Here is a 116,383-nt window from a genome sequence, read left to right on the forward strand (position 1 = left end):
TATCACCAAACTACAACCCACTACATAGTTCCGTACATTTTTTTGAATGATGGAACATGTCCAGAATTTATTCAACCAGCTTACCGGAATAGTAGGGAAGGATCCCTTTAGAAAATAATAGTCATCTCATCTGATAAGAGGTCTTACTCACCCTATTATCAAGAAATCCTTCCCAGGCGGAGTGGGAGTGGAAGCGCTTGCAGGACCGCACGTGCCGTCAAGACAAAAGAGCGTGCATGAGACCGGCCGCGCGTTGGTCGATCGTCTCGATATGAACGTCTCTGATGATACTTGACAACCCGTCTTTCCGGGCAATGCCCCTTCAAAACAACAAGAAGCCATATACCGTTTCATTCCGGACCTCTTGCCATCCCCCTTCCTGTATCAATGCTTTCGTACTACTCTAAAGCTGTAGATTGATAGATGGCAATGCTAATAGGATGTTCAGTTGTAGAAATAGGAAAACTTCATGATTTCAAATCAACTAGAGACAGGCCTCCAACGTATTGGGAACAAGATGAAATCTACAGCTATGAATGTAACCCAACTCGATATAACTTCCCCTATCTACCTCTTGAAAACTACATCCTGAACAACTTTTCTCGGATGAAATACCCAATAATGATTTAAAATTAGACAGAGCTGACACAAATAAAATAGTTCCATTGGCTTTATTGTATTACATTTCTGCCTAATCATTTTCTCCAATATAATTGAAGGAAGCAGAAACAGGTCTTGGTATTCCTGTCTCTGACTTGCATATCGACCGAAGTCAGTCAATCGAAAGGGCTCTCCATGTCGAAGTCGACAACGTGATGAGCAACCGTTTCGACACACACATATTTTACACAGTCAACATGCCCATAATGTGCTTCACCAAATAGTGTGAGATGTGATCATTAACCCATTCTTTTTTATTTTCTCTTCCTCTTCTGCAGGTTGTTCGGAACGAAGTGCAATGCTTGCTTCCAGTCGATCCCTTCGAGTGAACTTGTGATGAGGGCGCTCTCCAACGTGTACCATCTCCGCTGTTTCACATGTGTCACGTGCGACCAACAGCTCAAAAAGGGCGACGAGTTCGTACTCAAGGAGAATCGCCTCTATTGCAAAGAGGACTACACGAAAGAGCACACGGTTGATACGCAAAAAGGTACAAATTATTACCGTAAAAGAAATTTTTAATTTATATCAGTATCAGAGTTTCGTTTTGGTATACTCAAGAAAGCAGCAGCAAAGTGCCCGTAGATGGATTTAATAAGAACCATTAACATGGGAGCAGTTAGATTGTCAGTTCCTGGGGGAGGGGCAGGAATTGTATGTTTGCCCATTTCTTTTCTCTCATCACTTCTTGCTGTTCGTTCATATAGCTACCTACAATATTTCTCTTTCCCATTTATGTCTATCTCATCTGAGTATCGAGGATACTTAGTTCTTACCTCTTCTCACTACCTTGTAAACACATTTTGAGATTACATAACTACCGGCAATGTTCTTAATGTAAATGATAATTATTTCTTGTTCATTCAACAATGAATACCATTGTAATTACATATTTTACAATTCTCCGCAGTGTCTTCAAAGTCAAGTTCGCAAGATGGCCGAAAGGGACCCAAGCGACCAAGAACAATCCTCACGACGTCACAAAGACGGGCTTTCAAAGCATCTTTCGAGGTGTCCTCTAAACCTTGCAGAAAGGTAGGTTATTCAATAATGAGAAAAAAGATGGACGCGCGGGAGAGTTTCACGACACTGTCGTGAGTACAAGTCCGCCGACATCCTATTGAAATGCATGTATTAAGATAAACACGCATACAATGAGATGTTGGCGAACTTGTTCTGACACCGGTTTCGTGGAACAATGTCCACCGAATATCTACTAGCCAGAACACATTGTCCAGCTGTGATATTCTGATAGCCAATTTTAACTTAAACCTGGGATAAAGTATTGTAGTAGCGTTAGTTTAACTTATCATTAACCCATGGTTGTTGGTATTGTAGGCCTAACTGAACATAGAGTAGAAGGGAAGGGAACAAATATGAAATGTTATCAATGAGAGTAATGTTGGATTTGAAAGCATTATCAAAACATGTTAAAAAACGATTAATATTATTAAGGTTAACATGCAAATCGATATGAAACAACATTTTCGAAAATTTAATTGAGATTAAAATGTCTTTACTTATTTGTGTGGTTCGGATGATTTGAATGAGACGGTGTGCACATCAATGTAGTCCACATAAATTAACACAATCCTTTGACTTGACTTGGTCCATTTTAGGTCCGGGAAACCCTTGCAAAGGAGACTGGTCTAAGTGTAAGGGTAGTCCAGGTCTGGTTCCAGAACCAACGAGCTAAGGTAAGGAAGGAACATGTAAGTGAACAGCTCTTTAACCATTTGCTTATTAAGCCAGGGCGTGCTTCCTCAAACTCTGCTAAGATGTAGTTTAAGGCTTTCATTAAACATCCCTATGTGATAGAAAGGATATCGGACCAGTAATGTTGTCAAAATAATTTTATTTGTCATCCACATCTTTGCTTTCTACGTTCGATGGGTGGTTTATCAAACTTAAATAAGATATAGCTTAAGGTCTTGATGACACGCCCCATGTTATAGAAAGGTCGCCTTGCTTATCTGTAATGTTGTAATACAATTCAACATCACTTTGCTTTCCATAGAAATTTGCTATAACTCCCAGTCTTTTAAAGAATGCGAAAAAAAATCTATGATCATAACATCATGTTGACGAATATCAGTCCAAGATAAATGTTATAAGAGTTATAGATGTTAATATTAGTATTGTTATCAAACAATTTACTGTGGAGGAATTGAGTTATTGCATTTCACCTTGATCATGTTGATTGATAGTAACCAGTTGGCCCAAACAATGCTTATTGATGAAAGAACATTCAGTGTTCTTCCGTTACATCTTCACGTCAAAGTTATGGAATGAAAGAACATGAAACATATTAAATGTGCCATATAATCATTCTGAAATTTCATTGACATTGTACATCAATGAATTCTTTTGCCATGTTTACAACATTACGGTTTGTAATTTCAAGTTGAATGAACAACAATGTAGATAATTAACCCATATCATGTTCCTATTTCTATCTCATCAGATGAAGAAGCTAGCAAGGAAGAGCATGACAGAGCAGGAGGCAGCAGCACAAAGAAGATCAGGTAAATACTAGAAGACGTCATTGTATGGGGGCGTGGATTTGGGGCACCCTCCCCCCCCCCCTAAAAAAAGGAAAGAAATTGTTCGAGCTTGGCCTACATAATATAAGCTTGCTAAAAGGCTGGTGGGCTGCCAAAATAAAATTGCGAGCTAGACTGAAATTTGAATCAAGTTTGTTTTGTTAATATTAAAGCAACACATGTGAATACTTCATAATGATTAAAAATAGATAAGATGAGACAAAATGTATGACGTCATAACCATGTTGACTCTCTTTCTCTCTCTTTCTCTCTTTCTCTCTTTCTTTTCCTCTAGCTAATTTTCTTGCTCAGTTTTCTTAATTTCTCTATGTCTCTTTAACCAGTGGTTAATTTCTCTATATCCTCTTTCTATTTTTATCTTTCTTTCCCTCTCTCTTTCCCTCTCTCTCTCTCTCTCTCTCTCTCTCCCTTTCTCCATCTCTCTTTCTCTCTTTTCAAGTAAGTAAATGAATGATAAATCCAGCTAGATAAGCATAGAATAATAAACCACATTGATCTTGTTAATGATCTTTTGCAACATCACTAATCCCAATCCTTCCTTCCCATATGTCTCCAGGAAACGACGACCAAGATGAAAGCAAAGACGACGACAGCGATTTCTCTTTCAGTGACGTCACAGATCTGGATAACTACGCGTCGGGCGGACCCAACTCCATTCCACCCTCCTCCCACCAAGGCATGATGGAATCACCCTACGGCCAGGACTCACCTCTTGGGAATCAACCACCGGGAATTGTAAATAACAAACAAACAAAACTTTCTAAATTTATAAAGCGATTTCATTGATATGAATAGTAACTGAATATTAGATTTGTAACAAAGGTTTTATGGCCTCCCGCAAATATAAAAAAGTCATAAGGAAAATATAAATTAAATACAAATACATCCAGAGAAAATTCTATAACTTTCTATAAGGAATTTTGAGGATGATTCAATGAAATTAATGATAAATCTTAGATGTAAATTGCTTATGAAACATTATTCAGCTCGTACGAACGACATGAAATCAAATTCATTCCATACACAAATTGAAAAACAACAACCTCATAACATGATTATGAATGCATGCATGCCTATGTTGTAGCCTTTTTTTAAATAAAAGAAATTGTAACGCAGACTTTAATAAAATCAACTTAAAGTAACTTAATTAGCCCTGCATGCTAAATAAATTGACATATAACATATAACTCCGAACATTATATCTATAGTCGATACGATAAGGTATTGAAAGTCAATTTCTTGAAAGTCTGTGCAGTCATGATGTATTTGATCACTAAACTATAGCACACTAAAACAATCCTCATCCCCTTTCTTCGTTACAGGGCATGATGAACCAGCCCATGTACAGCCCTGAGCAGTACATGGCCGACGGTCCTCCACCCGGGATGGATGTAGGAGGGGTGATGGACCACCATGACGTCATGATCCCTAACGGTCAAGTCACCACGCTCCTCACCAAGGGGGAAATGGAGATGAATGGGGTGGTACATGTCCCCCATGTAGGGGGTATCATCAGTAACCCTATCGACAAGCTATACTCAATGCAGGATTCCTATTTTAACGCGGTGGAATAATCAGACCTCCGCAAAAGACTTAGAGCAGAGGAAAATAGCAACAGACAATATGGAATAAAGTAACTGTTTTTTATTCCTGGACTACTATTTTGTAAAGTGTATTATGTTCATTGACACTGAACATCGATTTCAACTAAAGCACACCGATGTACGTTCAAAAATTTAAGTTGGAGCGGGAAATGAGTTAAGCAGAAGGATACCCGAAGATGCAAAAGTCGGCGTCAACATCCCGTAACCATGGAAACAAAAAGTTCAGGAGAAGGACTAAAGAGGAGCAGGTGACAGCATGTAGATCACGTGATGGATGGGGTGGATCTTAGTGAATGCACGACCTAACGATGATTGTGACGTATATGGAGTTGAATCACGATTGGAGGAGTGTTGAATTTGGTCTTGGACCTAATTCGTTCCAAGACTTCTCGGTTTAAACAAATATTACGGAATAATCCTAGAATTCATCGCATGCTCAAGATGGAAAAAAAGGCGCCAACTTTGGCTGATAACCGTGCCAGGACAATCCCAAAAGATTGAAGTCTGAATTTTCGTAGCATTCTTTCATCAGATGGCTTTGTATCAATGACAGTATGGAAAGAAGAAGAAAGAATTTGAAACCGAATTTGAAATAGCTGCGTCCGAGTCTTATGAGAAACATTGACAAAATGACTGCAGACACAGCCGGTATTATGAACGTGGTTGTATATTCATTTATTCCGAAAAACCCAATAATTTATGGAGTCATAATTTATGATAATGCCGTTTGTAAAAGAGAAAGAATGATATATTCGGAAGGAACAGCTTCATTATCTAGGTTCTATGACAGGAACGATCAATTAAAAACGTCGCGATCTCTATTCAAACGTCACATGTGAAATCATGAAAGGTTTGCAAATGTTTTGTCACCAGTACAGAATACCTTTTTTTTTGCATTTACAGATCAGATAGGCTTCTTCATCATGAACGGAAGCGTAAGTGAGTCGTAGTAATGACGATGTCAATGTTGACGACATTTTTATACAGAAACCTAATAATTGTAATAGAATCGCATGAATTCATAATGAAAATATGGAGATTGGCGAAAGCTTTACAGGAAGAGTAAGGAGAAGAGACTTTTGAAGAGACTTTTGACGTCAAATTTTCATTTGGCGCATATAGAAATGAGTTATGTCTTTATCATGTACAAATTATACCGACAGTAGATTTATTCTGCCAAGAAACGTGCAATCAATTTTTGTTATTTTTGTTTTAGAAATGCCTCATATTTTATGTCATGTTTTGAAAGTACTTGTTTCCAGGATACTGGTATGAGAATATCTCACTTTTAATTTATTCAGTTCTGTCTCTGTTTCTTATTTATATTCTTAAAAAGGTCCCGTCAAAGAAAACGACTGTTCTCTTAAATTACACGTAGTTTGTGAAATTTCAGTACTTCAAATTATCCTGCCAATTTTTAGAGATGTTTTAAAGACTACATGGACCCTTTGGAACTATTATTGATGACAAAGAGCAGTGTAACTTTAAAATGTTAAGATTATCAGTACTGCTAGTGACCACTAGGGTGTTCAATTTGCATCACTAAAATGAATGGTACAACTTGTACAACTATTTTCAGAAACTTCAGCTCCAAATATAATAATTGAAATAACTGTAAACCTTGATACGATTTAAATTCATCGCTTGAGAGAATATGATTAATCTATGAGATATATCAATTCAATATTTTATTCGGACAATTACAGTCAAATAAACGGCTTATTTAATACTCAATTAAATGCACCGACGTAACATTATTGACGATTTGAATTGTGGGAGTAATTAGTATTTCATGTCTAATTATTTATCTTTTCCAAACAAAATAATTAGATTTGAATTTTGTTTTCTAAAACTGTCAAAGAGAAATCCTGGATGTAAATTACGTGAATGTACAGATTTCTAATAGTCTTAGCAATGAAACCGCGAATGGGATTTCTTTTCTTTTGATATAAAATAAAACTTGTGCTTTCATTTGTAATTCTTTTAAAAAGAAACCATTCCACTGTATTTTCCTCTGTGTATGATGTAGATGGTGTATTAGTTAATCGTGTCATATACTTGTCAGATTTTTTTTCATATCATGTCTATTTTATAACGTGCTGTCAATTTTCACTTTGTATTTATTGACTTATTTATTACAATTTTAAGTTTCAATGCCATTTGAACACAAATATTTGTATAATGTACATATTCTAGAACTATGTCTATTATGTTCCCTTATTTATATCTAATTATGAACAGAGGGGAGTTCGTTTTCTTTCCTATACATTCAAGTCCATGTGCAAAGATTTTAGACGAGTATGAATGTTTTCTTTTCATCTTGATTATTAAATGTAAATGCATTATTCAGATTTGATTCGTTCTCTTCTCTTTATTTTTAGTATAATATCCACGAATATATCATACAATCTTTTTTTCCAATTTGTGATTCAATTCTAATCATGGCGGATACAAGATTCTTTCGTTGGGAGCAGTGAAAATCTAAAAGTTATTGGACAAATTTCTCCTCCCTACTACAATAGGTGACAACTTTTATTGTCGGGAGGGGGAGAGAGAGAGAGAGAGAGAGAGAGAAGGGGGTGGGGGTCTTGTCCGAGATATGTAATACATGTCCAAATACTCTAGTGGGATGGTAGTTCATAACTTGCCAATGACAAAGGAAAGTCGGGGTCTTTGTTTATATTATGATGAGGATATAATTAGTGAGCTTTCTTTTAACAAGTCATAGTTTAGGTACGTCAGATGATTATTTTCTGTGCCTTTTAAATCTGGAGTCATTTTATTACCCCTCCCCCTCCGACTTTCACCTATTTAATTAAACCAGTTATCTCCACGGCCACAATTGGCGATCTCCCCCTACTTGGTGCAAGCCGAAGATGGCGCGATCCGCGAATTAGTGTCCTCTTCTATAAAAGGGACACTAATTAGTACGCCCTGCGAAAAGGGTAGGCGTATGAATCATATAGCCATCTATCCACAGAGTTTGGCCAGGCCCGAATTCACAAAGGAGGTTTGTCGACAAACCTAGGTTTATGTGCGTCATATGACGCGACAAACCTCCTTTGTGAAATCGGGCCTTAGTGTCAGTTGGTTTCATTCTTTGTTTAAACGAATTCGTGGATCATGCCATCTTCGGCGTGCAGCAGATAGTTGTCGATGTTGTTGTTGTTTTTATTTCCGAAATCAGATAAATATTACACAAAGAAAAATATACAAAACGAAATATAAATACATGTCCATAGATAACAATCGGAGGAAAGCCCAATTCAGCATTGGATATAGAATATTACTGTTCTTCCTTGGTGTCCTTACACCAAAATATTTACACAAAAGTGTACATAAAGCAGAATAGTCATTATCATTATGTAATCATCATCGTCATCATCAATACTCTCCCCACAATACTTTGCCTGACAAAGATAAGGTGCTCCGACACATGCTATGATGACGATTATCCCGTGGTCCCAATTTCAAACACTCATCAAATTCTCATCTTCACTCCTAGACTAAACACTACACCCGACTCCAAACCTAACATAAAAGCCCAATCCCAACTCTAACCCTTACCCCATACCTCAATTGGACCAAATATAACTGTGTCTACAGTGTTACTCAGAATTCCTAGTGAACGAACGTAACAAACAGACAGATGTATGTATACTAATATAACCATTTTATTGATTTTTATCACATTTATATAGTTCAAAGTTTATTATCTTTCAGGAAAATTCTGTACAATTTTGAAGAAGGCTACTGTTAGTAGTATGCACCCAAGACGTATTTCAACACACGTTTGTTTGTAACTTGCTGGTCATACTTTACTATAAACAATTTAGAATTATTTTGCTTCAATCTAATCTAGAGATGTAATTAATTACCAGAACTCACCAATATATATTATATACATTATATAAAAATAAAAATTAATTTGTTTCTCTTCTTTTGCCTCAAATGAAAGACGATTTTCCAAACTCAAGATATGTTAGAAAAGACAAATCACAAACCAAACAAAATTCTTGATAATATGATGCATTTTCCCCTTATTTAAATAATACAAAACCAAAATTAGAAATTAAGAGAGAGATTGAATATCATAACATTTTAAAGGAAACCATTTGTGTAAATACACATAGCTTTAGAAAATGTAGAATATACATAACAGATCATAAGACAGCATGAACAAAAAATCATGTAAACAGTAAGACTTACAATGGTATAACACATTGAATTTGTAAGAACTCGCACACAAAACATGAATGTGCTGATGAATGACTCAATTCTCAATGACATAAAAAGCTGAAGGTGAAACAGAGATGTGTGATCCATTGTAATTTGATTTTTCTTTTGTACTGTCAACATTTCACTGGCTGAAATGGTCACTCCCTGTTCTTATCATTTAGGACTTCTTTTGAAAGCAACTTGTTCCAAAACCTTACAATATACACATATTCTTATGTACTCTTCCCCAATCGTTTCAAGATAATTTCTTTCACAACCTAACTCAACTTAAAATTTCATTTCATCTATATCGATCCATTAGTAATACATAGAAATTCTGTTTCCATTGGTTTTGTAACAAGCTACAATATTTTTACAATTACAACGCACATAGAAGATAAAACGAATCACAACAACGTTTAACAATTTGTATATTTTTCATACATGCATATGAGTATTTACTTACATTATACGCAACGCATTTTGAATACTTTACAGTAATTCCCTAATGTTTTTATTTTACATATTGGTTTCAGAATATTGAAATAATAATATTTGCCTGGTAAATCATAAGGTAAAGACCAGTTATGGTCATTTGATTGCATTTTTCTGTCATCCCTTACTTTCTTCATACTCTTCAACTATTATTACATACAATTGAAGGTACAATTATCTCCCCCCCCCCTTTTTTTTATGGGGGAGGGGTGATTTTATATGTATAAGCTGTACACAAATGGTTTATTTAGATGATTGGGTGCCTTGAAAGATAAAGACCACTTCTGGTCATTAAATTGCATTGTGAAGGAAACGTTGTGGAATCGATCAGAAATGGTTGATCATCTAGCATATAAGTATTGGTGTGTACTGCAAGGTTCTGGAATCATCAAAATGATAAGAAATATGGCCCAGTCTTCGTAAAGTTACAAGCACTGTACACAGAAAGATGTATATGGGACTATACGCACACGTGCGCGACACGTGCGTTTATCTCTCACAGACCATGTAGATAAACTAATTTACCAAATATATCAACAAAAATTATCATCATGTATTAGTCAAAACATATTCTTTCACATGATTGGTAATAAGAGCTTCCATTTCATTTCTTGAAATTGGGGCGTTTCCAATACTGGTCTTTACCTTTAACGTACTTTAATGTATATCTACATAGTTATGAACTGTAAAATAAAGAGATATCAGATTATGAGGTGTATATAGAAAAAATGAACGCAGTCGTGTATATTAGTGCTTTTTGAAGAAAACAATCAGTCGCCGACCCCTCCCATTATAAACTTTTGCAGTCCAAGTGCAATTCCAGATTATAAGCAAGGTTAACAAAAACATCTAAAACCAGACTCTGTATTCATATTTTCGAGGCAGGATAAAATTTCAGCTTTACTCCTGTGTGTACAGCTGTGTAAATGGCTTCTCAGGCGTAGGCTGCAACCTAATTTTATTTTTTTGAAATTGGGATGGGGTGGAGGAGGAATTTAAAAGATTTACATTTACACATCTTTAAGTGAATAAAAAGGCTTGCATCTTTAATTCGACAAATTCATTGAAAATAATGGGATTATTGGCAGAACAAATCATTTTATGATAACAAATGATAGCTTAAGTAATGTTTGCATGATGTATCGAAATATTTAAGCAATCTATGTTGGTCAATATTGCAGATGGAGAATTTTAGGTACAATAAGCGATAAACAAACATTCTCATGTTATACAAATTTTGCTTTTTCCATTATCTTGCAAACTAGGCAAAAAGTGTTTTAATAGAAGGAAAAGGGCAGTCATTCTAACATTCTAAGTGTTTATTTCTAAATTGAATACTTATTCCAAGCTCTATAAATCATGATGTCTTCAGGAAATTTGTAGAACCCACATGCAAACCACAGGTGGCATCCATCACACCATGAACAAACTGTTACGACGGTACTTTTAATTTGATTAAGAATGTGAAATATTTTGAATTTTTGAATACATAAAATGGCATTTTTCCAAGCATTACACTGGAATAACTTGGATAAAAATCAAACCTACCAGTTTTCTTTGCTCCATTCAGTCTTCTCAGACTCTGCAACATGGAATGTGTAGATATGTCGGGATCTATCCGATATGTTCTGGGAACTCCTGTGAATAACTTTTTCATCAATGAGAATCAGTGATCCTAAAACAAAATGAAGAAGGTAAAGGAAATATTGACCAGGATGTAATGGCTACCTTTAGGATCAGACCATATGAGAAATATCCTCACTACATCAATGGCAGATCGAGGATGGGACTTGGGAGGACCGTACCCCCCCCCCCCCCCATTTGAGCCTTCAACCTCAAAAACAGGTAAAAACAGGTTAATTTTACTGTTATTTGGTGATGGGTCCCCTCCCCTGGGCCCCAGGGGGGGGGGTGCAATTTTTCACATTTTCGAGGGCAAACAAAAAATGAGTGCTCCTCCCCCCCCCCCCCCCCCCCCCCTTATTCACCGGCTGGCTGTTTCGCCGCTAAATATTTTCTCACGAATTGGGCCCCTTCTTTGGCCCCCTCCCCAGCCCCTGACCGGAGCATATTATGCTGTCCAACCGAAGGAGCTGTAAACCGCCACCGGAGCATATGCCGTCCAATCGACGGAACCGTGAACTGTCACCGGAGCATAATTATGCTGTCCAACCGAAGGACCTTAACCGTCACCGGAGCATATGCCGTCCAATCGACGGAACCATAAACCGTCACCGGAGCATATGCCATCCAACCAAAGGAACTGTAAGCCGTCACCGGAGCAAATGCCGTCCAACCGAAGGAACCGTAAACCATCTCCGGATCATATATCATCCAACCGAAGGAACCGTGAATTGCCACCAGAGCATAAGCCGTCCAATCGAAGGGACCGTAAACCAACCTCGAAACTTTAAAGTTGAAAAAATAAACCTGAACTTGAAACTTGAACCTAACCTGCTTTGACAGGAACCGGAATGAAATCCTCATCAGATATCTTCATGGGGTGGGGATCGCCCGTGAAGTAGGTTGCAGTGCCGTCTGGATCTTTTACCATTCTTGTTGTGATGTCACCTGTTAGGATAAGTGCAAATACAAACACGAGCCTAAAAACTTTGTCAGGTTTCGTCCATTGTAAGATCCTTACAAAGGTGCTGTTAGTTTTAATGACTTTATTTATTTTTGATTTGTTTGTGTATTGGTGGCAGACTAACTTTTAAAAACACTAACAGGTGTTTGTGAATAGCTGTACAACCTGTGCAGGACCCAGCAGGACAGAGATAGTGCATATATTATTGATCTTAGATTTCTAATATTTACATGTAGCATTCGGGACAGAACATCAAAATAATCTTTTCATACATAATAATAACAATTATTACCCGTATCAGATATCTGAGCTGGTCATTTACAAAACCGTATTGCCCTAGTTTTTACTAGCAGTGGGAACGGAGGGGTATATTCTTTGTATTTTCCTTGGTCTCCCTGCGCGTATTGACTTTGCGTGTAGAGAGACGAGTGAAAATAAACCTTGGTATTTTCCACGGTCTCGCATCCGGGCATCTTGTATTGACTGCGCCGTATTTTATCATTTTCATTGCACATCTATTATGCGTACGAGAACCTGCGCACTTTGCGCGCACTCTACTGTGACGTCACAGTGCTGGTTTGACAAAGTTTGTTCAGTTCTTGAGATTGTCATGGTGGATGTCTGTATTTGCTCTAGATGTCTGATTTGGATAACAATAAAAATATTGAATGGCTTTACTTTCGGGGGGATATCAGAAATATTGACCGCGCTAAGACCATATTGCCCTCGTCTTTCGACTCGGGGCAATATGATCTGAGCTTGGTCAATATTTCTGATATACCCCTCAAGGCCAGTCAATATTATAGTATTAATGACTGCTTTGAGAGTTATTTCTCGAATATTAAAGCAGTCATTAATACTTTTATATGCCGAAAAAAAAAAAAAAAAAACTTTTGTCGAAGATGGGATTCGAACTCTTGCGTATCAGAGGTGATGTTACTAGAGTCAGCGCCTCAATCCGCTCGGCCAGCGCGCTATGTCGCCACGTTCAGCAGTTTTCTTTAATATATACATTAAAATGAATTGAAAACGGCTTCGCGTGGTCGATGCTTCGCCGCTGCTCCATTAAACGGGCCCTTCTTTTACTTTTGCAATGCATATTGGCACGAACTTAGATCAAGATCTATCGGCAGATGTTGTTTTTTTTGTTTTTGGAAGTTTATTTTCGTCTTCATGTCAACAATGCAAGATAAAATTGTCGGTAAGATCGATCGAGATTCAATTGTATTGAAATTACCGACCAATTCTTCGCACACGTACGGTATCCTCGATCGCTCAGACCATTTTTTAACATGTAAACCTATGGGGTAACCATGGAGACTGACCTATTTTAGATTTTGAACTGTTTTTTAACCATGGTTACCGGGAATTTTCGGGAACAGTTAAAGTTTATGAATGCAATTTCGACCAATCAGATTGCTGGATTACTTAAGTGAGGTATATAATATATAATAATACCACTACTACTAACACAATATGGCCATTTTTGCCCGGGGTAGCTTCATCTGTACTAACAATGTTCAACCTAAGACCCATATAACATCATCACCCACATGGGGAATAAATATGAGCGAATATTCAGCAAGTTGCATTATTATGTCCATTTTACTGAATTGCTTACGTGAATGAGAACCTGGAATGAAATGCAGACAACTGTTATCAATCTCTGCATCTTCTAGAGCTATCCAGTAACCAATCAATTTGAGGGGAGTGTTGTACATAAAGATGGCATCCTGATGGGCACCCACTGGTAGAAAAGAATAAGAGAAGGAGGCATACAGGTGTACCACGATGACGATACCACGATAGTTCTAATGGCAGTAAACATGATGATGAGGATGATAATACAATAACAGTTATCAACTAATGAATCAGTTTGAGGGGCCAGGTTTAGAGAAAGATGCCATCCTAGTGGGTAGTTACTGGCAGTAAAGAATATTAAAAAAACGAGAGTCCAGACAAATAACCATAATGATGATGATGATCATAATGACAATACCGATGATGATGATGATGATAAGATATCTGTACTGACCATTCTTCAGTTTTAATCTTATATATATTGCGGGGATAATGATATGATTTTCCTTTTTAAGAAAGTTTTACCTTCTCCTCCAAAGTGTGGGGGTTTGAAGATGTACATGCTCTGCGCAATAACAGGCTTCTTGAAGTCTAAGTTTCTTGCAATATCCTGTACAGATGAGATACGTTTGAATTTAAAAATGAGAAATAGTTATCAGGTAATGCTATAGTTAATCATTAGTTATCTGACGTGATGGAAAATATGCATTTTACAAACTAAAAATGTTACATACTGCTGTGTTTTAACACTTCAGATATTGATATACTTATGTTTGTAAATACAGGACCTAGATTAAAAAAAAAAACATATCTTCAACTGATTGGTAGACTTGAACTCTACATAGAATAATACGAGTTAACACCCTTCTGCCTCTCAGCGGATGATATTATCATTAGGCCTACCTGTACTTTCTTGGAGCAGGAAACCTTCTTGAAAGGAGGTGAGAGTTCATGAAGGGCATGACCTACTTTGTTGAGGCTACTGTGTTTGTCAACCAAAAGATTTCCTGTAAAATGTACAGTTGAAAAAGAAGAAGCAGGAAAATGGATGATTCAATATAATGTTGTAAATAATGAAAATGAATATTCAGTACCTGACAAAATGTCAAGATGTTTACATCTGTTTCTGTGGTGTTTATTGTCTCTTCCTTGGAACTGGCAACCAATTCTCGCTACCCCAAATAGCGATTCTGCCGAGATCCGGGGAAAATCCTGAAAACGCGCATTGCATTATGGGATAGCTTTTCAACATTACAGCTTCCTGTGCAGGCGCGCGATAGCGCAAACGTAAAACGCCGTCGCCACACAACGTGTATGCACCGAATATGTCGTCTGCTCGGTCTTGTTTTTTTTTCGCAAATATTTCAACGTTTATTTGAACATTTCATTCGTTGTTTTTTGCGTCTTTTGACATCAGTGACGATGGTTTTCTTTTGTGAGGCTGCACAGTGCTGGGCTCATGATTCCAAGCGTAAGAACCCTGAAAAATGGGGGTGGATGAAGGCCGTGACTTGGGATGGGACTCTATACCGGAAGTTGTAGTGACGACCCGAGAGAGTGAAAATTACCTCGTCTCGCGAATTTCGAGATTTTCGTACCTATTTAGGGTAGCGAGAATTTGGCATATTCAATGACTTTGTCCTTAGCAACATACTGTAGGTCTATTATCAACTGACTTCATCAGGAAATGACTAATAGTCTTTTCTGGTATCACTATACATTAAGCAAATAATTACCGTTGGTGAAGGTGATGGGACAAACTATCACTTCTGTGGCGATCTGGATGTAGCTATCTTTCCGAAGCGAAGCTGAGGAAAGATAGCGTAAACATTCTGATCGACGAGGAAGTGATAGTTTGCCATCGCCTGAAACCAAAAGGTGATTATTTGCTTCATATTCCACATCTAAAACAATTTAACTACAAATAGAAAAGGACGTGTATGCATCTACATAAAAGACACCTAGGCCCAAATTCACACCAAAAAAGTTTATGTTTAACCCAACCCCTTGAGGGTACGGTGCGCGCATGTGTGTTCTTTAATTGCGCTCATTGGAAATGCGCGCTTAATTACGCCTGTTTTAGTGTGCTTCTGGATAATCTTTCATTGAAAGTGCGTTGAACTGTGTAGATAGTAGTACTATCTACACAGTGTAACAAACTTTTTGCTTTCCCATCAATAATGAGCGAACTATCTTTCATCACGTGATTTACTTTTGACCAATCGTAGAGCAAGGTTCTTAGTATGTGGAATATAATTTATAATAACCACTCTACAATTCATCATCAAGACAGTACAGTCGATAGTCTAGAAAATCTGTGCTTGTATCACAAAGGATTTACATGCACTCAAAATCATTTATCAAGTACATTATCACCATGTATAAGATTGTGAACCATTTTTTTTTTGGTGTATGTTGGTAGATAAAAAGCACTAGAAGTCTCATTAATATCCCCGTCAGGTAAAAAAAAACTCCCAATCATCACAAAGCAAAACATTTATTTTGAACGCTTAAAAAACTGCCTGTATGAACTTTGCTCAAAACACCTAATAGGCTCACTTGAAATTACAGTATAATTCCCTTTTTCAATCTTTGTTGCACAAATGGTTCCTTTTAAAAAATGTTACAAACCATACCTTCCTTGTCCAATGCCTCTTTCTCAAAGAAAAATCTGATCTTGTCTCCGCTGGTCATATAGTATTGATTCCGAGCCTAGAATATAAAGTGTGAAACAACACTTTTGAGAGGTATGAAGAGAGTGCCCTATATCTTGAACACTTACCGTAGAAGGGACTAATCACCCTAAAACTATCTAGCTTTGTATTTTTTAGTTACTTGATAGATGATACTTGATGGAGTAATCCATTTAGCAGCTCGCTCAGGAAGCTTTACTGAGTGAAGAGGGATACCATGTACTAAAACTATCAAGTTGAAGATAGCAAAGATATAATGCAACTTTATTATCGAAATTACATTTTTAATTAAGGTACAACAATTCCAGACATCCCAACATTGGCTGTCAATTATTCAGAGTCCATCTCCAAAAATTCACACATTCAAACAAAACAATATACTGCTGTAACCCTAATGTCAAGACCTATATTGGGTTTAAGAATATTTTGGCTTTAAAAGTTAAAAAAGAGAATATCATTACCTGTCTATGTTCAGATGTGTCAAACGTACACCTTGCATGCTGTTTTGGATCCATGTTCTGGACAATGTCATGGCATTCTGACTTGAGTGACTCCACCTCTTCTCTTGTTAGAAAATTCTCCACTACAAGGAAGCCATCCTTTTCAAACTATAGTAGAAGAAAAGAAAGGCAATGAGAATTAATTTTTAAAAAAGGCTTATAAATTTGACAAGGGTAGCTTTATTATTATCATTACTGCTTCACCTCAGTGTCGACGGTCTAGTGCAAGTGCGACAAATCCTAGGGGCCCGTTTCTCGAAACCCCGTGAAATCAATACTACGGGTAAGAAGAGGAGCCATCCGAGCCAAGACATAGCCTTAGTCACAATTCCACCAAATTAGAAAAAAAAGTAATTTGAGGAAAACTGGAATTATTTAAATTAGGAATAAACAAATTTAAAAATAGTACCAAGGAATAACAGGTGCAAAATACAAATGTGATTTTTGTTTCGTTTTGTATTTAGATGGGCACGCCCCCCAGGATATTTTCATTTGATAGTTTATTAAAAAAATACACCTTCATTTTATTCTTAGTAAAAAAAATACAATGCTATGAAAGTTTTCTCCAATGTTTTAGGCTTCAACAAAATATATTTGAATGACAAAACTCTAACATTCCAAAGGTTAAAAACATGTTTTCCTATCCAGTTTACACATTTGGAGATTTATCTCGAAATTAATACGGGTCTTAAAACTAGAGAGGAGATTACCTATCCTTTGGAGGGTTTATAATACACTGTGGAAATAAACGTGTATGATCAGTTTATTTAAGTTGAACAAACCTTACATATAATTATAAACATGCCATATTTTCATAAAATTTCAAATATAAAAAAGGTTAACTCCCTGTTTAGGTGAATGAAAGATCTTTTCTGGGGGATTTCTTGTCCTTTTTTGCCAGGCCATGGGCACAGTCTACCTAATTAATGGATGACGCTGCCTACCGATGACGCTGCCTACCGGTTATGACAGAGATACGACAGGGTCAGCTCAGAAGTGTCATCTACTTGGTCTTAGTCAGGATGTTGTCCTTGATCTTGTCAAAGAGGACTTTATGAAACACATCAGGCGCGTACACAGGGGGGGGGTTAAACCCCCCTTTGGTATTTTTTTTGTGTGTAAACCCCCCCCCCCCCCTAAATTTCTCTAAACCCCCCTCCCCCTTTTTTTTTTTTTTTTATTAAAAAAAAAAAAAAAAAAAAAAAATTCCCATGGTTGACCTTAAAAAGCTGACCTTACCCCCCCCCCCCCCCTCCCAACGGAGCAAAATGTCAATTTTTCAAATTTCGGGACCAAAAAAAAAAAAAAATGTGTCCTCTTAGCCCCCCCCCCCCCCCCCCCCCCCCCCCCCCCGCTTATTCAGCGGCTGGCTGAGTCGTTACGAAATTTTCGGCCCGATTTATAAATGTTAAACCCCCCCCCCCCCCCCTTTGAAAAAAATTCTGCGTACGCGCCTGAAACACATAGTGGACAAGTAGCCACTGACGCTGATTTAGTCTAGAGTAGAGCCTAGAGGTTAGTATTATGACGGTTTTGATTTTCGAGAAACGGGGCCCCAGACTCGTCCACATCCAGTACTCAACCAAGAGAAAACTATTGGGGGCGTTGCCAATACCTAATAATGTCAATAGATAATAATAATAATATTCTGCTTTTATATAGCGCTTAATAGATGACATCATCTTCCTTCATGCGCACGAACAGGAGCAGTTTAAAATACGGCTGCAAGAATTTCAAGTTCAACACAGCGCTCATTTGGACAAAGAAAATCCCGAAAAAAGAACCCTTAAAGGTACTATGTCCCATTTGCAGGCCAAAAAAACGAAAAGGTTAAATTCCAACGGCATTTGAAGGATAATACTAATTTAGAACTTCCCTAAAAAATGGGAGCTTGAAAATGTCTTTAAGTGGGAAAATAACGAGTATTAGTTGTCGAATCGACTTAAGAGCTATAGAGCCAGTAAGTAAGAGTCTGATTTTCAGACCATTGTACCGAATGGTCGTAAGTTTTATGCTGCGCAAAGATTCAATCAGTTTAATTTTGGCCATTACAAGAAGTGGGTTACTGATGTAGACAAATGCCCATGTACCCTTTACAGCTCATTGTATGTATGTTATTACCAAAGAAGTAAAAAAAAAAAAAAAAAGCCAGTCAGTCAATCAATAGTGTCTGACAGTAAAGTCTAGCAAGTAAACAGGTTTCCTTGCATAATTTGAATATAAGAACACTGCTAACGTTTAAATATCACAGATAGGACATACATGACATATTCATAATTCCTGCAAAGTTCTACAGAATTTGATGTTGGCTGCAAAAGGGACATAGTATCTTTAAACACATCATTCAGTCAATCTGGTAAATGGAACCAATGTATATTAGCCTAGACTCTAGGCTTATTAAAAAAATGCATTGGATATGAATACACTAAATTGAGTATTTTGGGCAAAGTTTTGTGGCCACAACGTTTGCACTGGAGACCCTAAGGTCGGCTTCTGCTTCTAAAGAGAGGAGCCGACCCTACCCAAATAAGAGGCTAACGAACGAAAGAGAATTAAGTAAAACTAAAAGCGACAGACATTTTCGGTCTCATCCATCTTAATGTTCAATGAAACAAAGATGATGGAACTTAAAAGTGATGACAAAGTTTAACTTGCCTGTTTTCGCTCTTCTTTTGATGACATTCTTGATCTTGATCAACTCTCAGCTCGGTGATGCGAATCTCATAAAGGCTACTGTTGAAGTTTCTGACTATGCAAAAGTCAGGCTACTTAAGAGCGCGTTGCCGTTTTGCAATATGGATAAAGTCCTTAATGACATTCTTTTTTCATTTTGTGTTTGTACAATTGTTTACTGGTGCCAGTTTTAGTTTTTGTTTTAAGTTAAGACTAGTATTTCATAACTGACGATTTTGCAACATTTACATATAGTTCTAGGCCTTGAGTCTATATCTCTCCTGCCTTGTTTCGCCGCCCTCCCCCTTAATTATTCTATACCTCAATACTAATGTCTAGCCTTTACATCATCATCATCATCATCATCATCATCTATACGGGAATGTAGGATATCCTGTAGGTCAGTCCCGGTCAGATCACTTGGTACATTAGTAAAGGTCTATAAATTAGTCCATGTGTGGATGTCAGACTATGCTATAACAAATTAGTGTTTGTCTGACCGAAAAGACTTCAAGCTGTGTTTAAATGAGTTGATGCTGGTAGCAGTTACTAGAGACACTGGTAAAATGTTCCAAGACTGGATGACCCGATTGCTAAAAAATTTACTCCTGACATTCAATCGACATCGAGTAGTGAATAACTTCAATGAACTTACAAATAAGAACTCGTGAATTGTATTAATTTATTCATTTATAATTTCATATTGTACTGTCAATTTAGTTATTTTATTACCCTTTAGGGCTAGAATTTTGTAGTTTTGTTCATTTCGCTTTTCCTTTATTATTGGTAGACTTTTCGCCAAATTTGTATCCGACACACTTAAGTCCCATCTCTACCCCGAGTAACAAACTTCAACCACGTCACCACATCACACTGAATCAGTCATGATTATCTTCAGCATTATTACTATCATCATCAGCAGCATCATAATCATCGTCACGATCATCATAAACACCATCACAATCATCATAATCATCATCATCGTCATCATCATCATCAATACTCTCCCCACAATACTTTGCCTGACAAAGATAAGGTGCTCCGACACATGCTATGATGACGATTATCCCGTGGTCCCAATTTCAAACACTCATCAAATTCTCATCTTCACTCCTAGACTAAACACTACACCCGACTCCAAACCTAACATAAATGCCCAATCCCAACTCTAACCCTTACCCCATACCTCAGTTGGACCAAATATAACTGTGTCTACAGTGTTACTCAGAATTCCAAACAAACAGGCAAATGTATGTATACTAATATAACTATTTTTTTTATTTTTTTATATTCATATAGTTCTCTATTTAAAGTTTCTTGTCTTTCAGAAAATTCTGTACAATTTTGAAGAAGGCTACTGTAAGTAGTATGCACCCAAGACGTATTTCAACACAAGTTTGTTTGTAACTTGCTGGTCAAAACAACCCACATACTTCACTATAAACAATTTAGAATTAATTTGCTTCAATCTAATCTAGAGATGTAAATTAATTACCAGAACTCACCAAAATATATTATATACATTATATACAAAATAAAAAAATTCTCTTCTTTTGCCTCAAATGAAAGAGGATTTTCCAAACTCAAGATATGTAAGAAAACACAAATCACAAACCAAATAAAATTCTTGATAATATGATGCATTTTCCCCTTATTTAAAATATACAAAACCAAAATTAGAAATTAAGAGAGAGATTGAATAAAATAACCTTTTAAATACTCATAGCTTTAGATCTGTCGAATATACATAACAGATCATGTAAACAGTAAGCCTTACAATGGTATAACACATTGAATTCGCACACAAAAATCGCACACAAAACATGAATGTGCGGATGAATGACTCAATTCTCAATGACATAAAAAGCTGAAGGTGAAACAGAGATGTGTGATCCATTGTAATTTGCTTTTTTTAACTGTCAACATTTCATTGGCTGACATTATCACTCCCTGTTCTTATCTTTTTGGACTTCTTTTGAAAGCAACTTGTTCCAAAACCTTACAATATACACATATTCTTATGTACTCTTCCTCCAATCGTTTCAAGATAATTTCTTTCACAACCTAACTCAACTTAACATTTCATTTCATCTATATTGATCCATTGTAATACATTGTTAACGTACGTGGTGCTAACTTTATTACGATTTCGTTTTCACTGGCTGCCTGCCGTAGCAACAAACAGAGTTGACAAAAGACTTAACTCCGTTTCGTTGACGATCAGCCATGCACAGAGAAGACGAAAGACTTGGCTCATTTTTCCTGATTGAGGTGTCATATGAAAGGGCAGAAATTGAACATTCTAGAAATGTGATTTTCTCCTTGAAATTCAAATACCGCCCTAAAATGACTAGTTGGTTCCCCTCTTCAAATTGTTTTTAATCATTAATGCGTGAAATATGCATCATATGAGTTGCATCAAAATAATGAAAGAGGAGGATCTAAGTTTTACAAATATGTGTCATTTATTAATTATAATTGTGATTAAGTTGTGATAAAACATCGATAATTCTAGGTTTCGTTTTTTCTGGGACGCACTGTATGTACTCATGTAACTGCTCAATTACATCACCATTTATACGCAGAGGTTCGTAATATGATTGCCCCTCTGGAAATCAATAACATATAATTCGAAGATTTCTCCAATTGAAAATAGCAATTGCAGACTGATTCCCCGCTGTGGTTTATATCTTTATTGGGTACATAATATCAACAGGAACATCTCTATAAAAATGCGTTAGTAATCATACATACTACAATCATGAATTCATTCAAGTACAATTCCAGATTGTAAGCAAGGTTGACAAATAAATCTAAGCCCAGAATCTGTATTCATATTGTCAAGGCAGGATATAATGTCAGCTTTAGTCCTGTGTGTACAGCTGTGTAAATGGCTTCTCAGGCGTAGGCTGCAACCTAATTTTTTTGATTTTTTTTAAAATTGGGGTGGGGTGGAAGAGGAAAATATAAAAGATTTACATTTACACATCTTTAAGCGAATAAAAACTTGCATTCTTCAGTCAACAAATTCATGAAAAATAATGGAATTATTGGCAGAACAAATCATTTTATGATAAATATGATAGCTCAAGTAATATTTGCATGATGTGTGGAAATAAGCAATCTATGTAGGTCAATATTGCTGATGGAGAATTTTTGGTACAATAAGTCATAAACCAACATTCTCGTGTTATGCAAAGTTTGCTTTTTTTTCATTATCTTGCAAAAGAGGCAAAAATTGTTTTAACAGAAGGAAAAAGGCAAGCATTCTAAGATTCTAAGTGTTTATTTCTGAATCGAAGGTATTGAATACTTATTCCAAGCCCAATGATGTCTTGAGGAAATTTGTAAATTTTCGGCATCCATCACACCATGAACAAACTTTTATGAGGGTACTTTAAATTTGATTCAGAATGTGAAATAGGCCTATTTTGAATATTTGAATACATGGAATGGCATTTGCCCAAGCATGATACTTGTATAACTTGGATAGAATCAAACCTACCAGTTCTCTTTGCTCCATTCAGTCTTCTCAGACTCTGCAACATGGAATGTGTAGATATGTCGGGATCTATCCGATGTGTTCTGGGAACTCCTGTGAATAACTTTTTCATCAATGAGAATCAGTGACCCTAAAACAAAATGAAGACGTTAAAGGAAATAATGACCAGGACATAATGGCTATCTTTAGGATCAGACCATATGAGAAATAAAGCCTCATTACATCAATGGCAGATCGAGGATGGGAGGACCGACCCCTCCCCCCGCCTATTTGAGCCTTCGACCTTACAGCTAACTTTTACCCTAAAAGGTATTTGAAAAAAGAAAACAAAAAGACAACAAGACAACACCTAAAAGACGGATTACTTTCTGGGCTGTTGAAATTCGCAGATTGCAGTGATTGTTTTAAAATTCCCTGTTCTCTGACGGAAAAGGGAACTTATTTTCAAGGTATTCCCTGATATTCAGGATAGCTTGGAACCAAGAGCTGTCAACAAAACACATGTAGGGTCGTCCAACCGAAGGAGCCATAAACCGTCACCGGAGCATATGCCGTCCAACCGAAGGAGACGTAAACCGTCACTGGAGCATATGCCGTCCAACCGAAGGAACCGTAAACCGTCACCGGAGCAAATGTCGTAAACCAAAGGAGCCGTAAACCGTCATCGGAGCATATGCCGTCCAACCTATGAAACCGTGAACTGTCACTGGAGCATATGCTGTCCAACCGAAGGAACCTTTAACCGTCAGCGTAGCATATGCTGTCCAGCCGAAGGAACCCTGAATTGTCACCGGAGCATAAGCCGTCCTATCGAAGGGACCGTAAACCAACCTCAAAACTTTAAACTTGAAAAAATAAACTTACTTGAAACTTGAACCTTACCTGCTTTGACAGGAACCGGAATGAAATCCTCCTCAGGTACCTTCATGGGGTAAGGATCGCCTTGGAAGGAGGTTGCAGTGCCGTCTGGATCTTTAACCATTCTTGTTGTGATGTCACCTGTTCGGATAAGTGCAAATAAAAACACGAGCCTGAAACTTTGTCAGGTTCCGTCTATTATGGATGAAACTTACTAACACTATGAACATGACGGACAAAGAAAGAGGACAAAATATGCAGTTCCTCAGGTAAACAAAGGAACGGCCTTCACTACTTTTATGTAAAAATGTGTAGAGCAGGTGTCACATGCATATTCACCTGTTCTACACATTTTTACATAATAGCAGTGAAGGGATGTTCCTTTGTCTACCTGAGGAACTGTATATTTTGTCCTCTTACTTTGTCCGTCGTGTTCATAAGTGTAAGATCCTAAGTTACGGGAGATGCTGTGAATTCTTAATGATTTTTTTTGTTGTGGGTGTAGTGGTGGCAGACTCACTTTTCAAAAAGGTGACAAATAATTTACATCCTGGGCCAGGATGTAGATTACCATATAACCAACTAACAGGTGTTTGTGAACAGCTGTACGCCCTGTGAGGGACCCAATTGGACAAAATAGTGCATATAGCATTGATTTTAGATTTTCAAGTAGTATTCGGGACAGAACATCAAAATAATCTTTTCATACATAATAACAATAATACTACTACTATTACTAACAATATGGCCATATTTGCCTGGGGTAGCCTCATCTTTCCTAACAATTTTCTACCAAAGAGCCCTATAACATCATCACCCACAGGGGAATTAATATGAAAGAATATTAAGCAAGTTGCATTATATTTCAATTTTACTGAATTACTTACGTGAATGGGAACCTGGGATGAAATGCAGACAACTGTTATCAATCTCGGCATCCTCCAAAGCTATCCAGTAACCAATCAGTTTGAGGGGCGTGTTGTACATAAAGATTGCATCCTGATGGGCACTCACTGGTAGAAAAGAATACGAGAAGGAGGCAAACGGGTGTGTAAGGTAACCACGGTGACGATGATGATGATGATTATAATAACAATGAAAAAAAAATAGTACTTTAGCAGTAAAGATGATGATGAGGATAAAAATACAATAACAGTTTGCAACTAATGAATCAGTTTGAGGGGCCAGGTTTAGAGAAAGATGCCATCCTGATGGGTAGTTACTGGCAGTAAAGAGTAATTAAAAAAACATGAGGGTCCATACAAATAACCATGATGATGATGATGGTTAGATAATGACAGATATTCAATAACCAAGTCAGGTGTAGAATAATATAGCCATATAATAACTAATATAATGATAATGATGATGAGGATACAACAATTACACAATATTAAAGCTATCTAGTAATATATGAGCTTAGGAGGTGCCTTGAGGAAGATCCCATTATAACGAGCAAGAAGAGGGGGTTGATATCTGCAGCATTTACAGTGGGCAAACCTAGTGACCTTCTGTGATAAGATTTTACATTCAAGGCATCATTCTTCTCTAAATTCAACTTCAAACTAGTCTGCACTGACCATTCTTCAATTTCAATCTAATATATATTTTGGGGATAATAATATGATTTTCCTTTTTAAGAAAGTTTTACCTTCCCCTCCAATGTGTGGTGGTTTGAAGATGTACATGCTCTGCACAATAACAGGCTTCTTGAAGTCTAAGTTTCTTGCAATATCCTGTACAGATGAGATACGTTTGAATTATAAAAAAAAATGAGAAATAGGTGTCATGTAATGCTATAGTTAAAGGTAAAGACCAGTATTGGAAGCGCCCCAATTTCAAAAAATGAAATGGAAGCTCTTATTACCAATCATGTGAAAGAATATGTTTTGAATATTACATGACGATAACAATTTTGACGGGAAACCGCCTACTAATTGATATATTTGGTAAGTTAGTATATCTATATACTGTTGAGAGATACACTAAGAGGACACTTTTTTTGTTGGTAGTCCCCAAAAAATCGCAACGACTCAGCCAGCCGCTGAATAAGCGGGGGGGGGGGGGGGGGGGGGGGGGGGGGTAAGAGGACACTTTTTTTTTTTTTTTGGTCTCGAAATTTGAAAATTTGACATTTTTCTTTGTTGGGGGGGGGGCGGGGGGTAAGGTCACCTTTTTTTTATGATTTAAAAACAAAAAAAAAATCCAAAGGGGGGTTTTAGGGGGGTTAACACACATAAAAATACCAAAGGGGGGGTTCAACCCCCAAACTCCCCCCCCCCCCCCCCTGCGTACACGCCTGTATAGAATAATACGAGTTAACACCCTTCTGGCTCTCGGCAGATGATATTATCATTAGGCCTACCTGTACTTTCTTGGAACAGGATACCTTCTTGAAAGGAGGTGAGAGTTCATGAAGGGCATGACCTACTTTGTTGAGACTACAGTGTTTATCAACCAAAAGATTTCCTGTAAAATGTATAGAGTTGTAAATAGGTGATTCGATGTAATCAGGATTTACATTCACATCAAATTATCAAATTATAATATCACCTTGTAAAAAATTGTTAGCTTAACTTTCATCACGGGCAATGATAATTATAATAGACTATTTTCTTTCTATGTTGATAACCTCGAGCACCTTTACATTCCTAAAAAACACCAGTACTCTAAAAGTCTCATAAGGTAAAAGACAGTAAACTCCCAAACATTTTATTTTTAAATGCTAAAATACAACCGAATGTATTAACGTTACTTAAAATACCTAAAAAGTTAACCTGACATCCAGTAGATTTCCATTTTCAATCCATTACAAAAATGCGACAAACCATACCTTCCTTGTCCAATGCCTCTTTCTCAAAGAAAAATCTGATCTTGTCTCCGCTGGTCATAAAGTATTCATTCTGAAACTAGAAAACAAAATGCGAAATAACTTCTTCGAGAGAACGAAGCGTATACCGTATACCTTGAACCCTCAGAAGGGACTAACGACCAAAAATATATCTAGCTTTGTATGTTTGAGGTGAAAATGGGTACTATTTACCAGGTTGTAATACATGTGAAGAGATATTAGCAGTTTATTATCAAAATTAAAATCTTAATTAAGGTACAATAAATTCCAGTTTGGCGGGGGTTTGCCGCTTCATAGCTGAATGGGCGGCAGGCCTTACGTGTCCTCTTATCTTATCCCATGTTCCGAAGAATATGTGTGCCATATATCTAACCGAAATTCGAGCAGTTGCATACATGTAATTACCATAACAAGAGGTAGCCGCGGTAAAGTAATTAAGCTTTATTTACACTGTATTTGGGCATTCCTGTTTTACGACTAGTGTAACAAAATATTGCTGTAAGCCTGTAACCTAGCTACCGTTAGGTTGACAAGACCCATAAGTGGATTTTAGAGGAATATTTTGGCATTAAAAGTTATTATATTACCTGTGTATTCTCGAGTGTTTCAAACATACACCTTGCATGCTGTTTTGGATCCATGTTCTGGACAATGTAATGGCATTCTGTCTTGAGAGACTCCACCTCTTCTTTTGTCAGAAAATTCTCCACTACAAGGAAGCCATCCTTTTCAAACTATATAAAATTTAAAAATGTATATAAAAGATATAGGCAATGAGAAATAATACAAAAGTCTTATCAATTTGACAGGGGTATCGTTATCATTATCATTATCACGCCACAACGCCCCGGCATGCTCTGATGGCCTTATTTTAATAATAGCCACAGATAGATATCACTCATTTTAGATGGTGAGGTATAACAAACTTTGCCAAGGTGATGTAAAGAGCGAATTGTATTAAACGAAAATTAAATATGGGTCTATAAGCAAGGATGTCGATTTGTATCCGTGGTTGGGGGGGGGGGGGGATGATAGGTGCCAAAAAAAATTCGGCAATGGATCAAAGCAACCAAGAGGTAGAAGCGAGTGGCAGGTTGCACCCCCTCCCCAAGCGCGTAGCCAGGATTTCATTTAGGGGGAGGGGTAGTGAGCACGCGAAGCGTGCAAAGCGCGCTCTCTAGAGTGTTGGGTGCAGGGAGGGGGAATTTCCCCCCTCCCCCGCGTAGCGCGGAAGCTTTGACGTTTCATTAGATTATTAAAGAAAGAAGACGATTCGACGTACCATTCTCGACTCTCAATCATTGTTTGAATCAAGTTCCCCTTCCCCCGCGCGTAGCGCGGACGCTCTGACGTTATATTAGATTATTAAAAAAAGAATACGATTCGATGTACCATCTCGACTCTTAATCCTTAATGTTTGAAACAAGTTCCCCTTCCCCCGCGCATAGCGCTATAGCTCTGACGTTTCAATAGATTATTAATGAAAGAAGACGATTCGATGTACCATTCTCGACTCTTAATCCTTGTCTGATTTCAGTTCCCCCCTACCGCACGAAGCGCGAAAGCTTTGACGTTTCATTAAATTATTAAAGAAAGAATACGATTCGATGTACCATCTCGACTTTTAATCCTAAATGTTTGAATCAAGTTCCCCTTCCCCCGCGCTTAGCGCGGAAGCTCTGACGTTTCATTAGATTATTAAAGAAAGAATACGATTCGATGTACCATCTCAACTCTTAATCCTTAATGTTTGAATCAAGTTCCCCTCCCCCCCCCCCCGCGCGAAGCGCGGACGCTTTGACGTTTCATTAAATTATTAAAGAAAAAAGACGATTCGATGTACCATTACTCGACTCCTAATCCTTGTCTGAATTCAGTTCCCCCCCCCCCCAGCTTTGACTTTTTTATTAAATTATTAAAGAAAGAAGACGATTCGATGTACCATTCTCGACTCTTAATCCTTGTCTGAATTCAGTTTTCCCCCCCCCCCTCCCGCGCGAAGCGCGGAAGCTTTGACGTTTCATTAAATTATTAGAGAAAGAAGACGATTCGTTGTACCTTTCTCGACTCTAAATCTTTGTCTGAATTCAGTTTCCCCGCTCCCGTGCGAAGCGCGGAAGTTCTGACGTTTCATTAAATTATTAGAGAAAGAAGACGATCCGTTGTTCCGTTCTCGACTCTAAATCCTTGTCTGAATTCAGTTTCCCCGCTCTCGCGCGAAGCGCGAAAGCTTTCTCCTTGTCTCCTATCTCACCACGAATTCGTCACAGAGTTCATCTATGTTTACACTGTCCAGGATTGTCTGATGTTCATTGCAGATTGCTATTTTTGCGCTCACGCGCTTAATATTTAGCTCGCTGCTTTTTAACGCTGCGTCTTTGCATTTGGCGCACTGCATTTCTATGATGCTGTTGATTGAACAAATTGAATAAATTTCTTAATTCCTGAAAATTCCGTATGAGCGAGAATTCAATTTGTTCTTGTCTCATATACTTCGTAAATGTGTATGTATATGAAAATGAGATGGCAAAGTGTGTATATTGATGGTCATCTTGCGAATAATAACCATTAACTACTCTAATCGGGCTCTCATCATTAATTATTTTAATTTTTTTTTATGGTGAATTATTGGGGGGATTATTGTACTGGCCATCCCCCCCCCACCTGAAATATTGGGGGGGGGGGGAGATATATCCCCCCATCCCCCCCGCGATCGACACCCATGCCTATAAGCCAATGTCTTTTTTGTATTTATTATATTCATGTTCGCATTTTCTCTCTCTCTCTCTCTCTCTCTCTCTATCTCTCTTTCTCGGAGAGGAAGGAAGTGGAAAGTATAGATTAGCACTGCACAGTAAAAAAAACCTTTATTAATACTCGCACCCTGTTCACGGTCGACACCTTAATTATTGCCCGCACCATCGATTAAACTACGTGGATTAAACGGTCACGATCGACGAAAGGAAGTTGTGAAACTCAGTGGCGACCCCCGGTGACGACCATTCGAGGGGCAATATTGAAGAAAATGAAACACTGAAATGACTGAATCAATACATGAGCCACAGAAAAAGAAACAGCGCCATCTGATCATCATTGATGAAAAACTCGAAAAACAGTGTCGCCAGACGGAAATAATCTTTTCAGATTGGACAGCCTTATACTATAGAACCCTACAACAACAACAAACAACAAAGCAAATCTTCTTCACTGCTTAAAAAAAAAAGGCAGCAAATCCTTGCGTGTTGAAAGGTAGGTCATTCATATATTGCATTGACTTGCGCATGAACAAATGGCTCGAAGGATCGAGAAAACTAATATGCCAACTGGAGAAATAAACAAGCAATTCTATAGTCAATAGATATCTACCGAAGTTCGTTTGTTGGTCTAATCTATAATGTCATCTGAAATAGAATTTAGAATTCTCTCCTTGGCAAGTTAAAAACACCTACCAGGGATGGATCATGGGGCGTGGGGCGCCAAGCGCGTAGCCAGGATTTTATTTTAGGGGGCGGGAGTGGGTGCAGGGCGCGGAAGCTTTGACGTTTCATTAAATTATTAGAGAAAGAAGACGATTCGTTGTACCGTACTCGACTCTTAATCCTTGTCTAAATTCAGTTTCCTTTGACATTTTATTAAATTGTTAGAGAAAGAAGACGACTCATTGTACCGTTTTCGACTCTTAATCCTTATCTGAATTTAGTTCCCCCCCCCCCCCCCCGGGAAACTTTGACGTTTCATTATATTATTAGAGAAAGAAGACGATTCGTTGTTCCGTTCTCGACTCTTAATAGGGACTTTTAGATTTGCACGTCGACAGCTCTGACTGCAACATGTGACGTCATTTTAAGGCACTGCGCATGCGTCACGTCGCCTCAGTCGGCGATCGAGAATGCGTCAACCTTGATTTTCCTAAATCTAGTACGGTACTAGTATGCCGGTGCGCATAAAATATACAGTTCCTCAGGTAGACAAAGGAACATCCCTTCCCTGCTATTACCGGTATGTAAACATGTGTAGAACAGGTGTCACATGCATATTCACCTGTTCTACACATTTTTACATGATAGCAGTGAGGAACTGTATATTTTGTCCTCTTCCTTTGTCCCTCATTTTCCTAGTGTAACTTCCTGCATGCATGTATATCGCATCGAGTGCAATCTAAAAGATTTCTAATTGTGGTCAACATGGGCAGTTGAGTACGTTGACACGCATGATCAGTTGGCGTTCTTCGTGTTCTCGTCCACTCAATCTAAAAGTCCCTAATACCTTTCATTCCTACGTCCTCTTCCTTTCTTCTTTCTCTCTTTTTTGGCGTTTTTTTTTTTTTGGGGGGGGGGGGGTGGGGGGGGCGACCGCCCTTACCGCCCCCTGTCTACGGGCCTGTGGGGCGCACGCCCCTTCCCTTTTGACTAAAAAAAAAAGAAAAATGAAAATAGCTAAGAAATATTCACTTAAATGTTCGGTTTACGCATTCAGAAATGCCTGAGAATGTACCATAGAGCATTTTAGGTTCAAGGTTCTAAATTGTCTGGGGCCGTATGCGGGCCGCGGACCCCACGCCGGTAAAAGCTTTAGCTTACTTGTTAAGACATTTTACAAAATATCTAAAAATCTATGAAATATATCTTGATGTTTGAATAACAAAATATGAGTTTCATGCAGCCCTGCGCATCAACAGGAATCAACTGATATTTGGATTTCACTCCACCTTTAAGAGTAAAGAAAGGGTTTTACTTGCCTGTTTTCGCTGTTCTTGTGATGCCATTCTTGATCAACTCCCTGTGTATTCCACAGCCTGCACTGATTACTCTTTGTTGTTATTGTTGTTGTTTAATTTAGGCAAGTCAGTCAGTTTATGACCATTATTGCCGAATATTATAACAAAAATAGTTTTGAATTCATATTTACGCTCCTCTCTTTTTATATACCCTCTGCGCTTCAAACACCGTCCAGGGCGCATGCCCCCTCTGCTCGCGGAAATACCCGACTGACTGGGAAAACCCAAGGATTCAAAATGTTAGCGGGGTGAAGAATCTTTAAGCCTCTTTTACATGGCTGTGCCAATATACTAGTGTACAGAAAATGACATTTATATACTTTCAATATTTCAAAGAAATCTTTAACTAAGGTTTTTTGGGGGGTAATTTTTGGCTTCAATAGATGACCTACTTGATGACAATTGAAACTTGATGAAAATTAAATACAGAACTGCTCATATTTGTGCGAAATTAAAAACTTTACCGCCAGATGAAGCGCTCCATTGCCGATTTTCCTTTTGATAAAATGATTAGAAAATTGACATTCTGAGGGGGAAGAATGTTTTTATAAAAGAAAATAATGAAACGGAGCACGTTGTCTTTTGTGTAGTTACGTACAAGTTTGGGTCGAGATGCAATGCCATTGTTTACCTCGAGCACCTTTAAATCCCTAGATATGCTATTGTAACCAATTTATAAATAAATTGGGAATCCCACAGGAAATGCGATATAATTGCCATATTATGAAAAGAGTGGTGTCTAAAAAAAAATGAAAACCAGGGGACCAAATATTATACGGAAATGTGCTTTAGTCAAAAATTTACCTTCTCAGTGACGTGATATTATTTGAGATCTCTCTTTATTTATCTATGTTTTAAAGAAGAGTGTCATCATTTTCCCCTCTGTATTTATCGATCGCCCAACAAACTGAGTATCAATCATTATTGGCCCGTAAGAACTCCCCGTGTTAAATTAACATGGGAAACGTTTCAAGATGGGATCTTGGATCCCATCTTTAAACATAAGGCGTACAAAGTTTGGATCCCATCTTGAAACATAAGGCGTACAAAGTTTGGATCCCATCTTGAAACATAAGGCGCCCAAAGTTTGGATCCCATCTTGAAACATAAGGCGTCCAAAGTTTGGATCCCATCTTGAAACATAAGGCGTCCAAAGTTTGGATCCAATATTTAAACATATTAGACTACCAAAGTTATAAAAAAAATTTTTTTTAATAAAAACTCACATTTTAAGAAAATATGAGGAAAGACATGATTTCGTTGTATGATTAGTAACTCTCTTTAAGAATGTAGAGGATTACGCTGTCATGTTCGACGCCATCTTAGATCTGTATGATTCTAGGCTTGTATTCTATTCATGACAATTCAACTGATCTTATAGGAGATAATTGTCAGTAATTGCATTTTTTTCAAGTTCATTGTCAAAAAACAAAAGAGGAAGGATGAATTATTAAATAAAGTTACGAGAGTCAAGTTTTCCTGAGAGAAGTTCGTCTACGATACAAAAACGAGGCTTGGTCGTGTGACGTCATTCCATGGACCCGTCTCAACATAGCATCGGAGGGAAAGTATAGACATTATACCGGGATAAATTATTAGTAAAAATACCAGATGAACTCGTTTTGATCTTGGAGTATGATGAAGAAGAAGTTATAGTAGTAGTGATAATGGTAGAGAAAGTGAAAATGATGGTGAATTGGGCAAATTTGAAGACTGCGAAAAGGAAAGGGAATTAATGAGCTTCATGAATGAGTGAAAATCTGGTTGTGTTAAAAAATAGTTTCCCAAATTTGGTAACCCCTAATTAAGAGGTCATTACCAATATGACTTTGAAATCTATTCCATGATGAAGAGTAGCTTATTCTTTGGCCAACGATACTCCATTCAAAATATTAATATAACGGGTGAATGAGCACCTGTCCAGGGTTTTTAAAATTGCCTTGTACAAGTTAGGGCTGATGGAACGATTGTGGGTCAGGCCATATTCATATTCTTCTTTGGTCATAAATCCTTTTAAAAGTTTAACTCTGCCTCGTGCTTCAGTGCTTCGTTGCTCAAACGTATGCAATAATGTCTAGGCTTTCACAGAACTTTGTTTCAATCCATAGAACAGCCTTTAATTATTTCGCACAGCATCCGATCTTCTCAGTTGTCCCATGTTTTCTCTCTGCTCCCTTATATTGTCTGCTGCACTATTTCACATGCATAAGGAGTATAAGGTGTTTATTTCGAATAGCAATTGAAAAATCAAAGGTTGATAGACCCAAATGCAAGAAAGAACTCATTATGATAATAAGCAGCAGATAAATTGACAGTAGACTTTCATTAAAAAAAAAACACATCCTGAATATGGGATGGGAATGAAGTCAAAGTTGTAATCATCATAATGAGGAAGGACCAAAAATTTGCTTGTAGTACGCTTATTCCTTGAGTTTGATCAACACCGTTTCTTTTCAACTGCCTAATAGTCAATGTAAAATTAAGCAAATGCTTTTGGAATGAGATAATATAAACATCATGGTTTTTGACCCCTTTCATTGATCCAGCCTAAACTTGGTACAAAAGGATTTTGACAATACGTTTTGAAAAGCCTGCTGCTTAGTCAACCGTGGCAGCACGATTATGAATAGTGTATTAGTAACAGGCTACTAGTCAGGCGCGCCGGAAGCGGTTGGGGATTTTTTTTTTTTTTTTTTTTTTTTTTTTTTTTTTTTTGGGGGGGGGGGGGGGGGCAAACATGCCAGGGGGCTCACGTTCCAGGGGCAGTAGCGCAATGAGCAAAAACGTTTGGAAGGGGGGGGGGGGGAAGCAGAAAAAACATCAACAACACTCTTTTTTCAAAGTGGAGTATTAACGATCAGGGGTTTCAGGCATCTAATTAGGTTCGGATGAGCTTATTTTGATACCTCATTTGTGACATTGGCAGGTTACTTATTTTTTTCTGTCTCTTTCTTTCTTTTTCTCTGTAACATACTTTTTTAATAAGTGAGGGGGGGGGGTTGAGCCTCCGAACCTAGCCGCTCAGCAGAACCTGACATGAAGGCTTCTAAATAAGCATATTTTTCGCCCGACTGTAATTTGGGAATTTCTAATTTTCCAACAAACGCATAAAAAAGTATGACTTACAAAAAAAATTGTCATTTTAGCAACATTTGTAAATCACTGGTATAGAATTAGAAATAACCCCCCCTTCCATCAGTACGCCAGCGTTCAGGGACTCATGTCTTCTCACCCCTATAATAAAAAAACACACACACTTTCCCCTCCTCACAATATTTCCACGATATGCGCTTATCGCTATTATAAAAACCTTCATTGATAAATATAGGTGGCATGCGGAATGTTTAGGAAATTCAATTCCTGTTAACTCTCCTTTCCTTTGAATGGAATATAATTAATATTTGATTCAATTCAGGTTTTTATTATTTTTTTGTTCTTTTTGGTTAAAAATACAAACCTTTTTCTGCTTTTCTTCTTCTTTTTTGAGGAGGGGGGGGGGGGCGTTTTTTTTTTTTTTTTTTTTTTTAGGGGGGGAAGTGCCCCCCTGCCTCCCACTTCTTGCACCTATGCTACTAGTTGCTGTTTACTATGATATCTGATTCAAGGTCACAAAGTTATAACTTTTTAACTAGAATCTTCCAAAGTTGGGCACTTTTTTTTTTACAAGCACTGTACAGCTGGGAAATAGCATTGAAGTCGTTAGAAGTAGTTAATAATGGTTAGTAGTGGTGGTTATTATACGTGACTGCTAAGAAAGCATAAATGCTTGCTAGTAAGCAACCAGAGGACCGACGGCTTAAGGTCCTCTCCGATGGACCTTTATTGGGATTGTGTTGATATAGCAAGTTCTTAAATACAAAGTTCCAAACTACAAAACGTAAACCGTTGCCTTCTTTATGGTCTATACGGTTACATGTTCACTTTGGGTTGAAACTGTGCCCCAACCATAGAGATTAAGTATATATCTCTATGGCCTCAACTCACTACGCCAACAATATATTTGGGAACCTTGACAATGTTTGTTCCATTCCAGACGACTTGTATATGTATTTCAATAAAACTGGGGATTTCCACATGCTCAGGTGTTGTTGTCTACCTCACAGGTTGGGCTATCAAGTTGCATTGGGTTTTAAAGAAGAGGCTGGGTTTTGGGAAATGTGAAAAATTATTTGTGAGCTTCTTCAATCTTTCCATGTTAGTGAATTCGCAATTTCTTTTTTTCAGTTATGTTCCTTACTGTTTCAATCAATTGTCTTTTCATTACACTGGGTGATTTTTCCCATTTCAAAATTAACAAAATAATGAACATTACGTGAGGTAGTTCTAGATTTTTCACCATGTGAACGATAGCCATACATGCATTATTCGTGATTATATATATATATATATATAAATTTATTTTACTAATTAGAGGGACATTTGGAGTGAAAAATGAGTCATTAAGTAGACATTGTGATTAGGAGGACAATTTGGTGTCCTCTTAACGTTTTTTACGTTTTATTTCTCGTGGAAGGCCCAATTTTGTTATATATCTCTCTCTATATATGTAATTTTACTAAAGGCGTCATTGGAAGGACATTGGGAGTGAAAAAATGAGTCATTAAGTAGACATTAGGGTTAGGGTTAGGTTTAGGGTTAGGTTTAGGGTTAGGGTTAGGGTTAGGGTTAGGGTTAGGTTTTAGGGTTAGGGTTAGGGTTAGGGTTAGGATTTTTATGATGTCCACTTAATGTACCATGTAGGGTTATATATATATATATATATATATATATATATATATATATATATATATATATATATATATATTTAAAGAGTATATTTAACTTAGTAATGAAAAAAATATATGGTGAAAATTCGAGTACTGCGATAGAGGGGAATTTCTAAAGCACTTTATTATGACTACATCTTCTTTTTTTCTTCAAATTTAGACACACGTTCATGAGCACCAATATAAACACACATTGGGAACTTTAATTTTTTGAAATATTTCAGACGACGTGCATGTATTTCAACAAAACTGGGGATTTCCAAATGCTCATGCAGGTGTTGTATTCTATCTCACAGGCTCTTTATGTGTGATCACTAGACTATAAAGCTACATTGGTTGAGTTTCGGGAAATGTGTAAAACAGTATATTTAATTTCTCTCTCCTCTCTCTCTCTCTCTCTCTCTCTCTCTCTCTCTCTCTCTCCCCCCCCCCCCACTCCTCTCTCATGTCATGTTATCTTTCAGGCAGAAGACAGCCCAGATGAACTCGAAATAATCTTTGAGTATGATTCAAGGTCACAAAGTTTTAACGTTTTAACTTTTTTAAATAAGCACTGTATAGCTGTGAAATAGCATTGGGAATTGTGTTGATAGCAAGTTCCCAAATACAAAGTTACAAAATACAAAACGTAAACCATTGCAATCTTTATGGTCTTGGGGCACAATACGGTTACATTTTCACTTTGGTTTATAACTGTGCCCCTCAAAAATTGAAACTGGCTTGCATGGAAACCTTGTTTGTTCCATTTCAGACGACGTGTAAGTAGAGAAACTTCTGTTTATTATGCGCTTTATAAATATTGTATTATTATTATTATTATGTATTTCAAGAAAACTGGGGAATTCCACATACGTAGGCGTTGTTGTCTATCTCACAGGCTCATTATGTGCGATCGTTGGGCTATCAAGTTGCATTTGGTTTTAAAGAAAAGGTTGAGTTTTGGGAAATGTGAAAGATAATTTGTGAGCTTCTTTATTCTTTCTATGTTACTGAATTAGCAATTTTCTTTTTTGGTTATTGTAATTAGTCATTACTGTTTCAATCAATTGTCTTCTCATTACACTGGGTGAGGATTTACGTTTTCATAATTATCAACCACGATCGACCGTTTGTCCCTCCCCAATTTCCCATTTCAAATTTAATGAAATAATGAACATTACGTGAGGTGGTTCTAGATTATTCACCATGTGAATGACAGCTATACATGTATTATTTATTATTATATAATTTTTTTTTTTAAAGAGTCATGCAATGAAAAAAAAATCAATGGTGAAAATTCGGATACTGCGATAGAGGGGAATTTCTAAAGTTTCTCTTTCCTATCTTTCTCTCACTCTCTCTCTCTCTCTCTCTCTCTCCCTCTCTCTCTCTCTCTCTTCGCTCTCTCCCTCTCTCTCTCTTTAACACACTCCTCCCCTGTGTCATGTTATCTTTCAGGCATATCAGCCGAGAAAATATCCATGTTTACTCACAAACACACACATACAAAATTATACACCACTATATACATATATATTACATTGGGAACCGTAATTGTTTGTAATATTTAAGACGACATGCATGTATTTCAAGAAATTGGGGATTTCCAAATTCGGTGAGGGGGAGGGGGTGGGGGGGGGGGGGGTGGGTGGGGCTGGGCTGAGATGATGGGTTCCTCGTACAACATTTCTCTTGGCAAATCTAAATTTATTTGGCAATTTCGTAATTTTATTACCCTTTAGGGCTAGAATTTTATATTTGTTCATTTCGCTTTTCCTTTACTATTATTGCTGGCAGTCTTGTCAGCAAACTTGGAATCGACACAAGCCAAGCCCCTGTTCCAATTGCAGTCTTCAAAACTTCCACACCATCACACTACATTCATTATTATCACCAGTATCATAATCATTGCATCATTGACATCATTGACATCATTGACATCATTGACATCATCATTATCACCATCACCAGTATCATAATCATTGCATCAATGACATCATCATGATCATCATAATCACCATCACCAGTATCATAATCATTGCATCATTGACATCATCATAATCATTATCGTCACAGTCGTCATCTTCTTCATCAATTCCTCCACCATCGTCATCATCATCATCAATACTTTGCCTGAAAATAGAAGGTGCTCCATCACATACTCTGATGACGATTTTCCCTTGGTCAATTTCAAACACCAAATTCAACCCTAGAACAAACACTATCCGACTCCAAACCCAATCCCAACTCTAACTCTAACTCCATACCTAAATTTCAGCCCTAGAAAATGTCGACATAGTTGGACCACATGTATATATGTATGTATGTCTTCAGTATGTCTACAGTGATACTCAATGAATGAATGTAACAAACAGGCAAATATATAAATATCACGATTTGATTGATTTTAATAGAATTAATATTGCTCTCTTTTTTAAGTATCTTTTTACAAAGTACTGTACAATTTTGAAACACAGGTACTGCTCAACAATACAATGGTGCTAAATTTGCATTCACAAAATTACCAGTAAGTAACATGCTTTAAAGCCGTATTTCAACATAATTATGGCAATATGAAATGTAATCTGCACAGACATGAAATCGAAGTTCATCCTGAGTTCTCTTAAGATTTTTTTACATAATGCATAGTTCCTGAGGAATAAGCAAAGAAACATGAGGAAATTACCATGGTAGACCAAGGAGCATCAAGGCCATCATCCCATATATTTTACTTTACCACAATTAATGCCAGTATGACTCCAAAGAGAAAATATAATATAGTGTAGAAGTGAGGTATATTTGACTGAACATGATTTCCCTCAAGTTTTTGCTACTTTGCTGGTCAAAACAACCCACATATTTCATGATAAACAATTCAAATTAATTTGCTACAATTTACTCTAGAGATGTAAATCAATTACAAGAACAGAAATATATTGGAAAATAAAATATATTTTTTCTCTTGTTGCCTCAAATGGAAGAAGATTACCCACACTCAAGATAGGTTAAAAAACACTGAGCAAATATAGAATTGAATTCTTGATAACATAACGTATTTGATTTTTCTTGTAATCATTCTTTTTTTTAAACAAAAAAAGAAGGATATTCCAATTTGGAAATTTGGGAACACCAGAGAGATTGAATAACGAATCTATTAAAGGAAAGCATTAGAGTAGATACATATTTTTCTGCCTTTTCTAGAGCAATGTGTATTTACTCTAATGCACATTGCTCTAGAAAAGGCAGAGAAATACACATTGCTCAGATGATCGGTTAGTCATATTTTTCTGCCTTTTCTAGAGCAATGTGCACTAGAGTAAATACACATTGCTCTAGAAAAGGCAGAAAAATATGACTAACCAATCATCTGACAAAATGAGAAAAATCCTGTAAACAATATTTACAATTGCATAATACAATTAATTTGTAAGAAATTGCACACACAGCATGAGTGTGATCCTCTGTAATTTGCTCTTTTGTACTGTCACTCCCTATTCTTATCCTTTTTTACTTCTTTTGAAAGTAAATTTTTTGTTTACTACTATTGTCCTTGGTGGTATGAAAAGAATTTATCCCATTATTATTTCCATTCTACAATGGTAAAAAAGGGCAGATTAAAATAAAAATCAAAGAAAAATGTCACATTTTAAAATTATACGATGCAGCGTTGGTTTATTCAGCTGCTGATTGTCAATATCCATAAAGTATCATCATAGAATACATACGCCCTTCTGGCTCCGAGCAGGTAAATTAGTAACAGGTAGACACAGGGTGGCGGTGAGCGATAAAGTGCACATGCCACACCGACGTGTCTTAAGATACTATACCCATAAAGAGAAGGTCGAATTCTGGTCAAGGTGGAAAAAAAGTTGTGAGTTCGTTTGATGTCATTTTGGAAGAATAAAAAAAATAAAAAATAAAATGTCCCCTAATGTTCTTCAAGTGCTCTCATATTTGAAATATGACAAGATACAGCTAAAACGTATGGATCATTCATGCCCATGTATGAGTAGTCCCATACATCTATTTTTGTGTGCAGTGCACTTGTCTTTTAGAAAGACAGAGTCAATTCTGTTCCTTTTGGCGATTCCAAAACCTAGCAGTATACACCAATTCTTATGTACTGAATAATCTCTCTTTCCATATTGCTTCAAGTTTCTTTTTCAACATAACTGACCAGAATTCAACTTTATTATAGTGAAGATAACAAGATACTTCTGACTGAAAGAGGCAATTACAGTCTGATTACCTGCTATGTTTTATATCTTTATAGGGTGCATAGCATCAACAGGAGCGTCTCATAATAACTACAATCATTAATTCATTTAAGTACAATTTCAGATTATAAGTAAGGTTACCAAAAGTCTTAAACATCAAAAAGACCGGACCCTGCATTTCATATGTTAGAGGCAGGATATGACTTCAGGTTTAGTTCTGTGTGTACAGCTGTGGAAATGGCATCTCGGACGTAGGCTGCAACCTGCAAAAGAAAAGAAATAGGGGGGTGCAAGGGTAGTTGGTGTTGGTTAGGAGGAAAATTGAAAAGAATTACGTTTACACATCTTTAAGATGATAAATACTTGCTCTTTTGTCAACTAATCCTGGAATAATAATGGTGTGACTGGCAGAACCAATCATTTGATGGTAAAAAATGATAACTCAAGTAATATTTGCATGTGTCAAAATAAGCACTTTTGGTACAGTAAGCGATAAACCAACAAGGTTGGCTTTATCTATTATCTTTCAAAAGAGGCAAACATGAATAAATTCTGTGAACAAAATTTGTAAATAGCACTTTTACCCCCCGAACAGAAGGCAAATGGCTGTCATCCTGTTTTTATTTCAAAATTGAATGTATTGAATACTTATTCAAAGCTCTATAAAGCATTATATCATGAGAAAATGTGTAGAGCCCAAATGCGAACCGAAGGTTGCATCCATCGCACCATGAACCATCTTTTATGCTGTGGGACATTTTATTGCCAAATTCATTTTGTTACTTCTCGTTTAAATCAGAACGTGAAATATTTTGACTATTTGAATACATATAATGGAGTTTATCGAAGCATGATATAGCTGGGATGAAAATGAAACCTACCAGTTTTCTTCGCTCCAATCTGTCTTCTCAGACTCTGCAACATGGAATGTGTAGATATGTCGGGATCTATCCGACGTGTTCTGGGAACTCCTGTGAACAACTTTGGCATCGATGAGAATCAGTGACCCTGGAACGAAATGAAGAAGGTAAAGGAAATATTGACCTGGACATAATGGCTACCTTTAAGATGAGAAATAGCCTCACTACATCAATGGCAGATCCAGGATGAGAGGACTGTACCCCCTCCAGGCCAAATGCAATCTGGTATCTTAAGCCTAGCAGCTAATGTTTACCCTTAAAGGCATCCAAAAAATGAGAAGACCTTTTTAGGGGTGGGGGGGGGGGGGGTGGGGGAGTAAAGCACCCCCAATATTTGGACACAAGACAAATTCTAAGAGTCTGACTACTTTCTTTCTGGGCTGTTAAAATTTCCTAACATGATTGATTTTCCTTAAATTCCCGTTCTGTAATTGGAAAAAAAAAGGGAACTAATTTTCAAGGTATTCCCTGATATTCAGGATAGCTTGGAACCATGACTTGTCACCTGAATATACGATGTTCAACCAAAGGAACCGTGAACCAACCTTACCTGCTTTGACAGGAACCGGAATGAAATCCTCATCAGGTACCTGCATGGGGTAAGGATCGCCTTGGAATGAGGTCGCAGATCCATCTGGATCTCGAACCATTCTTGTTGTGATGTCACCTGTTAAGATAGTGTAAAGTGTAAGATCCTTACAAAGATGGGTCCTGTGCGTTTTTACCAATTTTATTTCATTTTATTTTATTATGTAGTAATGGCAGATTAAATAAAATAGAAGTGTAAAAATATTGTACATCCTTAGCCAAGATATAAATTAGGGGGGGGGGGGGGGGGGGGGGGGGTAAGAGGACATAATTTTTTTTGGGGGGGTCACGTAATTTGATAAATTGACCGATCTTTCCGTTGGGGGGGGGGGGGGAGCTAAGGTCATCTATTAGGATATTAGGATAAAGAAAAAAATAAAATAAAAACTCAAAACTCAAAAGGGAGGAGGGGGGGGGGGTACCCCCCTCCCCCTGCGTACGCGCCTGATACCAATACTCTAGTCTAAGATGGCTTAATTGCTTACGTGAATGAGAACCTGGAATGAAGTACAGGCAACCATTATCAATCTCGGCATCCTCTAAGGCTATCCAGTAACCAGTCAGTTTGAGGGGGTCGGTATGGAGAAAGATGCCATCCTGATGGGCAGTCACTGGTAGAAAAAAATAATAACAGAATTAGGGTACATAAGGCCTAACAAAAAAAAAATGTTGTATTGCCCTTTGCGACCTACCCCAAATCTTGTAATCTATGATCGGCTTTTTAATTATTTTGTTTTTTAAACCATTTTTTAGAGAAAAAAAATTATTAAAGCATTCAAAACTGAGAAATATCAGCAAAAAGAAAGAGGAAAAGAAAAGTTAATTTTTTTTTGGGGGGGGGGGGCTGACTGACCCATGTTTTGGCACCTAAAGAGCAATACAACATCTTTTTTTTAGGCCTAAAGATAACCATGATGATGATGATAGTAATGACAATAATACTGATGATGACGATAAGACAATGAAAAATATCCAGTAACCAATCAGTTTGAGAGGAGTGGTGTAGAATGATATAGTCATATAATATCCCAAATGATAATAATGAGAATAAACATTACACAATGAAAGCTATCCAGTAATTTATGAGCTAAGAAGGTGCCCTGAGGAAGATGCCATTATGATGAGCAAGAAGAGGGGATTTCTATCTGCGACATTTCACATCCAAGGCATCATTCTTATCTAAATTAACTTCAACCTATAATCCTGGACTGATCATTTATTCTTTAATTTCAATCTAAACTATATTTTGGGGGTACTGGTATGATTTTCCTTTTTGAATAAGTCCTAAAGTCTTACCTTCTCCTCCAAAGTGTGGTGGTTTGAAGATGTACATGCTCTGCACAATAACAGGCTTCTTGAAGTCTAAGTTTCTTGCAATATCCTGTACAGATGAGATATATTTGGATTTAAAAGTGAGAAATAGGTGTCATTAAATGTTATAGAACGGGTAGAAGAATCCCTGCAATCTGATTGGTCAATTACCATGTAGATAATTTTACTGGATACACACAACATTTTTTTTTTTTTAAATTATTTTTTCCCCTTATAATTCTTATAATTTTTGTTAATTTGCTAATTTTTTCATCATTCTGATAATTTTTAAATATTTAATTTTTTTTAATTTCATGCGTCCAGTAAAAAATTCATGCGACTGGTAAAACAATTCATGCGTCCGATAATTTGTTATTGTTTTTGTTTAAAAAACTTAAGTCCATTCTAGAAAACAGATGATACGCAGTTTGATTTTGTGGGTCGGTGGAAGTGTGTGCACGCTGTAACTTTAGGCAGGTCTAAAACACACTCGGCAATGCCTCGTATGTATAAACCATGCCCAAATTTACCTTGTACACACAATTCCTACCGACCAAATCATACCTGCACATCATTTGTATCTATGGGTAATCATTACCTCTCTGACGTGACGAAAATACCTTGTCTTGTCCAGCAATGATTTTTTTTTATCTTAAAGAGATAAAAGCCAAAGCAAACATATCTAATGCAATTTGGAAGCACAAAGATACATAGTGCTTCAGTTCTTTTGATTGACTTGGGTTTTTATGAGTAATGACATCCCTATCAGGCTATACAGATAGTTGCTTAAAGAGATAACATACAGAGCAATACAATACACTTTACACAGTGCAAAGAGACATAAAAGTGTGAATTCTACTAAGAATTCAAACCTGAATCTGGTTCTAAGCTCAGCCTATATGCTAACAATGCTGAGTAGCTAGGGCCATCCTGGCCTCCGTCTTCCATTTATTAATTTGTCTTTATGAATGTAAATGTATATAATTTTTTATTTTAATAAAACAGAAAATAAATACAATACATAAATACAATACAATCTTAACAAGAGAGTTTGCAGAATTTTGGGTTTAGGAGAACACGGTCCAATGTGTTGTAGGCTACACAGAACCAAACATCATGTGCTGGGAACTTCAAGGACATTCAAGGGTACCCGGCAATCAACAGAAAAATAATCTGCTCTACATGATATAGGTTCCAGCCTTCTACACTATAATCAAGATATGAGCTTGAAATGTTTCTTCTATGAAGAGATATTGCAAGTTCAAATAAACACAAGAGCAACTTGTGCGTAGACTACCGGTAGTAAAAGCACCAGTGCATGCTCACAGTAGAATAGGGCAAGCACTGAACCCAAGCCAGACTTGAGTTCTGTGCGCGCTCTATTAATATTATCCTTTATTCTTCATCTTCATACTCAACCGTTAAACCAAATTTGTTAAGGTTGATTTAATACATTCTAGCTGTACACAAATTAAATTTCAGTGGACAATGTAATCACTACCTGTACTTTCTTGGAGCAGGATATTGTCTTGAAAGGAGGTGAGAGTTCATGAAGGGCATGACCTACTTTGTTGAGGCTACTGTGTTTGTCAACCAAAAGATTTCCTGTAAAATGTATAGTTGAAAAAAGAAGAAACATAACAAAAATGAGAGAGTTGTAAATGGGTGATTATATGTAATATTGTTATGACCAGAGAGTTGTAAATAATGAAAATGAACATGAACATTCACCACCTGACAAAGAAGGAAAAAAAAAATCACTCAAAATTACAAGATGTTTACATCTGTTTCTGTGGTGGTTATTGTCTCTTCCTTGGAACTGGCAACCAATTTTGTATGTGCACATAATTGGTATATTCAATGAATGTGTCCTATAAAGCAACATACTGTAGGTCTATTATCAAGTGATTTCATCAGAAAATGAAAATCTCTTGATATAACCTCCGACTAATAATCCTATCTGGTATCACTATATAATGACCACACTACAATGCATTATCAAGTACAGTCGGATAGTCTAGAAAATCTGTGCTAGCATCATAGGATTTACATGCACACAAAATCATGTATCAAGTATATTATCATCATTCATAAGATTGTGAACTCAAATTTCATCACGGGCACTGATCCTTTTAATAGACCATTTTTGAGTATGTTGATAGATAAAAAGCACTAGAAGTCTCATTAATATCGCCATCTGGTAAACAACACTTAGCTCCCAATCATCGCAAAGCATTCAACATTTATTTTGAATGCTTACAAAACTGGCTGAATGTATTAACTTTGCTTAAAAGCACATAACAAGTTTACTTGACATCACAATATAATTCCCTTTTTCAATCTTTATTGCACAAATGATTCCTTTACAGAAATGTGACAAACCATACCTTCCTTGTCCAATGCCTCTTTCTCAAAGAAGAACCTGATCTTGTCTCCGCTGGTCATAAAGTATTCATTCCGAGCCTAGAATATAAAGTGTGAAACAACACTTTTGAAAGGTATGAAGGGAGTGCCCTATATCTTGAACACTTACCGTAGAAGGGACTAATCACCCCCAAAATGTCTAGCTTTGTATTTTTTAGTTAGTTGATACTTGATGGAGTAATCCCTTTAGCAGCTCACTCAGAAAGCTATACTGAGTGAAGAGGGATACAATGTACTAAAACCACTACCAGGTTGAAGTATAGTATAGCAAAGAGACAATGCAAGTTTATTATCAAAATTACACTTTTAATTAAGGTACAAACAATTTCAGACTTCCCAACATTGGCGGTCAAGAATTCAGAGTCCTTCTCCAACAATTCACATACATGTTCAAACAAAACAAATATACTGCTGTAACCCTATTGTCAAGACCTATAAATATAAGTGGGTTTTAGAAGAATATTTTGACTTTAAAAGTTTAAATGGAGAATATTATTACCTGTGTATTTTCAGATGTGTCAAACGTACACCTTGCATGCTGTTTTGGATCCATGTTCTGGACAATGTCATGGCATTCTGTCTTGAGTGACTCCACCTCTTCTTTTGTCAGAAAATTCTCCACTACAAGGAAGCCATCCTTTTCAAACTATAGTAGAAGAAAAAAAAGGCAATGAGAATTAATTTAAAAAAAAGGCTTATAAATTTGACAAGGGTAGCTTTATTATTATCATTACTGCTTCCCCTCAGTGTCGACAGTCTAGTGCAAGTGCGACAAATCCTAGGGGCCCTTTTTTCCCAAACTTGTCAAATCAATACTACGGGTGAGAAGAGGAGCCATCCGAGCCAAGACATACATGTAGCATTAGTCACAATTCCACTGGATTAGAAAAAACGTAATTTGAGGCAAAACTGGAATTATTTAAATTAGGAATAAAATAAAAATAATAATAGTACCAAGGAATAAGAGGTGCAAAATACTTTAGATTGGCACGCCCCCCCCCCTGGAAATTTTCATTTGATAGTTTATAAAAAAATACACCCTCATATTATTCTTAGTAACAAAATATAATGCTATAATTTCTCCAATGTTTTAGACTTCAACAAAATATTTGAATGACAAGGGATTGATATTCATATTTATATTTATATTAAGAGAGAGAGCTTAGAGAGAGACTCGGGGAGAAAGGAAGTGAGAGGAACTGACTGTCGGAAAGTGCAACAATAAGAAAAGATACATGAGCGATGAACACAGAGCAGAGAGAAGGGAGATACAGGGTGAGATTAAGAGAGAAGGGGGCATGGTTGGTTACAAATTCATTCATAGAGATTACTGCTGCCAGACAACTGGCGCCCAGGGGCCCATTCCTACAAACCGTCATAAGTCTAACTTCTTGACTAAATCAGCATTAGTGAGCAACTTGTCCGCTACGTGTTTCACCAAGCCCTCTTTGCCAAGATCAACGACAACATCCTGACTAAGGAGTTATGACGCCTCTGACACCGTCGTATCTCTGTCATAACTATTTAGTCGATGGGCAGCGCCATCACATGTCATTTATTGGGTAGACTATGGCTGGCAAAAAAGGACAATAAATCCTCCAACTATGATTTTTCAACACATTCACTTAAACAGTGAGTTATCGTTTTTTGTATTTGATAATCTCATGAAAATATGCCATGTTTGTATTTAAGGATTTTCCCACTTAAATAAACTGATTATACGCCTTCATTTCCACATTGTAAAATCGTCGAAGGGATAGCTATTTTGCCACAGCAGGCATGCCATAGTTTGAAGTGTATTCTTTAGTTTTCAGACCCATATTGCTTTCGAGATAAATTCAAATGTGTAAAATGCACAGTTTAAAACATGTGGTTTAACCTTTGGAATGTTAAAGTTTTGTCATTTGATTATTCAACTGATACCTAAAACACTGGACTCAAACTTCTTTACATCGTATTTTTCTAAGAATAATATATTGGTGTATTTTTATAAACTATCAAACTAAAATATCCGAGGGGTACCCATGTCAAGAACCAAACTGATTCACCGGTCATGTAATGAAATACTCACAATTTTATGTTACAAGTACTTCTATTGTACAATCTACACAAATTTAGAAGTATATTGCATCTCTTATTTCTTGGTATCATTTTCAATCTTTTTTATTACTAGACTAGACTAATTCATTTAAATAATTGCATTTTCTCTAATATTAATTTTTTAATAATCCGGTGGTATTGCGACTAAGGCTAAGTTTTGGCTCCTCTTCTCGCCGATAGTATCGATCTCACGAGATACTAGCTAGTAAGCTCTTCGTGAAACGGTTTAGGAAGATTCTGAGACATCTCCGTAGTTGGTGGATAAAGTTATGACTGTCTTGTCGTTGGTTTCTAGAAACGAGCCCCCAGCTGCCACTGTAACATTGCCACTGTAACTGCTGCAGCTGTAGACCGAAAGCTTCAGTCTCTCTAATCGTCGGTTGTTCCACTGAGACTACGTCTGGCTCCACTAGACCTCCGATTATAGAGACTGAAGTCTGGGGACCTCTTTCTGTGAGGCACTGTACGGAACAAATGGTTCGGTTCGACCGGACCGTGATGAATGAGATATGCAACGAGATTTTCACTCTTTACATCCTCATAACTGCTGCAATTACAACACAAATTAAAAATAACATATATATAGCTTATTTGACTTACGATAGCTTGCTCATTTAGATCCTAAATTAATGATTAATCCGAGAAAGTCTCGTCGTCAACATTATCCGTCTTGGTTTTAGTTGATGAATATTCATTTTTTCTTTTCGAACGTCCAATAGCTACCGTAGCTACTTACGAGTCGGCCCGGCTTGACCAACGAACTCCCACGAAACGAGTGCTCTGATTGGCCATTGGCTATGTTTTGGTAGGTGGACCCGGAAATATATCGGCCGCCGGGTAATATTTCGAATGCATGAACGTACTGCTTCGCGGTTCGGAGATACAAATTGGATAATTCATATAAGTAAGTCCGTAAATTATCCATTTAATATTAAGTTATCAAATTTTCCAGAAACACATTTCAGCCCTTGAATCAGTGCAAAGGAAAGCTGCCCGTTTTGTGAAAGGGAACTATCAGCGTACGGCTAGCGTCAGCCAGATGCTGCAGGAGCTGAAGTGGCCTTCACTTCAAGATAGGAGGACAGTTGCACGTCTTACCATGCTGTTCAAGATCAACTCTCATGAACTCCCGATTACCATCCCAGAGAAGTTTATCCCAGTCGCCAACAACCCCAACAGACCAGTCACCCATAGTCAGAGACCAAGCCAGTACATCAACTACTCTGCCAGGACCGAAGCATACAAGAACAGCTTCTATCCTCGTACCATTCAGCAATGGAATCGACTACCAGCCACCATCATCAAAGAGTCAACATCGGCCAAGTCCTTCAATACCAAAGTTTGGAGCTACATGCAGAATGACCACTCAGCCCAGCTGTACACAGGCGGGATAGAGCGTCAATGTGGCTCTACTTCATCTATAAATTAGATGATGTCTACAACCCACTCATTTTATGAGCACCTTATTATTTTGTTTTTTGAACTTTGCATCAGTTGTGATGTTTGTTGACAGTTTGCGATGCCACGGAAATCTGGACGTATATACCAATTGGTCCTGTCCAGTACCACCTCATGTAGATGTAATTAGGACAAATGACATACCGACCTAATTTACATCTGATTTAGAAATCAGAAAATTAGATCTAAATAAAGAAAATCGGGGAGAAAATGTTTTGACAAAAAAAGCTGCCATTGTTGGCTATAGCTACCCCCACGGTACGAGATCTCTGGGTTGCCATCTGTATTGGGGAATGACAACAAATGTCAGTTTTATTAAAGAAATGACCCAAATCAGATGGTTATTGCTGTCTACTGCAGCTGCCACTGTAACATTACACTGTGGTTTTTTTGTTACTTTATTATCGGCTATTAGCACATTCCAAAATGTAAACAAATAACGGTTAAACGGAGCGAGAAATGCTATTGCTACTGCTACTTAGTGCTAGGCCTAATCCGCTCGGTTTTGATGAACGCATTAGCATTGACTTCTTCCAGTTAAGTGCCGCTTCAATCATGGTGATGAAGATAATCGCGACTCTCCGCTTTGATGGAGTGGTTTAACTCAGGCCTGAAATCCATCTTATGTTCAATGAAACAAAGATTAAGAGAGACTCTATACAAGTGATGATGGAATTTAAAAGTGATGAAAAAGTTTAACTTGCCTGTTTTCGCTCTTCTTTTGATGCCATTCTTGATCTTGATCAACTCTCAGTGGGTAGGCATACCCTCTCAGTGATGCGAATCTCATATACTGTTGAAGTTTCTGACTATATACAAAAGTCAGGCTACAAGAACGCGTTGCCGTTTTGCAATATGGATAAAGTCCTTAATGATTTTTTCCCTCATTTTGTGTTTGTACGATTATTTACCGGTGCCAGTTTTGAGATTTTGTTTTAAGTTAAGACTAGTATTTCATAACTGACGATTTTGCAACATTTACATATAGTTCTAGGCCTTGAGTCTATCTATATCTCTCCTGCCTTGTTTCGCCGCCCTCCCCTTTAATTTATTATTCTATACCTCAATACCAGGCGCGTACACAGGGTCGGGGTTTGGGGGGTTAACCCCCCTTTTGGTATTTTTCTATGTGTAAACCCCCCATAACCCCCTACCCCCCCCCCCCTTTGGATTTTTTTAAAATTAAAAAACAAAACAAAACAAAACAAATATTCCCAAGGCTGACCTAACAAAGCTGACCTTACTTACACCCCCCCCCAACGGAGCAAAATGTCAATTTTTCAAATTTCGAGACCAAAAAAAAAAAAAAAATGTCCTCTTACCCCCCCCCCCCCACCCCCACCCCCCCCCCCCTTGAAAAAATCCTGCGTACGCGCCTGCTCAATAATAATGTCTAGCCTTTACATCATCATCATCATCATCATCTATACGGGAGTAAAGGGTATCATGGAAGTCAGTCCCGGTCAGATCACTTGGTACATTAGTAAAGGTCTATGCGTGGATGTCAGACTATTCTATAAAAAAGTGTTTGTCTGACCAAAAAGACTCCAAGGGGCAGTGACGCAATGAGAAAAATCGTTTGGAAGTGTTGGGGGGGGGGGCAGAAGAAAAATCTGCATCACCATTGCACCACTCTTAGACGTAACATTATGCAGGCCCCACGGAACGTTTTTCAAACTGGAGTATTAATGATCAGGTATAGAGCGTAAATTGGCGTGGGGTCCAGATGAGCCTCAGCAGGGGGGTCAAGGGGCTGAGCCCCCGAAAACTCAGGGTTTTTAGGCATTAAATTACGGTCAGATAAGCATATTTAGATACCTTATTTGTGACACTGGCAGGTCACTAATTGGCGGAGAGTCCAGGGAGAAGAGCCCCCGGAAGCTCAGGGGTTTTAGGTATTTAATTACGGTTAGATGAGCATCCAGGGGCCCGCCTTAGGGCCTTTGGTGGGGTCCAGGGAGCAGAGCCCCCGGAAGCTCTGGGATTTTAGGTATTTAATTACGGTCAGATGAGCATAATTTGATACCTCATTTGTGACATTGGCAGGTCACTTATTTTTTCTCTCTCTCTTTCTTTCTTTTTCTCTACTTTTTCAAAAAGTTATGGGGGCTCGAGCCCCGAGCCCAGCCGTTTTGCAGACCATGACATATAAGCCTTCTAAAAATGCATATTTTTCGCCCGACTGTAAATTTGGGAATTTCTAATTTTTCAACAAATGCATAAATTGAAAGGTATGACTTACAAAACCAAAAAAAAATACCGGATAATCATGTCATTTTAGCATCATTAGTAAATCACTTGTATCGAATAAGAAATACCCCCCACTCAGTACGCCAGCGTTCAGGAACTCATGCAGGGGCGGCCGAGCGACTTCCAAAGTGGGGGGGGGGGCACCAACAAAAAAGGGCACTTTCTGGAAAAAAAGGGCACCTACAGTGGGAAATCTCAAAGCGAAAATATACAATTTTTTAGACATTGGTATATACCCCTACATTGTGATTACATTATCAGGGATGATTTCAATATTTGTTTCTCTTCATACATCATACAAGATATCGCTTAAGCATCATACTTTATACAGTTGGGTGTGATGTCTGAATATGCATTTACGAGCGAGCGAAGCGAGCGAGAAAAATTTTATAACTATTAATATTTCAATAATAAGAATATTCAAGAATAATATTTCATAACTGACGATTTTGCAACATTTACATATAGTTCTAGGCCTTGAGTCTATCTATATCTCTCCTGCCTTGTTTCGCCTTCCTCCCCTTTAATTATTCTATACCTCAATACTAATGTCTAGCCCGTGTTACAAATAAGAACTTGTGATTTGTATTCATTTATTTATTTATAATTTCATATTGTACTCTATAGTATTTTACCTTTGTTTTGTTTTGTTAGATACAAAATAGAAACAGAGTTTATAATAATGAGTACTATTTTGACAAATCTAGTTACAAGAAATCACATTCATTTTAAAGTTCTTTGATTGTCAAACTCCTTTTTAGAGGCTGAGCAGATTATTTTATTTTTCATGATGGCCATCGTTTTTATGACTTGGTTTGCAAGTCTGTATTCTTTAAAATAAATATCAGGGGCCTCGATCAACTATATGACATAATGGTGTCTTAAAACAACAACTCCGATATCACATCGGCTGTACTGTTTCTGAAACATTTTCTAGAGTAAGAATGGGAATGGCAGATGACTTTAAGAAGTTAACTATTAGGATAAAAAAAAAGAGAACATTTTAAAGGTAAAGATCAGTATGGGAAACGCCCCAATTTCAAAAAATGAAATGGAAGCTCTCATTACCAATCATGTGAAAGAATATGTTTTGACTAATACATGATGATAACAAATTTGCCGGGAAACCGCCTACTAATATTTGGTAAATTATTATATCTATTTGACTGTGAGAGATATAGGGTAGTCCCATATACATCTTTCTGTGTAAAGTGCTTGTAACTTTACAAAGAATGGGCCAAATTTCTTATCATTTTGATGATTCCAGAACCTTGCAGATGCTAGATGCTATGATCAACCTTTTCTGATCGATTCCACAACGTTTCTTTCACAATGCAATCACATGACCATAACTGGTCTTTACCTTTAAAGGTAATACAAAGTTTTGGGAGATTTTGAAAATTGGGTGGATAGTGAATCTTTACAATTTTTGATATATTTGGATGCCCATGTGGATGTATTATAAGCACTAAAAAAAAAAGCCCCTAAAGCACTTCTGTTTTCGTGAAAAATTGAATATAAAAATTTACCGGTGCTCCCGGTAAATTTTGATAAATTTCAAATAGCGCCTATGGCCGTACAATGGTAGCTGCGACCATGAAAATCTCAGAATATGTAGTTGGGATATATAATTTCCAAACGGGAATAGCTAATCGGTCGATTTTAGTCAAGAAACATTGTTTCATAGTTAAATTAATATCTTGACCTTGAGAGGGAGCTATACAACATAAAGAGTTTATTATTTATAATTTCATAACTTTAGACTCGATTTCAACCGCGACAACGATCAATGTATATTGTAGGAACGTATATGCTTCCAATATGTTAATTTGAACCAAATTCATGACCCCATACCAAAACTTTGTAATACCTTTAAGGAAAGTAGGCCTACTATATAAATGAATGAATACATGAACAAATAAATCAATGAATGAATATATAAATGCATAAATCGATCATATAATTCATTTATTCACTTTGTTATGAAGAAATAGACACACTAGTTTTAGGGAATAAAAACGAAATTTAAAAAAAAATCACTAAAGATATTTATATCGGCCACGCAGGAGCTGTAAGCAGCTTGGGTTGTTGGAAGATTTAGTTTGCAATTTCAATCTTGAAACTCCACTGATTTCCGCGGATTTTACGAAATTTGTAACATTTGATATTGTGTTTCATCATTGAAAACTGTGCTTTTTGCAAAAATGGTGACCCCACACAAGATTTCACTTCTGATTTTGATTTATGAATATTCGAATTATGGGAAATCGGCTAAACTGTCTGGAAGGAAAAAGTGGAATCCCCGGGTCTCGCGTAATTTTGCAAGGTCTGTGCTGGAATGGATTCAGGTAAGGCACTACACCCCTTTAGCTCACGGCACAGCCCGCTCAGGCTCGGGCGCGGCCTACTCCGACTGCCGCTGGCTCGCTGGCATGGTTTGACTGACTGTAACACTAGCACTTGCAGGCTGCTGCTCATGCTCAGCTCTGCCATAGCCTGTGGAGGCGGCTTTGCCATGCCTTGCAGCTGGCCCGCGACGACCTCAGTTTTAATTGCTGACTTTTGCGGGTTAATTTTGCCGGGAGCATGCTGGTTGCAGGCAGTCAAGAGAAGATCTAGAATCTAGACTTTATTTAATGAGGAGGCGAGTTGGCTCAGTCAGTAAAGGCACTAGACCTCCGGTTATAGAGACTGAACGACTGCCTATGCCAGCCTGTGTTGAACTTATTCCGCTAGATTTTAGCCGCTAGGCCCCTCCCACAAACTTGCCACGGCCGTATTGTTATGCCCCCAAAATCCCCCAAAATGTCATTTTACCTCGTTCATTTCCAATTTTAAATTAGGCCTAGGTCTAGGCTATAATACATCGGTTCCACTTACTAACTTGATTGATATAATCCGTTTAATGGTCCCTTTTAAGGAAATTATCGGTCAAAATCGACATCCATGTTGAAAATCTTGCAAGCCGTGTTAAACTCTCGCTGCCGTCAATCTCATCCCTTCTAGTCTACGCCGAAGGCAAAATGATTATGAAGGAAAAACTGTGATAACGCCATTACGAACGTGTAGATGGCGCACAGTTTTTCCTTCATAATCATTTTGCCTTCGGCGTAGACTAGAAGGGATGAGATTGACGGCAGCGAGAGTTTAACACGGCTTGCAAGATTTTCAACATGGATGTCGATTTTGACCGATAATTTCCTTAAAAGGGACCATTAAACGGATTATATCAATCAAGTTAGTAAGTGGAACCGATGTATTATAGCCTAGGCCTAATTTAAAATTGGAAATGAACGAGGTAAAATGACATTTTGGGGGATTTTGGGGGCATAACAATACGGCCGTGGCAAGTTTGTGGGAGGGGCCTAGCGGCTAAAATCTAGCGGAATAAGTTCAACACAGGCTGGCATAGGCAGTCGTTCAGTCTCTATAACCGGAGGTCTAGTGGAGCCAGACGTAGTCTCAGTGGAACAACCGACGATTATAGAGACTGAAGCTTTCGGTCTAGATCTAGGTCTACTACTAGGCTAGACTCTATCTTGCAAGACGTATTTTAACATGGATTTCGATTTTGACCCATATTTTCCTAAAAAGGGACCATTAAACTGATTATTTCAGTCAAGTTGGTAAGTGGAACCAATTTATTATAGCCTAGGCCTAATTTACAATATAACAAGCACGAGGTAAAATGACATTTGGGGGGATTTTCGGGGCATAAAAATATGGCCATAAATGGCCATGGTGTTAGCAAGGAAATGTGTATAGTCGGCTTCCGTCTCTAAAGAGAGAGCCGAGCCTACCCCAATAAGAGGCTAACGAACGAAAGAGACAGAAAATTCGGTCTACTACTACTACTACTACACTAGACCTATTCCTAGACCTAGAGTCTAGAGTCTATATTAGACCTAGACTAGAGTCTAGATCTAGATCTAAATCTACTCACCTATCCTGATTAAATGAGAAATCCTTTATATTCAAAATCAAATGAATGAAAAATTGAAATATTTATGAATAATCAAAATAAAATAGACTCTAAATAGATCTGGATCTACTCTTATTTTTTGGCTGGCAAATGTGACTTTCACCTTGATTTGAAACAAATGATAATAGATCTATGACAAGAAATATACCCCCCCCCCCAAAAAAAAAAAAAAAATCTCATTTGGAGGAGGGGGGCAACCCCAGATAGGGTCTATTCACATTTCTCGGTCACCTCAGAAGTTTGGCGCATTGTATTTGGTGCATTGTATTTGGTGCATTTCGTTTCACATATTTGCGGGGGCGCAGCTTATTATAGATCCTTGGCCATACATGATAACATGTAAGTGTGAAAGTAGTGCTGTAGCCGAACCGCCAAACCGAACGGAAGTTCGCCGAACATGGCACTTCCGAACCGAACCGAACCGAACCGAACGCAAAGGTCTGGTTCGGATGTTCGGCAGAAAAATGTAAACGTTTTTGCAAGCTAATAAACTTGTCATTTTGTACCTAATTTTCATGTCATGATTGCTCATTTTATATTTACTTTTCCCCATTTTATGCCTTTGTGATTTATGCCTATCCAGTGGTGGGCGCGACTTCACTGGCGCCATTTAAATCCCAAATCCTGACCACGCTACGTCTCGATCGCAAGCCATAAACAAGAATACATGTGCGTGATCAAAACAAGTTCAGCTCAAACCCATTCAAATTAATATTTGAATTGTAACAATATCGGACAAATTTTACAATATAAATAATGAAATAAATATTTATTACAGTATGGTATTTATTTATTCAGGAAAAATAGGGTTTTTATATTTTTCCTATTGAAAATAAAAACTTTTAAAAAACAGTTATTGACCAGCCTGAATTCTCTATTCAAGATGGCAGCTTTCATGACATTTGACAACAACCGTCTCGGAAAATCTTTAAAGAATATCATTTATTGACAAATTGAAAACATGATTCTTTTAAAATTGAAAATAAAACACGATTCAAGACGGAAATACGAATGTAAGTAGTATTTTTCTTCACAAATAATTACGTTTAGAGCAGTTTTTTAATGTGAAATTCGTGCTGGTCGGTGGCAGTGTGCAGCAGACCTCCGTGCTGGTCGGGCCCGGAAGGCCGGGCGGCCCGCCGTGGCTATAACGCTGCTTGCTATTATATTACCGAACCCCGAACTGAACCAAGTTCGGGTGAAAAAATTGCCGAACTCTGCCGAACCGAACCGAACTGAACACGAACACAGCGTCTGACTTACAGCACTGTGAAAGTACAATATTATAGTTTTAAATAAAAATGGCCAGGGGCCCATTCCTAGAAACCGCAATAAGTCTAACTTCTTGACTCTCCCATTGAAACGGGTGTTATAGAATTAACACACGTTTCAATGGGATAGTCAAGAAGTTCGACTTATGACGGTTTCTAAATACGGGCCCCCGGACTCCAGATATCAAACTCTCTGGAGTCTGGACCCAGGACTTGTGGGTAGATCTATGTATTTTTAATTCTTTTTTCTTTGCACTGTTTCCATAATTAATTATGCTTGGTGGGATATGGGCCTCCAGATTCAATCTGTTATAGACTGCCCATGATTTGACTGCTGAAGCAGTTTTGCTAAAAGTATATTATCTCAGATTCTCTGTGTCTTTATTTCTTTCTTTGAAATAGATTAAATGTTTTGTCCAGAGCCAGGAATTTAATTTAGTGTAGGAATTTTAGTTGGAGTTTGTGTCATAGAGCCACCATATTTAAATGCTGCGTTGCTAGATCATAAATTTGTATTATTTTTCATGCATTGAGACTCAATATCAATTTTGTTCTTCTAATTGTAATCCTTGTTCGCTTCTTTAGTGACCAAGGATTACAGGATCTACCTTCTCTAATATCTAGATGATGATGTTTGCTTTCTCTTCTTTTTCTCTTCTTTCTTTGTCCCTTTCTTATTGCCAGGGGTCTGACATGGAATATGATGAGTTTATTACCAAGATAAGGGACATTCATCCAGAGTTGGAAACAGCCTTCAAAGAATGGTAAGATTGCAGCACCCTTAATTAATGTATATTAATATTGTAAAACCTGTACATGAAGACCAGTCTAAGAAGAAATGTGAACTGGTCCACACATACATGTAGGTTGAGACAAATGCAAATGTAGATAAAATTTACTAAAATGATCTTGTCTTGAAATATATGAAAGTCAACTGACATTCATATAAAGATTAATTATACCATGTGGGTGCTATACCGACTTGGATAGAGGAGTATTTGGGGGGGGGGGGGGGGTAGAGACACCTATATGTTTGGTGAAAATTGGAAGTACATGTAAATACTTTATTAAATCACAGTAATGTGGCATTATTCAAATATAATTCCTTATCAAGAAGGATAATTCCTTATCAAGAAGAAAATTACATTTAGATAATCAAATTTAAGGAACATAAATTAACATAAAATTTATAATAATACAATGAAAGTCCTAGGACTTGGTGGATGAATAGCAAATTTATTCATGATATTTTATTTATTTTTACTTCATTTTCTGTGGCACTAGCTTGCGAGAGACCACAACTAGCAGCCTTTCATCGATGGATGAATTCTTCTCCTCACTCAACAAGCTTCTAGACAGCTCCAACGGGGAAGCGCCAGTCCATAGACAAAGCATCATAGGTACAGTTGTTATGCGTAGCTGCACATAATGATCCAGGCCCTGTTTTTATAAAAACTTGATATCAGTGACAAGTTCACTAATTGTTATAAACTACTGAAATAACTGATTTTGTTTGGCGGTCAGTAAATTTGTCATTATATTTTGACACTTAGTTATTACTGATAACAAGCTTTATGAAACAGGGCCCAGGTTTTCAAAGCAGCCGGAGTTCAACCTAATGGGGATTTATATAAGATGAGGAAGAAGTTGAGATTTAGCACTCAACATAAATATGTGGACTAACTCTAATCACTTACATGTACCAGTAGTTCAGACTTTGCAAGTAATGTGTATTAAACACATTCTAGATTTAGATTTGTATGTATAAAAACTATTTTCATAGTGTTGTTTGGATGAAAAGCAGATGTATAAGTGTTGTAGTCGAGTTGTTTAAGCACTTGACTTGTAATTCAAAGGTTGTGGTTCGATCCCCGACACGGCACTAATGTCCTTTGGCAAGGCAGCTAGGCTAAAGCCGGGGTAATAATAAGTGCGCCTCGGAATAGAATTTCTAGATAGACGGCGCTATAGAAATGCCTATTACTATTATTATTATTATTATTATTATATACTGTTGTAAAGTTAATTGTTTTTGTTTTAATAATTTATGATCTCTTGATACATGTTAGTGCTCTCTGTGAATTAAGGAGAATGTTATCATTATTCTTTCATCGCCAGGCATGTTCCTGCGTCGTATGGTGCTGACGTATGACAAGCTGTCCTTCAGTCAAACCATGCGGCTCTACTCCTCCCTCCAGAAATACACCACCAGCGACGCCCCCTCCCTGGAGGAGTCTACCGCCACCACCATGGGACAAGGAGGGGACGGGAGCACCGTGGACAGCTTGGAAGACGGTATCAGTGAGGTAGACATGGACGTGAGCATGGAGACGGACGGCACGCAGATGACAAGGAGAGAGCTGGAAGGGACCGGTTTCGGCAATCCCCATGAATCGTAAGTTAGAGTCATGTTTCAGGGATGCAAGTTTTCAGGCAATAGCCTGAATTCCGGGCCTGGCAAGTTATTTTCAGACCATAGTTTAGGCTTTTTTTTGTGTACAAAATGGCCCATTCTAGATGATTTTCAGGCCCTCTGATCAATTCTAACTGGCATCCCAGATGTTTGCATAGAAAGCCACATCCATACCTAATTAAGCGACATGGTTGTAGCATTAATAGGCATGTGGTCTGTAGGCCAAATCACAGAGCTCCAAATAGTTCCCTCCCTTCTTGGAGACACGTACCTTACCAACATGGTCATTTTAACATTTGTATTAAGACACCTAAGATATTAAATGCATTATTATTGTAAAATGTTATTGATTTACAACAATGTTGTCAGATGAAACAGTTTTAGTCAACAGAGAGATACGCACAAGCACCAGCAATGAGTGTTAATTCTGTGCTTTTCAAATTTCCAATATGTCGTTAATATTTTACCTTTCACTAAATAACATACCACCAAACTTCTCAAAAGGAATACCTTTAGACTGTGTTTTTGTGTAAGGGAATGAATGTCATCCAAATAACAATATATTTTGTCTTTATTGCCACAGACATATTAACCTTCCATCTGAGAAGACCTACACCCATCGGCAAGCGGAACATTTCATCACTCAACAAGCCAACTTTCTACAGAACGACGAGTCCAAGGCACTACCCCCTGATGTTCTTCAGAAACAGATCAATGAACTTGCTCTCAAAAACCCTGATCTTGCAGAAACGGTAACTAGCACTTTTTCTTATATATTCCCATGACTTCACTTTCTTGTTGGGTTACTTTAATAATCCACAGAGGATTGATTGTGAAAAACATGGATGAGTTGAAAATATCAAACGATCAAGTAGTCATCTCATACCAGGTGAAAGCATTCATTTAGTTCCCAATGACCACGTAACTTCGCTGTTGGATTTGAAACATTATGAAAGTTTTTGAAATTGTATGTTATTGCAGTGTTTAAGTTTATTCATGAAAGGAAACCATAGCTTTTTGATTACTAGCTCAGATTAGGAATGGACTATTTAGGGTCCCATTTTAGGTTTTTTAAATATTGTATCCTTGTATCCCAAATTTTAGTTTAGGATACCCCTTTTTCATTCCAATGATTTTTGACAAGTGACAAGTCTGTGAACCTTCTGTTGACAAGCCTTTTACAATTTTTTGCCAATGCTTTGTATTAGAAGTTGCTTTTTTTCGATTATCACCAAACTCTCAAAATATATTTGTGGATCCTATTTATGATTATCTTCACTGATTTACAATAACATGTGTCTATTAACTGATCTTGTCTTGTGAATGCATGCAGTATTATCTATCCTACCTCAACTGTCTCCGGATCAAAGAGTTTTGCGGTGCCGTTCACAACCTCCACTGCTACTTTGATCACATGATGCCCCAGGTCAAAGGTGACTCCAACAGCAACAACAACGATCAGGAGCAAGTGCGGCAGAACTTCCGTTATGCTGCCCTCAATCTTGCGGGGCTGCACTGCCGACTCGGTCACAAGTAAGTTAAAGATGCTGGTCCAACCCTTATCTTGATTCAGAATATACCTAAAAGACTTTGTCTTTTGAAAGTTCCTATGTGCAATGTTGATCAAAGTCAATGCCACCTGTTCGTGTAGTTCCATACATACCACACCCACACCCATACCCATATTTGTTTACAATTCTTTTCATTGTAACTATGTGATTTTAATCAAGATTTACCGGAGTTTTTGTTATTTTGATGAGTCCAGAACCTTATACAGAGATGCCAACCAGTACGATTTAATCGTATTTAGTACAATAATAAGAGTGGAATATGATAATACGATATCACCTCTTAAAATACGATTTTTCAACAACAACAACAACAAAAACAAACAAATTATTTTTTTTAAATTTTTTTTGTTAATTTTTTTTTTTTAATACCCATAAAAACCACAGAATCGCATAGAAACATGTACAAGTAAACCCCTGCAACCCCAACAGAAACTTTGCTTTACAATTTTCTTTTAAAATTTTAATGAAAGAGCAAACATTTTACTTGACCGTACGACCAGTATCACATTTTTCTGAAATTTGACTGGCCCGGGATCAACTGGCCATTCATTGGTAGTGTCGAGTTTTCGTGAAAATCTGATTTTTCTCTCCAAAATCTAATTTTTTAGGATACTCAGTCTGTTTTTTTGTGTCAAAAGGTTGGCATCTCTGCTTATAATACATGATGGTTCTGATGTACTTCACAACCAACCTTTCCAAATATTTTCTTGGCTGTATCTGTCACTGTTCCGGTGCATTATGACATACCAATATGCAACCTTATGTTTAAGTCTAATCGACTGAGCTTGGTCTGTTTCTATGTTTCAGAGAGGAGGCCATGTTGGTTCTAAAGGAGGCCATACGTGTGGCTCACCAAGCTAATGATAACGTATGTCTCCAGCATGCACTGGTAAGTAAGACAAGCAGCCCTGATAATTACTCGATTTAAATCTGTTTCCTGGTTTTTCAATTTTTTTCCAGATTTTTTTCTTCCTGATTTGTCCATATTTCCCCCTACTTCCCCCAAATATCTCAATTTTCTCACTCAAAGGGGGGGGGGGGGGGGGGGTAATGTTGTTGGATGCCATTTTTTCCCCCTGAATCTTTTTTTTTTACTCAAGGGGGGGGGGGGGGTGAGTTTTTTGTGCTCACTATCATGCCTGGACAAGTTATTGCCATTAATTCCTTACTAGATTTGTCTTTAATTTCAATCCTTAAAGGACTATGAATAAATCCACACTTTGACTCCACACCATCATGATGGTTTCCACGTATTTCTGTTTCCGGGTTTGGCTGGTTCTGTTCAAGCAGAAGCAAGGCACACACACACAACAGAAATCACCAAATTTACTTTTACATGTAAGACTGTAGTAGAATTTACAAACGTTTCATTTTTTGTTATTGTTGATATTGTTTTACATGCCTACCTGAACTGATTAATTCACATGGCTGAACTTCAGAATACCGAGCATCAGTACAATGTATTAAAGGGGGTGTAGTCGTATTATACCCCATTTTCCCCGAGTGGGCCTTGGGAAAGACACATAGTCTCGTCATGCGACAGCCCCTTAAGGGTTAGGCTCTTAGGTCAGGGTTATGGTTACTGTAGATCTTTGAAGTGTTATTCTGCATTTGTTTCTATATTAATGTTTTGACTGTGTACATCCTGGATCTAATCATTTTTTTTCCAGGGTTGGTTGTATCGACTGGAGCAGAAGCAAGGCCTGGACGTATCTGATATCCTAGATCATTCCATCGCCAAGTCAGCTGAACTCCATCTTCCTGTAAGTTTCCCCCCCAAAATGAGTTTTTAGTAAAACAAAAAATAAGGGATGGGGGAGGGGGAGGTCATGCAACGTTTGCGCAGTGAATTATTTTGTAAAGATTCGACAGGTCAGCTGAAATTCACCCCCTTGTAATTCTTAAATGAATTCAATCAAATATAGAAGCAAGAATTCATGAAGGCGTACATGAACTTTTGTCTACCGATAGGTTTAGATCTTGACTACTATAAAAACAGAAACTTGTGTGCATGAAATACAGCTTTGAAAATGGCCATCCTTAACAGTTGCGAAATTTTCATGGTGCATTCGCCCCCCCCCCTTTTTTTTCTTATTCATTTTTTCGATACCTTTGTTCTCTTTCCTTTCTTTTAGTACCTGACGTGCCTAGACATGCAAAACCATACAAAGAATCAAGCTCTACATGGTGTCGAGCCCTCAAGGTAAGTGTGTTCTCAAAGTCAGTGTTCTCCTTTGCTAAAGGGCTGATCATATCCTTGTATCACTAATAGTGATTACAGTGATGATGCAATTTATGGTTAAAATGTGTTGAATATTGGTGAAAATGAGCCTCCATCACCAATAAGGCTACTTTTATTATATTTATTTGTGGTATGGTTGATATTTTAGCAGGAATTTCGAACAATACCAGTTGGCCTTTGTGCTACAAATGCATGATTAGTTTTTGATATTGATGTACATGTACCTTGTACAAGATAAACCTTATAAATGGATATGTGCGTTCACTTCAAGCTTGAAAATAGAAAAAGATATTTAACACTTTCATGATTTTTAGTTCAAATGGGAACAGTGCCACTTCGTTCACATCCTCCCTCTCGGGCCTCTCTCAATCTCTTTTTACTGTTCTCTTTGTCTTTCCTCCTCTCTCCATGTGTCTGTACTATCTTTCTATCCACCAATAATTGACTTATTTTGGGTCTCTCACTCTCCTTATCTTTCTTTCTCAGTGTATTTTACTTCCTGGCTCGGACAGATGCAGTCAACTGCCAGCACAACCAGCCCCAACTGGTTTCAACCAGTTTAGCCCAGCAATCAGCTCTCTGGTTCATGTATGGACACAGGTAGGTCAACATCCAAATGTAACTACATTCTTATACCCAAACAATAATGATAATAATAACAATAACAACAACAACAACAGTAATAATTTAAAAAATGGGTGTTAAAGCCCTTCCCCCCGAAGTCTCTAAGTCAATTTCTACAGTCAGAATAAATGAAGAGAGGGTAGTATGAAATTCAAATATACTTTATCCTCTTTGTGTTTGTTAAAGTTAAACTGCTCTGTCTTTAAATAATGTATGGGTGACAATGATATTGTAGTTATTATTGATAGTCGGTTCTGTTTTTCATATAGGTGTATACAATAGTGTATTTGTTAGAGAGTATCCATCATCATCGCCATCGTCATCGTCTTCAACATCGCTATCATCGTCATCATTGTCATCGTCATCATCATCATCATCACCAACAACATCACCATCATCATCAACATCATTATCAACATCATCATCGTCATCATTATCATCATCATCATCAACATCAACATCAACATCAACATCAACATCATCATAATCATCATTATCATGATTATCAACATCATCATCATCATCATCATCATCATCATCATCATCATCATCATCATCATCATCAGCATCATCATCATTATCAACATCATCATCATCATCATCAACTCCATCATCAACATTATCATTGTCATCAACAACTCCTCTCTCTGTAGAATTATGCAGGAATTATGAATATGTCATTTATGTCCTATCTGTGAAATTTAAATGTTAGCAGTGTCTTAATATTCAAATTATGCAAGGAAACCCGCTTACTTTCTGTACTTCACTGTCAAACACTATTGAGTGAGTAAGTGACTTTTTTGTGTTCTCTTTGGTAATAAAATACATAAAATGAGCTGTAAAGGTAAATGGTCATTTGTGTACATCAATAACCCAGTTCTTGTAATGGCTAAAATTAAACTGATTGAATCTTTGGGCAGCACAAAACGTACGACCATTCGGTAAAAGGGTCTGAAAAACAGACTATTACTTTAGTGATTGCAATCACTAAAGTCAATTCGACAACTAATTGCTTGTTTTTTTTCCCACTAAAAGACATTTTTCAAACCCTTTCGTTTTGAGGGAAGTTCTTAATTAGTATCATCTTTCAAATGCAATTGGAATTTACCCTTTTCATTTTTTTGGTCGAAAATGGGACATTGTACCTTTAACCTAGTATCTTCCTTGCTCCTTTCAGAATCATGTCATCTCTGAGTGACCAGCTCCTGCTGAACATGTTCTCCACCCGGAGCCCCAACAACAGCGTTGCTGTGGACAGTGAGTCCTTCTGCCTAGCGGTCTGCAACCAGGCGAGGCAGCAGGCCGATAGAGGGCAGTTCTCCATAGCCACAGATATCCTCAAGTTTGCTAAGACCAGGTTTCCTCCAATGACATCTCATGCCAAGGTAAAACAATCCCCAATTTCATGGTCCATCTCGTCTCTTTTCATGCTTAATTGTTTAACCATCTTCTTAGCTCCCTGATATTGTTGCATTTATAAATTGTTGTGGATGTGAGGGACACAAATGTTATGATGAACTGTTGTTTTTGCCAGGATTATCGTAGGACACTTAAAATACATGTTAGCACTTGGATTGCCAACTCTTTTTTGCATGTTGTTAAAATCGCTTCTAGATATATTCATACATTTCAATGTTGAAGTAGAGACAATATTTAACAACTAACTACTTTTTTTTGGGGGGGGGGGGGGTGGGGGTTCAAGTTGGAAGATCATCCCTTCCCTGTCTCTACTTTTTTCTCTCTTCTGATATCCTGTTTCTGGATATGGCTTGAACTCTGTTTGTTATGCCTTTGTGATGGTTGTTATAAGTGAAATGAATTAAATTTGAAATTAAACTTTTACCAATGAATAGACCATTACGTAGTTAGCACATGGGTCAAATGACCCCAAATATCCACAGATCTTTTACTCATGGAGAAGTCCCACTTTGTGTATTTTAGAATAATTAATGCCATGTCAAAGTCATGTATGTGCTTCATGAAAAGCTTTTGTTTGCCCTCTTGTATCATAAAATGTACCGTACTGAATAATGTTTACATAACATGAGCATGTATTCATGTCGGTGGGTTTTACAATTTTATCACAAATGACCTTTATCTGCCCATGCGCAGATAGTATTTACGAAATGACTTATTGATGTCATTTGTTGATACAGATATGGCAGCATTGTGAACATGAGATTGCATTCCAGAGGGCGCTATTTCACATGGACTGGGCATCGGCACAAGAGGCTATCAATAATCTTGCTGCAATAGACGATGTAGCGTTGGATCTTAGGTTAGTATAAGTGAAGTGCTCAGGCCTGATAATTACGCAATTTAAATCGGTTTCCTGATTTTTTTTCTTCCTTCCTGATTTTACCCCAATTTTCCCTTATTTTCCCTATTTTTCCAAATTTTCTTTCTCAAAAGGGGGGCATTTCTTTTAGCCCATACTTGTTTCAAACTAACTATTTGCTGTGTGTCCTTTTAGATCAAATGTAGTACTTGTGCAGAGCCAGATCCAAGTTGAGTTTGCTTCATGTACATCTTGGGGCCTATGTTATGCAGAGGGTCACTTTTCTCACCTCCACTTGCAATTTGATTTACTCCTAAGACAAGAAAAAATAATGTGTTATTCAAGTGAAATACATGTAAACTACCCTACTCTTGAATAGTTGAATTTTTATCATTGTCATGCAACCATTATCTTATTAAAGATATTCTAGTTACGTTCCAATATTTTTTTTGTTCTCTGTTTGGCACCGTAGAAGAGCAGTCCTTCAGGTGTGTAAAGGAGAACGCACCCAGGCTCTGGAAAAGCTTCGCCTCCTCATCACAAAATGCAAGGAGAAGAAGGATGGGTTCACACCAGAAATTCATGCAAGGTGAGTTGGTTTAATGTGAACACTGCTGCAAAACCAGTAACATTTGTAGTACAGAAGTTGAGGGATTTGTAAAGGAAAGCAAGGATGGGTTCACACCAGAGATTCATGCAAGGTGAGTTGGTATAATGTGAACACTGCTGTAAAACCAGTAACATTTATAATACTGAACTTGAGGGATTTGTAAAGGAAAGCAATTCGGTTGGCAAGAAACTTTCTTGAAGTGCAAGAATTCAGTGTTTAATCGGTTGTGATTCAATTATTTCCTGCATCACTCGTGAAATTGCCTTAATTATTTGTACACACAATAGTTTTTGGTTTGACAGTACATTTTCAAATCTGCCCCCAGATGTTGGCCGCAGAAGGATGAAAATGAAACTCTTCACATATTGCAGAGGAAAGTGATGTGAATATACTCATGAAATTGCATTTCCATTTCTCAGAGGGCTTGGGGTGTGCTTATTATATTGATATATTCTCTTATTCGAATCTTGCAATAAATGCGAGGTAAAGGTGAAGTCCACTCTGGAATTAATTAAGCTAAGATACATCCTGGAACGAGAGAATGACATTTTTGGATAATCTGACAAAGGATAAGAAAACTATGAAGACAATTTCGTATTCAATTCAACACAAATTAGCAACTCCTGTTTCACCTTGAGTAGTTCTTCGTTTTTCCCCCTTCAGGAGGGTTTTTCACAAAGATCCTAAGTTGAACTTGTCTCTAAGTTGGACTTTACAATTATGGAAATGTGTTAGCATCTATGAAAATATTTTGTAAATGTTATTTTAAAAGGCATAAAATGTGTTATCTGTTATCAAGGAGATTTTATGTTCTTAATGTGGAATTTATAAAAAGTCTAAAATACTCCAATTTTCGCTGTTGCAATATATTTTATTTTAAGGCTATAAATGGCTCTCAATAATATTTAAGTCCAACTTAGAGATAACTTCAACTTGGAATCTTTGTGAAAAAACCCCCAGATCTCTGTTGGTCGTGTCCCAAATCCACATCCTATCAGAGGAAACCATCAAGAGTATCAGCAACCTCCAAGAAGCCTGGTCCATCTGCCATCATCATCATCTCACGTACCTTGCTGCCATGGCAACGGCTCATCTTGCCCAAACACAGGTATGTGTCTGCATGAGTGGAGATCTAACTTTTGATGAAAATTTAGTTATTGATATCAGAACATTGTTCACTGTTCACTGCCTTTTGTACATCAAATTTCATGTTTTTCCTTCTTTCTCGTGATTGAGGTAATGTACTCCCCTGAAAGCAAGATATAGAATGCAAAATGATATTCTACTTCACATGTTATGAAGTTGGATCAAGAACACAAATAAATACGAAGAAAACAAAAAAATTGTGAAATTTTATGTACAAAAGGCATGGAGAGTTGTTCACAGATGATGTCATCAAATTGAATACCACCCACTAGTGACTAGTCATTTCAAAATGTTCTAACTTTCTTATTCCTTGCCCGATTTTGTTCAAATTTTCACTGATTTTATTCAAATTTTTTAAACTTTACAATAAAAGTAACTTAGTATGAAGGTTTTGGTTTCCTTTAAGTACCCAGTTTTTCAACAAAATTATTTTCCTAAATTTTGGGAGCAGTTATGAAAAAATGCACCTTCTAATATCACTATTCCATAGACGCCTGTACAAAATCTGGTACAAAATTATCTTTTCTCTGAAGTTACAAAAATGGATTTACTACTTAGCTCCTTTTAGAATTAAACTCTTCATATACTCTGGCAACACTTGTTATAGATGTAGGTTTGGAGTGAGTGTTGTGGTTTGGGGTTTGGGTTAGGTTTGTATGTTAAGAGTTAGGTATGGTGTTTGGTCCACGGTTAGTTATTGCTCAAATGTCAAAATGTTTGCCATGGCATATTAGTATGTGTAATACAATCTCCATATCTCCATTGCTGTTGTGTGGGGCCAGCCATTGAAAGGGCAGTGGTTCCTGTTTCATAAAACTTGTTAACAATAACTGTTAAAAGCTAATGAAATCATGGCATTTGATTGGATGAGAGCAAATTTGTCATAGAAATTTAGCACTTGTTACTGATAACAAGTTTTATGAAACAGGGCTCTGGTGTCATGAGGAAGGGGGACTGTCCTACTCCTCGGTTGAAAAAAGGGCCATCATGTGATGTGTCGGGAGGGAGATGAGGGGGATGGGAAGAATTTGTGTCATCCTTATTTACAATTTTGTTTATGTCTATGAGTCTCTTAAAGGTAATACAAAGTTTTGCGAATTTCCGAAAATTGGCTGGATAGTGATTCTTTACAATTTCGATGTATTTGGATACTCATGTAGATGTATTATAAGCACTAGAAAAATTAGCCCCTAAAACACATCTGCCTTGAGAAAAATTGAATATCAAAATTTACCAGTGCTCCCGGTAAATTCTGATTAATTTCAAATAGCGCCTTCGGACATACAATGGTAGCTGCGACCATGAAAATCTCAAAATATGTAGTTGTGATATATAATTTCCAAACGAGAATAGCTAATCGATCGATTTTAGTCAAGAACATTGTTTTATAGCTAAATTGATATCTTGACCTTCAGAGGGAGGTATACAACATTACAAGTTTATTATTTACAATTTCATCACTTTAGACTCGTTTTTAAACCGCGGCAACGATCACTGAATATTGAAGGATCGTTTATGCTTCCACTATGTTAATATGAACCAAATTCATGACCCCATACCAAAACTTTGTAATACCTTTAAAGACACATTTGTTTGTTTGTTAGATTAGTACAATGTTGTGACAAAGCTGTTATTCTTTCTCTTCTCTTCCCTCGTGTCTGCTATTATCCCTTTTTTAATTTTTTTCTGAGCGCATAGGGACATAAATTTATTTCTGTGATATGAGCTATATAAGAATGGTTTATTATTATTATTATTATTATTAGATTTTGATGTCCATGCCTAACCATGCCCTGGTCCTGCTAAACAGCATCCTACCAACCATCTTGACCAGTGGGTCTCTCTATGACCGATGGTGTGTCCAGTTCCTACTGGCCAGATGCCAATGCCACATAGCATGTGATGGCAACCAGGAACCAACCCAGAGAAAAACTTGTAAGTAGTGGAGAGAGAAGGAAAAAAAATTGTTATCCTTTTTAGGAAATGAAATTTATCAGTCCCTTCAAATTCTGTTAATAGTGATAATAATAATAGTGGGTTCTTGTATAGTGTTCACATCAGGCACTGCCACTCTTGGCGTTCAAATATTGTTACTCCGGCTTTAGCACAGCTGCCATTATAGCGTATCTAGGTCTAGCATGTTCTGTGACTGTTATGGTCTGGCTCCTTGTGGTTGAATTGAGCTTCTTTTATAGAATCATGTAAAAGGTAGATTTGAAAGTTTCACCCCCAAAAATGTGAATGTTAACATTTAGCCTATAAGAGATAAACACATCTAGAGTCTCAACATCAAGAGTAATTTAAAGTACACGGAGATGTGCCAGCTCTTTAGCTGTAGTTTGAGTGTCTACGTTGTGGCCTCTCGGAAATTTTAAGTTTGCTGTATCATTTTATTTTCAGTATTGTTGTCGGCTGTCCAGCTTTTGAATCAGGTCTCGGAGGGCTTCAAAACTCTAGGAGTGGAGTACAAGATCAAGGACATTGCATACCTTCAGGTCAGTTCACATTCTAAGGAAATTTATTTCACATTAACTCTATATTATGATGTGCACCCTCTTTATATTTTCGTTATACCATAGTCACACCAACAAGACCAATTCCAGAACCACAATAGACCCCCCCCCCCCCCCCAGGATGGCCTCAGGGAAAAAATATTTAAACAATTTCGGGGGCTACTTTTCAAGTTTGCTTGCATGAAAATGACACTCTTTAATTTGTTTTGCATTGAACTCTATGCACATTTTTGGGGGCTCTTTTATGACTTTCGGGTGCTTTTTTTGGCATTTCGGGGGCTCATTCAGCCTGAGCCCATGTGTATTTTTTCCCCTGGATGGCCTACATCAACTCTATAAAAGAATCCATCCCCACCTCCGCACACGCTGCGATACGTTCAAGGATAATTATTTGTGGTGCCACAATCTTTCAGGACCTTATCAACCATAGTCTTTCGCATCTTTTGATATAATATTTCGACCAACAGGTACAGCCACAATGATCATTCCCCATGTATATTGTACACAATGAAGAACTGTCAATTCACAAATATGTAAATAGTGACTATTAGTCTATTAGAAATGATTCAAAAGTATTTGAGATCTAGATATGAAACTTCATGGACTTATTCTTTATGAGATACTCTATCTGTATGCCAAGTTTCTTTTTTTTGTCACTCCATGACCGCCCCCACCCCCTTGGCTAAGAGGGCACCAAAATAACCCGGCCTTTTTAGGGTTAAGTAGGCTATCAGTCTGTTTCGACTTGGATTGGAGGTGTGACTAGAGATGTAGAATTTCAACAATGAGGATGAGAATAAGAGAATAGAGGAGAGAGTAGGAGGAAGGAAGGGAGAGAGAGAGCTTTTAGGTTATGAAATATAGAGATGAATGAAAGAAAGAAAGGAGGAAAGACATTGCATGAATATTTAAGCTAACAATCTGAATGTATGGATGAATGAATAAATGGATGTATTAATGAATGAATGATTCGATAGATAGATTTGAAAGAGAGAATTATATTTTTATGTAGGAGAATGTGAAGGACTTAATTTTATTTTGTACTAAGTTAACTGCATTCCAGTGTCATCCACATTGTAGTCCATTTTCTTAAATATTTTACTGATTAATTTGTAAAAAAAAAGAAGATTTCACATATATTCCAGTTTATGGAAGTTTTATTTTTCTAAGAGCCTAGCACTTGACAAACTATTGCATTAACATTTTGGATTTATTCTATCTCGCAAATCACAGTGCTGTGTGCATAAATTCTTTGTTGCTATGTCTGACAAGCACCCTAGCAAGCTTTTGGAGTGTCTGTTGTGAACTGGTCTTTTGGAGGAGTACATAAACTATTTTATGTGATAGATGTTTCTCCCCCAGAGGCCTACCTGTATTTATAAATGTGCTGCAGCGGCGGGTATACCATTGGCAAGGTTTAGCTCTATCAATAGCAACTATTGCGGCAAAGATATCCATAGTTAATCAGAACATTAATTGTACTCAAGTTTTTTGGAATCTGGTTTATATATCACTATTTTTAATTTGGTATACCGGTAGTGGATTTTGAGTCAGATTGCTTTGAGTTATAGCGCCATCATTTGTCAAGTTACATTTAGTCGTAGTCTGCCATGTATTTTCCATTCATAGCTTTTCAAGTTTACACAATGATTATCACTAACTTACATTGATTACATGTAGATATTGTGAAGGAATTAATAAAAATACAGATATGTTGAATTCTATTGTCTTGTAGTATTTCATTGTGTTTTTGTAGTTGTAGACATTCTGATGAAAAAAATGAAGAAAAAAAATTATTTTCCATCTTCACAAGATTGCAGATTTACCTTTAAAAAAGACAGGTACACATGCAGGGCTTTTAAAGAAAAGTACCCTCCCTTCCCTTTCCTTTCCAATCACATTGTGAAACAAGTCAAGGTGACAGAAGTTCAGGGATACTAGACACAAACCACATGCATGGTTTGGAAACTAGACTAGACTTCACCTCCAAAGGGTGTGCTATTTGTTTACTGACACAATGCAAACGATTAATGAGGGTTGTTGTGTTCGTGGCATGATGATGTAATTGTGACATGCTAAAGCCTGCTTAGTTCACATGTTCAGTTCACATGGCGAAGGGGATAGCCAAACATGTTAAAATGCATGCACCATGGTCTAGTGGTGCTTTCGATCACTAGGCTCTCAGTCAAAAGGTTGAAGGTTCAAGCCTTTGTCTGATGTGCATGTCCTTAATATCAAAGGCAGTTAATCTATAGTTGTCTCTCTTCACTCAGGTTTTAAATGGATACCTGGCATGGTTTATTTCTTGCAATGCACTGTGCACTGTTAATGGCTGTGAGGAAGAAAATACTTTACAAATTTCAGGGGCTACTTTTCAAGCTTGCTTGCATGAAAATAACACTCTTTAATTTGTTTTGCAATGAACTCTATGCAAATTTTTTTGGGCTCTTTTATTTCTTTCGGGGGCTCTTTTTGGCATTTCGGGCTGCCAATGATAGGAAAGCTCTGACAGTCTGACATAATTAGAAATAGCTAGATTCTGTATCCATGTGGTTACTGAATTCATGCCAAACTTTCTATGATGAACAAATTTTTTTAGCACTCTTCGGTGTTTGATCTAGAATTATAGAATGTCTTCATTTCATTTATGTCTGTTGTATCCTAACCAACTTCCCAAAGCAAATTAAAAAGAAAAAGAAGAAAAGAAGAGGGAATTGAAGGAACGTAGAAGCGGAAATGATTTTGTTTTCATCCACAAATGAATGCGACATTTGTTGATAAATTGTTATTGAATTAAATTGTAAATTATTTTCAAAGTAAATCAAAAATACGATTGCTGCAGAAAGCCTCATAAAAGTACAATTGCATTTTGTTTAGTGCCCGAGAGATATTTCAGAGTGATCAATCATCTTTTATTATTTTTTTTAAATAATTTTTGTTATGCCTGTTATCCTTAAAGGTTGGATGATTAATAAAAACCACAAAACTGAAAAACGAAAGGGTTTTTTAATTCCATTGGTTGGCTGTGAGTAACTGTTGTGTCATACGGCATGTCCTCATCAGCTCAAGATTGCCAAATAGCCCGCTATTTCTGATTTGGGAAAAATCCAGAAGTTACAAATCGCGTCTTCATCAGCTGAGATTCGACCTCAAAACTCGAAACTCGACCTTGAGAAACTAGCTCGAGATATTTTGCTCAGCGTTGGCGCATAGTGCGAGTCTTCGGGCTGGTGAATTTGACCGGATATATAGCAGGATATTTTGCAAACTATCCCAAGATATCTTGGAAATTTGGAATGATTATCTCAACCAAATATCCCGCTAATTGCAACTTCTGGCTGATGAAGACGCAAATTAACTGGATAATTTGCGATCGGGATAGTTCAATAACAGGATATTTGGCAATTGATCTCGAGCTGATGAAGAGAGGCCTAGTAATGACATAACCTGCTGATCGAGCAGCATGTGGTAGAATGCAGCTTCTGCAGCTAGGCCTGTTTGGGTGGTGCCTGCCAAACGTATGTCAAATGATGATTGAGTGGTCATTTTGTATTTTAAGTGCACTATACATTATATCCTACATGTAGATATGTAGATGTAATGGACTAAGGGCTTGTCATTTGTTACAGAATACAGACCATGCCAATTTGGCCATTTTCACTGTAAAAAACAATTTAATGCATATACCATTTGTGAAGCGCCTTGTTACAAAATATTTCATTCTCCTGGCTATTGATTTGTGTTTCAATAGCAAGCATGCAAATTGCATATATTGTGAGTCGTAACGTATGGCTAGCTGTAATTTATGTGCTACAATGAGTGTATGCAATTCATATTCAGACTATAAGCCAGTTCACGGTTGCAGTCTGAGTATGAGCAGATAAAGGTCATTGCAGAACAAATTTTGACATACACGGAGACGAAATACTGGATACGTGCTCATGAAAGTTATGTAAAATTATGCATTCATGCACATTCAGTGCACTCCATGATACACAGGTGGAAGTATTCTTTGAAAAGGGGAAACAAAGGCTATTTATATACTGTATAGCACCTCCATGGCTGTAGTAGTGATTATTTCAAATGTACAAAGTGGGACCTCTTCATGTTTTGAAGATCTGTGTATATTCGGGGTCATTGCCGTAATGTGCTAACCGTGAACTGGTCTATTGAGAGGCAATTATTTGTAATTTGGAGGAATGAAAAAATGTGTATGAGGCACTTAAAGGCGTACGCATTGCTTTTGGTGACATTATGAAAATTGGCGCATTGAGACCAAAGTAATTCAAAGTCATGAATGCTTCTAACTTACATGTAGATCCTATTGATGGACAATTGCAAGTCATCTGTTCATAAGAGTTATTGTTTTCACTATAATAGGATGCATATATCAATCGACTGGTTTACTATTAAATATATCTAAATTTATGGATGTTTCTTTCCTGGGGACCTAGTGACAAGTTATTCCATAGTAACCTGTCATCAATGAATGACTTATGATTCTTGGAATCCAGTCTGCATACATTACTCATTGATATGTCGGGTAAGCCTGGGACAAGTTTTCAGGTTGTCAAGAACAACCTTTGTTTTAAAAGTATGCATAATATTTAAATATGTTATTAAACTGGTCCATTGATGCTAAATCAGACAAACATCTGGCAAGCTTTTCAGTCGAGAAGCATGCAAAATAGTAAAGTACATGTACTGTATTATCTGTATATAATTGAACTGGTCCTAATGATCATTATCTACTGAGAGCATTACAAGTTGTGGTATACATTGCATGCATTCGTATATGTCTATGTTATAGCCATGCAAAACCATGCAGCTTGGATATCCTGCCAAGCAACGACCTCTCATCCATTCATTGAGCTTTCTAGGAAGCATTATTGATGTATGGATGATGAGTATACAGATGTCTCTTTGTCCTTGAAAGCATTCCTGTGAGGAATGAGTTTCCCAGTCCATTCAGGCATGGCAAAGCTTCTCAATGAATGGGATATGCTCAATAACTGCATAGTGTCATCATAGGATGTGCGCCAGACCATGGACCATACAGAAGTGTTGCCAAAATAATTGTAAGAATTGACCAGTTTGGGGTCAATTAGCATCAAAAAGTATTATAAATTTATATAGATCACACTCTGTTTAGTGTATTCAAAGGAGAACTAGCCCCAATGAATAAGTGTAGCTATTCTAAAAAATGAGATGTATTCCTGCCCTTTTAATTTTATGTACAATATTCTTTCATTCATTTAAAATGCTAAAATATAGCAGTTGAAAAATCTATTTCATGTATGCGAAACCTTCACACCAGAACAGCACCAACTTATTTATGCAATTTGCGTTCTGGCAATAGGCAATTTTTGTAATGTAACCAAATCTAATGCATAAGTCTTTGTGAAGTGCCTCAATACAAATTATTTCATTCACCTGGTAAGAATAATAGTATTTCTATATAGACTGAATCCAAACTGCATACATTAAGTGTTGCTAGGTAGGCACTATGAACATGACTTACAAAGAAAGTGGACAAAATATACAGTTCCTCAGGTAGACAAAGAGCGCGTTTATCTAGGCTTGCCACTAGATATGTACATATCGTACCCCACTATCGAACCCCACTATCATACCCCACTATACGATCGTGATTTGCGGGATGTCGCGTTTATCTACTCTTCACGATTCAAAATAAAGGCCTTGTGTCTGCCCAGCTGTTTTGACCCGGGAAGCAGACAGTTTCTCGGAGGTCAAATTCACACACATGCTTGTACACAACACCTGTGTGGTCCTATTTGTATGTGACGTTCAAAACAGCTTTGCGTTTATCGACCTCTCAGAAACGTGATTCTGGCTGTATGTCACATACAAAACGCACCTTTTTGCGTCTTTTGATATGCCCATATCTAAAGACGTTTGAAAAAGGCTTTGCGTTTATCTACTTCTAAATTTGCCTGAAAGACGTTTGAGAAACCTGATTCTAGCAAAAAATTTCCTAGATAAACGCAACCAAAGAAACATCCCTTCACTGCTATTGTGTAAAAATGTGTAGAACAGGTGAATATGCATGTGACACATTTCTACATAATAGCAGTGAAGGGATGTTCCTTTGTCTACCTGAGGAACTGTATATTTTGTCCGCTTTCTTTGTCAGTCAAGTTCATAGTGAGGTCAAGCCATAATGTTTGTCCCACCTGGCAACAATTAATGTATGCAGTTCCGATTCTGTCTATTGAAATACTATTATTCTTATCAGGTGAATGAAATAATTTGTATTGAGGCACTTCACAAAGACTTATGCATTAAATGTAGTTACATTACATAAATGGCCTATTGGAGTACAAAGGATAATAGCAGGTGAATGAAATGCTTCAACACCACAAACACCTGGGAAGGAAGCATCCATAAATTTGAATATAGTTGATAAACTACTCCGCATAGTACGTCATGCAATCAAGAAAATTGCAATGCCCATGTCTTGCTGAGAAACTTTACTTTATTCTTGCTGTATGCTTTTCAGATATTTTTGGTGGGGAATCTTCTAGATTGATGGGCAAGAATGCAATGAATAAGTTGGTGCTCTTCTGGAATAAAAACAGTTTCCCATAAATGAAATAGATTTGTAGTCAACTGCTATATTTTAGTGTTTTTAAATAAATTAGTTACAATTGTTCCCTTGTTATATATTTTTCACCAAATATAATTTCAATCTTCTCAGTTATGATTTTTCCTCATTGAAAAGTAAAGGTCAATTTGTTATTGATTTTGTTTTTTTTCTTCAAACTACCGGTACTAGTAAAGCTTGGTGCATGATACATACATGTACAACTTCAACTGGTACATTACTTTTCAAGAAAATAGCTGCGCCCATGTCATGCTAAAAGGCATGAAATCATGCCGAGAATATCTTAATCTACATGTCTCTTGTACATTTTCGTAAAGAATATTGTACATAAAATTAAAAGGGCAGGAATACATCTCATATTTCGGAATAGCTACACCTGGGCCTTGGGTTGAGATTCCTTTAACATCCCATTGGATCGAATCCACCCTGTATACAATATATGCTGCTATGTCAGGCAAGCATTGTTCAACAAAAGACCAGTGACTAGCAACATAAACTTTGTAAGAGCTCTTTCTTTGAGAGCCTTGTTGTGATTTAACGCATGTATACACATTTTTGGAGGCTTCGTTTTCAATGAGCAGAATGTAGATTGTATGTACATTAACTGTTGCTACATGTACATTGACAAGCCTCTAGCAAGATTATAGGGTCATATAGTAGCAGTCATTGAAATACCAGTAGCATGCATACATTTGTGAACTGGTCCAGTTCTTTTGTTCTGAATTTTGTTTGTGTAAGATGAATAGACCAGTTCACGGTTAGCACATTACTGCAATGACCCCGAATATCCACAGATCTTAAAAACATGAAGAGGTCCCACTGTGTACATTTTGAAATAATCACTCCTACAGCGATGGAGGTGCTATATAAATAGCCTTTGTTTCCCCTTTTCAAAGAATATTTCCACCTGTGTATCATGGAGTGCACTGAATGTGCATGAATGAATAATGTTACATAACTTTCATGAGCACGTATCCAGTATTTCGTCTCTGTGTATTTCAACATTTGTTCTGCAATGACCTTTATCTGCTCATGCTCAGACTGCAACCGTGAACTGGCTTATTTAGAACATAGTGGCCTAACTGCTGTTTAGTTCACAAGATTATTATTTGCTCATGTGCTCATACACACTTTACAACTCTTTTGCTTATCGCCATGATTACACGACAATGTTTGTTAAATGACGAGAACAATGCTAAAAAAAGAGAGCCCCATGGCTGTATGTCGTGCATTCATGTTAGCAGGTTTCTGTAGATTTGTCCTTCAAATTGCAAGACTCTTGTTTTGTCTTTAATAGTAGTAGGGGGTAAATAAATCACTTGAGTGGCCATTGTACTTGTTGCACAGGACTTCCCAGAATATTGGCCTGTCCTCATCAGCTTGAGATTGCCAAATATCCCGCTATTTCAACTATCCCGATCGAAATTATCCAGTTAGTTGGCGTCTTCATTAGCCTGAAGTTGCAATTAGCGGGATATTTGGTCGGGATAATTATACCAAGATATCTTGGGATAGTTTGCAAAATATCCCGCTATTTGTCCAGTGCCTCCCCATCAGCCCGAAGACTCGCACTATACGCGAACGCTGAACAAAATATCTCGAGCTAATTGCTCAAGGTCGAGTTTCAAGTTTAGAGGTCGAATCTCGAGCTGATGAAGACGCGATTTGTAACTCGGGATTATTTCCCAAATCAGAAATAGTGGGCTATTTGGCAATCTTGAGCTGATGAGGACACGCCTTATGAAGATTAGCACACGCCTTATGAAGATTAGCACACATGTATTTGCTTGTAGTAAATATGTGGTCTGACCACTGTTGACCATTGCGTTTACTCCCCTCATCCTCCCCTTAAAAATGTCAGTATCAACTGCAATCTGCCATTAGATCTGTCAGTGTATTATCATTATGCAATCAAACCTGTCAGAGGTCACAAAAGTGCAGCTGAAAAAAAGTAGCCCCTAGCTGGCATATATTTATTCCTTGTGTACATGAGTAGTGCGTGGACACTAGGATTGTATTTCTTGTCTTTTGACACAGAATTATTAAGTAGTCATACTGTTGTAATACCTGAAAGAAACAGCAGTCATTGGTCATATCAAGTGAAAAAAATTAAATAAAAAATTAAAAATGTGTACATGACACATTTCAAAGATTTCCCCTCCAAGCCTTCCTGATATTCACACAAGAAAGAAACTTTGCTTGAATGGTTATTGAATTATTATTTCGTTTGAAATGATGCTAAAATTTCGAATTGAATTGTACAGATGTAGGACAAATGTGAAAGAGTTCAAGGCCATTTTCTGTAATATGTTACAATATATTATATTGTTTATATGTATAGGTGACATGTCACATGCATGCATAAAATGTTTATATGTGTACATACCTGTACACACAAGTATTTTATATTTTATGTTGTTAGTATAGTACAGACATAAAATATGTTTTATAAGCCATTTGGATGATCAAGATAAGGTGATGATTTAATGGCTCTACTAAAAACATTGCTTTCCAAAGTACAGTACGGGTACCTACATCTGTTATAAAATAGTAAATGGTCATATTTTTTAGATTGCAGTATAAAGGGTGTTGCATGTTGAAAATCTGAAAAACTTGCAAAAAATGTTGTTAGAAAATCGTAACTTAAAACTTTTTTTAAAGTATAGTGGCAAAATATGCATTATTAGTATTAAAAATTAGTCATTTTTCTTTTATCTTTTCAACTTTGAATTTGGCCACTGGCATTGCTTTATCATGCCCTTTGTTATGTACATAATTGAGGGCTTCAATTTTCACTCATAAAGAGAAAACTACAGAGTCTATTGATCTGAAATTTTGCACACACTTTCATAGTCACTCATCTTGCTGCTACAAATAAATTTTGAGATACGTTTGTGACGGCTTGCAAATCCTTGAAAAACTGCACAAAATTTGAGTAAAAAGCAGGTCGGGTCATTCATATTTGGTCATGCTTCATTTGCATACAATCCTGTCATTTACACCATCCCAATATTTTCCAAGTTGACAAGTTTTGCTTGCACTTTAGCTTTGTCACGTCTTATTTGTCATCGGGAGCTGTTACACTGCAAAAATTGGTTTGAAAACTGAAGATTTGTTAATTCTGTCAAAATATTTGCAATAGGTAATTGTACTTCGGAATGCACAATCAGCAATTTTCATTGTTTATAATCAAGTCCAAAAGTTATCCAAATGCCCCAAGGACTATGTAGTGTAAAAAGAACAATAGAAAAACATATGTGTTAGTCCTCGGTAATCTTTATTTATTCTTTCAATTCTTTGCATTGTCTATTTGCAGAGGCAGGTTTACTTACTTGGGTAAAGATGCCCGTGAACGATGGACTTTGCATCTTTGAAGATAAAGTCGGTGAAAGTTTGTTGCTATCATGGATCTAGTAGTTCCATGGGTGATATACATGTAAGGGCTGTGAAATTTCTAACTGCCTGAATAAATAGCATGGGAGGGACACTTGCTGATGTTCTGAACTTCTGATATTTGTTCTAGTAACAATTGCTCCAGGCTTTATTTATCAAAAATATAGGGTTAGGGTAAGGGTTGCAGTTGAGGTTTAGGTAAGATTTAGGTATAGTGTTGGTTCCAGGGTTAAAATTGGGAATTCGGTTAGTGAAATAAATTACTGTGGAGCACGTTTGGTGAAGGAAATTACTGTGGAGCACGTTTGGTGAAGGAAATTACTGCGGAGCAATTGTCACAGAACTAAAGTTGGTACAACCCATTTATTAGCATGGAGTTATGTTTGCTTTAAACTTTAAAGCTACATCAATTAAATCTGGGATATTCCACCTTGGCTGAAAGTTGTTGATGCACCGGTTTCACAACCTTTGCCAAAACCAATGTCAATGACAGTGTCAATGACGCACACGATTGCTAAAGAAAATGTTTTGCTGGTTTTAATTTCCTGTCCATTAATCATCATGGGTGGGGAACACTGGTCTATTGGTGAAGGCTCTTGACTCTTAATTGTAGAAGAGGTCCTGGGTTCAACTCTTGCTCAGTGCAAACATACATCCTTGAACAAAGTGTTTTACCTACATTTGTTCCTCTCGACCCAGGTGTACATATACAGTTAATAACTAAATTATTCACACCACTTGTACATTTGATTTTTTTTTTTCGTTACTCAAGAATGAAAGGTGGACTGGTTGAATTAGGGTCTGTTTTAATTACTATTGGATGTAAGCTTTGATATGTCACATTATCAAGAAATATAAGTTGGGACAATTTATTTTTCACATACTAACTTAATTACAAAACTTGGTATTAAGGGTAAGAATAATCTAGTTGTTAACTGTCTATTAGATGTGATCTGGCACTACTCGGGTAATAATAATGGCAGGGCACCCACCCAGGAAGAGCACTAATTAGTACTGATGAGGCTTCCCTGGGTAAATATAACCGTGTTATTATTACAGGTTACAGGTGTTACTATATTGGGTCAGTTGTGAAATGAGATGGAACTCTCTCATGCCCACATCATTAATTCAAATTTCCTTCCTTTTTCCACCAAGATATTTTCTTGTACACACCTTCTTGTTAAACTAGTAATTGAGAGTTCATTTCTTGCTTTATGGATTAAATATCGTTGGCATGTCCCTTGGTAGTTGTTTTACTTTAATGCAAGGGCCTCGGAAAGAGCAGTATCGATACCGGTACTGGTGACAATACCCTGGATAATTTGAAACCATGTTATTACTTTCAAACAAGATTAAAACATATCATGCATACAATGACCTTTTTTCTTTTGTTTTTATCATCAAAGTATTTTCTTGTTAAATAAATTAGGAAGAGTTCATTTCTTGTTTTAGGGGTTATATCAGCTTCACTTTGGTAATTGTTTTTATTTTGTTTCCCGCAACACAAGTTGATTGTGTAAGGTATATAGAAGGGCTAATGTCCGAGTGCATGTGCGTGCGTTAACTAGTCTACTCAAAACGTTTAACTGTTCACTGGGAGTGTACCGGTATTTAAATTGCTAATGTCTGAGTGCATGTGCGTGCGTTAACTAGTCTACTCAAAACGTTTAACTGTTCACTGGGAGTGTACTGGTATTTAAATTGCTATATCTCTTTGTAGAAGTAATATTTGAAGCTTCTATTTTGAATACAGTATAGCTACATGGAACCCCTTACTTCCAAGAACAAAACATGTGTAAGGTGCTTGGTTCAATGCCCTTTTGACTCTTCACGATGGTGTAGTGGGTACCCTACCACGCCTCCTTATAACTCTGGGTGCGTTCAAGCGATTATTTGAAGCTAGAATCACAAACATAAATCAAGCGATTTTTCATCAACGCTGATTCGCGCTCATTTTAAGCACAGCCACTGCTCATCACACGTACTGTGTAGTTTGTCCCAGTAAGTATAGGTCAACTTTGCCACATGCTTTCTGTCTGTGTTTACGGTCGACTGTCAGTCAAACCGGAAACAGCTAGGCCACGATAATGAGGTCATAGAATCATGATTGAGATCTCCCTTCGTTATAGCGAACTTCAGCCTCCTGCAGAATCACGATACAAAACGCATCTTTCTCAGCGCTTCATGTTTGTGTTTTTAAACAGGTTTATTTTTATGAATGACAAAAAATCGCTCGAATGCAACCATGTTTTAAACTAAACATCTTTGAAAACCGTAATTCTAGGGTGAAAAAGTGTCGACTGAACGCACCCTCATTACATTTCCATCAAGGCATGTGGCTAAACATGTGTTTCTCTTCGTGCATGTTTATTTTGTTTCCTAGTGACCTTGTCCCCTGTCAAGGTTATCTTAGATTTGAAGAGTACTCGGAACCTCTGTCCTCACATCAAGGAGTGTCAACCGTTTTCAGGTTGTTGTTGTTGTTTTGTGTTTTTTTTTGGGGGGGGAGGGGGAGGGTCGGAGGTGTAGTCTGTTGGCGCAGGCTCTTATATTACATGTAAATGCAATAGACCTGTTAAAAATGTATTTCAATTTACCGGTATGCATGTTTCTTTTGAGAACCTTTGGTTCCCTACCTTTGCCTTCTCCTGCTATGCACAATATCTATGGATGATATCCGCTTTGCATTCACTAACTGTTGCTATGTTGGACAAGCCTCGGACAAGCTTTTATTCTGTCAGGAGAACTAGATAACAAAAAATTATGAGCTTTTTTGTTTGTTTCTGTAATGTTTAAATCTTCGAAACTTGTTCTTGTTATTTATTTTTGCTTTGTTATCAGCAGATTTATCACTGATCTGTGTCATCTGTCATTAATTGATAACGGTAGGTGTTATGACCGACAAGACTCTGTGCCTTCAGACTATCCTCTGACTATCCTTGCTCTGGCATAGACCTCATAGGACCATGGCTAATAGGACATTAGTATCAAACTGACATTGGCTTCAAGTTTAATGAGTTGTGAGTCCTTCCTAACATGATTATCATCAAAGATGACCTCCCTCTATTATCAGCAGGACAGTGGTAATTGACCTTTGCCAAATCGGAAACAGAAGATGAGTAGCCCAATTAATTCATTATGAAGGGGGGGGGGGGGGGGAACTGCATAAGTTCACCCCTGGATCATTGTCTCAGCCTAGCCTAAAGATTGGGCTCTGGTATAAGTTGCTATGTCAGACATGTCAGACTAAACTAATATTCTAGAATAGACAATGGTATGTAATTTCCCCCAGCTTAGCACATGTCATAATACAATTGCATGCTTCCATACATATTTACAATACATCATCGTTGCCTTTGTCTTCCTGGTGATGCTACAGCATGTCTGACATAGCAACTTGTATGTTGATATTGTATTACGTATTGTAACAGGTGGTTGACTTCAGCAGAGATACACACTGTACATACCACTTTCTCAAGTTAGCTCATTGATGACTGACAGATGATGTCACAAGGGGAATGAGATCTGGAGGTTTTTGGGGGTGGAGCTTAGCAAGTTTGAAAAACAAATATTTCAAAAAATATTAAAAAATCTATGAAGCAAATTCAGAAGTTTACATATCAAAATATGAGATGTATGCAGGACTGCACACCAACAGAAATACACTTGTATTTCGAAGTCATGGGCCATTTGATAACTTAGGAACAGTTTCTTTCATAATGCGAATGCATGATCGAATCTTATCAAGAGTCGACTTTATTTTTCAAATTTAGAATTTAGATTCTAAAGCTGTTCTGTCGAGGCTAGCAACAATTTTTTGATCCAACATGATATCTAACTTGACCCCAAATGATGTGCAGTGGATGGAACCAGCACATGTTGTGAGGTATGACTTAGTGCTGTAGTCAAACGTTTAACCGTCCGGTAGCCGACCGCCGATGGCGGATTCTGTTATCAATTGAACGGTTTCGTTTTCCCATTTTTTTTTTTTTTTTTTTTTTTTTTTTTTAAATAATTTGTTGTTGTTTTTTGTTTAAGTTTCTATTGATGCCCCTCCACCTGGCACTATGCCTGGCAATGACTCCCAGCTCAGTTATCTGTGTGTTGACTCACCACTCCAAAACTAGAACAACACTCCAATTTGTCTGTCATCTTGGTTTGAAAGTAATCTTTGTAATAGATCTCAATATGTAGTTTATAATAATACTTCATCCAACTTTTACACACGGCGTACCACAAGGTTCTATCCTAGGTCCTCTACTGTTTTTAATCTACATTAATGATCTTACACATTCTTCTAAAAACGACTTTGTTACTATTATTTGAGACAAGTTCACAAGCAAAAATCGGTGCCTTCAAATGCACCTCGCAGTTAAATGAAAGTCCTTCCCGCTTTTTCACAGAGTCGGTCCAAAAAAAAAAAAAAAAAAAAAAAGTATTTTTAATTTTTTTTTTTTTTTTAATCGTTTAAATGAAAACCGTCCGGTTTTGACTGGCGTTTAAACGGAATTGGAGATATCCGTGATGTTACAGCACTAGTATGACTGATCCTCAAAAACATGTTGCGGACAAAGATATTTTGTTTGAACATGGATGTGGAGTTAGGCGTGATTGTTATTATGTGATCTGCCACGTGGCATAGCAGAGCGCCTATTGATTTTAACAGTCAGAATCTATCTTTTTCCCCAATTTGCTTTCCCATGATGCTATTGCATGGCTCATGGTGGTTTCCATTAACATTTATGAGGTACCTGCATGCACGCACCACGGGGGTGAAATGTTCTGAAGTATAGCCCCATGCATTGGTAACTTGCCAATAGACTGAAGGAAATTTCTGCAAATCTTTTCTACTGGGTGGAGATTCTTGGAAAAATATCAACATGGTAGGATTATTCCTTGAAATGCACTATCCCTTGATTACGGCTGACGGAGCTAAAGCTAGGGTAATAATTTCCAAAGCTCTTTGGAAGCGCATAGAGATGTTGTATAATGCGATATGCACTATACAAGAACCTAATATTATTATTATTATTAACATGTACTATCTATAAAGACCACCCACGGGAGACAAGAAAGTGGTCTTTATACTAAGGCAGGGGGTCTTTATGTACAGCTAGTTCCTTTAGTATGTGTTTCAATGAGAAACCATTTTCAAGGGAAACAAAAAAGTGGTCTCTGTAGACAGGTAGTCTTTCTATAAAGATGATCGCTTAAGCAGGTTTAAGTTTGTGTGGATAATTTGCCTTGACTGACAGCTACCTTTTTTCCATGTTACATTACCCTGACTCATTTTCCCTCTATTTACCGGTATGATATAAAGATACAAGTGCAAAAACAACAGGAAAACACCTCCAAATCTTGTCATTGGTGTGATTAATGATAGTTTGTTTAACCTCTCAATACATAATGTTTATACATTTTATCATGTGTACTATCTGTAATGTCCTTGAAGAATCAAAGGTCATTTCTAAATCGTACTTCATGTAACACATTACTGTAATGAATCCCCTTGCTAGCCTCCTTGCAGGCATATCACAACTTTGTTTTCTTTCTTCAAAGGCCTTGCTTAATTCATTAGGCAGAGTTTTCAGAATACAGAAGCTCGCTAATTCTGATCTGATAATGATAAGGATGATTATACAAATTATAATCATTCTTGTCTTGTTTACCCAGGTTAGCCTAATCTGTATTAAAGCCCCACTGTCCTACTTGTAGCTACTTGCTCCCTCTTTATAGAAAACTTCCCCAATCGGTGCCTGTTGGTCCCCCATGATCCTCTTTTTTTAATGTTAGTTGAGAGCTGAGTTAATGATAGAGCCACCTGTCAGTGACCTCGCTGTGTGGTCTAATCCCTTCAGGCCCAGTAGTATTGACGGTCTTTTATTCTGTTCTCTTGAAAGGTCCCCTGGCTTTAGCTGAGCTATATACTGATAATGCTCAAGCAATCAAGGAATTTCTTCCTACAGGGTACCCATGTACCTCACCTGGGTGGAGAGTGGCAAACGTACATGAAGATGTCTCACAGAATGATGTCTTGCAAATTAGCTCAAGCTTATTCCTAGTGGGGTTGCAATTAGTGGGCTATTTTAGCTCAAATTATTATTTAAAGCAAACTAGGGCTTGTTCACAAAATAGCCAGTTATTTGGCCACTTCAGCAGGCTTTTTCACCTGTGAAGATGCATTCATACTACAACCATGGGCCTACTGAGAATGCTCTGAAGCCAAGTAAGTCCAGCCCAGGCGCGGATCCACGGGCCCAATTCTATCGGCCCGGCTATGGCAAGCCCATTGTGTAAAACTAGATAAACTCAGTTTATCAGAAAATTTGTGTTTATCAATGATAAACTCAGTTTATCAACTGATAAACTGAGTTTTTCTGATAAACTGAGTTTATCAACTGATAAACTCAGTTTATCAACTGATAAACTCTGTTTATCTGATAAACTCTGTTTATCTGTTGATAAACTGAGTTTATCATTGATACACTGAGTTTTTCTTGATAAATTGAGTTTATCAACTGATAAACTGAGTTTATCAACTGATAAACTGAGTTTTTCTGATAAACTGTGTTTATCTGTTGATAAACTGAGTTTATCTGAGAAAAACAGAGTTTATCTAGTTTTTACACAAAGGGCTTGCCATAGCCGGGCCGGAAGAATTGAGCCCGTGGATCCGCGCCTGGTCCAGCCAAATAAGTCCTTCGAGTAAATGGGAATTGCTGGACTGTGGGTAATGTTAAGTAGACCTTGGAACTGGAACTAATTTCTCAAGAAGTGCAGATCAGTCTACCATCTCATGTTCAAGTCTGTTTGGACGAATAGTAAAGCACCTAATATTGTCTGTTCAGTGCTAGAAGGGCATTAGCTCTGTGAGTTAACACCCTTCTGGCTCAGTCCAAACAGATGAATTAATAGACATTCTACCATGTACTGTTGATATATTTCCATGTGACCAGACTGTTTACACGGCACACTATGGTAAAACCATACATGTGTAGGTGACAGTTACTTGAGTCGATGCCAACAGTTTGTGATCACGGTTTCATCACATGAATGTTTCATGTTTTCCAACGGCTCAAATTGATGTATAAAGCTATTTTAGGAACTTATGATTCACAGATAAGATTCCATCATGATTCCATCATGATTCCATCATGATTTTTCAAAAAAAAAGAAAAAAGAAGAGAATTCTCAAGATGAGGGCAAAATAGGTAACAAATCCCAAATTTACGTCACATATGCACACATTAATAAAAAAGGATGGTCTCAAAATTAAACATAGTTTGCAATTTATATATTGCAAACTGATTGTCAGCCATGTGTCTTATTTAGATTTCAATTCTTTAGCATACTGTAGAATGACGTGTAATCCTTAACCCTTTGCAGGCCATTGGCAACAAACCCGTTCAAGAATTTGCGGTTGAACATGTTGACCAATACGCTGAGTCTGGAAATGAATATCCTCATTTTGAGGTATATTTGTTTGAGATATATGGAGTACTGAAGTGCTGCGAAATTCATATTCGCTCGTCTTCCAGGTTCATGGTTCTAAACAACAGAGCTAGCTAAGCATGAGGTTCACTGTTAAATCATTCATGCAATGGGTTGGAGCAGGGCAAACTCAGTGTTTGTCGCTGCTCACCACACTATTGATTTGCACAAAATTGTTTTGGACCAGCAACCTCACCAACATATGATGAAGTATGGCATCACACTTCAGTACTCTCATTTCATACTGGTACTCAATTTAGCAATGATATAAGCATCATCCAGTTAACAATTTACACTTGAACTTCAATTTATGCAAAGCGATTACATTGGTGGCGCATGAGAGTTTGATCATCACACATGGTATCATTTTCTCATGTAGAAGATTTATATATTTTAATGTTGATGACATATACACAGTCAAACCTGCTTTAGTGACCACCTGTCTACAAAAAAACATTTTTGTTTCCCTTGAAAATGGTTTCTCATTGACACATGTACTAAAGGAACCTGTCTACAAAGACCACCCATCAACAGGTTTGACTGTATTTTCTCTCTCTCTCTCTCTCTCTCTCTCTCTCTTTCTCTTTTTCTCTCATGTCATTGGGGAAAGCATGGTGGAAATTCACAAGGACTGAAAGTCCCTTTCACTTTTGAAAGCTTCAATGGAAATGGTAGATGTTTACGTAGTATTGGTGATGATCCTCAGCCCAGCTGATTCCAGGGACGCTCTGTTCCTGAGGTCAGTTATTTGACCCATGTAGGAGTTCCATGCTTGAACTTGGCCAAACAACGTCTAGTCTCTTCATTCAGACATGTTCATATGTTTTGACATGTCAATTGCACTTACTGTACTACTTTGCTCGACAAGTTAGTCTTTCCATGCAGATAGTTTGACATCCTTTGACGTGCCAATGGCATTTAAGTATCATTCTGAAAGCAAATTAAGCATGCATATATTTAATGTAACACAGGTAATGTGCATAATTGTGTGTAACAATATATTAAACTTTCTTTTTTTTTTCCTAAAAAAGTCCAAAAACAGTCCAAAAACAAAAAACTTACAAGTTATCTTGTAGTTAGGGACCATGGGGACTAAATGAAACTTGAAGTTAACTTGAAGTTAAAAGCCATGACAGCATGATAACAATTAAAGAGCACTTGATGGCTCTTACACCTGTACATGGGCCCATCCATACATGCACATTTCTATTTTTGTACTTTTCTCTTGGTTTTTCTACATATATTTGCTCTCTTTCTTTTTGAAACTATGTAGATGTGTGTACAGTCAAACCTGCTTTAGTGACCACCTGTCTACAAAGGCCACTTTTTGTGTTTCCCTTGGGCGGTCGCTATAGACAGGTTTGACTGTATCTCTCTCTCTCTCTCTCTCTCTCTCTCTCTCTCTCTCTTCTGTTGCTATAACTCATTCTCTTACTCGATCTCTTTCCAGAGGCAAACCATTGCACTATATTGATTTGTTCTGTTTTCTTTTGTCTAATTTATATCTTTCTATTCTCTTTCATTCTTATATTTAGATTGTGTATGCTTATTGGGATATGTCTTCATCCTTGTGTTAAAACTGTTAATATGCCCTTTGAAATTAAATCTGTCATTATGTCTTTTAAAAAATAAGAGAAATAGAAGAAATAGTTACTTTTAATTGAATTGAACTTTTAATTGAATTGAACTTTTAATTGAATTGAACTCTAAACCACATCTTGTTGCTCTAATTTGTCTTATTGTATTTTGTCCTAACAAATATTATCAACTCCTGGGACCCGTTTCACAAAGCCTTTTTCAATGACAAATGACAAAAATCTGTGACAAATCTGCTGATAACCAATCAGAAGCAAGGATTTCAGTAGCTTATAATAAAAACTGTCATTTGTCACTGATGACAAGTTTTGTGAAACACCCCCTGTGCCCTACCTTGAAGCTCTGTTTGAAGTACCATCCAAACAGGAAATATTTGTTATCCCTGATCTTGATTGTCTATCTAGTAGGAACAATGGGAAGTCATATGGGGTGACGTATGAAGGCATGTTTTCAATGTCCACAATGAATGTAATCAGGTTCTCACTGCAGATTTGTTATCGTCTAAAACGTTAGGCTACATATGGATTAACTTAATGGTTGAAACCATTTCTAAGAGCGTTAAGTCTATTAGTCCACTGATGTCTTCTTCATCTTGTGTTCAAACTGCTGCAATATTGTAACAAAATTCACCATGTCGCCATGATTTGAATTTTGTGACAAGATTGAGTTTTGTTGATTCATTTGCTTCATTGATTGAAATAACAAAAATCACCTGCACGGCCCCCCCCCCCCACATTTTAGGTGTTATATTGATAATGAAATTGTGTGGGAGGGGGCATGCAAAACAAAGATTTTTGCCTCCCCTCTCTTTTTAAAACTTTGATAGGTCAGATTAGGTTTTGCTAGAGAGAGGGGCTGTGCCACCCCCCTCCCCCCCCCCCCCCCAGAAAAAAAAAAAAAAAAAATCAAGACTAGAGAATTAAGTTATCGGGAAGTTTGTGACAGTACACGTATGAACACAGCTCATCTGATAATAGCATTGACCACACCATCTTCATATCACATGATCAGTCCATTGTTTCCAGACAATGACAGAAACTTAGGAGTGGACCTAAAAACATTATCTGGTTACTGTCAAATAAACAGGTTCCATTGTTCCAAATGAAATGATATGTTTTTACCTTGTAATTAAATTTTGTATCATAACAGATGTGTAAAGAAAGAAAAATCTTGGATAAAATAGCTTGCTTGTGTACAATAATTAAATTCCCAATTTCTGATTGCAACCCTATTCTACCAACGGTCTGTCTGGCATGAATATTGGAATTTTCTTTACAATCAACAGAAAAATAACCAGTTTTGGTAAGCTTTCTCTTGACATGCTGCAAGCTTTTTCAGACGTATAAGGGGATGTGGTACAGGGGCATATTTTCTCACCAAAGGGGGGGGGGGGAGGATGCAGACGTAGAAATACAAACAAATGAAGTGCTAAAATAATTTATAAAAAATGAATAACTGAAGAACAATTACCAAGGAATTAAGATGGTAAAAGTCTGTTACTCATTAGCTGTAATACTACAACCAAGGATACATAAACTTTCATCATATGGTATATATATAGCATGGCTAGGTGTGAAATGAACAATAACTGTAGTGTATGGTATGCGTGAGAAAAGTATCTGTTCAAATATTTGCCTTTTAGGGAGGAATACATTGATTGAGTAAATAGTTTACATATGGTTAGTCCTGTCAGTGGCAAGTCACTAAGACCAACAGCCTTTTCACACACAGCTAAAATTCTATAAACATGATTAGTATAAACGTGTTTCGAACGTGTTTAAACTAATCACGAGCCTTTCACACACAGAAATTTTGTTGCGATCTTTAATAGTTTCGTGATTAACTACTGCTCGTAAAATGCGCAGTAGTGCCATTGCGCATTGAAGGTCATGTCATATCAATCAAAGCGCATGCTCCATCCAGTTTAAACACGTTTAAACACAAATTTCCTTTCACACACAAAATGTCAAGCTCTCTAGATACGAACTTCGTACCTGCAGCCTGCTTTTAGGGGCGTATGGATCGCGACTTCGTATCTATCCCAACATCGTATAAACGATGTTCACACTGGGAAATTTTGTCCATAAACATGTTTAAAACTGTTGAGTGATTCTAATCATCTCTAGATACGATGAATTTTAGCTGTGTGTGAAAAGGCTGTAAATGACACATCTTTGTACACTATAAACATTTTTGACAAATTTCTGAAAATGAAATACATGTGATTTACAGATGAATTTTTAAAATGCTTTAAATATTTAATTAATAGCTGAAGTATTGAAAACTTTATTACCAGTACACAAACTTTGGTAACTATCCAAGCTACAAATGAGCTCTATGTTTTCTGTTACGGCTGTAAAAATGAGATAGGATCTGCTTAGGAAGAGGCAGAAGAGTGTTAACTCTGTGTTGATTCATATGAGTTATTCCCTTCTGGTTCTCAGTGAATGATATTTTCCTTAGAATCACCTGATCGATTGGGCCAATATTTGGTTACCACCTGATATATTTTCTAATCTCACGTTTGTGATATTATGGTGGAATTAGTATACTGGATCAATCTGCATTGAACTTGGGAATAAAACCTACACACCGTAAACCAGAGGTTGACACTTGGGTCTGTGATGCTCTAGGGCCCCTAAAGTTTAACTCCAGACCCACCCCCCCCCCCCCATCTCCCAAGAAAAAAAGGAAATGTAAAAGAGGGGCCCATGTGTACAGACCTTCAAGTTTCAGTCCAGAAGGGTAATAACGCTGAGGTGTTTAAAGGTACTATGTCCCTTTTGCAGTCAACCTCAAATTCTGTAGAACTTTGCAGGAATTATCAATATGTCATGTATGTCCTATCTGTGAAATTTAAACATTAGCAGTGTCCTTATATTCAAATTATGCAAGGAAACCCGTTTACTTGCTAGACTTCACTGTCGGACACTATTAAGTGACTGACTGGCTTTTTTTTCTTCTTTGGTAATAACATACATGAAAAGAGTTGTAAAGGGTACATGACTGAGCATTTGTCTACATCAATAACCCACCTCTTGTGATGGTCAAGATTAAACTGATTGAATCTTTGCGCAGCTTAAAACGTATGACCATTCGGTACAAGTGTGTGAAAATCAAGACTATTACTTTTGGGCTCTATAGCCCTAAAGTCGATTTGACAACTAATAGTCGTTATTTTCCCACTTGAAGACATTTTCAAGCCCCACCTTTTTTAGGGAAGTTCTAAATTAGTATTATCTTTCAAATGCAGTTGGAATTTAACTTTTTCATTTTTTTGGCCTGCAAATGGGACATAGTACCTTTAAACTCTGTGAGGACGATACATGACTCTTTTGCTTGCATGTGTTTGGATTCTTTGTTTTTTGTAATGTTAATCTTACAATGGTAGTTTGTCATCAATTGAGTGCCAGAGCACCAAGGATTAGTGTGTGGACAATAACAATTGGTAAAGATGAAAGTGCACTCCAATTTGGTCACTTTCTTTTGTACGGTAATCTTACTATGGAACTGTGCCATCTGTTGAGAGCCAGAAGGGCATTAAACCTTTGATGCATTAGAGTCCTTATAGCTTTCAGTTGACAATTTGAAGTAGGTCAGTGGATTAACTTTTGAAAACAAAGCTGAGAGAAACAATAGTGCACTTTTTTAATGATGTTTTTAAAAAGGTATGTAAAGTGAGTCATCTCCTCACTGTGTTATTACGGGTCACAGGATCGAAGGCCTTGTCTTGTATATTACAGTCTTCCGTCTGGGTCATGATCATCTGGGGTCATGATTGAGGAAAGGCAATTGGAGTAGAACGTTCTTGTTTCACACTTGACTAACAGTGGAGCCACAGGTACGAATGAAGCTTTGTACTTTTGATGTTTGCCCTGAAGAAAGTATTTTATTGAGATTAACAGCAATTGTGAGCAAGTACTTTAAAAAAAAACCAATGACTACAAGTGTGGACAAGCCTAATATGGTCTGAAGCCATCTCTGCTTCAGATTTTCTATGTTATTTGTTGTTTAATTGTGAGATTCATAAGGATAAGGGTAGCAATTTGGTTTTAGGTTAAACGTTAAAGGTGAGGATTATGAGTTAGGATATTAGGGTCCATGGAATTATGAGTGCAGGCATTGGTCACAGCAGTTGTATGTTATGCGATCACTTTAAGAAGCCAGATTATTCTCCAACAGAAATAAAGATAGTGTTTGGCCTTGAAAACTTGAATGAACTCAGTGATAAATATGTGTTACCTGACATTCAACACAGTTATTTTTAAAAGAAAATATAATGGTGATTTATTTTGATGTCTTATTATGACAGCACTAAGTAAAGGATTCAAATTTCTAACCCAAATGTATGGGAAAGAAGGGTCCTCATAATTCAAGTCATAGACCTTATTCTATTAGAATGTCCATCACACCAGACACCCTTCCCACCGACCACATCACCATCCAATTAAGTAGTTAACCCCCTACTGGCGACTTACACTATAGGCCTGTCTTTACTATCCAGCTACTGGTATTTGAACTATCCTGATTCGCAAACTATCCTGCTAATTTGCGTCTTCATCAGACCGAAGTAGCAATTAGCAGGATATTTGGTCGAGATTGTCATCCCAAGATATCTTGGGATAGTTTGCAAAATATCCCACTATTTGGCAAAATATCCAGCTATTTGTCCTGTGCGTCTTCACCAGACCGAAGATTCGCAATATGCGCTAACGCAGAGCAAAATATCTGAAGCTAATTTCTCAAGGTCGAGTTTCAATTTGGAGGTCGAATCGTAATTTCGGGACGCGATTTGTAACTTCAGGATTATTTCCCAAATCAGAAATAGCAGGCTATTTGGCAATCTCGAGATGATGAAGATACACCTTATGGCTAGACTTTGCCCTTGTGGCAGATTGTGTTAATCCTTTTAAGAGCCTTTGAATCAACTATTATTGTTGGTGTTTTAAGTAGATTCCAGATCTACTATTAAGAGTGAGATAAAAATCAATTCTTCTTTTCCTAGAATACTACATCTATTCTTAGATGACTTCTTTGGGTGTGAGTGATAAAGGCTGCGTTTATGCTTGATTTTGAAGGTAGAATGAGCGATCTGAAACGCACATCGTAAACGCTCATCGTAATCGCAGTTCCACGGTGTAGTGTTTATGCTCACTTCTCTGGCTCCTCCAGGCAATTCTCCCTGTGTGGCCTTAATTGGCCTTGCAGCTGGATTCGCAATCTGCACTGTGAACGCTACGTAGACCCAATAGAGGTCAGTGCGTTGACCCCATTCAAACGCGTTTACAAATTGTAAACGCATCTTTTTGTGAGTTTACGATCGGCAATCGTGATCGCCGTTTTTCGGTGATTCTACAAACGTGAGCATGGACGCAACCGTGTTTTAAACTAAACGCGTAACAGATGCCTGATTCTGGCCAGAAAAAGTTAAGCATAAACACACCCAAAGATACAAAAGCACAGCACTGCAGCCATTGACAGAAATCAGTCATGTGTATGACAGCTATGGCCTATTGCTTTTTTAAATCTATATAGTTTGGAAAAACTGTTCTAAGAACATTCTATATAGGATTAGTCTTTTAATATGTTGGATTATTGAGATAAAATCCCTTTTATCAAGGACTTAAATTGATTTTGCATGGTCAATAATCTGTTGGCATGAGATCTATCATGAAGTGAAGGGTGGAACAATGCATTTGATTGCTGGATCTCTTTGGGATTATGTAACATTTGATGTCATTGATTTTAGGTTAAAATGTCATGCAAACTGGAGTTCTTATTGCCATCATTGCCATGATTAAAACTAGCAATTCACACATTCATGGTAATGTTTGAAATGTTGAGCCAACCCTTCACTTGGTTAGAAATAATCTCTCTAAAAAAAATGTTATCATTGTTTATTAAATCCATCAAAAACAATACTTCTAGTATTTAATTTTATTATTTTGATTACAATGTCACCATGCAATACTGTCAGCAAGGCTGTTGTCAACTTATCCAACAAATGATATGAGTTTGTTTCCACGTTTCATGCATTGGTAAATATTAGTAATTCCCTTTCAAACCATCTTGTAATTTCAATATTAGTATATATGATGATTACATTTTCTATTTTTATTTTGTTATTATTTCAAGAAGTAGTTTTGTAGGCTGTTATAAAAACCAAAATTCATTAGTTCTAAATCAAACCCCTGTGCTGTATGAGTGTTATGTAACTTTAATAACAGTTTCTTTTTCTATTTTTGTTCTTCTCCCCTCATTCTATTTTCCTCCCACACTCAGTTTTCCGCTCTTCCTACCCTTTTTCCTTCAATTTCTTGTCTCCTTTTCATTGACTATCTATTTGAGAATGCTCTGTCTCTCTTTCTACCCTTTTGTCTCATCACCTCTTATACCGTAATGCATGATTATTCTTGTGCTTGTAACTGTGATATATCATCTGTACAGAGCCAGTAACTCTGTGTTAAAGCATGGAACAATGGTAAAAGTATATGAGAGATGCATTGGTAAATACGCCTCTTACTGATATTGTCTATTACTTGTACGGTAATTGCATTGCCAGATATTGATATCGTGGAAGATGATATAAAATCCCACATTCTTTCATCTCTCAATCTGATTTTTATTTCCATCTGCAGGCTCACATCTACAATGAACTAGGCTACACGGCTGAGAGAAACAAGAGCGCCCTCCTCTTCAGAGACTTGGACCAGCAGTACTCCATCTTCCAAATACCTCCCTTCCAGATCCTCTGGCCAGTTATTTAAAGCCCCACTGGACTACTTGTAGCTCCCTCTATATAGAAAACATTGCCCAATCGGTGACCATTGGTCCCCCATGATCCTCTTTTTCTTATGTCAATTGAGAGCTGAGTTGATGAGATAGCCACCTGGCAATGACCTTCCTGGGTGGTCTAATCCCTCCTAGCCAAACTAGTACAGACAGCCTTTAACCTGAAAGGTATGAAAAACTGGTCAATGAGAATACATGGAAGTGTCAAGGATTAGTGGTTCAATCGCTTGTCTCTCAATCCAAGGGTGAGAGGTTTGAATCTCAGCACAGTACTGAGGTCCTTTGACGAGACTTTGATCCACATGTGCCACTCTCCACCCAGGTGTTAATGGGAACCTGTCAATTGCTGGGGTAATGATAATTGCAGGGCCCTCAGGAGGAGTAGCATTGAAGCTGACGAGGCTTCCCTCAAACCCTGGGTAAACACTATTTCTTAGCAGGGGGGTGCACAAATGAAACTTCAAACATTTCAAATGACAACTTGGGAGGAGCATGAACTGATGATCGTGAAGTCCCTTGCAGCCTCCGTGTAGCTGTGGGGTTCTTAGATGCACTTTGATGCAAACTGAGCTATCATATTTTGATTTATTTTCAACGAAATATAATGGCTATATACCGGTATCTCGTAAATAAATAATTTTGTAGAGATTATTAATCTGATTTTCAAAGCTGTATCAAAATTCAAACCTGTCACAGGTACGCCCCCATTGGACCGCTCTGTGCAATTTTTTTTGGTCAGCAAAGAGTTTTGAAATGACATTTTATGGAGTTAAATGTAACATTTACTACAGATGAAACACTCCAGGCAGGTTCAAAGCTAATTTCTCTTGATTTGTAGTTCATTTACATGAGTTACCATCATCTTGTTAGTCCTAAGTTCACAAAGGAGGCTTTAATTGTAAGAGGTCCATGGTGTAAGCCCATGGATTAACCCCCCATACAATTAGCATGGGTATATGTCTTTATGTCCAAGGGATGCAGGATGTGGGCAATCCAGTTCACAATAGAGGCTCACAGAACATAAACCCATGGTTTAATATGCTATGGTGTTGTTTAAAATCCCCTCTGTGAATTGAGCATCTGGGCCTGTTTGACAGGTTGTTCGCATTGTGTGAATAAATGCATCTAATACCCCATTCACAGTGGTTTTGAAATTTGTAGCGGCGTTGTAGCGGAGCGGCGACACCGCCATAACACCGCTACAAATGCATTCACAGTAGAAAAGTTATCCCGCTGCAGCAGCGGGATAAATATCATGTACCCATTCACGCTGCAGCGGGTGATTTTTATTACCTCCGTAACAAACACGTGTATGCATGGCTCATGACCCGCGAGTGACCCCGATATGACAGGAAATACTTCAGCGCGGGGTTTTCGAAGAGGTCAGTGATAGGTAAGTAAACAAATCACACGTGTTTGTCGCGGTGTTATAGCGGAGAGCCTTCACACTGAGTAAACACCGCGACAGCAGCGGGACTGTCCCGCTGCTGTAGCTAGGCGAACCTAGCGATAGTTTGTCGCGGCGTTATCGCGAGGCGGTGTTATCCCGCGATAGTTTATAACGGGTCCGAGCCTTCACACTGAAGACAACACCGCGACAGCAGCGGGACAGTCCTGCTGCTGTCGCGGTGTTTGAGGCCACTGTGAATGGGGTATCAGAGACATCAACCTGTTTGATGTTACAAAACTCTCATAAAATGTTGACATGATATTTTCTTTATAATTTAGTTCTCTTGAAATTTAAAATAGTTCTGTGGAATTTTGGACTTGTCTTTGATAAATTAATTATTTACAGTGAAACAGGCATTGATTTGGAAATTACATTCTTCCATTTTTTCAAAATATTTAACTTTTGTCTATATATCAATAGAATATATTAAGAAAAGAGTCAAGTGGTACAGAACTCGTCCTAATTATGGGGCTTGTGTTTGATATGTGTGTGTATGATATTTAAATCAATGCAGGCATTGATTCAGAAATATGTACATTCTTTATTAACAGTAACATAAACTCTTTTTGATTACTATAAAATATAAGAGAAGTTCAGTGGTACCAAAAGGTGAATGTGGGCTTGTTTTTGAAAGCATTGTAGGAAGTAATGTGTGCAGTTATTTATTCTTCACAGTGAATTCAGCTTCACTGTATGAGCCTGCTCAGATTATAATGATCTGGTGATTACAAATCTTACTGGCATTTCACAGACATAAAATACACACAGAAACCATTTGAGGAATTTAATCAACAATAGTTTCATAATTACTTAGAAATGCATACCAGTAGCTTATTCACAGAGCATGATATTGTTGAATAGAAGCTGCATGCTTCATATAGTCTAGCATACCAATATATAAAAGAGATTTATGAGAAGAATTTTTTTTTGTTATTAGTTGTTAGTATAGACTTCAAGCACAGACCCAATTTGTGTCACTTCAGCTGTTTCATTTCTTGTTGCATTTGAGCAAGTTTAGGCTTAAGTCAGCTGAGAAAAGTTACACCATGTACCAAGTACACCATCGGTTAAAGATGAAGTTGAGTTCTGGGGGGTGTTTCACAAAGATTCGAAGTCGAACTTAACTCTAAGTTGGACTTAAATATTATGGAGAGCCATTCGTAGCCTTATTTTGAAATATATTCAAAAGCAAAATTTCATGTATTTTAGACTTTTCATAAATTCCACATCAAGAACATGAAATCTCCCATGATAATAGAAAAATGAATGATTTTAGTCAAAATTTTATGCATTTAAAAATAACTTTTACAAAACATTTTTAAAGATGCTAATGGCTTTCCATAATTGTTAAGTCCAACTTAGAGATAAGTTCAACTTAGGATCTTTGTGAAACACCCCCCTGGTCATGCGATTGCATTGTGAAAGAAACGGTGTGGAATCGACCAGAAAAGGTTGATCATCTAGCATATAAGAATTTGTGTGTATTGCAAGGTTATGGAATCATCAAAATGATAAGAAATTTGGCCAAGTCTTGGTAAAGTTACAAACGCTGTACACAGAAAGATGTATATGGGACTACACAAACACGTGGCGTAAAAATCCTACCCTGGTTTTTTACGATGTTACATGACATATTTAGTATATAAAGTCATTTGAAGAGCCATGCTTTTCAGGGAACACTTGCATAATAAGAATGATAACGCTCACAAATTATTTTTCACCTCTTCCCAGAACTCAACCTTCTCTTTAAAAAGTGTAGTAAAGTGTAGTCTACTGTATACAAACACTCAGACCTTGCAATGTTATGGACAAAGGGTCTGTGACTAGAGACTACTACTATCACCAGATGGCAGTAGATTTTTTGGAAAGAAGCCAAGATGATGAGATGAGAAGTGTGCAGTGTGATTCATGGATGAAATATAACCACACCTGAAACGAATAGAGCCACACCCTTGACAGTTTTTGTGCAGTTTACCAAATTTTAGTGGAATCTATTCCAAAAACAATTTTTAAAAGTCCTCTAAAAAAAAATTTAATCACCACTCAAAATAATGTGATACCTGCAATGTCCCCCAAAAGAAGTGTACTTTGTAGGCTGCCTGCAAGAAAGTGGTTGCTGCCATCGACTATAAAGAGGTCTTGTGGCCTTCTTGCATTTAGCAATTTCCATCCCTGTACATTGAGAGAGTCCAGTTATACCTGATGGAATAGTTAATATTATACAACACGTGGATCCTTGTCATTTGATTGGAGGATTTTTGGTCACATGATATTCAATAGATGTTATATTGCATGGGCGTGCATTTTTGGTTGTATGCAGAGTGCATTTTTCCAGTTGTTATATGCATACTGCGTACCTCTCTGCCATTGGCGTATCCCTGTGTGTATCTGACGCGAAGGCAATCAGAATGTATGTAATCGAGAAGGCTTGACTCCAACTTTAATATAAGGAGTAAAGCATAATTTGTTGATTAACGTTCTATTAGATCTTCTTTGATGTTGTATAAAACAAATAATGAATGTTTTTCATTCGTTCAATAGTGCAGATATTTTCATTCGTTGAAAGATTAACGTTAATTCTAGTCAACTCGGCTGACGCCTCGTTGAATAGAATGTTAATCTTTCAACTCATGAAAATATACGCACTATTGAACTCATAACCATTCATTCTTTGTATACCAGTACTATATTGTCCCTCAGCCCACTCCAACTAACTTGTGACATTGGCATGACGCAAGCTTTTTTTCTGGGAAAGTTTATTCTTTTCACTGTTGTGTCTAATGTAACTTGTAAACATTACAAATATCCTCTTTGAAGGAACTCCTAGTCTTAAAGGCAAGAATCTAAATTTGTATGCGGATGAGGATATTAACACATGACCAATTCCCATAGTATTCACTCTTGTGTATTCTCTTTGGAGCAAGAAGGGCACTCTTTCATTGCTATTGTACAATTTGTTACACACTTTGCCATTCTGTTTATCTTATTTTCCCGCTTTCATACAAATTAAATCATGAAGGTTGGAGTGCCCTTTAAATCAATGATTGTGTAACTTTGTGGTCATGAATATTTTAATTTCACGTTGTAAGAGCTACAGAATACAGATTTTTTTTAAAAGGCTGTTCAATTCCAGTTGGTTATGGATTGTGCTATTCCATTCGTAGGACAATTAGCAACTAATATATTAATGAATGGATATGGAAGAGGAAGTACATGTTTATGTTTACAGGAAACTGTCTGTTACTATATGGTGCACATTTTTGATGTATTCTTTGAGAATATTGAAATGCTTTGAAGAAAAATAATATTTTTTTTACAGAATAAAAAAAAAGGTTACTAGAAGTCATTTTCTTATTCTATCTACTTCTTTCTCTCCTTTTAAATAAGGGATTGGACTACGGAGGAATGGTGTAAAAGGGAAAGGGACAGAGACGGAGAGAGAGCGAGGGGGAGAGAGGGGAGTGTGTGTGAGAGAGAGAGAGAGAGAGGGAGAGAGAGAGAGAGAGAGAGAAGGGAGGGTACATGGGGAGCAAAATAGATAGATTTGAACTTGAACTTTTAGAGAGGGTTGAAGGAGAAAATGATAAGGAAGGCGAAGGTGGTGAGAGAAAATGGAGAGAATTAAAAGACAGATCAAAAGAATATAGGGAGATGAAGTAAATGAGAGGGAGGAGTGAGATGGGAAAAAGAGTGATACAAAGGTCAGAAAGAGAGAGAGAGAAAGAGAGAGGTGGGGGGGGGGGGGCGGCGGTGTTATTCTTTGAAATGTCAACAAAACAAGGAAATAACACAATGGTCTCAAAGGGATTCAACTACATTTGCAAACACGCTTATAATAATAAATAATAATGACGATTCGGAGAGTACAAGGGCACACTTTATAGTGAATCAAGTGGAAAATAAAGAAAATATGAAGACCTTCGAGTAGAAATGTCTAAAAAGGACGGCCCATTTCCTTGGGCGACACTAGTGATGGCCGGGTGGGGGGGGGGGGGGGGGGGGGGGTGTCCAGACTTCTCATAGTCATAGCCTCCAGATCTACCAAAAAATAATGTTACAACAGCACTAATTGCCATGAATATTTATCTTAATATTGTCCAATATAAGTTTGGGAAGATTTGGGAAATTATACTGCTTAAACTTCTTCAAATTGCTGTCCAGATACACAACCTTGACTTGACTGACACATATAGGTCCATGCTTATAAGTTATACTAACTATCACTTCTCCTACTGTTGACAGCCTATCCCGAAGTTCACACTATTTGATGCATAACATTCACTTTTCTTCGTTTCATGCGAAACGAATGCGATTGCCACAATTTAATCCAATGGTTGTGAATATTTTTTCTAACTAATTCGGTTTGGCTTTGCAGACTATTCGTTTTGTTTCCAAACAATCGGAGAGGACATACCCACGTGCTCTGAAGGGCGTGCATACATAACACGCGTGATTGTTTCATGTCATTGACATCATGCTTTCCTATGAACCAATGAGCGTCTGTACACAGTACATTGTCAGTACCATGCCCAATGAAAGGACGGGTATTCGTCACCGCGCTTGTGACGTCACTTACGTGGGCGGCTTCCTTCAAGTTTTATCGAACATTTCTCGCAAACCAGCAGCATTTATCGTTGATTTGCTCAACTGTGAAGCACCACTACTGTATGTTGTCCCGATTTGTATTTATTTAATACACTTCAGGTGAGTTACATTTCATGAATCGGCTTGCCGTTCTTTGAAACATGTTTTATTTCTTGAATTTTTCATATTTTAATGTCAATTTAGCGTAAGCTCCGTGAGAATTCAAGCCGCTAAGGTTGCGGATGTACCGTACAGGATCTAGACCTAGGCTACACTAGTAATACAAGAAAAAGCGCGCGCCTGCCTCACTTTGAATGAATTTCATGTTTCACGAGTTATCATTGCGAATCTGCAACAGAACTGCCAATATTGGGCTTAACTTTAGTTTGTTGCAATGTTTAATGTGAACAAATTTACTAAATTTCATAGATCATTTTTCAGCTGGAATCCCCCAACACCTTTGTTGACATGCATCAAACTAGTAAGAATTGAATTGCAAGTGAGCGCGGGTATTTTCATACATGCGTGCATGGCATGCCTGCGTGCTTTGCATTAACATAAAATTGATCGGAAACGGATAAAGCTAAATTCTTGATAATTTTCCGACATTTTTCAAATACATGTTGCAGTGGGTATAGGAATTGATCTGCTCGTTGCCGCATTTTGTTGAACTTTTCATCTTTAGGTGTATTTATTCAGGCATATCGGGTCATATCGTGCGATCCATGCCAGCCTTCATCCAATTTTTGTACCGCGCGCGCCGTGTTTGTCTCGCCCGATCTCCGGGCCCCGAGGCATTTCTGTCTCGCTAGAGCTTCGAAACCGGCATCGTGCATGATAGTAAGAGGTGATGCAATCCTGTACAGTCATGTTTATGGGGGCAGTCCTCGCGCTCATGTCGGACGTGGCGCGCAGTACATGTGTGTGTTTTGTGTCTATTGGTCTATTGTTGTGTGTGGTGGGAGAGCTAGAGTAGTAGTAGTAGTCTAGTACTAGAGATGTTGAGTGAGGTGAGGCCTGAGGGTGTAGGGCAGGCCTTCTCAACTGGCGGCGCGCGCGCCACTTGTGGCGCTTGCGGTCAGTCGGAGTGGCGCGGGGCTGTTCCAAACATTAATACAAAATAAATACAAATTAAATATTGAAAATTAAAGAAAAAAAAAATTTAAAAATACATTTTAAAATTAAAAAAACTCAGCAAAATCAAAAAGTCGTAGTCGAAGTTGAGCCCAAAATGTAAGTCTAGGGTCTAAGTCATTTTGTTTGTTTGATTTTCACTTGATTTTGACATTTTCTGTGTTTATTGCACCAAAATAACTACATATAAATTAGCTTCCAGTGTAGATTTTAGCCCGGAATTGTACTAATTATTTCAAATCAATATGAAAATATGATTGATGTTTTATGGAACAAAAAGGTGTTAAAAATGCCACATCTGGGCCTTAAATAAGCCCTAAAATCCACTAGCTTCCGGGGGCTTCGCCCCATGAACCCCACCCAGTATCGGCTCGGTCGCTACGCTCCCTCGCAACACAGTCACCAAACAAGCAGGTTGGCACTTCAACCTCAATACATTTTGGTTTTGGCACTTCTAATAAACTAGTTGAGAAGGCCTGGTGTAGGGGATCCGGATGAAGCGACCTTCAGGTTCAGATCGAGCGTTTCACATGTTGATGAGTGGTGCATGCCCAATATAATAAATGTGGCTCATTGACTTTGTGCTTGATTTGTGAATGTGGCGCATGCACTTCCTATTCTGCAATTAAGCCTTTAATTGTGCAGACTGTGGTAGATTCATGTCTCATGAGAAGAAGGGAATAATAAGTCATTACTAATTTGACTTTAAATTTATTGTGGATGTTGAAGGTGTATATGAAATATGAGTCTGTAGTCTTGACCCCAATGAATGTAGAGATCAGCAAGATTTGCATTAAAAATAAACAAATCTAAATAAATTATTTTAAACTGTTCCAAGTTTTTACTACCTGTCTCAGACAGACTAACAAAAACAAAGAAAGTTACATGATGTTTTTACTTCCAAGTTTTACAGTTTTACAGAAACTGCACGACCCAAAAATAGATTTTGAAAACCTACAATCTACATCGATAAGTACAGTAGCTATTTATTGATCATCAATTTCCTGACTTAAAAAACTCACAATTGAATGACTGATGTGAATGAAGATTGATTGAATAGGTATTGATGGTGCTCAGCCTTTGGGTGGGGGTATACTGGGGAATTTCAATTCTTCCAGTAAAATTTGCAAGTCATAATAGACTAGGCCTGTGGTGTACCATCCTGCGTGTGAGTCACAATCGAGATGGTGTTGTGCGGTAGGGTCCAGGGGATTTCCCTCTGAATCATGCATTGCCTTTCTCTTCATGCCGGACCATGTTATAAGGTAGAAATAAAACAGAATTGAACCAGTATTAAGAGAGCTCACAAGACTTATCTTTTTTCTGCCCATAGAATCATAGATATTTGCCTATCGATATGAATCAAACAATGTTTGCCTGTTTTATTCATATTTTTAATGTCGGTAGATCTATATAATAAAATATTTCCTTAACAACTGGTGAAAATTCCATTGCTTTCATGTACATGCATGTTGTTAGAAAATGTTCCTTCATGAAAGGAGTTAATATCATTTTTGATGTGTTGATCATGAAGTGTGTCCCTGACTTTTGAAATACATTCCATTAAATAATTTTCTGTTTTTATTGAATCAACAGGAAATAATTCAAAATGGCTGAATATTCGGCACGTACGGATAAGACCGTGTCAGACAGATATATGACCCTTGACACGGATGGCCATTGTCAGGTCATGTACATCTGGGTTGATGGCTCGGGAGAGAACCTAAGAGCCAAAACGAAAACGATGGATACGGTACCTGAAAAACCTGAAGGTAAGTTTACAAAGCCCCAATGTTGTAAAGAGTAAACATTCAAACCGATTGCAACTTGAAAACGGTCACAATTGATTTCACTATGATTTTGCAATAGTTCCAGATCAATGCCAACTCTATAAGGCAGTTTGATTGGAACACTTTTTAAAGATAAAGTTGAGTTCTGGTAAAAAAAAGAAAATGAATTCCCACAGAATCGAACAAAACTTACACTGAATGTTCAAGATTACAAATAAATGTCATTTGCCAAACAATTTTGGTAGAAAATGTATACTGGCTGAGTAATGATCATAGAAAGATGAGGAAATCAAGGTAGGTAACCCACACACCATTTGTGTAGTCCCATATACATCTTTCTGTGTATAGTGCTTGTAACTTTACCAAGACTGGGCCACAATTCTTATCATTTTTATGATTTCAGAACCTTGCAGATGTACTTACATGTATATATGCTAGATGATCAACCTTCTTTGATCGATTCCACACCGTTTCCTTTACAATGCAATCGCATGACCAGTACTCAACTATATCTTAAAGTTTTGATAAAGTTTAACATGAAAACAGTTAAGAGAAGGCTTCAGATTTTTAAAAGAATTCTTTATTTACTTATTACATTTGCTCAACTAGATAGACTCGGAGTAAAGATATAGTTGTCTAAAAAGTTTGCATAACATTTTGTTGACCTTTTATTCACATGATAAAAGCACAAATGTTGATCAGTTTTGAAGTACCCTTTGTCTCGGAAACAAGATATGGAGATGAGTGGAGTCCTTGATTGCGATAACCTACTTAAAATCATGTGTCGAGCAAACACTAATTAGCGATGTCAAGTAAAGGCCTTGGTATCAGAAAAAACATAACCTGGTAATATATCTGTTTAAGGTTGCACTGAAAAACAAGATACACGGCCCTAGGAAACCATCAAAATATTCACCTTTAGAAAGTTTGCTTCTCTGTTGCTGCTTAATTGCCAAATGCAGAAAGAGATTTCATGGATAAAAATGGAGGCTGATTTTATACACGCTTTTAATATACAGAGTGACAGTCTGATGTACCCAAACATGAATTATAATTAATTTTAATTTTTTTTTTTGGGGGGGGGGTGTGTTCATCCAATTTTTTTTCTTTTTTGATGGAAAATATTACAAGTATGCAGGCTTCATGAATATTACATGACCAAACAACACTTGTCAAACAAAAGGTAGTTCAATCAAATATTATTTTAAAATATCGTCAATCTATCGGAAAAACTAACAAGGAAGTGAAACACTTAATTGCTGGTGACGGATATTCCAGTATTTAATGTATTGCTTTTTATTGGAGCTTTTTTTTTCCTTTGGGCATTTACCCTGATATTTTTAAGCTGCATGTCATGTGTTTAACTTGTGTCATTACAGTTCGTGTTTGCAACTCTCCTTGTCCCTGTCAATGTTTGATTACCATTGAGGATACAGGGTTCATCTTTTGCTAATGAGGATAATTGACGTATATAAGAGTTTTATAAACGGCCGATAGTTTGCTATTGACAGCTCGATTGTCTTGTTTGATTAATGGTTCTAAATGTGATAACCTTTGAGATAAGGAAGGACTTAGAAAATCCATTGTCTTTAGTTTTTTATGTAAAGGGTATTCTTTGATTGTGGTACATGTAACTGCACTTTAAACTTCAAAATCTTTGTAATTTTTCAAAAATTAAACGTTAGGGCAATTGTTTTCAGCAAAACCCACACAAAAAGGAGAAGACAAAATTTACAGTTATGTCTAGGGCAGTTTGTCCCGCCAACTCATTAAAAGGCACCCGGAAGTTTTTAAAAATGAGCTACTGTTTTAGATTTCTGTCATGAATAAAATGGAATGAAATTTCGTAATAATAATTGACTTACTGTAGCCCCTTCAAATACAGATTGTGATTATTAAACCCCACATGTTTACACTTGAAGTGTTCTTGTTAATAGAAGGTTAGAATAGATTACTCTTTATATGTTGAATTGTAAGGCTGTAGTAAGGAGATCAAGGTAACTTAACAATCAAACACTGCCCTTGGTAAAAACATGTCTTTACAGTACACTAAGGGGACTGATTCCTTTACACAATGTTTATTCACACGTTGCAACCGAGTTTGACGCAAATTCAGTCATGCAGATAAATCGTTCATTATTTGTAACCATAGCAACCGAACAGGGTGTCACCTGGATTCAATATTGGTATTCCTTGCTCTACCCTAGTTTGTTTATTTAGTGCCAGATGGAAATATTGAATCTGCCATTTGTGTATTTTGGCTCTGAATAACATGTAAACCAAAGAAATGGTGATTGCAAAGCACCATCTGGATGTGCTTGTCTGTTTGCTTGCAATCATGCACATACTTGAAGAGTTGACAATTACTGATTTGTTGAGGGATGGTGGTAATACATCATTACTTATGACAAATATTTTCATATATAAATAATTCCCACACCTTCTCATAAAATAATGCACAAGTTAACCTATTTTATTTCAAAGCGGTATTGATGATTTTGTTGTGCCATGAGAAATCTTGATGCCACGAACAGTTTATGAAAAGGGAATGTATTGTTGATATATTACTGTACATATAAATACTAGTATAGTAGTGCTTACTCAACAGAATAATATGCAATACAAACCTCTAGCTTACAAAATTCATGATTTGTTTAAGTTTATTAAAAAAATATCATGCTGCTGCAAAATAATTGAATTACAATTTATGTTACAGTGACACTGAAGTTTTGCCATTAATACAATTTATTTTTCGTGGAAATGGTGGTCATGTACAATTTATGAAACCTTCTCCTTTACAGCCTGGTTTATGGCTTCATTTGCTCTAGCAATCCCTCATTTTATTAACTACATTCAGATTCAATTCAAGATAATTTATTGTCCAAAGAAATTCGTCCTCCACTGGCGAGTGACATAAATACAAGCAACATAAACCATATATTTGAGGATACAAAGAAAATACAACAATTATAATAACAATAATAGCAATAAAAAACTATTCTATGCTTCTTTTTTCTTGCTTTTCCCTCTTTAGACTGCCCTATATGGAACTTTGATGGATCGAGTACAGACCAGTCGGAAGGGTCCAACAGCGATATGTTCCTCAAACCTGCCGCTCTCTTCAGGGATCCATTCAGACGAGGAGATAACAAGCTCCTAATATGTGACGTCTACAAGTACGACTGGAGACCCGCTGGTGAGAATGACTCTTCTGATTGATTGATTGATAATTTATACTGTCATTTTCATTTAATGAAATATAATCCAATTTGAGCTCTGATTCGCCTCTTCTCCCCCCCCCCCCCCCCTTTTTTTTTTCTTTTCCTAATCAAATTCTGGTCATATTTTTATTATTTACAAGAAAAACATTTTGAAATTTGCCAATGTTCTCATGAAAAATTTAGAACAAAGTATGAAATGCCCGATCCCTGTTCAATGTTGAAAAGTTATCAGTTTCAAGGTTTATTGTTTAAAATAATTTGTTCTTTTTAATATGTTATCAATTTAATTACTGATTCTACATGTACTTAGCTGTGTGCCAGGAAGCTGAATATTGAGCCATTAAAATCCCCAAAATTTAGAAAAACATGATGAAAAAAGATGTGAAATTAAATTTTGATCGCCAACTAAACTAAACGCCAAATAAACTAAATCCCAAACAAATAGCAAAAATGAGGTGAAGTGCTAACATGCTAGTCCTTTTCTTTCCCTTTTGCAGAAACTAACTACAGGAAGACATGTAACGACGTCATGGACAGAGCTAAAGACACGCTACCCTGGTTTGGAATAGAACAGGAATATACCCTCCTAGGCAGTGACAAATGGCCCTTTGGCTGGCCCAAGGGCGGCTTCCCAGGACCACAAGGTAAGAGGAGCACTGAAAAATAAAGTCAAACCTGCTGTAGTGACCACCTGTCTACAAAGACCACATTTGTTTCCCTTGAATATGGTTTCTTTTGAAACATGTACTGAAGGAACCTGTCTACAAAGACCACTTTTTGTGGTTCCCTTGGCAGTCGCTATAGACAGGTTTGACTGTATATGTGAAGAGATATGAGGATTGGATTTCAATTCTGTAAAAGCAAGGCAATTTTTAACAAAATATGAGCTTATTGACAGTAAAAAAAATATATTTTCACAAAAACATCCTTGTGTGAAATTCACTTCCTGATGGTGCCTGATAATCCAATTGAAAAATAATCAATTGATGTCACACAAAATAGCAGAAATATTTGCTTTATACTTCATGGGTAGAGGCCAATAGTCAAACACACAAACTTTATATGCTTGGGTGAATTGTATTGTTATCTGCTTAAAGAGTCAAGGGGTACCCACTAGGCCTGTCCTCATCAGCTCGAGTTTGCCAAATAACCTGCCATTTCAATTATCCCGATCGCGTCTTCGTCAGCGGGATATTTGGTCAAGAAAATATCCAGAGAAATCTTGGTCTTGTTTCCAAAATATCCTGTTATTTGGGAAAGAGCGGGCTAATTTGCGCCCGCCCGTCTGAGCTAGTTTCTGATGAGTGCACCGGTCTGGTGAAGATGCAATTTTGAGCAATATCCCGAGTCTGAATATAGCGAGTTATTTGGCAAACTTGAGCTGATGGAGACAGGCCTATTGTGTTTTGTCCTTACAAAAAGGGGAAGTGGTGTGGTTCATGGGATTGGGATTTTCGGTAATCAGTACACACCCTCGTCCTTTAGTTGTATAAAATATTGTTAGCCTTGCCCCTTTTTCATGGTCAACAAAGTGTCAAAATTTTGGTTGGTTTATTTGTTATAAATTCTGTAAGATATTTTTCAAACTGCTTAGATAATATTTTCTCACTAGACCTATCAAAATCAAGTTTCAATATTCCTCCGATTGTTGAGAGCAATATTGTAATATTGAAATTCACAAAAGTGTCTTGCTTTGAAAATGGGGGAGTCATTCAAAAGCTTTCAGTTGTACGATTCTCACTCTGCTTCCAGCGGTGAGTGACACAGTGACTTTATGAATTTCCCTTTGCTGTTTTCATTTTGACAGGTCCATACTACTGTGGTGTGGGGGCTAACAACGTTTATGGTCGTGACATCGTAGAATCTCACTATCGTGCATGCCTGTATGCTGGAGTCATGATCGCAGGCTCAAACGCTGAAGTTATGCCAGCACAGTGGGAATACCAGGTACATTTGAGAATCTCTTTAAAAAAATATTATCTTCAGCTTACTTTTCATAGTTTGCAAATTTCATGAAGATTGATTTTTGCACATTCGATAAAAATCAATTGATTAGAGGAATATTTTTAAAAAATTTAAATTTAAAAGAAATTTAAAAAAAACAAGAAGAACAAACAGAAAATTGACTAGCTAAAATATTTTAGGTCAAAAGCCTAACAATCATCTGCACAAAATGCCATTAAAAAATTTGGAGAACTGCTCATTTACTTAACATGTGTGAAAGAAGACGTCGACATGCATCAATTTATGTAGTACTAAGCATTACTGCATGTCTCGTCGATCAGAAAAAAAAAATTTTTTTAAATAATTGTTTTTAATTCCTCCTCCCCTCCAGGTTGGACCTTGTTTAGGTATCGTGATGGGTGATCATCTATGGATGTCCCGATTCATCCTCCATCGAGTCTGTGAGGACTTTGGTGTCATCGCGACCCTTGACCCTAAACCCATGGAGGGAAATTGGAACGGAGCTGGTGCTCACTGTAACTTCAGCACCATTGCCATGCGTGAGCCAGGCGGCATCAAGTAAGAATTCATTTTTTGTTAAATATTTTTAGAATCTAGTTGATAAGATTTACTGAAGCCGCAGAACTAAAAAAAATGATGCATCTAAGAATAATCTGATTAGCATGGATGTTTTGGTTCCATACAAAGAATAGTGATGAAATATAGATTTTATTTGGTAATGATCTTAATTTCAAACTTTCATTCCTCATTTAGAAGAAATGGTGGACCTGAAACATGTTTTAGAATCTGTATATTTCTGTTTAACCCTATTTTAACTGGGCTAAACACTACAGGCAGACAACAGCTAGCCATGAATAACCAGAGAAGGAACACTGGAAGATCAAAGACTTTCTCTGCATTTCCTAAGGTCACAATGCCAATTATATTAGACAGTTAAATGCTGGTGCTCAAGAAGTAAAACTTGAGATAAAAGTCTTTAGATCAACAAGTCAGACAAAATATTGTTCAGTATCCCTGGTGCAAGTTTTATTTATATTTTATTTCTATTTTCCTCTCTGCAGACATATGAAGGAGGCCATTGAGAAGCTAGCCAAGCGACACAAGGAGCACATCCGCGCCTACGACCCCAAGAACGGAGAGGACAACGCCCGCAGGTTGACCGGCAGGCATGAAACCTCCAGTATCGATGACTTCTCATCCGGCGTGGCCAACCGCGGCGCCAGCATTAGGATACCCCGCCAGTGCGGCATCGACGGAATGGGCTACATGGAGGACCGAAGACCATCGTCTAATTGCGATCCTTACCGTGTTACCGAGGCTATCATTAGGACAACCGTGCTGGATGATTGGGAATCTTAAATCATCATTAGAGCTTTCTGTTTGTGTCGTTCCACTAAGCTCATGACAGTTTGTAAACCGTGGATGCATTTCTCCTTCCCCAAACCATTGTAGACAAATTTCGCAACACAAAAGTGGAGGCTTATTATATTTGGGATAAGGATGGTAAATGTCACATTGATATTATACCCGTTTCAAGAAAAGATAAGTTTTTGAGCCTGGGGGTGGGGGGGGGGGGGGGTGTTATGAGCCCAACTTGACCAAACTGCCATGATCATCATTCTGAAGGCCCTTTGCTAGGGGATGGAACATATCTTGAGAAAGGGGATTAATTCCTTTCAACAGAACACACTTTTTCATACTGCATCCACTTGTGTCGAGGAAGGGCATTTGTATCTCTGACCATCTTCTTAGAAAAAGAGGGAAACATATCTGCTGCTATGCAGTAGACAAGATTCAAATGGGCTTCTACAATATTTGAAGCATTTTGTATATCTTGACACGATAGGTGGTGTCGGTGTATTTAATTTGTGGCCGATATTGCTACTCTTTTTAACTCTTTGGAATGGATGTGAAATTTCAGATTTTGAGAATTGAATTATAATGTTTTATAGTCTTCCTACTTCAGCTGAGAAGACAACATATTGAAGGTTGTATTGCAAATGAAAAAAGTTTCCTTAATTTGCCAGTGAGATAACGAGGAGCATGAAATGAATGAGCGTCGATACAATCGTAACCTACTAGAAATGAGAATTTTACTGTTTTTATATTTGTTAAATACATCGGACCGCATTGGATTCTGATATCTAAAATCATCCAAATGAAAATAGACGGATTTTAATGTTTTTTAGACGGCGAGTCTTCTTACTTTGCATGTAACGTGATGTCTTGTTCACTTATTCTTCTGCATTGTGTGTGCTGATTATGTGGCAAGTTAAAGTGTCAAATTAATTTGCCTTCCGTTTCACACATACACAGTTCATAAGTAGCAAAGAATTTGATTGTGATTCTAAGCAAATACCCCAACAGTCTGATGATATGCTTCTTAAATATACGTACATCTGTTTTGAAATATAGTATTACCATTTTGATTATCTAAAATATCTTTGTAATGTATTGTTAAAAATTATTGTCTATATATTTTTCTATCTGTACAGAGCAAGTCTCCCGTGCTTCGTTCAAAAGTATATAATGAAAACCATTCTCTTTTGTACAATCTCATAGCATTATTTTATTAGATTGTGCTTTTCGGGATTTTTATTTTAAAAGCCATTGCGATATGTGTATATTTGTTAAATATTGGGTTATTTTCCTGGTATCTTTTTTTTTTTTTAAAGGAGGCACTAGTTGTGTATTAAAGATCCGATGAATCATGTTTAGTTTGCCCTTTTCAAACTTGTATTTCTATTGCTAATGTAGGGGTCACTTTTTAAGTTCAGCAAACAGGCATTTTTCCTTTTTTCATTAGATTTTTGTTCTTCTTCAATGAAAACAATTTCCAGTTACTTATTTAAATGTGTTGCACAAATGTTCCGTGTATGTTATTTCAATAAAGTTATCCTTATATATATGTACTAGAGATATTGTTTTTTTTGTTTGCTTTCTTTACTGGCTTGTACAAAGGCAATAATATATATATATATTATATATTTGTAAAAATGCAAAAGAAAAAGAAAATCAAACAGAAATGAATAAATCAAATCAATCAATCAATCGACAATAAAAGAATAACAGGTATTACGGTAAAGTACAAAGCACGAAGCAAGGTTTAGTGAATTCGCAGACAACAAAAATGGGATGGGGGAGGGCTGTAAGGATTTTTCATATAAAGGAAGAAGGAAGGGAGGGGTGTAATAATGAGTTGAGAGATGGAGGAGGGAGGGTGTAATGAGTTGAGAGAAAGGGGAGAGGGGGTAATAATCACCATCATTTATGAACATCAGCATTTTCCCTCTTACGAGAGGTTACCGACTTTAACACCACTTCTTCTTTTCTCGAGCATTCTCCTCATTTACGGCTTTCTTTCTTCACCAGTCTTCCTTACCCTCTTGTGCCATTTATTCATTCCCAGATCCCACGCTCTATTCAATAACTTATAAGAAAGATGTATAAGTAAAACACACAGAAGGAAATGTTTTCATGAAAATTTTATATAAATGAATTTACCAGAACTCTACAATGCCATCCATGAAAATTAAATATATTTACAATATTTTCACATCTGCTTCCATAATTTTTATATCATAAAAAACACATTACTTTTTTTTTTTAAATGAGATACTGTAAAGATCAACGTCTACATCAACACACACAAAATTGGCGCCTATTTCATGATACTTGTTATCAACTTGTTATCAATAACAAGTGTCAAATTTCGAAAACAAATATGGTATGCAACTATGCAATGATTTCAGTAGCTTAAAATAGTTACAGGTATCGCAACTTATTATTGATAACATGAAAGGGACCGCCTAGTCAGGATGCAACAAAAATCTGTTAGTAAAAATAAAATTGCTATTTAGCATCAATTGGTGAGCAACACAAATACATAGCTTATTTTGTTGTTATACATGACCAACCTTAATCTGAAAATCAAATTCTGTGTCACAGTGGTGCTGACAGCTTATTAAAATGACAGAAAACAGTTTCATTATGCAAGCACAATGCCGAATTAAAATAGGCAGCTAAATAATTTCTCATTAATTGAAATGACGAGAAGTCATAGTATAAGCTACTTGTATTCCCTGAATACAAATGCATTAGATCAATCAAACATCTATGGTTCTGTATAGAATTGCATTCTGAGTGATGCTTACATACAATGTCATATAAAAAGATTCAAGAATAATACACAACTAAATTGTGTTTTCAAACATATATATGCCTTTTCAATCTGAATATCGAATTCCTTTTCACGCAAGATGATGCGGACACACATGAAATGACACAGAAAACTATTTCCATCATATACAACTACAAGCACAATACCAATGCTGATTTTGGAAGAACCAACTCGGAGGGAACCCAGAATATGCAAAATTCCTACACCGTGAATACAAAGGTTAGAATTTCACTAAGTCATCTAAACGAGATGCTTGGTCTAAGTTATGTTTGAAAATAGGAAAACTTAGAGGGCGTTCTAAATTTCTTGAATAATACACAAATTTAAACCCTAGGTCCAATTTAAATTTTAGCAGAATATGAGCTATTATGTCTCACATCAGAAGACTCCCTATAATTTTCTAATTCATCCGCATGACCTGAATTATACATGTATACAAGCATGTGAGGCCCTGAGTTATTCCTGATTTGGTTTAGCAAAATATTCTTGACATAAAAAGCATTCTTGACACAAAAAATTTCTTACAAGAGAATATGATGATCGTCATGCTAATCTACATACACAGAGATGCCAACCCTCCCGATTTCATCGGGAGGCTCCCGATAATTCACCCCAACTCCCGACCTTACGATCACCATCCTTATCCTCCCGATTTATTATAAAAAATTAAAAAAATGATTTTTTTTTTTTTTTTTTTTTTTTTTTTTTTTTTTTTTTTTTTTTTTTTTTTTTTTTTTTTTTTTTTTGGCGCTTATCAGTATATATATCTGTGAATTGAATGAGAAATATCGTCTGTTAACTTTAGCATGTAGTAAATCCACTATATTAAAAGACAAATTAAGAGTAGCGAAAGATTGTTTCAGCATATGGATCGCCGTAACCAATGCGTGGATATTGACACAGAATCCAAATGGCGGAAAATCAGCTAAAGAAGACCAAGAAATGGTATCAGAAGTATAAGACCGAACACTGTATCATATATATGAAAGGAATTCATCATGCATTTTGTACAATTTGTATGTTATTTTAAAAAAAAGTGGGAATTATTGAACTAAATACACATGTAAAATGCTGCAAAATAAGGCTCAGATTGCACCAGAGAGCATCTAGAACCCCAGAGCTTCCAGGGCCCTAAGGCGGGCCCTGGACCCCGGCCGCATGGGTCGGGCGCTACGCGCTCGAGATGTGCGCTACGCGCACATTATTTGGTGTCCGTTACAAATCCTCCCTATTTATGTTTTCCAAAAGTTGGCATCTCTGCATACAAGGTGGTGCCGCAACAAACTGAAATTTTAATGAAGGCTAACAGTCTGATATCTATAAACACATTTGAAATATAACTTAGGTATATTCTGGATTTTTTTTGTATTTACAAACATGTATTTATTTCTTGTTAATAAACATATCTTGAACTCACTTCACAATTTTAAGTGACATAAAAAGGACATAAACAGAACATACGTACTCAAGATAATAATTGCATTTACATGTAAAATATACAATAGAGAAACACAGACCCTCAACTCCTAGCCACTTTCTTTTGCAGCTTTAAGTAGATTACTATTGATGGAGAGAGGAGAAAGACAGTGAACTACTCATTATTAGGAATAGTGTCAATTGTCCAACAAACTGGCATTTTGTAGTCCAAACGGTTCTCATGTATCAGGTTCTAGATTGTGAGACTGTTTAGAAACATTATACTTATATTATTTATTGGCAAAAAATGTCACACTCAGAGTCGTGGACTTTTAGGTCTCATTCACTTATAACAAAGTAACATGCCTTTAAAAAAAAAAGGGAAAATCCAATGACACAATTGTGATCTGCAAGTTCATATTTCTGTACCTCAGAAGACATATATTACTAATTACTTAAAGGGATTTGTTGAATGCAGCTATTTTTTCACCCCACTTGCCATTCATGTGCAGTAAAACCT

General features: G+C 37.2%; 6 protein-coding genes across 7 annotated transcripts; 3 read left to right on the forward strand and 3 right to left on the reverse strand.

Annotated features, from left to right (window-relative positions):
• Nucleotides 1–942: 942 nt before the first annotated feature.
• On the forward strand, nt 943–7,179 carry LOC585635 (LIM homeobox transcription factor 1-beta). 2 transcript variants are annotated; one of them, XM_030997944.1, is made up of 6 exons: nt 943–1,150; nt 1,571–1,695; nt 2,280–2,372; nt 3,125–3,185; nt 3,781–3,959; nt 4,547–7,179. In XM_030997944.1, exons 1-6 carry the CDS (start codon nt 997–999, stop codon nt 4,796–4,798), a joined length of 864 nt encoding a protein of 287 aa, XP_030853804.1. In that variant the 5' UTR covers nt 943–996; the 3' UTR covers nt 4,799–7,179. The 2 variants fall into 2 exon arrangements, with proteins under 2 accessions (XP_030853804.1, XP_030853805.1); XM_030997945.1 differs by having other exon boundaries at nt 2,280–2,357.
• A 3,906-nt stretch (nt 7,180–11,085) lies between these two features.
• On the reverse strand, nt 11,086–17,105 carry LOC585650 (phytanoyl-CoA dioxygenase domain-containing protein 1). Its single transcript, XM_011677227.2, has 7 exons — nt 16,864–17,105; nt 16,346–16,421; nt 14,613–14,716; nt 14,235–14,319; nt 13,750–13,875; nt 11,996–12,112; nt 11,086–11,216 (listed from the first exon to the last, which is right to left on the reverse strand). The coding sequence occupies exons 1-7, from the start codon at nt 16,915–16,917 to the stop codon at nt 11,086–11,088; spliced, it is 693 nt and encodes a 230-aa protein (XP_011675529.2). The 5' UTR covers nt 16,918–17,105.
• A 4,962-nt stretch (nt 17,106–22,067) lies between these two features.
• Nucleotides 22,068–31,551, reverse strand: LOC105443708 (phytanoyl-CoA dioxygenase domain-containing protein 1-like). Its single transcript, XM_030997316.1, has 9 exons — nt 31,525–31,551; nt 27,374–27,520; nt 26,769–26,844; nt 26,301–26,404; nt 25,587–25,671; nt 24,823–24,948; nt 23,960–24,076; nt 23,081–23,207; nt 22,068–22,491 (listed from the first exon to the last, which is right to left on the reverse strand). Exons 1-9 carry the CDS (start codon nt 31,549–31,551, stop codon nt 22,440–22,442), a joined length of 861 nt encoding a protein of 286 aa, XP_030853176.1. The 3' UTR covers nt 22,068–22,439.
• A 7,141-nt stretch (nt 31,552–38,692) lies between these two features.
• On the reverse strand, nt 38,693–50,146 carry LOC753147 (phytanoyl-CoA dioxygenase domain-containing protein 1). The gene is made up of 9 exons (XM_030997639.1): nt 50,031–50,146; nt 46,268–46,414; nt 45,732–45,807; nt 44,846–44,949; nt 43,330–43,414; nt 42,519–42,644; nt 41,996–42,112; nt 41,407–41,533; nt 38,693–40,788 (listed from the first exon to the last, which is right to left on the reverse strand). The coding sequence occupies exons 1-9, from the start codon at nt 50,055–50,057 to the stop codon at nt 40,737–40,739; spliced, it is 861 nt and encodes a 286-aa protein (XP_030853499.1). The 5' UTR covers nt 50,058–50,146; the 3' UTR covers nt 38,693–40,736.
• A 3,359-nt stretch (nt 50,147–53,505) lies between these two features.
• LOC587637 (anaphase-promoting complex subunit 5) lies at nt 53,506–96,991 on the forward strand. Its single transcript, XM_030997605.1, has 17 exons — nt 53,506–53,924; nt 57,514–57,593; nt 58,114–58,229; nt 58,948–59,224; nt 59,826–59,994; nt 60,576–60,775; nt 61,621–61,702; nt 62,484–62,576; nt 62,949–63,016; nt 63,542–63,655; nt 64,857–65,064; nt 65,836–65,957; nt 66,430–66,546; nt 67,528–67,675; nt 69,480–69,648; nt 70,114–70,208; nt 95,970–96,991. The coding sequence occupies exons 1-17, from the start codon at nt 53,781–53,783 to the stop codon at nt 96,096–96,098; spliced, it is 2,331 nt and encodes a 776-aa protein (XP_030853465.1). The 5' UTR covers nt 53,506–53,780; the 3' UTR covers nt 96,099–96,991.
• A 5,190-nt stretch (nt 96,992–102,181) lies between these two features.
• On the forward strand, nt 102,182–113,184 carry LOC574926 (glutamine synthetase). Its single transcript, XM_030997606.1, has 7 exons — nt 102,182–102,277; nt 104,888–105,063; nt 108,116–108,277; nt 108,800–108,946; nt 110,110–110,249; nt 110,638–110,825; nt 111,329–113,184. The coding sequence occupies exons 2-7, from the start codon at nt 104,901–104,903 to the stop codon at nt 111,624–111,626; spliced, it is 1,098 nt and encodes a 365-aa protein (XP_030853466.1). The 5' UTR covers nt 102,182–102,277; nt 104,888–104,900; the 3' UTR covers nt 111,627–113,184.
• The last annotated feature ends 3,199 nt before the right edge of the window (nt 113,185–116,383 follow it).

The sequence above is a fragment of the Strongylocentrotus purpuratus genome, unplaced genomic scaffold (assembly GCF_000002235.5).
Source record: "Strongylocentrotus purpuratus isolate Spur 01 unplaced genomic scaffold, Spur_5.0 spur5_scaffold_4, whole genome shotgun sequence".
NCBI lineage: Eukaryota > Metazoa > Echinodermata > Echinoidea > Camarodonta > Strongylocentrotidae > Strongylocentrotus > Strongylocentrotus purpuratus.

Coding starts and splice junctions, on each gene's coding strand:
- LOC585635 (XM_030997944.1), top strand. CDS start 997: ATGAGGGCGCTCTCCAACGTGTACCATCTCCGCTGTTTCACATGTGTC. Junction 2,373..3,124: donor CTAAGGTAAGGAAGGAACAT/GTAAGTGAACAG, acceptor CTATCTCATCAG/ATGAAGAAGCTAGCAAGGAA. Junction 3,960..4,546: donor GGAATCAACCACCGGGAATT/GTAAATAACAAA, acceptor TCTTCGTTACAG/GGCATGATGAACCAGCCCAT.
- LOC585650 (XM_011677227.2), bottom strand. CDS start 16,917: ATGGATCCAAAACAGCATGCAAGGTGTACGTTTGACACATCTGAACAT. Junction 14,717..16,345: donor AGAGGCATTGGACAAGGAAG/GTATGGTTTGTA, acceptor TACATTTTACAG/GAAATCTTTTGGTTGACAAA. Junction 11,217..11,995: donor TCCGGTTCCTGTCAAAGCAG/GTTAGGTTCAAG, acceptor ATTTTGTTTTAG/GATCACTGATTCTCATTGAT.
- LOC105443708 (XM_030997316.1), bottom strand. CDS start 31,551: ATGGCATCACAAGAACAGCGAAAACAG. Junction 26,845..27,373: donor AAACACTCGAGAATACACAG/GTAATATAATAA, acceptor TTTGTTTTCTAG/TTTCAGAATGAATACTTTAT. Junction 22,492..23,080: donor GAATGGAGCAAAGAGAACTG/GTAGGTTTGATT, acceptor CAAAAAAATTAG/GTTGCAGCCTACGCCTGAGA.
- LOC753147 (XM_030997639.1), bottom strand. CDS start 50,057: ATGGCATCAAAAGAAGAGCGAAAACAG. Junction 44,950..45,731: donor AGAGGCATTGGACAAGGAAG/GTATGGTTTGTC, acceptor TACATTTTACAG/GAAATCTTTTGGTTGACAAA. Junction 40,789..41,406: donor GATTGGAGCGAAGAAAACTG/GTAGGTTTCATT, acceptor TTTCTTTTGCAG/GTTGCAGCCTACGTCCGAGA.
- LOC587637 (XM_030997605.1), top strand. CDS start 53,781: ATGGTGACCCCACACAAGATTTCACTTCTGATTTTGATTTATGAATAT. Junction 59,995..60,575: donor ACCCTGATCTTGCAGAAACG/GTAACTAGCACT, acceptor GAATGCATGCAG/TATTATCTATCCTACCTCAA. Junction 65,065..65,835: donor CAATGACATCTCATGCCAAG/GTAAAACAATCC, acceptor TTGTTGATACAG/ATATGGCAGCATTGTGAACA.
- LOC574926 (XM_030997606.1), top strand. CDS start 104,901: ATGGCTGAATATTCGGCACGTACGGATAAGACCGTGTCAGACAGATAT. Junction 108,947..110,109: donor CGGCTTCCCAGGACCACAAG/GTAAGAGGAGCA, acceptor TCATTTTGACAG/GTCCATACTACTGTGGTGTG. Junction 110,826..111,328: donor CGTGAGCCAGGCGGCATCAA/GTAAGAATTCAT, acceptor TCCTCTCTGCAG/ACATATGAAGGAGGCCATTG.